This window comes from Dermochelys coriacea, chromosome 18 (assembly GCF_009764565.3).
Source record: "Dermochelys coriacea isolate rDerCor1 chromosome 18, rDerCor1.pri.v4, whole genome shotgun sequence".
NCBI lineage: Eukaryota > Metazoa > Chordata > Testudines > Dermochelyidae > Dermochelys > Dermochelys coriacea.
In genome coordinates this window covers 6,318,243-6,446,901 of record NC_050085.1, presented here as the reverse complement: position 1 = coordinate 6,446,901, position 128,659 = coordinate 6,318,243, and the positions used below count along the sequence as shown (strand labels likewise).

The window sequence follows — 128,659 nt, the reverse complement described above, 5'->3', positions numbered from 1 at the left end:
CCCTTGGATTTAGAAGCAAGGGAGTAATTGAGTAGGAGTTGGCAGGAGGTGGCATTACCTCTGTATGGAGCATCAGTGAACCTGTCACTGGACAACTGTGTCCAGTTCTAGTATCCACTCTTCAGAAAGCATGGTGACAAATTGGAAAAGGTTCAGAAAAATGCTACAAGCACAATTTTAGGTCTGGAAAGCTACTAAGAGACTAACCAAGATCAGTCTATTTAGTTTATCCAAGAGAAGATGACTTGATCATGGTCTACACATGTCTACTTGGGGAAGAGATTTCTGATAATAGACCGTTCTTGAAAGTGGCAGAGGTCCAAAGGCAGACAACTGAGGCTAGACAAATTCACACAAGAAATAAGGAATCCATTTTTTAACTGATGGTAATTCACCGTTAGAACAACTTACCAATGGGCATGGTGGATTCTCCATCACATGAAGCCTTCAAATCAAGACGTTCTAAAAGATGTGCTCTAGCTCCAACAGATGTTATGGGCTTGATGCAGAAGTCGCTGGCTGAGGTTCCCAGACTAGTCTATGAAGCTTGCTCCTGAGCTGAGCCAGTAGAGGTATTGGAGAGAGAGTCAGATTTCCTATGGCATTGTGCATAGCAAGGAAATCATTCAGTTGCATTCGGACTGTTGAGACTTTCATCAGCCCAAGCAAGAAGCCCAGAGAGCACAACCTGGATAGAAATCTATAGCTTCTCTTTTTCTTTCTCACTTTGGATTCTGCTCACCTGATTAATAACTTGTGACTTCAGAACTGAATATCTGACACAGACGTCACCAAGGAGGAGTATACAAAGACCCATCCAGCTGTAATATTTGGAGGCCTTCTCAGATTATAAGAGCTTCATCTAAAGCCTACTGTAGTCAGTGAGAATCTGTCAATTGACTTAACTGGTCTTTTGGATCGGCTTTGATCTGCATTTGCACACACTGATTCAGTATTTCCACCCATCTACAAATTAGAGACAGGGTGGGCGAAGTGATATCTTTTATTGGACCAGCTTCAGTTGGAGACAGAGACAAGCTTTTGAGTTTACATAGAGCTCATCTTCAGGCCTGGGAGCGGTACTGCCAATATCCCCTAGAGGGCGATGTGAGACTTGAGCTTGAGCTATGGAGGAGAAGCCCTAGCCTCTGAGTCAGTTTCCTTATGGATTTACTTTCAATGACACAAGATGCCTCTTATGCAAATCTGAGCAAGATTAGAAGAGAGAAGACAAAGCTTTGAGGCCTGTACTGTTTGTAAATTCTTTTGGGGCAGGAAACTGGTTTTTAGCTGTAAAGAAGCTTCAGTGATTTCTGGAGCCTGTCTCCAAACACAGCTGCTTTTCGGGTCCAGAGTTTATTTGCACTTTTTATTGGCCATATGACCTCGTCCACACTAGGGCTTGTAAAACTTGTTTGGAAACCATCTCCAAACACTGTGACAACCAAACTCTGCCTGCGTCCAAACGCAAACCATTACAGCGGCGCTAAGAGGCTGTGTTAAGAGCCTGATCCACTCAATGGCAATCAGTATTGTTAAACACATTCGATCTAAATACTTTTGTCATTCTAATACAAATATTAAATATAAGCATACACAATAGCCAGAGTGAATCGAAGCAATATTGTGCTTTGGTTATTGGAATGAATTCATTCATTCATTCAACATCACTGAAATGAGGGAATCATTCGGACTTTGTCTCCACCAAATTTTTTCAAAATCGACACTTTCCGTGGAAACGTTTTGATTTCGATAGTTGCATTTTCCAATGGACAACTGGTCCATCTAAAACTTTTCAACCTGGCTCCGCCCAGGAATTATGATCCCCATCCTTGAGTGCCATCTACTGGCCTGTTATCCATAAACTCTTTACAGCCTCTTACATATGTACAGACATAAGCACTCTTGTCACAAAGGCCTCCTGACCTATGATGTTTCCTCTTCTGATTTTTCTCTTCCTTCTTCATCCCCACAACCAAATTATCTTTGTAGCAGAGCAGCCAGGCTCCTGCGAGGTGGAAAACTTTTAAGCCAGTAATGTTCCCAGCTTCCACTGACCTGAGGAAGTGTTAGCAGCTGTACAGAGGTGCAGTGCCCCTGCGCCAATTTGCCCTTCAGCCAGCCCAGGTGAGTCAATTAGCTCCCATGGAGCAGAGTGTGCCTCTCTGAAGAGGGCAGCAGTAAGAGAGGGACAGGGCAGCTTGCAAGCAGGGAAGCTCCGGGGCTGGTCGGCTCAGAAGCATAGCCTTGTTTCTAGGGGGGTGGTTGGAAGCATGGCTCCTGCTTAAGTCCCTCAGGAAGGTAGATAAATGCAATGATCACGAAAGGGGGTGAGCTGGGTAAGAACCTGCTTTGCGTGGGTGTATTATGGGGAGTGACAGGTATCTCCATTCAAAACCCTGGCTCAGAAGAGGCTCCCCTTAGAATCATAGAATATGAGGGTTGGAAGAGACCTCCGGAGGTCATCTGGTCCAACCCCCTGCTCAAAGCAGGACCAATCCCCAACTAAATCATCCCAGCCAGGCCTTTGTCAAGCCTGACCTTAAAAACCTCAAAAGAAGGAGATTCCATCACTTCCCTAGGTAACCCATTTCAGTGCTTCACTACCCTCCTAGTGAAAAAGTTTTTTCCTAATATCCAATCTAAACCTCCCCCACTGCAACTTGAGACCATTACTCCTCATTCTGTCATCTACCCCCACTGAACAGTCTAGATCCATCCTCTTTGGAACCCCCTTTCAGGTAGTTGAAAGCAGCTATCAAATCCCCCCTCGTTCTTCTCTTCTCCAGACTAAACAATCCCAGTTCCCTCAGCCTCTCCTCATAAGTCATGTGTTCCAGTCCCCTAATCATTTTTGTTGCCCTCCACTGGACATTTTCCAATTTTTCCACGTCCTTCTTGTAGTGTGGGGCCCAAAACTGGACACAGTACTCCAGATGAGGCCTCACCAATGTTGAATAGAGGGGAACGATCATGTCCCTCGATCTGCTGGCAATGCTCCTAATTATACATCCCAAAATGCCATTGGCCTTCTTGGCAACAAGGGCACACTGTTGACTCATATCTAGCTTCTTGTCCACTGTAACCCCTAGGTCCTTTTCTGCAGAACTGCTGCCTAGCCATTCGGTCCCTAGTCTGTAGCGGTGCATGGGATTCTTCTGTCCTAAGTGAAGGATTCTGCATTTGTCCTTGTTGGACCTCATCAGATTTCTTTTGGCCCAATCCTCTAATTTGTCTAGGGCCCGCTGTATCCTACCCCTACCCTCCAGCGTATCTACCTCTCCTCCCAGTTTAGTGTCATCTGCAAACTTGCTGAGGGTGCAATCCGCACCATCCTCCAGATCATTAATGAAGATGTTGAACAAAACCGGCCCCAGAACCGACACTTGGGGCACTCTGCTTGATACCGGCTGCCAACTAGACATGGAGCCATTGATCACTACCCGTTGAGCCCGACAACGTAGCCAGTTTTCTATCAACCTTATCGTCCATTCATCCAGCCCATACTTCTTTAACTTCCTGGCAAGAATAATGGCAGCCATTCCACAACTGTTGATGGGCAGGAGTCAAGAGTGTGTCTCCGCTGTGGCTTGCCTTGCTGCCGTCCCTTGGGGTGGGGGAGGTGGCCCTTTCCAGCACAAGACCACCACCAGTTGGAGGCCAGCGGGGCAGAGCCAGGAACATGATGGGACTGGGGACTGGGGGCTAAGTGACCTGTGGGTGAAGCCAGTGCTGACAGGCAGGAGGGAATGGAGATGGGGATATGGGTTGCTGGGGTGGTACTTTGGGTGATGGTTTTAAGGCAGGTTGTGCTTGTGGCCGGGGGAAGCCCAGGAAGGGGAGTCTTCCCATTCACTCACTCATTGCCCATGGGTAGGATTTTCAAAGGGTCTAAGGGACTTAACCCCTCAACTCACCCTGAAACTCAGCAGCCGATCTATGCTCCTTTTGTGAGGAAATGTCTCGTTTTGCTCATTTGATCTGTCAGGTTTGGAGCAAGCTGCCGGTACCCTTTGGGCAGTGCAAGATCCTGGGCAGAGGGCAAACAAAAGTCTTCCGTGCTAGAGTTTCAGCCGGCATCTTGTCTCTTTGGAGCACTGGGTTCAAAGCCTCATTCGAGTTCCAATTGAAAAGACCCACATTTATAAAGTCTGGCTCTGGAGTTGGAACCACCCCAATGGTTCAGATCCATGTTAGATCGGGATGGGACGCTCATTTCTGCTTTCCTCATCTCCAGCCTCGACGCGGGGAGCTCGCATGAGGTTTAGGCCTGGCGGGTTAGTGGCTGCTTGCCGTATCCTGCTGTCGAGTTCAAAGTTGGGCTTGTGGGTCTGGCAGCAACCAGCCGACCAGGCTCCGACTCTGGATGTGCACCCAGCAACTTAATGTGCTTGCTCGCATCTTTTGTCAGACGATCACACAGGGAACGTCTAGACAAAGGCAGCAGCCACCATTGCTAACATCAACACCAAGGCCAGGCAAAATAAACAGCGAATGTTCCCAGTCCGGTGGGCTTGTCTGTCTGTCCCACAGGGATCTGTGGGGCTCTTTGTTTGTAATTCATGTCTGAGTGCTCAGCTGAGATTCAGTATCTGGATTTACTAGGTGCAGGGAAGGAGAAGGTCCTGTGGTTTAAAGCCCAAAAGACAGGACTTCTGGGTTCTACTCCCAGCTCTGCCATTGACTTGCTTGGTGACCTTGGGCAAATTGTTTAGTCTTTCTCAGTCCGTTACCTGTTTTTACAGATGAGGTTAGTCCTTAGCTTCCTACTAATGGTGGGGTTTTGAGGTTCATTAATAGTTGTAAAGGGCTTTGAGTGGTTTGGGCAGAAGATGCTGCATAAGGGCAAAGTGTAGTGGTGGTGGTCTTCAGGCAAGGGACTGCTTTGTTTAGAACCACAGCCCAGGCAGAATGGCTGAAGGCTTGCGTTATCCACCAGGTCCAAATCTCTCTCCAGTCCCTCCCACCCTGTCTCCCGATAGACCTGCCTTCTTCCCTGTCCAAGGAGGAGGAGGGGCCTGGCATGCTTCCTGCCAGCCAGCTGTGGGTGTCTGCTGTCCCCCACTACGTCTACACAAAGAGCTAGGGGTGACACTCCTCTGCCCCATCGAGGTAGCACAAGGATAAATAGCAGCACAGCTGCAGCAGCTTCAGTGGGGGCATAGCCTGAAGCCGGTGGGTCTGTATTTTCTGCTGCACTACTACAGCTGCCCTGCTGTTTATACTCACGCTAGGTCAATTTGCATGGAATACGTGTATGCAAACAGGTGACTCACACCTCTAACCTGGGCCTCATGAAAATGGTTTGTATGTTACCCCTGTACAGACCACCTGTCCCCTCCTGTTGAGATGGTGGTGGTTACTTTGTGTTAAGGAATCATCTGGAGGCCCTCGACCCACCTAGAGCTTTTCCCACACCATGCGTATTTTCAAGAGTTCAAAACTTTTGGGGGACGAAAAGCCAGCCTTGAAAATATTCACAACCCAAAAAAAACAAAAACAAAAAATGTACAGGTCAATTGAAACATTCTCATTTTGATTGTGACCCTTTTCTTCACCTTTTTTTTTAACATCCTAATTAGCTGAAATTTCCAAAGAAAAAGCAGTTTCAGACAGGAGAATTGGAATTTTTCATTTAGACAATGTCAAACCTTTGTTTTCTCAACATCGTTTCAAGTCAGGAAGTTCATCGGACCCCGTCCTGTTTCACAAATGGTTTTGCTTTTTGAAAACTTGGGGTTTTTTTCAATGAAAATTAAAAAACACCCCAATTTGTCAGAAAATTCCCACCCAGCTGTAATCTTGATTGGGACCCCATCACACTGTGAGCTGTGCAAACACAGAATGAAAGGTGGCCTCTTCCTGAAAAGCTTGCAATCTCAAGACAAAACGCAACGAGTGGGTTAATTATCCTAACGAGGTTGAGAGGGAAACAGGAATCAAAACCAGGTTGTGGAGGAAGCTGGGTGGTTTTGAGTCAGTTAATTTTAGATGACAAACTTAAGAAGTTCCTACTATCGCCTACCTGGCCATGATCAGCTGGCAATTTTCCATAGGCATTATGATAGAAATGGTTTTTGTGGTGGTGATCTTGCAGCACAGAGCACTTGTGTTTAACAATTCAACGATTGTATTATTCAAACATTGCAGGACATTGAAACGAGCCAGCTGTAAGTGGCAGCGGGCAGAAGCTCATCCCCTCACCCAGTAGTCCAGGAACCTGCCTTTGACCTGTGCAGCCACATCCTTAAATAGCTGTTCTATAAAGGTCTCGAGGAGGGAATCAGAGGACGGAGTAGTGGCTTGGAGGGCTGGTTTGGAGAAGATGGAGAGTAGGCATCGCTGGTGACATACAGAGGATGCTGATGCAACGAGGTACATATGCAGACGTTACAGAACGTATTTGCTTTTTGTAGTTCTGTAAGAGAAATATCAGTGTCATTGCAGTAGTGCCAAGGAGCCACGGTCATGGCCCAGGCTCTCATTGTGCTAGACACTATACAAACAGAGAAAAAAAAAAACCATCCCTGCCCCCAAAGAACTGACAATCCAAGCAGATAGCAACAGAACCACATGTGGGCTAGTTTAAAGTTTCTTTGGGTTCACCATTCCAGGCATCTGAATGTCTCTCAAAGGAATGCCCTTATGGAAGATTCCTATAGAATTTAATAGGGATGAAACCCACAGGCTTCTATAGAAGTAATTTTAGAAGCCTAGAGAATGGTACCTTCTCACTAGCATTTTTAAAGCGACTTACGGACTTGGATAGAGAGCCCCATCCATGTTACAGAGCTCTACAAGGTAGAAAAGTTACCATGCTCTGTTAATTTCTTTCCCCTGGATGCATTCTGGGGTTTCCTTTCACCTTCCTCTGAAGCATCGCCAGCTGTGGCTAAACTGGGATAGGAAACAGAACAGCGTGGACCAATGTTCTGAGACGATACAGAGAACCTTCTTTCTTAGATGTGTGGCTGATGTCTTGCTCATATGTTTTGGGTTGTTCCTCATGGCCAAATTTGGGGTTGGGAAAGAATTCTCCCCCAGGTCAGATTGGCAGGGACTTTGGGGGGATTTCACCTTCTTCTGCAGCATGGAGCATGGGTCACCTGCTAGGATCATCAATCCAGCTTCCAGCATTGGTGGGACTTTGATCTCTCTTGGTCTCAGCCTGTAGCACAAAACAGTCAGTCTCCTGAGGGCTGAAGTGGTTTAGTCTAACCCAAGTTAACGCAGGGGTAACTAAGCAAAATTTAGTTGGGTGTGATATACAGGAGATGACCTAATGGTCCCCTTCTGGCCCTAAACTCTATGAAATTCCATAGGGCTTCTTGAGCAAATGTGAGGTTAACTAGACTTTAAATTGTTGACATTTAAATTTTAATAAGCTTTAATTTAAACAAGTGCCTTTACCTGCTTATGTCTCTGATGTCCCCTGTTTTTTATGTACCTTTCAGCTGTATGAATAATTTTCTCTGGCAACTCACATCTTTCATTTTAGTATGCAGTGTGGTTGTAGCTGTGTTGGTCCCAGGATACTAGAGAGACAAGAAAAGGAGTACTTGTGGCACCTTAGAGACTAACAAATTTATTAGAGCATAAGCTTTCGTGAGCTACAGCTCACTTCATCGAATGCATCCAATGAAGTGAGCTGTAGCTCACGAAAGCTTATGCTCTAATAAATTTGTTAGTCTCTAAGGTGCCACAAGTACTCCTTTTCTTTTTGCAAATACAGACTAACACGGCTGCTACTCTGAAACCTGTCATTATGCAAGGCTAGAGAGACAAGGTGGGTTAAGTGAAGTCTTCTATGGGACCAACTTCTGTTGGTGAGATAGACAAGCTTGTGAGCATACACAGAGCTTGAAAACTTGTCTATCTCAGCAACAGAAGTTGGTCCAGTAAAAGATATTACCTCACCCAACTTACCTTTCATTGTGCACAGGTTTAAAACTTGTGTCAGTTGCTTTGAAGTTTTTATTTTTTCCAGTGAGAATAAAGCTCTCCGCCCTCATCTTGGAGTCTTCATCCTTATTATCATCTAATGGATGCTCTCTCGGCGTGCATGTGTGAATATATGTATGTCCAGAAAACATAGCCTTCCAAAATCAAAGTTTTCATACTTCCTATTAGGACTGTCAGGCAATTAAAAAAATTAATCGGACAATTAATCGCGCTGTTAAACAATCATGGAATACCATCTATTTAAATATTTTGGATATTTTTCTACATTTTCAAATATATTGATTTCAGTTACAACACAGAATACAAGGTGTAGAGTGCTCACTTTATATTTATTTTTTATTACAAATATTTGCCCTGTAAAAACAAATAGTATTTTTCAATTCACCTCAGACAGGTACTGTATGCAATCTCTTTATTGTGAAAGTTGAACTTACAAATGTAGAATTATGTATAAAAATAACTGCATTGAAAAATAAAACAATGTAAAACTTTAGAGCCTACAAGTCCACTCAGTCCTACTTCAGCCAATCGCTCAGACAACCATATTTGTTTTACATATTTGGTTACAATTTACAGGAGATAATGCTGCCCGCTTCTTGTTTACGTCACCTGAAAGTGAGAACAGGTGTTTGCATGGCACTGTTATAGCTGGCATCGCGAGATATTTATATGCCTGATGCACTAAAGATTCATATGTCCCTTCATCTTCAACCACCATTCCATAGGACATACGTCCATGCTGATGATGGGTTCTGCTTGATAACAATCCAAAGCAGAGTGGATCGACGCGTGTTCATTTTCATCATGTGAGTCAAATGCCACCAGCAGAAGGTTGATTTTCTTTTTTGGTGTTTTGGGTTCTGTAGTTTCTGCATCTGAGTGTTGCTCTTTTAAGACTTCTGAAAGCATGCGCCACACCTCATCCCTCTCAGATTTTGGAAGGCACTTTTGATTGTTAATCCTTGGGTAGTGCTGTAGCTATTTTTAGAAATCTCACTTTGGTATCTTCTTTGTGTTTTGTCAATCAGCAGTGAAAGTGTTTTTAAAACAAACATGTGCCGGATCATCATCTGAGACTGTTATAACATGAAATATATATGGCAGAATGCGGGTAAAATAGACCTGAAGACCTACAGTTCTTCCCCAAGGAGTTCAGTCACAAATTTAATTAACACATTATTTTTTAAGGAGCATCATCAGCATGGAAGCATGTCCTCTGGAGTGGTGGCCAAAGCTTGATGGGGCATATGAATGTTTAGCATATCTGGCATGTAAATACCTTGCAATGCCAGCTACAAAAGTGCCATGTGAATGCCTGTTCTTGCTTTCAGATGGCATTGTAAATAAGCAGGCAACAGCATCTCCTGTAAATGTAAACAAACTTGTTTGTCTTAGCGATTGGCTGAGTTACCCAGGAAAGAATTTTCTGTATTATCTGGCTGGTGAATCTTGTCCATATACTCAGGGTTTAGCTGATCGCCATATTTGGGGTCAGGAAGGAATTTTCCTCCAGGGCAGATGGGAAGAGGCCCTGGAGGTTTTTCGCCTTCCTCTGTAGCATGGGGCACGGGTCACTTGCTGGAGGATTCTCTACCCCTTGAAGTCTTTAAACCACAATTTGATGACTTCAATAGCTCAGGCGTAGGTGAGGTTTTTCGCAGGAGTGGGTAGGTGAGATTCTGTGGCCTGCGTTGTACAGGAGGTCAGACTAGATGATCAGAATGGTCCCTTCTGGCCTTAGTATCTATGATCAAGAAGTAGGACTGAGTGGACTTGTAGGCTCTAAAGTTTTACATTGTTTTGTTATTGAGAGTTATGTAACAACAAATCTGCATTTGTAAGTTACACTTTCAGGATAAAGAGATTGCACTACGGTACTTGTATGAGGTTAATTGAAAATTTTCTTTTATCATTTTTATAGTGCAAATATTTGTAATCAAAAATAATATAAAGTGAGCACTGTACACTTTGTATTCTGTATTGTAATAGAAATCAATATATTTGAAAATATAGAAAATCATACAACATATTTAATAAATTTCAATTGATATTCTGACAGGTTTCAGAGTAGCAGCCGTGTTTAGTCTGTATTCACAAAAAGAAAAGGAGTACTTGTGGCACCTTAGATACTAACAAATTTATTTGAGCATAAGCTTTCGTGTGAGCTGTAGCTCACGAAAGCTTATGATCAAATAAATTGATATTCTATGGTTTAACAGTACAATTAATTGTGATTAATTTTTTTGAGTTAATCGTGTGAGTTAATTGCGATTGACAGCCCTACTTCCTATCCAGGTAAAGCCTGGAAGAAGAGGTAACACAAACGGATCCTCTGCTTCTGTGTTCTTGGAATAGGTCCTGTTTGTACAACAAATGTAGTATCAGTTTAACACTAATGCAACCTCTATTGAGAGGCAATATGGACTATATTCTGCCTAGAGCTGGGCAGGAAATGGTTTTATTTGAATATAAAATAATATATATTATTTATATATTAATAATATATATTATTTATATAGTGAATATTTTCAGGCATTCATTTCCCCCCCCCCATCTCAAATCGGGATCAAAAGTCAAAATTTCAGATATTTTGCAAACTGAAAATCCAATTTTTTCCCCATTTCAGGTCCACTGAAATATTTGAATTTTGACTTTTTTTCTTTTCCACCATTTTTTTCGGTCTAATGGCTCACATTTCTAAATGAAAAGTCATTTCAAACTAGAAAACTGGCATTTTTTGGTGGAGAACGTCTTGACAATTTTTTTTTTTTTTAATTTTTTTTCCCCTGTTGGTTTTCAAGGCAGGAAATGTGTCAAACCCAGCATTGTTTCACAAACAAGTCGGGGTTTCAAAAAATGGGCATTTTTTTCAACAACAAAAAAGATTTGTCCAAAAAAAAAAAATCTCAGCCAGCAATATTCCTGCCTTTGCAGGGGGGTTAATTTAATGTTGTGTTTTCTATTTTTAGGGGAGCAGCGGGGCCAAGTGCTTTGAGAAATGGAGTCTGTGGGGTTCTGTTCCCAGTTTTTCTCTGACTTTTGGTGGGACCACAGACAAATCGCTCCCCTTTCTGTGCCTCACTTCTCCCGTCTGTAAAATGGGGATAGTATCCAGTTTTGTGAAGTACTTTGCACTGCTATAGTGCAGAGGATCTTGGAGATCTGGGAATGGTCTTCAGTTTCTTACTGCAATGTAGTGCTGCTACTTTGAGGACTGCCATCCTCTGTTTAACCACAAAATGGAGCAGCCAAGGCCACAATAATGCAAGCTCCCCCATGCTGCTGTGCCAGCAGGGCCTAGGAAAAGTGACAGGGAGGGATGCCTCTAGGCACTGAAGAGTGCTCTAGCATGGAAAGAGGAATTTCATTCTGTCCTTGGCCTCTTTGCTCTCACTGCCAAACACTCAGAGCCTGAGCCAAAGCCAATTAGACCAGCCATTCTTTGGGGCAGGGTTGGATGGTGGTTTGGTTCGGTTTGTCCAGCACTTAGCACAATGGGGGCCTGGTCCGTGGTGCAGGTTCCTAGGTACTACCACTATACAAGTCATCAGTAAGAGTACATTCGGGTGACAGTCCCTGGGGCAAGATGCACGCTGCACTGCCAGCCCAGCCGTGTGGGAGCCACGCTCGTGGACTCACTGTTACCAGGCCTGAGCGCAGGTTGGACCCAGGCCTCGCCGCCGTCTGAGCGCGTCCCTACTGCGCTACACACAACTAATTTGGATCTGCGGCTTGTCCTGCGTCCACGCTGCAAAGTGATGGCTTGGCCCAGAGTCTCAGTGGGACTTGGATGCTCACCATCCCATCCGCAGCAGGGGCTGGGGACCTGAGCCTAGAGGGGCTCCTGGACCGAGGTCTGTGTGGATGGAAGGGGAATTTGGGCCCAAAGCCAAGGTTTATGGTGCAGTGTAGACATATGTTAATTGGCCTGAGGAGGACTTTGGATGAATTATAATGGGGCCTTTGCTAGGTGCACCCTAGTCTACTGAGGCCTGAGCTGAAACCACCAGTGTGGTGTTCCCACTGAAAAGCCGGTGAAGGGGAATGATTCCTGACCACCATGGTGACCACCTGGGCTGTGCTGGCACCCGTGAGCCAGTATGGGAGTGCTCTGCCGCTCATTTCAAATCTGTTGAGCCTCTGTTCTTAGTACTTCAATTATCTGCCTTGCAAAAGTACCTGAGAGCCCCCAATCATGGATCAGGATCCCATTGTGCTTGGCCCTGGACAAACAAAACATCCAGCCCCTCTCTTCTTTCCTTGATCTCTCAGTCACTAGGGTCTGAGGAGTTTAAAAAATAATCCTGCAATTCAGTGACTGGCAGTAACTTCAATTTATATTTTCCCTTTAAAGGAAGCAGGTCTGAGACTGCACTGGGTGTAGCATTAGGACCCAGTGGTGCAATCATGTTGGAGGTAGGAGCTACTTGTCCCATTTTGGAGCTTTTAGACCAGACAGAAGGGATCAGGGCATCTGGAAAGGAACAAACCGGCACATAGATCCCAAACTGGTAAGAGAATGAGAAGGGCTGAGAGGACACGTTGGGATAATATCCCTTTGATTTGGGGAGCTGAATGCTTCCCAGCTGGAGATGTGACATCTTTGGGTTAGACTTGGAGGGACGATGGGAGGTATAATTTTAGTGTATAGTTAGTTCAAAGTGCGGAAATGCAGAATTTCTTGGTTGAATAGAGGAAGGGGAGAAAAATCTCCTCAATTGCATTTTTTTTCTTGCCAAATGTGTTTGTGTTTCTCCAGCCTAAGGTGGAGCTCAGCTTTGGAAAGCTGTACTCTGGGCTTTAAGCAAAAAGCAATTGTTCTGAGCAGCGAAAAAGTTTGACGGGGGAAAAAAGGTTGGGGGGGTACATTTTTTAAATCTAGAACTAGACAATTGTAGAATTACAGATGTTTAGCCATGAAATAAAACTAAAAATATCCTAACTTTTGAAGGAAGCTCTAACTTTCCCCCCCTGGAAACTAACAGTACAAAAGATTAATTTCTCCCCGCACCCCCCAAAAAGTGTGTGCGGGGTGGGGGGAATTAAGCCCACTTCAGTGAGTTTTACCTTTGGTCAGTGGCCAAAAAAACCTGAAACCTCTCTCATTCTCTTTGTTCTCTCACTCTCTGGCAGCTGGATTGCTGTGTAAAAAGTTGGGGGAGGGGGACAGCCTTTTGGAAGGTGGGGTTTAACTGAATGAAAGAGGGCGACTGTGTTGTTCTTTCTCTGAGATTGATTGTTCCCAGATGTGCATTACAAAAACATCTGGTTTCTTGGAGCGCTAGACCCCTGCACAGAGCAGAAAGGAAAGTTCCTCCATAAACTTGGGCAGATTTTCCCACTTCCAGCTCCCACTTCCAGTAACAGCCACATCTTTCATAGCAAAATCTATCATCTTTCCAAGTCTGCCTGGGTGTGGGGGTACATTTAATGGGGTTCTTCAGTTCGGTGAGTTGGAGCCTGGAGTGCATGAGTGTGTCTTGGTGCCTGTTGACTGATGACTGATGATGTTTCATTGATTTGCTCTAAATGAGACACTGGGATGCATATGTGCCCATCTATTGGGACCCTTCTACCACTCACTCTTGGTGGGGAGCAGGGGGCATGCCCAGAGTGAATGTAGCAGCATGTCACTGGGTGAGCTTCCCAAGGGGGGGGCAGGGGCTGACAGCTGAAAGGATGAATTGAGGACTCAGGGCGGGGGCAGAGGGAGCTGGTGGCTTGAATGCGGCTTTGTGGAGAGTCAGAGCTTGTCTACACTTGGACGTTTTCTGGACTAAGAGGGATTTCAGTAAATTGCCACGTGGAGACCGGCCCCAGCAGCTTGTGGAGATAAGAGGACCAGCTGTGACATTAACTAACCAGCAGTGGCCACCGTGACAAGTCTAATGGCGCAAAGGGCCATCCTTTGTCATGGCCCTTTGTATCAGTAAACAGACTGTGCAGCCCAGGGACCAACTCTATGGAGCAATATTGTTTGTTTTTGATATTACAGCAGTGCCCAGAGGTACCGATCAGATTAGGGCCCCGTTGTGCCAGGTGATGGACAGACCCCTGATAAGAAACAGTCCCAGCCCTGAAGAGCTTAGAGTAGAACCAGACAAGACAAAGGGTGGGAGAGGAAACAGGCACAAGGAGGTCAAGTGACTTGCCCAAGGTCACACAGCAGATCAGTGGCAGGGCTGGGAATGGAATCCCCTGGCTCATGCTGCCTCCCCTAGGCAGGTTAGCTCAGAATTTTGACTCCATTTCCGTTCGATGCCAATCTTGGATGGTAGTGATGCAAATAGAACTAATAGAGTTGATTCGTGCTCACTGCACGGGGAAGCGCATTGGAAAGCTTATGCTCAAATAAATGTTTAGTTTCTAAGGTGCCACAAGTCCTCCTTTTTTTTTTTTTTTAGAATACAGACTAACACAGCTGCTACTCTGAAACCTGAGATAAGTGCTGGCTTTTGAGGTGGAAGTGAATTTCAAAGAATTGATTAGAAAAAGCTGAACTGACCAGGCATTGCTACCCCCTGTTTAGGGATACGAATGTTCAGACGAAAGACGTGATCTCTGCCCACGTCCCCAGTCTACATCGCGCACACAGCCACCCCACCTGAGACTGACTGATTCCTTTGTCATGCAGTCCTGGCCGAGAGGCTAAGGTCTGAATGGGCTGACATGGAGCCTGTACTTCCCTCTCACTCCTGGTTGTGCTCTACCCGCTGTGTGGCTGGATGTGTGGGGTTGCCATTGTCCCCGTACCCTATGCCCACCACACTTGCAAATGCTAACAACCCAATGAATTAACATATTTCAACCCCGTAACTTAAAGAAAAATATAGAATAACGTGACATGCAAAGTTTGCAAATAGCAATAGCCGGAGCCTGGATTCGATCAGTTGGGGGGGCCCTTCCAGGCCGATGTTCCTGTGTGAATGGTCCCAGTTCTCCCATCTCCTTGTGCGAACTAGAGTCTGGCTAGGTGGAATGGAAGCACTGCACCGCTCAGGACAATGCAATCAGGCTCGAAATCCAGGGAGGCAGAAGTCAGAGGTGGGAGTTAGATGCACCCTCCTGGATCCAGCTGCACGAGGGGTAGAAGAGATACAAGTGCAGCACCGGTCGAGTGCCAGGCTTGAGCTGTAGTTAAAAACGAGGATGAGTCCACGTGCTTCTCTCATCATAGCAGGTCAGGCTCAAGGGTGGGGCTCCAGAAGACCCAGTGTCTCTTGGGATGCCAAAGGAAGGGGCCCTGGGTCCATCTGGCAGTGGTGGGGAGCTGGGCAGGGAGGTGGCCCCACTTTCCTTCTCAGCACCCCCAGTTCCGGTAGCTGAATTCAAACGTCCTGTGCAAGTGGGCTGACAACGGGGTGTTCCTCCTCCTCCTCACCTCGCTCACTAAAAAAGACGGGATTGGCCTTTTCCCTTCCCATGTGGGACTCTGAATCTGTTCCCCGCTCCTTTATAGCCCCGGCGGGGTGAGAACTGGCTTGGAATCAGACTCCTCAAGCTTCAGAGCTCCAGATGCAGCCCGTGGGGGAAGGGTTGTGTTTTTTTTTGTTTTTTGTTTGTTTGGTTTTTTTTTTTGGTTTTTTTTGGTTTTTTTTTTTTTGAAACAGTGACCAGCTCCAGCTGGTCCCCCCCCCTCCTGTGGATGTTTCCACCCCCTTGACTCAAGGCAGTTGCCCTTTCCTGTGATGCCACCCACATGCCTGTTCTCTGGGCTGCCAGCTGTGGGCTCCGAGCTGGCAGGTTTGCATGTGCAGACACATGTGTTGCACCCTGCGTGGGAAGGCTCAGCCCTGGCGCGTTGACTCTGGGCTCTTGGGAGGAGTGAGACGAGGAGTGAGAACAGAGCCTACAGCCCACGTGCAAATCACAGCACCCTCGTCTATTGTAGACATCAACGGGAGACCAAAGCAAAGCTTTGAGATGCTGCAGTACCCGTGCTCCAGCGCCAGTGCGGCAGCACTGCTGCATAGCCAGGGCACGGGCATTTTATCCACTGGCGCGTGCTTTTGTGACAGGGTGGTAACAACCTACGCAGGTGTCAGCACCAGTGCAGCTGTGCCATTGCTGGACCATGGGCAGTAATCTTTCCGAGTGGAGATAAGGCCTGAAGGAGCAAGGATTGGCCAACTGAGGGCTTCAAAGACTAGCACCAAAACCTTGGAGCTAGTCCACTGCTGGCTGGGGTGGTGTGTGCTCTCATCGGCGGGTGTTGCCTATTGGGCAGGCTGCTGTCAGCTGGGTAGCTGAACCTTCAGTGTGAACCCCACATTAAGAGACAAATGAGCCTTATTCACTCTGGTCTCTGTGTGATCTTGGGCAACTCTCTTCCCCGGACTGTGCCTCAGTTTCCCCATCTGTATCATGGGGACCGTTATCCTTGCCTATCTCACAGGGGCCTTTGTAAGAGTTTGTGTCTGTAAAGTGATTGGACTCCTTCAGACACAAGAGGCAGGAAAAGAGTTAAGTGTTTTATTATTTCCGGGCAAGCTCATTTGGCCTGATTTCAAAGGCACTGGAACATGGTGGGCCTGGAAGTTTTGACTTGGATTTATTGGCTTCATATGCCTCTCAGAGGCAAGACTGAGACAAGAAAGGGAGAGGGGAGAGTGTAATTGGGAGGAGTGAGAACAGAGCCTACAGACCTTTAGGATGATGGTCTTGTCCCTAGCCAACACCACAGGCTCCCTGTCCTGGAGCTAGGCCATCGGTTCTCAACCTATTTACCATTGTGGGTAGCATCCAATACTACCTGCGCCCCGAGGATGTCAGGTGGGCCGCAGCTGTGTGCTGTTTGGTCCGTGCATTGAGAATCACCGAGCTAGAGAAATCATGAATTTAAAATGTGAATGGGGCATGGAAAGTACCCTGGGCTTCCAGAAAAAGACACAAGAGTGTTTGCAAAAACCTACGTGGCTTTGTCAAGCCAAAAAAAAATGCCGGGGTTCTCTAACTCTGACCCCGATTCCGAGTGACAATATGTTGGAGGATTTTGTAGTCCTTGCTTCACCAGTGTTGTACAAGATGCAAAATACCCCTTGACACAAGGAGCATATGATCTAGGGGAGCAGTCGAACTTTGTCTGTTTCACCCCCGAGAGGGAAAAATCTTGCAATAAGCTTTCAATAATGTTGTGTATTTCACTGCCAGCTGCAGGGGCTGCAAGTTAGGATGGCAGGGTGTAGAGACAAAGTGGTGGAAGGCCTAGGGCTGGAATAGCAGGAGGTGCTGGAGACCTGGATTGAGGTGTATTGGCAACGCGGTGTGTGGTGGAGGGCAGGACTGGAGTGCCGGGGGAAGTGGGAAGTTGCAGGACAGGATTGAGGAGCGTGGGCAAACTGGAGGGGGAAGAGGAAAGGGTGAACCAGCAGGAGGCACTGTGTGTGGGGACGGAGGGGCATTGGCAGAACTGCAGATGAAAGCTTTGCAGCACCTTCCACCTTTCCACAGTTGCCTACAATTAACCATCAATTGTTTGTCTCTGAAATGCAATTCTCGAATCTCGCTTCCCAAAGCTATCGCGGCATTGCTTGTGCTTTGATGGGAGCCTGGCGTGACTCTCCAAAGCAAACTGCTCTTAGGAAGGGACACACAGAGCCTTCCAAGGAATCCTTCCCAACTGGGCTCAAATCTCTGCAAACCACTGAAAGCCAAGCACGTGCAAATAGCGAAGAACCCAGCATGGTCTTGTCTAGCCCGATGTCCAGACCTCAAATGCTAAGCTATCCCATCCTGCCTTGGGGCAAAGGCCCCACTCCCAGCACCCCTGTGCTCAGACTAGGACTCCCGGCAGCCAAAGAGGAACCTAGCTTGCTTGCTTGCTTGAAAAGTGTTTTTCTGGATCATTGACCTCATTCCTTTTCAAGCTGACTGCATCAAGGGGGCGTTTGGCCCTGGATTAATGGATTGGAAGCTGGGGAGGGGCAGGGGTGGTGGGAGAAGAGCATCAGCATGGGTAGAAATGGCCTCCTTCGATGCTCTGTGCACGCAAGCAGAGTTCCACAGCATTTCTTCAAAGGGGGGGAAATACCAGGAAACTTTCCTAAAGAACGAAGCGTATTACGTCTAGGCCTGTTTTAAGGACACTTTGCCCAGAGCATTGAGCAAGTATTTCCTTTTCGGTGAAGGACCTTGGGGGTGGGTAAGGGGCCGGGGGGGGGGGGGGTGAAGCATTCCAAGGAAAACAGGCATGGTCAGCGGGGGGAGAAAGAGGAAAGAAATTCTCCCCCTGTAGCTCAGGAGAGCAAGTCTCTATTCATGCATGGAGAAATCAAAGGACACTTGGAAAGAGCTGCTGGATGCATTAGAAGTGGGACTTTCAACCTGTAGACAGGCCCCTTAAATAGGAGGCTTTTGACCACAGTCTGTGCTAATTGCAGAGTTTGGCTATGTGATCCTACTCTACACCCACCCACCACCCCTGTACCTCTGCTATTTCTTAAAGGGACACACGCACCAAAGCGGCGATCTATGCCAGTGTATTTTTTCAGTTCACATCCAGTCTGGAAAAGAATCTTTTTAAAACATATCCTTCCCCCTCCCTCCCCATGTGATTTGCTATTCCTGCAGCTGCCAGACTGTTTTTGGCTCCTGTTCTGCAAACACCCACACCACCCTTGACTCGTACAGTGGCTACTCCTGGGGGTTAAATTAAGCATGTGAGTAAGTGCATGGGGGAGCCAGGTCTCTGTTTTGAGGGTGGGGAGTTGATAGAGGGGAATCCCCCCTCCCCTTTTTTTTTTTTTTAAATGTGCTTAACAAAGGTTATGCAGAGGTCCGTTAAGGACAAGTTAGCGGTGCTTTCACAAAGGAGTTTTGGGAAACAAGCTTCATACGCTGATAACAGGGATGACTTATCTAGAGGAGGAAAGACACGTTCCACCTTGCATGGGCACTAACGAGACACCGGCAGCACTCCAGGCAGTGGGTAAGCCGTCGCAATGGAATCTTTGCCAGAGAAGCTGGTAAACAGATGGGCAAAATATAGGGGAAAGACGAAGGGAGAAAAAGACACGGTTTTTGTTGGCACATTACCACCCCCTTGTCCCCCCTCCCTTCACAAGCTGCACCCGCAAGTCTTTTGGCTGGCAGCTGTACAACCTGCAGGGTGTATTCGAGTCTGAGGAAGCGCTCTGTCTTTCGCCAGCAGAAGTTGGTCCAATAAAAGATGTGGCCTCCCCCAGCTCGTCTCTCTAATATCCTGGGACCGACACGGCTACACAACACTGCGCCCAACACTTAAGCTTAAGCAGCATCTGCTCCTATCAGTACTGAGGTGCGAGTTCTCCAACGAAGCCTCAGCTGCGGCAAGAAAGAGGCAACGTCCTGCCGTCTGCGTGAACCCACTGCCCCAACAGGACGCCAGGGGGCGATACGCGGCTGGAGTTGCTTTGTCAGGTGACCCATTGACGCAAGGTCCCTGCCGCTTGTAGCAGTTGAAGATTCCACAGCACGATTTCTGTTTTTCTTTGTAACCTTTTCAAATGAGTATTTGCATATCAATCTAAAACCAAGAAATTGGCTAGTTATTATCTAGCACTCTTCATCCCGAGATCTCAAAGCACTTTACAAAAGTATGAAAGAATCATCCCTTTTTAACAAATGGGGAAACTGAGGCACAGGGCGGGGAAGTAACTTGCCCAAGGACCCAGGAATACAACCCTGGCCTCTTTTTCCTACTCTCACCACCCAATTCACGTCATTAAATTGAGCTGAACTCCAAAAGGAAACCCACTTACTCTACAGTGCATTTAATGAATTGGTAGGAATTATGCCAGAAATACTTTCTTTATAGAATCTCAGGTCCAAGACTGATTTTTCCAACCTGGGATCCACTTACTTAGTAACTAAGGGTACGTCTACACAGCAAAACAACACAGCGGCTTCCAGTTTCAGAGCCCAGGTCTACAGACTTTGGATCAGCAGACTCTCACTACAATTCTAAAAATAGCCATGTAGACGTTCTGGCTCCAGCTGGTGCTTGGGCTCTGAAGCCTGGAAAGGGAGATCGGTTTCAGAGCCCCATCCCAAGCCGGAATGTCTACATGGCTGCGAACCCAAGTCTGTAGACAGAGGCTCTAAGATTCACTGCTGCGTCGTCTTTTGCTGTGCAGACGTATCCTAACACACGTTGGCTTTCAGTTCTCCATGGGCAAAACCAGGCTACATCTTTGGTTTCGTGCCCAAATCTGAAGTTGTTTTGGTGTATTTGTTAGTTCTGCAGGGGATACAGAGCATCCATAGTTGGTCCTGGCTTCTCAGATTTTACTGGAGAGCTTGTTAGTTGAGGGAAATGTTTACTTCTTTGCTAGAGCGTTCTGCACGGATATTGTAAAACTGGTAGGTAGTTTAACATGCTGCAGAACTGGGGACCCTTCAGGAAATTTTTCCAAAAAACTTTCTGGCAAAAGTGAAATATCCAACTAAGTTATTGTTTTTATCTCAGGGCTTGCATACTTCCCTCACCCCCTTGGGCATTGGGAATGACCCCATAGCAAGCACTGCTTAACCACTCAAACTCCTCTGGGAGCAATTACCATACTTTCTGCCCCATGATGTTCCCCTTGGGTTTCAGTGGGGTTGGTTGGTTTTCTTCACTTCTTGTGCCAAGCTAGGGTGTTTATACTTAGACCTGATTTTTTTTAATGGAAAACATTGAATTTTTGCTGGAAAAAAAGAAAAAAACTTCCACCTCAAAACCTCAAAATTTTTATTTGAAAAGCTGCATGGGAATTTTAGTTCAGTGGTCTCATGCCTCCATTTTACTCTATGGGCCAGCTTCCTGATCAGACTACATCTCCCACGATACACCGTCACCCTTCTTGTTGAGCCACGATGGTGTATCACAGCAGATGTAGTCGGAACCTGCCTGTAGAGGAGAATGCGGCCACGAGCTGGACACCAGCTCCCAGAAGGCACTGCAGCAGCATTCCTGAATCACATTTTTTCGGGTTGTCAGTTTTTCGACTAAAAGCTGAGATTTGCAGTGGGAATCGGACGCTTTCCACGAAAAAAACTTCTTTAATCTGCGCCCCAATTTTCCATCAAATAAACAGTTTCCACCGGGCCCCGTGCTGCTGCACTCTATCGCACAGCCATGACATTCCACCCCAGAGGTGGCTGCATTTCAGTGGGAGGAGAAGAGAATGCTGAAGCATGTGATTAGTCAAGGACTACTAATGAACATGTGAGGACCATGCTGATATAGTTACCATCTTTGAGCAATTCCCTGTGTGTTGAGAGAGGAGAACAGAGGGTTAAGATGAAGGTTGGGAAGCCAGGACAGCGATTCAGAATAGACGTGTGTCAGTGCTGACCATCGCTTGAGGTTTTGGATTGAGTCAGAGGCCATCTTTGGAAGTGACTCAACACACACCCAGGGGTACTGCCTTGTTCTGCCTTCCTTTTGAGGCTGATGCTACCTGGAGTCACTTCCCTGCCCTCCGCTTAGGGCATCATCCGTGATGCCTCCGCTGATTCCCCTTTGGATGTCTCCTGGCTTCAGATGATCCTGGTGTTAAAAACAGCGAAAAAACAAACAGCTGAGTAAAGTCAGGCTAAGTATTGACAACCCTGGTCATGTTTTCCCCATGTGATGGAGCGGGATTGATGTAGATCAAGAGAAATGACGTTCTCGCCACTTGTGCAACGTTCTCCTGAACCAGAGTGGCTGAGATGAGTCTGTTCCACTCCAAGATCAGGTCGCCATCCCACTCCTTGCTTCCCCGAGGGATGTGGAGGAGGAAGATGGATCAAGTTCGCCTGTGTTGGCTTGGATTGAAAGCCATTTCACTACTGAGTCATTGGAAGACTTTCAGTTTCATGTGAACGTGGGGGCGGGAGGGTGAAAGGCTGGAAGGAAGGGTGGTTTTGTGGTTAGTGCATTGGACTGGGACTCAGGAGACCTGGGTCCAGTGCCTCCCTGTGTGACCTTGGGTAAGTCGCCTCATCTCTCTGTGCTTCAGCGCCCCGTCTCCACCGTGGAGATCATAGTTCTCCTACCCTTTCTGGCTTGGATGGAAAGTCCACTAGGGCAAGGACTCGCTCTTGCAGGGTGTATGTTCTGCCCCTACCTCAATGGGACTCTGATCTTAGCTGGGGCCCGTTAGGATTAGCAGGAAGTGAACGGTGCTGGATTGACAGCACTGAAGGCCTCTGTTTAGCCGCAGAATAGAGATCACACGTTGGCGGCAGTACAGGCTTTCTCCAGGTTCCTGCCCTTCCCTCCCTGCTCTCCCAGCATGCCTCCATCCATCCCCAGAGGGACCCTCCCTAAGGGCCGGAGGAGAATTCAGTCTCTAATGGTCCTTCACCTTGCTGGAGAAGTAAGTGCCTGTCTCCACAGTGGTGGCTTTGGGATATAGACACCAGTCCCGCTAGGAGCTGGACTGAGATCCCCCAACCCTGCGCTGGCGTGAGGATGAGCTGGTGACTCTGATGCTGCTCACAACAAACCGAATCAGAGATCACAGCTCCTCCTCCTCTCCAATCCAGCATCCGTGATGGGCTATTGCCAGGAGATGATTAGCCTGCTCCCCCCAGGGCGCTGTGACTCAGATAGGCATCTTGTTTTGGGAAGAAGGGTGCTCTCGCTCACCTCCCACCATCAGGACACGCTTGGGGAGATGTTAAGATCCGCCAGCCACTTGGCTCAGTGTCAGACAGCTGTTCACCCTGTGTGGATGCAGTAAGAACAAGGAAAGTACGTGCTTATGTCAAGTGACCTTTGGAAAATGAGCCCAGCATGTGTTCTCACTTAGCTGGGCTGGGCTTGCCCTCCAGAAACTTCCATCACCCCAGTGGAAAGAGCCTGACTGTGTGGATTTTAATTGGGAACAGCCTGCCTTCAGCACTGGAGTTACCTGTGCACACTGGTGCTCCAAGGAAAGTGGCCGATGGCATTGCCTGTTCCTTGTTGGGGAACTCGGGTTCAAATCCAGCCCTAGTCACTTGTGCAAGGAGTTTGGCAGCATCACTTCTTGGCACCCTTTGGATACAGCATAGCACAGTTCCCTCTGCCTGGCAGCCTCTGTTCTTGAGGCCCAGTGTAGGAGAAGCAAGGGTTTTGCAGGCCAGGGCTGAGTGCTTTGTTGGATGGGGAGCTTGGAACTGGATTACTATGGGGTGTTGCAAGACAAGAGTGTGGAGCAGTGGCAGAAATATGCATAGGACCCAGGACTGGGTAAGGTAGGGTTGCCAACTCTCCTGGTTTCACCGGGAGTCTCCCGGAATCAGGCCCTATCTCCCAGGGGATACTGAAGCCAAACCGGGAGATTTGAGGCCGCTAAAAGTCTGGCAGTGCAGCGGGGTTCTGCATGCTGCCCCCTCCTGCAGGCTCCCTCCCCCTGGCTCCGCGCAGCTCCCGGAAGCTCTCCATTGGCCAGAAGCTGCAGGTGGGGGCAGCGCGCCAAGCCCCCATGGCCGCCCCTCCCCCTAGGAGCCAGAGGGACAAGCTGGCCACTTCCTGGGAGCCATCTGAGGTAAGCATCACCCGGAGCCCACAGCCCTCAACTCCTCCTGCACCCAAACTCCCTCCCAGAGTTTGCACCCCTTCCTGCACCCCAACCCCCTGCCCCAGGCTCAGCCCGGAGCCCCCTCCCACGCTGAAAACCCCTCGGCTCCAGCCCAGAGTCCGCACCCCCCCACCCCCCTGCCCAAGCCCAGTGAGGGTGGGGGAGAGCAAGCGACGGAGGGAGGGGGATGGTGTGAGTGGGGCGGGGCCTTGGAGAAGGGGCGGGGCCTCAGGGACGGGGCGGGGCAGGGGCATGACAAGGGTGTTTGGATTTGTGTGATTAGACAGTTGGCAACCCTAGGCCTGGGTTTCATGGGCCTGTCCTGCTTTGACCCCCCCCCCAAAAAACCCCTGTCCTGGTTGAAGGGCCCCCAAACCGAGAGGTATATGGACCTAGTGCACAGGATCGCAGTGCCACTCAGGTTTGGCCCGTCCAACCCTCTGTCTCCATCTGCAGCGGGGCAGAAAGGTCGAACCTGAGGGGCGGGGCGGGGCGCTTTAGCCATTGGAAATGTTGGGAGGGATGAGGAAAGGTGCAGTGGTAGAAGCGTGTGTTTGTGCGGGGGCAAGGTCCCAGCCTGCTAGCCGATGGTGCGACGTAAACCAGAATTAAGGTGCATTGGCTGGTCAGGGATAGATGCTGTCTGCTGTGTTGTCTCAGAGCAATGAAATTCATCGTGTTCCCCTACAATCCTTCTGAAAAAGAAATGGTGAAATATCGTCAGTTCGCTCTTACGGGGCCCCTTTCACCTGATCTTTAATGCTTTACAAAGGAAGGTCGGTAACATTATCCTCACTTTGCTGATGGGGAAACTGAGGCATGGCGGTTGTCCAAGGTCATGCAGCACATCTGCATCAGAGCTGGAAGCCGAACCTGTCTCTTCTGGCTCCCAGCCCGGTGCCCTATACATCTAGCAACAGGCACTGGGCACGCTCCTGGTAGAACGGTAGTCAGTGCAATTCTATCGGTGCTAGACCTCTCTTGTTAGAGCTTGGAGAAGAGCTTTCCAACGAGGCTTTCTGCCATGTGCGCAGAGGTCATGCTCTGCTTCCATCAGGAAGGGAATGAATGCTGCATGTTCCAGCGATTCACCAGCATCAGTGGACTTGGGTGGGGGCTTGGGCCCATTATAGTCGACAGCATGGAACACACCTTTAAAAAAATAAGCTGGTCTTGGCAGGGAGCATGCACATGGAGGAGCTGCTGATGGTTTCCTGATGGGGGAGGAAGGGATGGTCTTGTGGTTAAGGGGCAGGGGAGTCAGGACACGGGTTCCAGTCTCTTCTCTGCCACTGACGTACTGTGGGGCCTTAGTTAAGTCACTTAAATTCTCCAAGCCTCAGTGTCTCTGTCTGTGATGGGAGGATGATCCTCAAAGGGGGGGCAGTTCAGGCTTCATTAATGTTTTGTCAAGTAGCTTTGAAACCCGTGGCTGGGAGATGGCACGGAAGTGGCAGGTGTTCGAAAGTGTTAATTCTCAGTGTTTCTATGGAGAAGAGCTTAGAGCTAGATGTGCAGGAGCCGTTAGTGGGTCCGACTTGTCCAGCCAGCGGCCACAGTAATTTCACACCCATTGGCCTGGGAGACGACGACGAAGCATCAACAAGAGGAGGGTGTAGAATGCCCCTTTGGTATCTCGGCAGTATCCCCAGGAGACACCTAGGGATTGTCTCTATAATGAGATGGTTGGGATGACGTCCAAAGCCTCCTGCTAATCCCTTCTCCCGTCTTCTTTTCCAGACTTCCCAAAGCTCCTCCAACTACCTCCTGCGCTGCTCCACTCCTCCCCGCTGCCCCCCGTGACCATGAGAGCAGTCTGTCTCATCTTGCTGTGTCTGCCAGGTGAGTGCAAGGCATCCCAGCCCCGAGCCCGCTGGCATGGGCAGGCCAGCATGGCATGCGTGTACCTTGGAGAAAAGTGACCTGGTGCACCTGGTAGGGTCACTGTGAGGGTCACCCACCTGGTCAGTGATGGACCAAACCCAGAGGGTGGGGGGGAGGCACAGTCCCTCTCCCACAGAGCCTCTGATCTAAGCAGAAGAATGACACTGTTCAGGTGTACGATGCACTGACCGACCAGCTCTCCAAGTGTTGCCAAGTTTTCATCTCCTGAAGCTCGGACTCAAATGCCTCTCCTGGGATTGGCAGTCACTGCTCGGCCTCCCGGAAGAGGGGCATGGAGGGGGAGGAGTGATCCGAAGCGATTTAAAGGGGAGAGGGAGTTTGAACCCTATGGGGCAATGTGGCAGAGGGTAGAAAGTCAAGAGCAGGGGGAGGGGCAAAGCAGTCTCCATCCACGGGGCTTCAGGAGCGAATAGAAAAAAAGGGAACTGAGGACAGGACTGCCTAGAGGCTACAGCAGTGGATTGGCCTTAATGGGCCTGGGTTCAATTCCCTTCTCTGTCGCAGATTCCCTGTTTGTCACTTAGACTCTCTGGGCCTCAGTTTCCTCATCTGTGAAATGTGACGACATCCCTTCCCTACTCTCTGGCAGTGCTGAGGGGTTGGCCGCTGCTTTGAGATCCAGGGACACAAGATCCTATGTAACAGCAGATTATTGCATCGTTAATAACATTTTATGTACTTGTCCCTGTTGGCGCGCGGAGGGATGGGGCGGGGAGGCGCCGGGGAGACGGCATCACTGTTGATTGTTGGTTTATGTGGATAATTAACGAGGCTGTAGGGCGTCTGTCCCCGGAGCAGGGCAGGAGGATGGCGGTGGCTCTGTGAGGTTAGAATGCATGTCTCCAGCCTGGGCAGCGAAGAGGCTGCTGGTCCTAGTTAGGGTTGCCAACTTTCTATTTGCAGGAAACCAAACACCTTTGCCCCATCCCTTCCCCAAGACCTCGCCCCTTCTCCAATGCCCTGCCCCCACTAATTCCTTCCCCCCTCCTTCCATCACTTGCTCTCCCCCAGTCTCACTCACTCATTCATTTTCACCAGGGGCCAAGGGATTTGGAGTGCAGGAGGGGGCTCTGAGCTGGAGCAAGGGGTTGGGGTGCGGGAGGGGGTATGGGGTGTGGGCTTCAGGAGGGGGTTTGGGGTGCAGGCTCTGGGCAGCGCTTACCTTAGATGGCTCCCGGAAGCGGTGACATGTCCCTCTGCCTCCTAAGTGGCCCCGGGGGCTCTGCGCACTGCCCTCACCCGCAGGTGCTGCCCCCGCAGCTCCCGTTGGCTGTGATTCCTGGCCAATGAGAGCTGCAGAGCCGGTGCTTGGGGCGGGGGCAGTGCGCAGAGCCCCCATGGCCATCCATGCGCCTAGGACCCAGAGGGACATGCCAGCAGCTTCTTGAGAGCCAGGCAGGGAGCTTACCTGCCCCGCTGTTGGCAGCCAACTGGACTTTTAATGGCCCAGTCAGTGGTGCTGACCAGAGCCACCAGGAGGTCCCTTTTCAATCACCGCCTGCCCAGAGGGTAACAAATGTGGAAAACATTCCCAGGTGGGGCCAAGAGAGACCAGAGCATATATGCATTGGCGCTGGACAGGGAGTGGGGAGCGAAAGACTAGAGGAGAGGTGAGGGGCGTGGGGGGTAGGGGAAGGGACCAGGCAGGGCACAGAACAGATGGTGACCCATGTGGTTCCATCTCTTAGAGCCTTCCTTACGTGACAATGGTTGCAACAAGAGATCTCAGTGGAAGGCTGATGAACCCATAGGATGCCCCAGGCCCAGCTACTTACAACACAGCAATTGTGTAATTAGGACCCAATCCAACAAGGCACTGAGCACCCACCATTCAGCAGCCACAGGGGAGGGGCTGCTCAGCACCTAGTAGGTGGATACTGTGCAGAGCTAGCGAGCAGGCCTGTAGCAGGTGGCATAAGAACCATGCAGCAGCCTGGCGCTTGGGCTGTGCCTTGGTCAAGCAGTCGGAGATGGGTCTTCCCCTCTAACTCCAGGCGCTCCCCTGAGATTTTCATCAGACTGCCCGCTGCCATGCCACTCCCAGCTGGTACCCCTGAGGGCAGGCCCAACCAGCCCACACAGAGGCAGCGCCAGTGAGGAGAAGGAGCCGACTCGTCTTTGCCCAGCTGCCTGATGGCCACTGTCAGGTGGGGAGGGAGGGAGAAGGTGCTGCTCAGAGGTGGCCCATCCTGCCACACATCCCACAATACAGAGCTGGTGGCAGGAACCTGGGCCAGGCAGGTAGAGGAGGGAGGGGTGTGAGCGGGTGGGCAGACAATCTAGGAGGAGATGCAGCAGGGAGAGAACTTTGTTGAGGAAACCGAGAGTGAGACATAACCAACGCCGAGGTGGGTCGGGGGCTAACTGAGCTGAGGCACTTCTGTGCCCTTGTTCAGCGTAATTGGACTGTTCTGGGGATTTCCGTCTGTCTCTCTTCAGCCTGCCCTGTTTGGGATCCTCCTTGCAAACAGCTTTGCACTGCTGGAGCTTCTGCAGTTGGCTCCAGCTGGCAGCCAGGGGGTGGCTCCATGGCTGGCGTTCCTCTGAGGCTGAGACGGTCTGTGCTCTTCATAGGGGGGAGGGTTAACAATGTCACCTTGAAAAGGGGGAAGGGGAGGAATTTGCAGACAGCAGGTGTCCCCAAGCCACTGAAGAGCGGGGAGGTGGGTGGTGGTTATATGACAAGAGCACCCTGAAATCATGGCCCCGTTGCACTAGGAACTGCACAGTCGGTCCAGTAAAGCAGTTCATGCCTCTGGAGCTTGCAATCCAACTAGCTCAGAAAAAAGGAAGTTTTGCTATCCCCATTCTACAGATCAGGGAAACTGAGGCATGGAAAGATCGTGGTTTGCTCAGTGTCACACAGAAGAGCAGAGCTTGGAAATGAACCCCGGTCTCCTGCATCCTCATCCAGTGCCATAAGCACAGGGCTGTCCTTCCTCTCAGGGTAAGTCTCCACTGCAGAGAAAAAGCCGTGGCAGCAAGTCTCACAGCCTAGCACTAGACTAGCCATGTAGACGTTCTCATTCGGGCTGGAGCCCTGGCTTTGAGACCCTCCCCCCTCACCAAGTTTCCGAGCTCAAGCTCCAGCTGGAGCCTGAATGTCTACACTGCTGTTTTTAGCCCTGCATCCTCTGAGCCCCATGTTCTTGAATCAATTGACCCAGGCTCTGAGACTCGGTGCCCAGGGTTTTTCTTTACAGTGTAGACGTACCCTCAGGCACGTGCCTTTCACTAGCTTGTTCACTGACTTCTGTGGGCTCCTGTCTCCACTATGAAAGGTCTCAGACCCTGTGATGAATCTCAAGATTGGGCCTTGAAAACACATTTCAGGTCCTGTGGTTTTGCTGGCCTATTTGGATGTGAGGAAAACTTTGAGACTAAAGTCCAAACTAGACCCAGTGCAAATCCATTGACATCACTGCAGCAACAGCTGCTTCCACCAGGGCTGAATTTGCCCCCACTTCTTAGTGATTTTCCACAATCTCTTCCCATTCATTTAATTTTTGTTGTTTATAAAACAATGTGTTCCTGGAAACATTTCCATGGACTGATCCTGGAACGCCGTCCTGGGGTGAGAGGAGTTGCGTGGGATGAATCAAGTAGTCAGACCCTGGCTACATTAGCCAAGGGTGACAGGTGATTTCATGCACAAGCCCCCTGCCCATCTCCCCAGATGGGGTTGAAACCAGTTTGCTCCTTTCTACACTAATGACCAACTCACTCTCGACCTCAGTTAAGGATCAGAGTCTGGGAGAAATGGGGGGGGAGGATCTTGTGTTGCACACCTGTTGTCAACCGGTTTCAGAGTAGCAGCCATGTTAGTCTGTATTCGCAAAGAAGAAAAGGAGTACTTGTGGCACCTTGGAGACTAACAAATTTATTTGAGCATAAGCTTTCGTGAGCTACATCCGATGAAGTGAGCTGTAGCTCACGAAAGCTTATGCTCAAATAAATTTGTTAGTCTCTAAGGTGCCACAAGTCCTCCTTTTCTTCTGTTGTCAACCGTGAGTCATTCCCAAATACAATCTATAGTTAACCTCCAATACTTCTCACCTTGTGCCAGGAGGAATCCCTGCCCAGCAAAACAGAGCTCACTTTGTGATAGTCTGCGGGCTACTGCAGCTGAAAGATGGAAAACTGGCCTCTCGGGTGCTGCTGGCACAGCCATGCAGCTAGGTGAGAATGAGTTTCCGGGTACAGCTGAGTCTAGCCCCTTCTCCGTGTAGGGTTTTAACCAGTAGAGAGCAGATTTCCTTTGTGAGCTTTAGATAAATCAGAGGTTGACTAGGGTAGGGGTGCCCTAGGCATTCATGGAGTCCGGCCCCTTACAAAGACCCATCTTTCAGAAGTGTCTGATTAATAGATTCATAGATACTAAGGTCAGAAGGGACCATTCTGATCATCTAGTCCGATCTCCTGCACAACACAGGCCACAGAATCTCACCTACCCACTCCTGTGAAAAACCTCACCTATGTCTGAGCTATTGGAGTCCTCAAATCATGGTTTAAAGACTTCAAGGTGCAGAGAATCCTCCAGCAAGTGACCCGTGCCCCATGCTACAGAGGAAGGCGAAAAACCTCCAGGGCCTCTTCCCATCTGCCCTGGAGGAAAATTCCTTCCCGACCCCAAATATGGCGATCAGCTAAACCCTGAGCATATGGGCAAGATTCACCGGCCGGATAATACAGAAAATTCTTTTCTGGGTAACTCAGATCCCATCCTATCACAGGCCATTAGGCCTATTTACCATGAATATGCCTCATCTCTTAGAGTATTTGTCAAGGACAGTGGTGATGAGCGTGTCTGTCGCACAAGGGAATACTGGAACCAACGCCAGCCCCCGCTCTATGCTAGAAGCAGCTTCTACAATGTAGGACATAGCTTCAGTATCCCCAATCCCAAGCGTTAAAAAAAATCATGAGTCCAGCCCCCAAAATCATGAGATTTGCTTTAAAATTGTGAGATTTAAGAAAATACATGTTGGGGGTGTTTTTTCCCTTTCCTTCCCTTCTGGTTTGTGAGCCTCTTGGATACACTTGGTTGGTATTTGCAAGCTTTTCTCCATACTCATGAATGCTAGAAACTTTTTTTTTTAAATGAAAGTTAAGATTCTCGTACATTCACATGACTTCAGGAGCTGGGGACTTTTAAATCCAGTATCACAAGAGTTGGCAACACTGCAGTTGTGTCCTCATGCTTCTCTAGACCTGAATTTGCTGTTGACAACAGATAACAGCTGTGAATCATTAAATGTGCAAAACCTGCCGAAACGTCTCAGCAGTTAAATCCGATGCATAAGTGCTGTCCAAGCAACAAAGGCACAATCTCTGCTCTCAGGAAGAATCTGTCATGTACAGACAGTATGTCTAGACTAGGATAGAGGTGTGTTGGAGAGGGGAAAGGTGGTTTAAACATATGAGCTAAAACCTTTTAGCGAACATAGCTTTAAACCCTAGTGTAGTCAGGGCTCCCCTGCTGTGGAAAAGCTTTCCAACTTATAAGGACAGATAGACACTGGAAGAGGTTACCTAGGGAGGCTGCAGAGTTGCTGGAGGTTTCTAAGAACAGGTTGGACAAACACGTGCCAGGGATGGTCTGGGTTTACTTGATCCTGCCTCAGCACAGGGGGCTGAACTTGGTGACCTCGTCCAGCCGTACATTTCTATGATTCGATGAACCAGCTCACACATCTTGTCTTGCCTACACCACGGTTTTAAAATGTGTTACTAATGACCCCTGGCGCATATCTGGCGCTTTCCATCAGTAGCTCTCAAAGTGTTTTACAAAGGAGGCCAGGAGTGTTACCATCACTTTACAGATGGGGAAATGGAGGCACAGAGTGGGGACATGACATGCTCACCCAGCAGTGGTAGAGTCAGGGATAGAACGCAGCTTCCCTGAGACACCTGTATGCTTGTGGATTGCTCTCAGTGCACAGAGTTGCTGTTCAAACCTTCTGCAAAATCAAAGGTCGCTAGAAACATTTCTCTGAATTTCTTCAAATATTCTGATTGCTTCATTATGTTTTGGGCTTGGAGGGACCCCAGTCCCTAGCAGCATGTGCAGCCCTAATGTTGCAGCCTCCTGCTATTACATGAGATCCAGCAAGTGAAACCAGCCAGCCTATCTGATTCTTGAGTGGAACTGAAAGAAGCAAAGTGGCACTAACAGTGAGAAATATGCACTAAACGTGAAGAGTCGAGTTTGTGAAAGAACATGCTTTTTAATGCGGTGTCACTTTAAGGCTGTGTGTACATGGGAGTGGAGAGGAACCAGTTTTACCATTTCATGACTATTTTTGAGGGAGTCATATCCCAGGTGAGTCCCCTTCCACGCCCTTGGCTCGGCTGCATCTTTCCCTCTCTGATTGAGACCAGAAATTCCATCCTGGACCTGCGAAATCTCCGTGAAAGTTTCATCAGAACCATACATGCCCTAGGAATCTTTCAACAAAATTGTTTTGACCAACTTTAGTGTGTGCTTTTTCAATGAAAGCTTCTTGGGGAATCTCCCCCCTGCCAGCAGGAGCACGAGTGTAGACGGTGCTCGGGCATTTTCACCATCGTGTCATCTGAACTTGGCAGGTCTATAAAATACCTGTGGTCCCTGAGGCCTGTCTATACTTGGGCTCTCGCTGCCACTGGCAGAGCTGTGCCTTCGATAGAGGGTTGTTGGGGGTGGCGAGACTTCCCCAAAATGGCTGGTTTTGAGAAGGCTGAAGTTTGACTCAGATGATCAGTGGCAGCTGTGGCGAGGGATTCAGAAGGGTGGCAGCCAGGTGAGTACGGCAGCAGATTTCATAAGCCGGCAGGGGCTCAGCTCGGGCTGGGGTTCGGCTAGCCGGTTGCTTCGGGGGTCGGGCTGGCGCTCAGGGGCTGGAAGGCGGCCAGGGGGTTGAGGAGGGGGTGGGCTCGGGGCTCTGGTGGGTGAGGGGGTAGGGCCTCAGGCAGAAGGGGTGGGCCTGGGGGACTAGCTGGGTGTATTTTTTAGAGGTGCAGATAGGGAAGGGGCAGTGGGTAGTGATCTCCACTGGACGTTCGGCCTGTGTTTGTTTTATACGTGAAGTGTGTGTGGCAGGGAGGAGAGACCCTGTGGGAATTTCCAGACTTCCATGTGCATCCCGAGGGGAAGTGCATTTTCCAACCCCACCATGGGGCCTGAAGATGGACGGGAAACAATGGGTGCTGAGCAGTGATTCGGCTCTTACAGCTTATTGCAAGGTTTGGGGTTTTTACCTGGCCTTGAGTCATGTTAGGCTGTTGCTCTTTCTGGGCCTAAGCCAGCTCTTCCCCTTCCTCCTCTGCCATCTTCTGCTTTGTGGAGGAGCTCTTGTTCTGTCAATGACTTCCAGATGGAGGGAGACTTGTCTCAGTTTCCTGCTTCATTTGCAAAGCCCTTGACTTCCCGTGCATCCGCTCTCCTAGCTGCATTTGAATGCAATGGCTGAAGAGGCTAGCGAGCATGCATCCCATAAGCACAGTAGGGTTGGGGGTACGTTTCCATCTGGACATGGGTACCCCATCGGCACTCAGGGGGCCGTGGGTGCGACACGTGCTCTGCACATCCAGAGGAGAGGGCCTTAAAACACCGTGGGGTCCAATCTGGGCTGAGCTACCGACAATGCCGGACACGGAGCAAAGTGAACATTTAACTTGGATCCAGCCACGCGTGAATCCGTTGGGCTGTCAGTCAGGTGATTGTCTGTCTGTGCACCTCGGCGGGGATGCCTGTTTCTAATACGCTCCCTGAACTTGTGCTTGACAAGACAGATTTACCAAGCTGCCAGCCAGCCAGTTCCAGGCACCAGACCTTGCTGTGGATGTAGGAAAGGATGAGGGACAAGGATCGGGAGCAGACGGGCTCCCTCAGTTTGCAGGCCTGCCTGATGCTTGAGATCATTCATTTGCTGATTTGGGGATCTAGCACTGTGTGTGCTCTCTGAGGTCCCTGCAGGGGATTGTGGCCCTTTTGTGCTGTATCTGTGTAGCGTAACACACCCTAGTTAGGATTGCCAACCCTCCAGGATTGGCCTGGAATTAAAGATTAATTTTTAATTAAAGATTATGTCATGTGATGAAATCTCCAGGAACACACCCAAAACTGGCAACCCTAATCCTAGTGCTTGAGTACACGGCTGGACGCATCATCCGAGAGGTGGTGGCTCACAGCTGGGTCTAAACGTTCACGCACTTGGCTAATTTGAGGCCTCATAAAGTTCCCACCTGCAGTGAGGAGGAGGATGTTTGAGGCAGGACAGTGCCAAGCACACTCTCCCAAGACCCCTGCGAGTCCCTGTCCTGGGCTGGGGGGAGGCAGTCTCCAGTCTGCACATCGGATCAGCGGAGACGGAGAGCACTGGCCCATGTAGCTCAGTTCAATGCACTGTGCGGCTTTCGGGGTCACCGCTATGTGAGTTCAGCTCCCGCTAGTTGAGGCTGCTTCAGTAGAGCCATTGTGGGACCAGTAACTGTCTGACTCCCGCCCGGCTTGCACTGCTCCTCCTGGTTGTACGGTGCTGGTGCTGTTCGGGTCGACCTGGAGTCCTCTCCTGAGACCTCCTGCTCTGCAGGCGGCCCTGTCCAAACCCTGACAAGGGGCAATCATAGCGACTGAGCCCCTGCGGGCCTGAGCCAACCTTCCCAGCTTCCAGGAACGATGGCTGGCCATGCTGCATGGAGACCCACGCTGGCGATCCTGGGGCTGAGCGTCAGGTCAGCTCTCTTCATGCAGACGAGCCCTGACGATGAAACTCTCAGGGAAACTGAGGCAGCGAATGGCCTGTTGTCAAAGCAGCACAGGGAGGCCACTGCCTGCAGACTTCCAGGCACTGAGCCCTTCACCCACTCAAAGGAGCCATTGCTACTGGTCTAGCATTCCCCCTGATGGGCTGTCTGGGCGGGGGGCTGGTGAACCAGTTCAGACCATGACCACCCTCATGTGAACATGGCGGTGGAGTCCAGTTGTTGATTTCCAAGAGCTTTGCTAGGCCAGCGGCTTGGGGCTCTTCCAGGGCTGCTGGGGGTGTGGTGTGGGAGGAGAGATTGAGCTCACAGACACGTGTATGCTGGCTCCCCTTCTCCGTGTCCATCCCACAGGCAGTGGGGGCAGCTTTCTTACGCTGTGTCTGCCCCGCACTCAAGGGACAAGCAGCGGGAGGGGCGTGGGGGGCCATTTTGAAAGGGTCAAATACTTTGATCATTCAGTAAACCACAATGATTTCTCTCTCCTGTGTGTGTGTGTGTGTGTGTGTGTGTGTGTGTGTGTGTGTGCGTGTTCCCAGCAGCGCTCCTGGCCCAGGGACAGTACGATCTCGAAGGACCCCCTTATCTTGACCAGCTGCAGTATTCCCAGTACGACCCTCAGTTAGGTGAGTGGTCCTGGTGGCTTCACATATATATCTCCCCCCTCCGCCCGCTCCATCCCTCAACACACACACCTGCTCTTTGTGTGTCTCGGTGAGACAGCTTCACTGCCTAACAGATCTCGCCATCTGGGAGGGTTTTTTCCTGATGTTCAGTCTGAATGTCCCCTTTTTGAATTTCATTCCAGTTTGTCCCACGCCAACCCTTTCCTCTCCCTCCCTGGTATTTACACCTTTCGGGTCCTTGGCGAGATCTCTTCCCAACCCCTACTCCAATCTCAGTCCACAGATGTCACTCTGTTAAACTTCCCCCTAAACCAGTCCCTGGTAATCATAGAATCACAGAATATCTGGGTTGGAAGGGACCTCAGGAGGTGTTCTAGTCCAACCCCCTGCTCAAAGCAGGACCAATTTTTGCCCCAGATCCCTAAATGGCCCCCTCAAGGATTGAACTCACAACCCTGGGTTTAGCAGGCCAATGCTCAAACCACTGAGCTCTCCCTCCCCCCCAAATGTCTGATGCGCTTCACTGAACTCTTCTGATTTATAGGATTGTAGGACTGGAAGGGGACCTCCCTGGGTCATCTCAGTGCAGGGGACTGGACTGGGCAGGATTTGTCGCTATCTCCCTGGTAACAAGGTGCCCAGAGACAAACAGAAGCACCCCTAATTCTACATTCCAGGATGCTGTTGCCTTTAAACTGTATTAAATGTTTCTCACTGTCACATCGCCCAACAAACTCACAACTGATATGCTGCCCAAGATCACCCCTAGCTGATAGAGAAGGTTGGGCAATTTAGGATCCTCCCAAGTAAAATAATCTGCCTTTTCCCATCTGGCAAAGCTAATTTATTCCATTAACAGAAGTTTGGCTAACTCAGGTTTCTACTTCCCCTGTTCAGAGTGGCTCATGAGATTTCAGGGAAATGATTATTGCAATATAGCAACTGAACTCTGATGGTTCCTGGTATTCTGTTCTGCCAGGCTGCTTCCAAAAAGTGTATTCACTGCTTATAAATCTTGATCAGTCTAAGATTTGTTAAATGTATAGATGGTTGCGTTTCAGTATTGTAACTGTCACTGAATTAAACCGAATTGGTTGGTGGTACATGGAAAGCCCAGGCAAAGGTAGCAGCTGTTATGCCTTCAGTAACTGCTTTCTCTCAGCCAGGGTCTTTCAGACGTTACTGTGAGGGAGTGTTGTCCAGGCCGCTGGGATTATTATTTAATCTGATCTGGAAAAAAACCAATTATTAGGATTTTACATTCCCCCTGGATAGTCGCTGAAAATGGGCCGAAGAGACCAATGGCCAAGATCTTCAAAAGCGATGAGTGATTTCGGGGGCCCAACTTGAAACATCTTTCAGAAAGTGCTGGACACCTGACCTTTGAAAACTAGGTCCCTGTATGGTGTCTTGATCTCTCCACTAGTCGCTTTAGAAAGTTTTGACCTACTGTGTCCTCTCTCAAACCATGTCTTCCCATACTGCAGTGGGTGAAAGTTTATGCCTTGATTTTTCCCCCAGAGATGCTGCTTACTTCTCTCTCCCGTTGACTTGGGCGATCAGCAACTCAGGGCAGACTTGTAAACCCTAGAGTGGATTCCCTGTACAATGCAACCACCTGGGATTCCATTGCCCTTGGGGTTAGGAAATCTGTCAGTATCCCAGGCGAGATGCAGCCACCACCGAGATGACTGGGCAAGACAGGTTTTGTGCAGGAAGAACAAGAGCAGTTTGTTTCCTTCTTTGACACACTGTGGTGGTCTTTGCTGTTCCTAAAATGAGACCTTTCTCTGTGCTTTGTTTTTGTTTTGTTTTTTAGACAATCAAGATTACTATGACTATCAAGGTAAGCGCTTTCTCTGTTGAGCACTCATCTGCTCTTCTCAGCTGCCGTTTGCTCCAGCTGGCCAGCACTGACTGGAGTGTAACTAACGTGCTGTAGAGGTGGCATAATTGTGCTTTGTTGGGAATATGAATTCTGCCGTTCCCAGCATGGCTTCCGTTTTGCCTTGATCTTGCAGGGAAGGTCCAGTCCTCTGGGGTTTTATGATGCAATCTGTTGCCCCAGTTACTATGTGGCATTGATACATCATTGCTGGACTAAAGAAGAAATGGAGGAGGATCCAAACTGCAAAATGAGGTTCCTGGGGAACATTGGAAAAATGACCAATAAAACAAGGCTCCTGGGGAGGGAGAGTGCTGGGGTCTCTGGCCCCGTTTGGCAGGGGGTGCGTGTGGTGCCTGATTAACCTGAACTGAACATGTCCGTTCTCCATGGCAGATGTCACCCAGCGCACTCCCGAAGAGCAGTTCCAGTATCAGTCCCAGCAACAGACCCAGCAGGAGATCATCCCAGCACCAACCCCCGGTGTGTTGTGGAGTCTTTGCCACTCCTGGCGGAGGGGGGCCGTGGGCAGCCGTGTCCGCTGCCGGTGTAGTCCTATTGTAGTCACTATGTCAGCTGCCGTGCACTAGCCGAGGAGCAGATCCGCCCTGTTTAAATGTGGAACAGAGTATAAACAGTGTCCAGTGTGTGTGTGTGTAGCTTTCCTGGGCAGTAGCACTTATCCAAGAGAGGGAGGATGGCGCGGTGGTTAGTGCACTGGCCCGTGTGCTCTGCCACAGCCTCCCTGTGTGACCCCTGGGCAAGTCACTTGGTTTCTCAGGGCCTCAGTTCCCTATCTGCACAATGGGGATAATGGCCTGCCCTGCCTGGCAGGGTGTGGTGAGGATCAATACATCCGAGATTGTGAAGCGCTTAGATGCTGGAAAAACATAGATAGACAGGAGCATGAGTTGTACCAGTTTGCAGCCCGCTCCCAGCCTGGTGCTGTGTTCTCAGCTCCGCCTATTGTCTTTCCTCTCCAGACCTTCCCGAGACCGAACCCACAGAACCTGGACCTCTTGGTAAGACCCGCAGCCTGTTGTTCTCCGAACCGTAGGGTGACTCCAGGAACTGCAGATGCCTGAAGTCAGCTCTGAGTGGGAGGAAGGGCCCGCAGGAGGCAAGGAGTGTAAAGGAGGTGGAAAAAGCTGCTCACTCGAGTTCTGAAAGAGGAGCCAGGGCACTGGTTTCCCTTGTCCGCCCCCAAGCATGCAGGCAGGACAACCTGGGGTGGAACGCGCAGGAGACACCACAGCTGGGAGGCGGGGCTGGGGGCTCTCTCCAGCTGGCAGGGGGTGCCTGGTGGATTTCTAGCTTTGATGACATTTCGCTTACAGGAAACACTTTAAATTGAGCAGGGGGTTAATGAGGCCACCTTTGTACTTTCTAATCCTTCAAACCACCATTGATCGATTGCGAGCATATCGTCTGAGGGCTGCCTGCAGTGCAAGAAACCTGTATCTCCTCCGACATGGCTGCCCACACATCAGCCAATCTGCCTTTGATCCGGGGCTGCCTTGAGTCTGGGGGAGAACCTGCGATTAACAAGCAGAGTAGTAGATAGGGACAGAGCGTTCTCTCCTTGGACCAGATCCTGCAGCCCTCCCTTCTGGGAGCAGCCGGCATTGCAGGATCGGGCCCTTCCAGCTGATGCTCTCCGTGACCCTTGGTTTTTTAACTGATGTCAGAGAGTAGCTTAAAGACCCTGGACATTTGGAAATGTCCAAACTCCAGAGAAAGCACCAAGTCCCCGTTGATTTCCCCCCTGCGTGGATAGATTTCCAAGCCATGGTGCCCAATGGAGCCCTGGAGGCTACGAATGAATCTTGTTACATTTAGCATCATTTCTCTGGCTCTTTCACGCCAATGCACTTGTTTGACTTTCCCTTTATTTATTCCTTAATCCCTCTTCCCCTCACTCGCAGCTTCAGGAGCAGTAGGGGGGAAGGGGTGATCTCCTCCGCCTTCTCCCTAAACTCTGCCTGCGACACAATCTGCCATCACTGCCCAAGAGTTAGACACCAACCAGCTGAAAGCCCCATGGAGTTTCCTTCTCTTGCCCACTGGTTACTGCTCTGCCTTTGGGTTAGGAATTGGATCTGTACGTGTAGGAGGAACATTCAGCGGGAGAGCTAATAAGGGTGGGGAGCAACAGCCCCCCCAGTGGCCTCTAGGTATATGAGCGATGCCTTTTGGTGGCCCTGCAGTCACCTAGCAATGGCCGCTCCTGTCCCGCAGGGCTGTACCCAGTTCCTCACTCTGAGCATTGCAACATGGTGCCCGGGGTCCCATGGCGCTGTGACCTCATGTGCCACATTGCAGCACCACTCACTCCATTTTGGCCCAGCCGCCTGTCCATCATGACACCCATATGGCACTGCAACCCCATGTGCCAGCTCGTAACGCCCAGAATGGGGAGCCAGGCACAGGACAGAAGCCCACACTGCGGGTGAGTGTGGGGGCAGGCTCACTCTGCGGCCCGCCACCAATGACCCATCACTCGGGTTGTGCCATCTGGCTCCGCCACTGGGAGCATTGCGATGCCGGGGGGGTGGACACGTTACTGAGAGCAGCTGAGAGGGTTAGAAGTCGGCTGTCTCCCGGTGACGTGTTGCAGGGCTGCGACATGTGTAGCTGGCTAACCGGCCATGGTTGCAGGGTGGGGGCGGAGGGACAGCGAGGCCAGCCGAAGCCGTGCTCAAGGCCAGCACTAGCGATCCTGCCAAGCGTGCGCAGAGGCCGGGGTGCTCTGCTCCACTCCAAGCTAAACACAGATCGGCTGCTCGCAGCACAATGGTCCCACTCTGGCACGGTGTCGCGAAATCACATTTTTCCTGCTTTCTCTCCCCCCACCCCCAAAAAAGGGAAAATCGAGATCACCTTCCAGATTGTACCAGCCCGAACTAAAGAACTCCTGAGCCCTGCCTAGGGAGGCCAGCTTTCCAGGAACTGCTGGATGGCCCCACCGTGGCTGCTGGCAGCACGAGGGGTTAGCTGCCTGTCTCCTGCCAAGTGCTGGTTACCCTCCAGCCCCAGGCAATTCAAGGCCCTTGCAAGATGTGGCTTTTAGCTTGTTCATTCTTTGCAGCAGAGTATTTATCTGTGAAGCCCCCCCCCCCCCATGGTAGCAGCACTAGATCAGCACCTGCCCTTTCACCCATTGAGATACTAACTGCAGGCATTCCTGCCCCCCCCCCCCCGAGCGGGCACTTTGCCTCCTGGTCCCTAAAGCCGTGCCAGTAGCAGGGTTTGCAAGCTAAGCCAGGCTCCGGCATTCATGCAGTTGAGGTGCGTTCCCCTCTGACAGCTGGGTCAATGCCCCAGCATTCTGCAGGGGGTGCTATTGTGCTTTGGGGGTGTCGTCTAAAGCTGAGGTTCTGGCCACTGTCCTCATTAAAGATCCGTGGCCCTCGCCACAAGAGAAAAGGCATTAACTCAGCTGTCTGGCTCCAGTAACTAAAATCTCCTTCCCTGAAGTCCCTCCCCCACCCCCCCAATCCAGTTTTCATTGGAGATAAAGTTCTTCACTTTCTGCCCTAAACTGTGGGGCTATTTAACCAGTTGTGCTGTTCCACCCTAGAAGTGGCTGCATTTCACTGCTCCTGAAAGCAATTCCCATGCACATGGGTACAGCCGTTTGGGATCCTACGGGATGAAAAATGCAATAGAGAGGGGACATTCCTACTCCATCTCCACTCCGCTTGTGTGGCACTTCATTAACTCAGGGAACCAGGACTAGGATGAGGCGAGGAACGTCCAAGTCGGTGCCTGGCATGGCACTCCCATTGAAATGGTGACTGGGCCCACTGAGGATCTCCCCCAGCCCTGCACTGCCCCAGACTGGTCCGAACTCCAGCTGGGCTCATGCTGTAGAACCAGCAGCCAGTGCAGAAGAAACAGGAGAGGTTGCTCTTCAGGGAAGGGTTAAGGGAGATGGGTGGCTCGCTGACTAAGGGATCTTAAATGAAATTGTGTTAAACACTCATCCCTACCTCCCAGCTTCCCCCATGAGCCAGGCACCGCCCATTCGCGCCAATGCCAGAGCAACAGCAGCTGCTCTTGAGTTTGCTGATGTCAGCGGACTGTTCAATGTTGTGCTAGTGCTCGGTCCCCAGTGCCTGTGTTCTCTCGTTGGGCAGATTGCCGGGAGGAGCAGTATCCCTGCACCAGGCTCTACTCCGTCCACAAGCCCTGCAAGCAGTGCCTGAACGAGATCTGCTTCTACAGGTAAGCGGTAGGCAGGGCTGCACCCGCATGGCCTGGCTGGAGGGCCAGGCCCCGTGTTTTCAGAGGCCGTCCCAGGAGCACCCCCCAAGATGGCCCAGTTCTGCATTTAATAAAGGAAAACAAACAGTTCCGTCTGGGCTGCTCAGAGTTCGCGGTGTGACGAACCATGTTTGGGGGCTGCCCCTTTGCACAGAGTGAATCTGAGCTACACACGGGCAGTGGCTTGTAACGCCTGTCCTCACTAGCCAATGAACCGGAGCCTATAGCGTGAGTGGCCCCATTCGCTCGCCCCGTGTCCACGCGCACAACCCACTCGTGGTAACACCTGGGGACGGGGGAGATAGGGCAGACCTTGAGTGAGCCTCCCTTGACAGCCACAAGCTAGTATGGACATAGGTAACAAAGCCACTAGTGCTCCAACACCTTCTCACGGGCCCCCAGAGCCTTTGGCTGTGGCTTGTGTCAGAGGGGAGGAGTTCTCCCCCATTTTGCTGCTGACTCAGCTGCTGGCAGTGAAAATACAGGTCACTTTGGCACAAGCATGGGCAGAGAGCCCTTCCCGCACTCTCCACATCCACGACTACCTCCACGCTGGTGTCTCAGGCCGTGTGTTCTGGTCTCCCTTTCAGCCTTCGACGGGTGTATGTTATTAACAAGGAAATCTGTGTTCGTACTGTCTGCGCCCACGAAGAGCTGCTCCGAGGTAAGGAAGTGACGCGCCAGGAGCCCCCGGGGCTGAGCTGCTGCCCCACAGTGTGAATTGGCCCATAAGATGGGACAGGTCCTGGTCTCTGGAGGACCCCAGGCGGGGACATTTCAGCTGGAGGCTGGCTGAATGGCAGCTCTCCAAAAAGCGGGGAGGGGAGACTTGGCTCACACCCTGCGGGGACCCTATACTTGTGCAGTGGGTGCGAATCACTCCTCGATCAGTACAGAGGGGCTGGTGAGGCAGGTGTGTAAGCTGGGAGAGGATCCCGCCACTAAGTCCTTGCTCTGCCCTCCTAGGACAGGCTGGCCCCTCTGCCCCTCAGATGCTAAACTCCTGGACACAGCTGCTCAGGAACTGCTTTTATCCCCCCGGGGGATGGGGGCGGGACAGGGATAAAAACAAATCTTCAGCTGTAGAAACTTTCTGAAGTTCTGCTCTTCAGTGTTGACAAAACCCTGAAACTTCGTGGTCCGTTCCCCCGAGCTCTGCTCTGTTCCTTCATGGTTCCTCGCCTCCCCTCCACAGCTGACCTGTGCCGTGACAAGTTCTCCAAATGCGGCGTGCTGGCAACCAGCGGCCTCTGCCAGACCATGGCTACCTCCTGCGCCAGAAGCTGCGGCGGCTGCTAAGGCTGGACGGCGGATGCCACAGCAGGTGCACAGGTCACGACTCTGCTCAAGGCCAGGCCAAGCCGACCCAGAGGAAAGCTCTCTTCCCGAGCTACCTTCCGTCTGCCCCGGTAGAATAACATTGTCATTGTGCTCCTGAAATCAATGGTGCTAAGGAAACATGGTGCATGAAACAGCATAGAAGTCCATTTTGTGCACATAATATAGGGATTTTTATGTTTTTTTTATTACTTTTTATGATATTGGAAGAGTCACCGGCAGGGGCTGGGCTGAGCCAGTGCAGTCTGATTGGACTCAGCTGGCGCACGCCAGCCCAGCTGGGCTGCTGGCTCAATTTATACGTAGAGTATCCAAGAGAACAAGTGTAAGGGGTTGTCTGAATTTCTGGTCTGTCCCCCCCCCCCCCCCACCCTTTTGCTGCTTTCTTAGACCGTTGCCCCCCGTCTCTCCTTCCTCCTCCGACTTTCCAGTGGATTTGATGGCTGCTGCTTTATTCCTTGGTTTGGACCAGGGTGCAGTTCGAAGCTCATCCTGGATGCTGGCCCAAGGGTCTATTGTTTGGCCCCATCTGGCCCCAAAGTTGTGCCGGGCTTCGTCAACTCTGTAGCTGCCACAACGCTGCAGTAGCTGGGTTCTGCCTGCTGCATCCCACCCCCACTCTGCCTCTCGCCCTGGTCTCGTGAATGCGCCGGCTGGCTGAGTGGCAGCTTGGCACATGCCCCCATTCACCTCTGCTCAAGTGTCAGAATAGCACCGATTGTTACCTGACCCACGGCGATTGCAGTGAGGGAAACAGCGGCTCGGCTGAAGATGTCTGAGCTGGGCCGCATCAGGTACGTTGTACTGCAGGAGAGGCAGCCCAGGACGTATTTTGACAGCTGGTAGTTTCATCTTTGGGTGCTGCTGCAGAGACAGGAGAAGCCCATTCTCTCAGTGCAGGGACTTTGGATCCCATGGGGGAGATGACGGGCTAAAGAGGTCAGCTGCCAGAGCAGATAACTTCCACCCATTGCAGCCAACCGCAACCGTAGAAACTCGGCCCTTCAGAAACTCAGAGCTGGGATGATGCTGGTGCCTGCTCCCACCTGGTCCTTACTTGAAGAGAAAATGACTCTTTTGAGGTAGACGCCACACAGGCAGGTGGATGGAGGCCACTCGTACCATCTCCCTCTGTGTTTTACCAAAGTCAGCCCTTTTCAGCTGCGGACTTTAACTCTTTCCCCGTGCTCTCGCTCCTTCATCACTCTGCTTCCTTGAGCAGGTGCCAGCTCCCCCGTACCACTCCCGACCGTGTCCACCTGCAGGGGAGCCTTGTGGTCCACCATTCACTTAAAAATCATTGGCCGTCTCTGCATCAATGAGCCAGGAATCTGTCTTTCTTGCAGCTCCATACCTGATCCAACCGGGGGCCCCTGCCCCTCCTTCCCTTTGAGCCAGGTATTTCGGGTTACCGCGCTCGGGATTTGGTGCGTAAATGATTTAGGAACCTAAATCCCATTGGCAGTCAATGAGATTTCGGCTCCTAAATGGCAATGCTGAGTGCAGCAACTTCAAAATAGCTTTTGTAAAAAAGGAGCTGGGCCATTGATGCAGACGTGACCCTGACCGTGGGTGGTGAACTGGCCCAGGCTCACTTGCTCCCAGGGCTTAGAGGGGCCCCGCAGCGCTGCATTCTCCTGTACTGTTCCGGTTTTCTTGCTTGCGCTGTAGCTTTGTACGGATCATTCCTTTTTTTTTTTTGTACAAAATGAATGTTTTAAAAAAATAAACAACCCAAAAAGGTCACGGCTGGCAGCCCTGAGCTTGCTCACAGCTTGAGCTGGGGGAGGAACGGCTAGGGCTGGTCAGTGACTTGCCACACACTCTACTATGAAAATACTGTGCATTATGCCACTGTGGCTTCAGCAAAATCCCGACAGCAAGGAGCATCCTGCAAACGTTGTAACCGAGCCAAATGCCAGAGTCCTGGTTAGGCTGAAGGGATTAGCCTAGTGCTTTCTGCTGCACTCCCCCTTTCCTCTTCCAGCCCTTCATTTTAACTTCAGTAGAACCTCCAAGATACGAACACCAGACTGGCCAGTCAACCGGACACCACGTGAAACTGGAAGTAACCAATCAGGCAGCAGCAGAGACCAAAAAAAGAAGAGCAAATACTGTACTATGGCTGTATTGCATCTCAGAGGTAGGCACGTCTGGGCTGCCTATCTCCACCCCTTCACCCCCACGCAGGAGGCAGCCCTGGGAGGGGGCTCAGCTGCTGCTGAAACCTGGCCTGGCGTGTCAGCTGCTGGATGTGGAGCCTGAACTCTGCTTTGTTCAGCGTTATGAATATTCCAGAGTTACGGACAATCCCCATTCCCAAGGTGACCATAGCTCTGAGGTTCTACTGTACACTTCAGTCCCTTGGCAGCCAAGCAGGAGCTGATTAAGCAGCAGTAGCTTGTCCCTGGCCTCAGACCACACTCCCTCCTTGCCAGCCTAAAGAACCTCACTCTGTACCAAGACAGCGCTGGATGAAGCCTTAGCTTCGATGAATTCGCCTCTAGCTTTCCCCAGCAGGAGCAGGATGATTTGGGCCAAAATGGGAGCATGCTAAAAATGGAAGTGGAACAGCGGGCTGGACTAGCTGCCCACATACGTATCTATGGTCTCGACTCGCTTGTGCTCAGGGCAGCTATCCCATCCCGCCACTGTGAGCACACTGCTAATTTTAGCGTGCTAGCTTGATCAGAGCTAGTGCAGGTATGGCTCCTGAAGTCAGATAGTCCAGCTCCACCTGGTGACAACCTGAAAGTGACCATCCTTGTCAGTTTCACCGCTAGCCTGAGGGGATCTGTATGACAGCAGTAAAACTATATACTCATGTTAACTCAAATACAAATTAAGTCAGGAGGTCCTTCCTGGCTTTATAATCTATGAACATGAATCAAATAGCAATCTGCTACTGGGTAAGGCCCAGGATTGGCTCTTGAGTTACCCTCCAGCCCTATAATTCTATTCCAGTGGCAGCAATCTACTGCAGGAGAGAATGAAATCACACACACACTCACTTAACACACATTTTTCTTCCTGTTTAATGCAACTTTGGACCAGGTGCCGGTCCCTGACAGCAAAAGCGAGGAGGCAGGCTGAGCACTGTCCGGTCTGTGGTGTGTTGTTTTTTTTAAATCCCCCTGTAAACCGTTTATACAAACTTTGGAAATGTTTAAAACTCTGACTCAGAGACGCAGAGTTCCCTGGTTGGTCTTTCCATTGCCTCAGCTTACAAGGAACTGACCACCAGGGATTTCAAATGTCAGGTGAGCTAGTTGACAGTCTGACATTCCCCGCAGCACCAACCCCGTGTGGGGCAAGCTCCTTTTTCCTCCCGCAATGTCCAAATTCATCAAGAAAGTACCAATGTAATCTATTTTTAAAAAACAAAAAAACCCAAACCTCTTCCTGGCATGATTAATTGTTACACAAGTGAAAAACAACAAAAAAAGTAGGAATTTCTAGTAGAAAACTTGGTCACTTTAAAAAGAAAACCATCCACCCATCTGTAGAAAAATTTTGTGCTAAGAACCAGGATTTCAGTAACACCCTCCTAGCACGCTGCTGCTGTGGGTGCTCAGCCTGAGCCTTTTCAATTTAGTGTCACAGACTGGCTGGGAGAGGAATTTTTCCAGGCATGAAAGGACTAAAAAAAACTATAGCCTGAAAGCGTGCTTTAAAAGGGGCCTGATCCCATGGAAACAGAATAGCACCTCCTGGGTGAAGAGCAACAGCTGCTGCTTTTTAATGTGGGTTTGTTTTGTTTTTTTTAATTATGTTTTGGCTCCTGCGGGGCTAATACAGTCTGAAAGGGACAGCTGCATTCTGGCTTCCTTGGGCAGCCTCAGAGCTGTTTGCTGAATTCCAATCAGTTACAGCTGCGTTACACTGAGCACGGACAGACTGATGGCGGTTCCTGCAGAATCGTTAGTGCTGATGCAGGTGAGGGAAAGGGCCCAGGTTGACTCAGAGCCTAGAGCAAAAGTTAGGTCTTGTGACTGGAGCACAGCTGAGCTGAGAAGGTGCTTTTCTGGGCCCCAGATAAGCTAGAGAGCTTGGCCAGGCCTTCTAAGTAAACAGCTTATGCTATGGCTGAGTGAGCCAGGCTCACTTCTGCCCTGGGCTGCCTCCATGGACTTAATTTGGCTTCCTCCTTTCCACCTGCACTGTCCAGGGGGGGGCAGAACTCTGTGCTAGTGAGGGTTACATTACACTAGTGTTGGGGGCTAAGCTTAGAGCACGCCACCTGATGCAGAGTTTCTTTCCAGCCCTCTGGGTGCTGTTCTAGTCACCTTACCAAGAAAGCCAGGACAATGGTTATTAGAGAAAAGTTCCCTGCAAATGCCACCTCCACGAGGTGCAGTGCCTTCTCCTGCTCTAATTTAACAGCTGCCCTTCTGCAGCTGATTCTTTCATTTGACACACAACCGGACCAGCCAATATGGCAGGAGAAAAGTCTGAAGGGATGCTACTGTAATTAGCCTAGACAGCTCTGCACATCAAACTGAGGGATGATGTTTCAGGTGTTACCGCTGGCTCAAAGGCGTGGCGTTTAACAAGCACACTTTCCAATCTTAAACCCCCCCCCCAAAACAAGGGACACAGTGAAACTGACTAAACACACAGTGCTGTCAAATTCACAAACTAAACTTAGAGAAAAATAAATGCTCATGATCTTGGTGTTACCTGGAATAAGTTAAAACTTTTTCAGACATCAGTACCCAAGTTGGCAGTGTCTCTTTAAATAGACACTAAGGCCAAGGCTTCTCACTCTAAGGGACACTAATAATCAACTTGTTGCTATTGTGGAAAAGGAACTTCTTTGGGTTCTATTTGTCTCCTAACCCAGTTATCTCAGCTCTTCTGGGTTTCAGGGACATTCAGCTTTCCACGCCCTGATAACTAGCATTGCAATAAACTAGGATTTGGCTGGCACAAATAATTACTATAGCTCTGATGGTGGAGCTTATTCACCTACTGGTTTCAGGAAGCAGCTACAAGCTCAGGTTGTACTTAGAGCACATATTGCTTACTACAATAAGTCGTCCCAGTGCAGGCACTGGATGTGAGAAGGATGCTGGGAGAAGCGGGGGCCCTGAGATGGTAATGGACACACAGTCACGCTATGGGTACAGTCTCAGACAACATGCTCAAACAGAGCATGAGGCTGCTGGCTCCTGGGAAGGAGAAAACATCTGGAAAGGAGGAGCAAACATTCAACAGCTGTTTAGACTTGGGTTCTGTGAAACTGACCCTTCTCTACTCTAAGGGCAACACACGGGGAAGGCCAGAGTAGAGCAGAGCACCCAACTCAAACGCTCAAATCCTTGATAAAACAAAATCTTCCGCCTTCCATTTTATAGAAAGGGTTATGGTTCTTCTGGGCAACACCACATTGGATGAACCAGAGCTGCAGAAGCAGCTTAGGACAAAGTATTGAAAAGTTTCCAAACCTCTGGTAAAAACTGTAGTAGAAAATGACACGTATCAAATATACATTCTCCTCCATTAGCGTATTACCCTTAGGAAAGTCCTGTTTTTTTAAAAAAGTGGAATAGCAGAAGTGTCCTTGCTGAGAAGGTAAATGCTGGTTTTGAAGGACCTAGTTCAGCTTGGTTGTAGATTTTTTTTTTTGTCCCCACCCACCCCCAAAATATATTTTTGCTTAAAGGGGCCTTTTAGGGTTAATGAAATAGCGGGACCACACAGATCAGCAAACCCATTTTACTGGTGACTGAGCCCATGTTTGGACTCCAGTCACCTAGGGGTATTCAATCGTCGGCCTGCGAATGCACTCCCCTCTTCAGAGATGCATTTTAAATGTTAGCCCCCAACATGACCCTCTGGACAAAGAAGCCACTGTTTCTATTAAATTTAATAATATTGCTTACGAATAAACCCATTGCAGAGCACCTTCCAACAGAAGATCTCAAAGCACATCACGGATAATTAGTTAAGCCTCAGAATTCCTCTACGAGGTCAGTATTATTAGCCTTGCATTAGATGGGGAAACTGAGGCACAGAGTGAGGCAATCATACGATGCGTCAGTGTCAGAAGTAGAACCCAGGAGTCCTCACTCCCCTGCTCTGAATACTAGCCAATGTTACCTTCTATCCCCGCTTCAAAAGGAAGGGGGCTGCTATTCAGTGTAACAATTCACCTGCCATTGGAAAGATGCTACAAAAGGATTGAAGGTGGCTTCTAAGCAAGGCCACTGGGGGCCTGATTTCCCGGCGCGGAGCATCCCCAGCTCCAATGGACTGCACTTTGGAGCTGGGGGTGCTCAGCGCTGCTGAAAATCAGACCCAGGCTGACGGTTGTCACTGATTACCAAGCTACTTTTCATTCATAGCGTATCAATAACGATACGTTCATGGAGAAGGCAACTTAGCAGCTCTGAGACGCTCCCCGATTCCATGTCAACCCAATTCCATGACTCGATGCACGCTCAGGGGAACGTGTGTGCGTGCTTGTCTTTTGTATAGGGCTGAGCACCCAAGGAAGCCAAGGGGCCGTATAGGGAGGGTGATCCCCATGGCAGGGGCATCCCCCCTCTATACAAACCCAATTTCCCCACCGCAGGGCTGGAACATAAAACCAGAGGGGGCTTAGCACTGAAGGCTCCTTCGTCACAGTGGCGCCAGTGAGTGGCAGGGAGCCTAGTTCCCTGAGAGGAGGGAGGAGGGAGAGTAATGGGACTGGCACCGCCGCAGCTCCTGCTGCAGCTGATCCTTCAGCGTCGAGATCTGCGAAGGAGAGGGTTAAAAAAAAAGGGGGAATCCAGTCAGCGCTTTGGCTGCATGGGGGTCCCCCGAAGCCGTGGCAGAGCCAGACAGTGCAGCAGCATTTCAGGGCTATTTCCCCGAATAGGCAAAGGAATCTGGGAGGATGGGAGCTGGAAGGGAGCTGGGGGGGCGGGGGCGGGGAGGCAGTGGCTGCGGGAGAACTTACTGCTCCAGTCTCAGCCTCTCCCAGCAGCGGGTGCTGTAGGGACCCTGGCTCCTGGGGGGCTCCCGGCTAGTCAATTTCCAGAAGCTCACCTGCTCCTCCAGCCCCTTGACACGTTGCCTGTGTGCTCGCTCCCTGGCCTCCAGCGTGCGCTCTGCCTGCAGCTGGGAGCCGCGCAGCCGCTCGATCTCCAGCTGCAGCTCCTGCCGGTGGCGGGTGGCTGTCTCCACCAGGCTCTGGGACTGGGTCTGCTCCATCTCCGCTACCTGAGCCTGAACAAGGGAGAGGAGGGTCCATACATCCAGGCTTCCACAGGCAAGGGGCTACTCTGATCTAGTGACCACACAGGCCCTCCTCTGAGGGTTGATTTATTCCATCTTGGGATTTCTCCATCCTCCCCCTGCTGCATGCAAAAAAAAGTCCCTTGCACCCCGTCTGTCTGTGAGTTACTGCTGAGGGCCACCGGCCCGCAATCCAGGCTCTGAGCCGGTCGGCTCTCTCGGGGCTGGGAGAGTCTTGGCTCCATGGCTTAAGCATCCCTTCCCATCGCATGCGTCTGTACGGGGGGAATGAGGGGGGAGACAGCTCTTCTCTCTCTTGCAGAGACACACCCGCTCCCTTCTGGCTTCTGCTCTAGTCCAGGCCCAGACAACCCCCTTGTGATCACATCACTCTGCCATCATTAGCCACCACCGGCCTCGTTCTCCTCCCCCGCCCCCCCCGCTCCATACTGACACAGCCTGCACCGTCTCACAGCCAGCACTGCAAGAGCCCCCACCTGCGTCCTCCCTTGCTTGGAGACACCAGGGACCTTAAAAGGAAACAGAGGCGCCATCCTACCATGCCGCTGTGTCTGACACAGGAAGGAGCCACCATCGGCCCTTGGCAGGGCCACCATCCACCTTGGCGAGGAGTCACAGCCTCCCACGCTCCCTCATATGCTAGCACCCTGTTTTCAGCTCCACGTGCCCTGCCACTGCAGCAGCATCTGGCCAGTTACCCTCGCTGGGTTTGTCTCTCTCTTTCTCTCTGCAGCCTGGGTTCTTCCAAGTATTGGCTAAAGTCCGCTGCACAGTCCCTAGGCTTCTCTGCTGCCTTGGACGTGATGATGCATCACCACGCTAGGTCTGGTGGACCTCAGCACTGCACTGGCTTCAAATTTAACCCCACCTTCAAAGCTGGTTCTGCGGCTGCTGTGTAATAAGGCTGCTATTTTAAGGGCCCTAGGCCCCGCCCAGGGTCCAACCATGATTATGCACGCCCACACACAAGCATTGTTCCCCTTTTTGCCTGCTGAATGTTTTAATGCAAGCTGGGGGACATTTTTTGACCAAAAAAATTTTCCTGGCAGAGAACGAAAATTCTCCAAGGGACAATGGCAGCCTTGATTCAATGCTCCAAGCAGGACAATAAAACTAATGGCTTCAAAACTGACCCAGCGTCACTTCGTTTCCGGGTTTTGGAAACCAAGACACTGCCATTTTCTGTTGGGATTTTGGGAACTTCCTGCCTCCCTCCCTCCTTTTTTTGAAATGATCTCCCCCACCCCCCAAGTGGAAAAAAGTTAGAAAACCGAGTTTGTGGAAAGGAAAACCCTTTACTGGCTCCCAACTGGAAGACATTTGCTGACCAGTTTTGGTTGTAACACAGCTGAGTGGCGATGGAGTAAGTGCTGTAGTGTAGACGAGGCCCCAGGACTTTATGCGCTCACACAGGCCATTGACCGCAGGGGGCTCCCGCAGGCTCCATTTCATAACCACCTGCTCCTGCACACCCGAGAACGTGGGACAAAACTCCCTTAGGGCTCAGCCAGACCAGAACGGGAGCCCCAGAGCAGGCTCAAGAGTCGAAGTCCCCAGCATGTCACACTGCACCCTGGCTGCTGGTTTCTCAGAAACACCCGCAGCAGCTTCTCGCCTCAGTCACTGCCTGTGTAACCCACTCAGAGTGTGTGTTACAGGTCCCTGGATGTCCTCACGCCACGGAGGCCATGAAACTGCTGTAGCCCCCAGCTCAGGAGTCTTGGGGCTTTCGTACAAGCCGTAGCAGCTCATGAAGGGCCTCAGTTCAATCCCTGGTGAGTTGTTTGCACTCAACTGCAGGGTATTCAAACCGTGGCAGCTTCTACCCTATTCTCGGCTCTGCCACTGAAATGCTGTGTAACCTTGGGCAAGAATACTTCTCTGCTCTGTGCCTCAGTTTCCCCTCCCACCCCCCTGTCCATACAGATGGTAACCTGACAAGGTGGTCTCCTGCTCCAGGCCTGTATGAGGCCTACCATGATAGGATCCTGATGGCAGTTATGCCAGCTGTAATATGAGTAACAATAATGCGCAGCAAGCCCTGGCCTGCTATAGACTGCCTCTCTGTTAAGAAGGGGAGCATTGTACAGGAGGGGCTGGGTGAGAGGCTCCCGCACACAGGACTAGCTATAAGCACTGAGCCAGTGGTGTAACTCACCCAGGAACATGTTATCGTCCTTCTAACCATGCTTAGGTTCTCCTGCAGGGACCAGCAGCCCAACCAAAAGAGAGAAGTCAGTAAGCACACCCGTGAGAGCCAGGGTTCAAAGGTTATCTGAGCTAGGGGAGGGAGACAGGTGAGCGAGGCTCCCCGCTCCCAGGAGAGCCAAGGATTCCAGGTGACAAGGGGATGGAGGAGTTGCACATGAGTCTGATCAATGAGCGTCTTTCAATTGACCACAATGAGCTTTGGATCAGGCCCTGGACATGGATACAGCTGCAGGGCCCCTGCCTGCCTCAGTCCTGGGGGCTTTGCCACTTCTTGTATCTGCTCAGTGCAGCCGTGACCAGCGTCTCTGGTGGCAGCAGGACATTCAGCACCCCGGGCTGGTGCTGGGAGGAGGGTGCAGGTGTGTAACGAAGTGAAGGGTCTCCGCCCGTGTAGGGAGAGGCTGTGCCCCCGGCTCGGGCAGCTGGAAGGGAGGGCGGCCTTGGGACGCGCCTCGCTAGAGCTTAAGGAATTGGGGGGGAGGGGAGCTGGGAGGCACTAGGGAGGAGTTTGGCAGCAGGGGCAGGTCACTGGCTCTTAATCAGCACAGCTATGGGTGCTGCTCACCCACTGCTCTTCCCCTCCCCTGCTCCTCCCTATCCGTCTCACTAGAGGAAGTATTAACCCTTCAATGCCAGGGCAAAGTCGAGGCTGGGTCCCCCCTAAACTTCTGACGAGTTGCACTTCCACAGCACCTTCCCTCCGCAACTCAGCATCACACAACCCAGGGCGCTATCCCCATCCCTGCGTTCCTCCAGAGGCACAAAGCAGGGAAGCGCCAGGCCCCAGCTCACACGGCGTCCCAGGGTCCAAGTGGAGAGAGCGAGCCCGGATCTCCTGACCTACACTCCAGCCTGGGCTTTAACTCCCAAACCACCTTCCCCCTCGTTTCATACCCACTGGCAGAGATGACATCATGTCCACCCCACTCAGCTCTGGGGCTAGTCCACCGGGCCAGAGCAGCTGGGAAACAGCCTGCAATGGGTGCTCGGGGTTTCCGCCGTTAGTCTGTTTGCAGGGAGATGGCCAAGAAAACAGGCAGCACTAGCCCTTCCTAGCACACCTGCCTTGTAGATTAAACTGTATTTGACCCTTCTTAGGCCCACGTCTTCACCATCTGTCCTCCTTCCCCCCACTCCCACCCTGTCCTTTCGTCCCTCACCTGTCCCCACCCACCATTCTGGCCCCTCCTGCCCCTCACGCCCAGTGTTTTTTTGTGCAGAACCATGAAAATATGTCCTGCCTGAGGCCACAAAGACTCTGGTTAAGGTCAGGCAAGGGAGCCTATGAAAAGGCCCCGTCGACAGCGCCCTGACCCTGCAGCATAGTCTGGGCAGGGTGCGGCACACCCTGGATCTTGGCTATGTACTAACAGCCATGGCAGCGCGTTATTGAAGCTGCGAGCAGAACCGTGGGGTGTTTCCACCTCCAGGGGTCAGCAGGAACCAGGACTGTGCCTAGGGCTTTGGAAAGACGCCCCCCTCCCTGTCTGCTCAGGAAAAAGCACTCAATGGGGAAGGTCTGATGGCTGACCTCGAGCAGCTGGATTTGCCGCTGAGCCTCCGCCAACTCCTGCTCCACCGTGTTGAGGGAGCGGTCCAGCCGGCCCTTCTCCGCCGACAGCCGCACCGAATCCTCGTGCGTCTTCAGCTTCTCGCGCTCCACCTGCCGACCAAGCAAGCCCAGGGAGAGAGGGTGAGTCAGGCCACACTGGTTATGGCTAAACTCCACACTACGCCCTGGCCCGTGGGAGCCGGGCTGGTGGACTCGGAGGTTCCAAGCCTGCACTTGAATGTCCACACTGCATTGTAAACCTGGGCTTACAACAGCTGCACCCGGGTCTCACAGCCATGCTACCACGTCCACACTGCACCGCGCAGCCCTTGTGACTTGGGGGCCGCACTGCAAAACCACAGGGCATGGATCCAAGACCCAGCAAGGCCTCAGGCTCTAACCCACCCTCCTAGCAGGGTCCTAGGACCCGGGTCCTGCGTGCTGGCTGGCCCAAGCCAGACTGAGTTGTGTGTGGACGGAAGGGGGACTTGGGCTCAAACCTGAGTCTGATCCCGGCTCAGTGTGCAGTGTAGACATACCCCCCGCGATCACCTGGAGTTGACATGGTCCTGAGCCCGCCCCCTGGCCACGCACTGGGTGCCTGGCTCCTGCTGATCAGGCCCAGCACTGGCTAATTGTTCACTTGTATTCGGGTCGAGAGGTTCCAGCCAGGCCCAGGCCCTGCACGGCGTGGCGGGTACGGTGCTGCCGGGTACTGACTGATGAAGGCTGGAGGTTGGCCTGCTCCTGGGACGGCTGCTGCGGGAGTGAATCGGTTTAGGCCAATAGGGAGCCGTGAGAAAAACGAACGCAGGAAGGGAACAGGAAAGCTCAGGCCAAGCCGCCCGTGAGCAAACACTTGCGTGTTGTTCCGGGACGATGGCAGGGCCGTGGGCTCTGAGGGGTCCGGCTCAACCTCTCCCTGAGCCCACAGCTGGGTTACACACATGGGGCTACAGCCAGGCACTGACCAGAGCGGGGACTGGCTGGATTAGCCGGGACACCCCCCCCCTCAAGTGGGGCGGTGGTTGCTGGGGAGCCGTTCAGATGCACCAGGCCCCCCACAGGGATGTCTGAAGAAGCTAGGCCGGGTTAGGCCCCGTTCACACTATGGGAGGGCTGGGGGTCGGAGAGCCGCGTGCACAGACTGTGGTTTTTAACTCCCCTCTCACAATGCTTTGTTCCCACCACTGACACCACCACCAGGTTGGTTGGAAGCAGGATGCTGCTCACTATCGCCACCTCAGTGACACATGCACAAACGAAGAGCCCACCAGACCGGCTGGGCGAGCCCGGTCCATACACGTGGCGCCAGAGCCACGTGAGCGCGGGAGAATTGCCGGATTCCCCCCCGGGGAAGGGTAAAGGCCCGAGATCTGAGGCGGGCGCTGAAAGAGGCCACGAAGGGAACAGAGGTGCAGCGCGCCCTGCACCCATGGCACAGCACCTTCCAGCGGGAAGGAGCCCAGGGCACTTAGAGCCACGTTCCTCAAATGCGGCCACCAGGGGGCTTTTTTCCGGCCACGACAGCCTCCGAAGCATGGGCAGAGATTGGGGGGGAGCATTGGGGGGGTAGGGGGGGAAGGGGCATTGCCTCCCTGAAACTGTATATGTTGATGGTGAGCGGGGCAAAATGTAAAGGTTCGGCCGCCCTTAAACAGCTGGGGCGGGTCCCCCCCCTTACCCTCAGTCTCCCCTCCCAGAAAGCAGCAGCCCCTCCCAGCTGTTGCTCCTGAGCAGCTGTTACCAAGGGCAGTCAGACGCCCTGCCTTGGTGTTTGCGCTGCCAGCAGGGATCGGTGCCCTGCAGCGTGCAGCCTCCTCGGGGGCTCTGGGCAACGCCTCTGGAGACACGTGGGGCCGGTGTGCACGGCGCCGGAGGTGGCTCTTGTCAGTAGAGGCGACTGCAGCATTTGGTCGCCGGGGAGCTCCCCGGGCAGCTCCCCCGGTCCCGCCCACCCGGGGCTCGGGGACACCGCAGGTGGCCAGTGAGTTCCCAAACCGCCTTCCCCAGGACGGGCTCTCGCTGAAGGCAGGGACAGAGAGATGGGTCGGCTCTGGAACACGTGTACGTGCATATTTATTTGTTTTTCCTAAAGCGAATTAAGTATTTTAGGAAAAGTTGCCAAAGCGGCACCGGCCACCAGCAAGAGTTGGTGGCTGCACTCTAAGGCCACCAGAAAATCTGTTGTGAGAAGCCCTGCGCTAGAGGATGTGTCCAGAGAGAGCATCCCCCCCCCCACACACACACTGCAATGCAGCCACTTCTGGGGAGGAATAAGGCCTCCACTCTTCACCAGGGACCTTACACCATAGCTCTCGGGAGGGGGAAACGACTCCTCCAACAGGACTGGGTCCCCAAGCTGTGCTCTCTGGAGGATTGCAGGCAGCAGCTGAGGATCATCGGAGTCTATGTTTCTCTCTGCCCTGAGTTTGCTGGCTCAGAGCACATTGCCAGGCACCGCTTTATGGGGAAGTAACTGAAGGTGGATCACTGTTGGGTGGGTTTTCCCCATGGCAGACGGGTGGGGGGTCGCTCAGGAAGGGGCTGTCTGCTACAGCAAGTCTAATTCCAGGGGTTGCCAGTTGAAATCACAGGCAAAGCAGCACAAATGCAATGACCGAAGCGCCACTGAACGGACAGAGGAGATTTCAGGCCGTTCCCGACTATAACGCCCTGAGATGCCAGAGATAATATCCCTCGCGCCAGCAGCCACAGCTGATTGGAAGCCAAGCTGAGCATTCACCCCCATTCGCTCTCAACACAAATGCCAGCTCGGGATTCGAACCCAGTGCCAGACCCAGGATCCTGTGGAATTTTGCAACCCCTGCTAGTCACCCCCATACTCTGTCCAAGTTCAGGCAGCCCCCTGCCAGCAGGGAAGATGGTATGGAGCTAGCAAATTCCCATAATAATCTCCCCATGGCTAATCCTGGTGCCATTTCGTGGAGGGACATTGGATAAGAAGCCTACAAACAGGCGTGTGCCGGGGGGAGAGCGCCAGGAGCCATGCATATGAGCAAAAGGAAAGAGTCACAAGCCCCATCCCCTGCTCCTGCCGCTCACCTTGTCCAGGGTCTTCTTCAGGGCCATCTTGTCCTTCTCCAGCCGCAGGGAGGAGCGCTCCGCCTCCCGCTTCTCACTCTCCAGCTGGGCCAGCGCCCGCTGCAAGCTGCCCAGCCGCTCCTGCAGCAGGTGCTTGTCCTCCTGCAGCTTCTGCAGACTCCGCAGGGTCGCACTCTCGCTCTCCTGGCACTGGCGCAGCAACTGGGCAGCAGGGGAAGAGAACCGTGGCTGAGCGCAACCTCACAGGGCAGGGAGCCATTCCAGTGATAGGCGCGTGGGATTGGCCCAGTAGCCTAGTGGTTAGAGATCAGCTCTTCCATGGGGGAAACCCGAGTTCAGTGCCTGGGCCCAGCATGCGGCTGTCGGTACAGAGCAGCGCGAGAGGCAGTGGGGGTTTAACAACGGAGGGGCTCAGCCCCCTGGGAATGCTGGGTTGTGGGGCAGGAAGGGCCCAAACACTGAGGAAAGGCAGCTTCAACTCCCAATGCCCTGGTTTGGACAGGCCATAGGGAGCCCTGTGTACAAATGCTCTCTGGGGGGAGCTACAAGTGCCCCCCCCAGGGGATGCTCCCAGGAAAACCTCCCTCCAGCCCCCCATGACTATGTAGCACTGGGGTCACCATCCCAGCACAGGGCATGAGTGGCACAGGGTGCTCTGGGGAAACCCCTCTCCCTGCCCCACATATGCGTCTCATTCTCTGTGCCGGTGGCACTCAAGTGATGCTCTCACTGGGGTCACCATGTAAAGCCAGACATGACCCAGTGACCCACTGCTCCCCTACTGCCTCCCTGCCTCGATACCAGCCCAACTGATCAGCAGCTGGACGTTTCTCTGGTCAGCTTGGACTACATTCATGGGACTGTCGCCCCCAATCCCGACCTGGTGCCACGTCCTCACCTCCTGCTGCTGCCGGACCTGCCCTTCGAGTTCCTCCTTCTGCAGCTCCAGCTCCAGCTGCTCGGTTTTCAGCACCTGGACCCGGTCGGCCAGCCCGCTGTTCTGCTTCTTGGCTTCTGAGACTGCCTGGCGGGCAGCGTCCAGCCGCTCCTGTGACAGGAGAGGAGATGGTGACACCCCAACAGCACAGAGGGGCCAGGCTGTGCAAAACAGATCCCGACAAAGCTTCCCGCTTCACAAGCTTGGACCAATTAACCCAGCACTAGCAGGACGGAGCCACCCGCTCGCAGCAAAGACAGCGGGGAGGGGAACCGGTCCCCATGTTGTATGGAGGGGTGGCTGGCACGGGGAGGATGGTGTGGGACTGAAGGAGGTGTCTACCATCAGGCTCATTGCCAGCAGTTTTCCCTACAGCTCCTGATGCCTCTGCAGCCCCTCCTGGCTAGGCCAGTCCTGGCCCATCCAAGATAGATCTACCAATGCGCCCAATCCTGACCTGCTGGAAGCCTTGGGGAACTCCAGTCCTGGCCCGATTCCCTGCCCACCTTTGCCAGTGTCCCTCAATCCAGTTGGAAATCTCTGCCCAGATCCCCCACACACACACACACACACACTGCCTCTCTGCACTTTGCAGCCCCGGGCGAGTCCCACCTGCAGCACTCGGCGGTCATGCTCGCTGGCGGTCAGTGCCTTCTGCAGCTGGAGCACTTTCTCCTGGGTGGCACCGGCGTTGGCGCTGCTCTCTGACAGAGACAGGGCCAGGCCCTGCACCTTGTCCTTCAGGGCGCTCTCGCCTTCCTCGGCCTTGGCCAGGGTAAGGTGCAGTCGCTCCACAGACAGCTGCAGGCCGTTGGCCTTCATCTCGCTGTCGGTGACCTGCATTGGGATTGGCACAGTCCGGCAATGAGCCAGGGCCCACGGCTGCATCTTCTGAGTTACTATCTGATGTTCACAAAGGCTCTGCAGTCAAATCCCTGCCCTTAGTGGCAGGGGCCGCACCGGGATGGCTGGAGCGGTGCCAGCCCTGCTGGCGCTACCCAAACCGCCTGCCGTTAGGGATCCTTCGAAGAGGAGCAGCCTGCCGAGCCCGCAAGTCCAGTGTGCTAGGCCACGCCCCTAGGCAGTAGGCCACACCCACTCGGGACAGCAAAGGAATGGACTCCCGGAGAGATCGAATCCACACCCCAGCTCATGGGAAGGGAGCTGCTGCCTAGGGGCTGGACCATGGTGCTCACGCACCCACTGCACCAGGATGGTGACCCCAAGGCTACATAATCACAGACCCACTAGCCACGTCACTCCCTGTCCCCCACGCTGGGGCAGGCAGAGTTGGCCCAGAGCGCCGCTCTATGACACACAGGGGCAGCCCGTCAGCAGCGTGGGGCTTTGTGCCTCATCTCGGCTCCTTCCCCTCAAACGCAGAGAGAGCCTACAGGAGGAGAGGGCGCAGCTGGTGCCAAGAGGGTGCCACGGCCATGGTCTGCCACGGGGCAGAGGCCCCGCCCAGAAGCCATGGCGGTGCTACCTGTCTCTGCAGCGTGTCACCACGGTCCTGCAGCACTTGGATCTCCACCTCGCGGTCACTCAGCACCAGCTTCACCCTCTGTAGCTCCCCCTCCAGTGAGCGCCGCAGCAGCTCCAGCTTGGTGCAGCGGCTCTCCGAGGCATCCAGGATCTCCTTCAGACGCCGCTTGTCGTTCTCCAGCTTGGCCTCGTTGGCTTTTATCTTGCTGATCTTCTCCTGGGGGACAGCGGGGAGAAGAGTCACCAGCCACCTTCCCTCTCCCCAGGCTAAGGGCTCATCTGGCTCTGGGGCCTTACAGGGTAAGCTCAGGGCTCACGGAAGATGAATGGCATGGCCAGTCCTGAGCAGCCTCTGTCTCAACTTCCACACCCAGCCCTGCTGACATCCAGCCGTAAAGATCTGCAGCCCCCTTGCTAGTCCAGCCCGAGGGTCCCTATACAGCAATACTGACGTGCCTGCATTCTCGCCTGCACCACCCCAGTGAGTCCAGTCCCAGCTCACCTGATGCCCCTCAGTGCCACCCTGCAGCATCCCCTGCTATACCAGCCTGGGCTCCCCCCAGCTCACCTGATGCCCCTCAGTGCCACCCTGCAGCATCCCCTGCTATACCAGCCTGGGCTCCCTCACCCCACCCCAGCTCACCTGATGCCCCTCAGTGCCACCCTGCAGCATCCCCTGCTATACCAGTCTGGGCTCCTGCCCCAGCCCAGCTGATGCCCCTCAATCCCACCCTGCAGCCCCCCACTGCTATTCCAATCTTACATCCCCCTGCAACTCTGCTGAGGAGCTTCAATGCTCAACCCATGGTGTCCCGCCTCCCACTTCCAGCACTTGGACCCACCCCCGAGCTTTGCTGGTGCCCCTCAAGCCTGACCCGCAGCCCCCTCCATTATCCCAGCCCTACACCCCTTCTCCCCCTGCGACTCTGCCCATGCACATCAGCCCTGAGCACAACATAGCAAGAGCACATCCGCTGCAGCGTAACATTGTGAAACTGAACCAAGCGGCCGCTCAAAAGGGTGCGCGAAGCAGCCCGAGGGGCGAGTGGGAGAGCAGCACCTGGCCCTGAGTCTCCATCTGCAAAGACTGCACGGCCCCGTTGCGAGCCCAGCTGGGCCCCATTCCACCTCCAGGCCCTGCATCCCGTCCTTCCCCCCTTCGCTCCCATTCCAGGCAGGCAGGAGGCTGGTTACAATAAGGCAGGAATTCAATACAGCTCCAGCGCCACACAGGAAGCCATGGCTTGGCTCAGCTGCTGCTCAACGCTCGGCCAGAGAGACTGTGGGCTCCCACGTCCAGCCGTCACCCCGCATCCCGGCGGACGGCGGAGAGCAGAGGCTGACACACAGCAGCGGGGCTGGCTTCCCTGGCTATCGTGGAGGGGATAGGAGACAGCATGTGCTGCAAGCCAGGGCTATGGGGGGCTGGCAGCCACAGCCCTGGCAGGTCAGCTCTCGGCATTGCAGGTGCCAGCAGGAATCTGCAAAGAGTGGCCAGGGCTCAGCCCTGGCCTTTGTGAGCCAAAAGCCTGAAAGACGCAGCACCCCTAGAGCCAAAGCACTATCAAGAGATGGGGAGGGGCCCCTATGAACTAAGCTCTTTGGGGCAGGGATGCTATCATGTTGTTCTGTGTTTGTACAGCACCTTGCACAAGGGGGTCCTGGTCCAGGACTGGGGCTCCTAGGTTCCACCACAGTACAAATATTAAACAGTAATAGACAGCCCCAACCCTGGGAGAACCCTCTGCTCTGCTGCCTGGGCTACTCGCCAAGTGACAGTCCCAGTTGCACCCAGAGGCCATGATAGGGGACAGACACCTCTCTGTCCCCAGGAGCACAGTGCATCAGTGACCAGCGTGCGTGTTGGCCACCAATCCGCCGGCCTCCGCCCCAGAGTCAGCTCAGAGATCCCCGGAGCTGGAAGATCTTTGCGAGAACGGGGGAGGTGAAGTATCCCTGGGATCCGGGACAAAGGCTGGTCGGGCAGGGGTTAATTCCATGCTCTAGAGCAGGGTGCAGGAGGGGGTAGCAGACAACACAGGATCCAGCATGCACTGCCACAAGGCCGGCCAGAGCAAGCCGCATTGCATGCTGGGCGCTGTAGTCTCCCCAGGCCACACGTCCAGCCAAGAGCCAGTGTGGTGGCAATTGGCTCTGTTATAGGTGTAGCCCTGAGCGTCCGTCTGTGCTGAGCAGGGCCCTGCCAGCCCTACTCTGGAGAGCCAGGCTCTCGGGGGTACCCATCTGCCTGGCCTTCGCCTCAAGGGGTGCCCACAGCCCTCTCCCCTTTGAGTCCACAGCCCCGGGAAGTTCTCCTAAGAGACAAAGATGCAGCAAGTTTCCTCCGGCTTTGCAAGGGCAGAACGCCAGGAGAGCTGATGCGGCTACACCCTCCCCCGTCCCGGGACCTGGCCCTTCCCGGGGCTTCGAGCGCGGCTAGTGGCAGAGACCCCTGCAAGAACGACTGTCCCTCCCCTTCCCAGACCGCTCCCAAGCTGCACGCTCAGCAGAACGCCTTCTTTGGCCTCCATCTGAGCCGACAGACCCAGGCCCTGCCAGACTGGCAGCCTCCCAGCGTTGTTCCTTAACCCAAAGGCATGGCTGGCCTCCAAGCCCGGCAGACATAACACACACAGCCCAGACACGGGGCGCCCCTGGGACCTTGAGCAAAGAGTTCCGCCAGGCAGAGTGGCCCCCACGCCGCCAAGAGCCAGCCCCACAAGGCACAGCGAGGGTGCACGCCCGCTACAGGCGGAGGATGGAGCAGACCCCCCTCCGGCCCCCTGGATTTAGCCTCAGTGCCAGCCTGGGGGGCAGGGAGTTACTGGAGGAGTCTCACCCCTCATGCCCTGTCTGTTGCGCAGTGCAGCTCAGCAGATCCAATACCCCGCTGGATCTCTTTCCCAGCGCCTTTGAGAGGCCTGCAATGGCACAGAGCCCCACAGCCTGACAGATCAGGGGTAGGCAGCTTTGTCTAGGGGACAGGGTACCGGACTGAGACTCAGAAAACATGGGTCTCAGCTCTGCCACAAGCCTGCTGGGGGATCTTGGTCAAGTCACTTCCCTTCTCCCACTATGTCCGTCTGTAAGTGATTTGGTGACAAGAAGTGTGTGTATGTGCGTGCGAGTGTCCACATGTGTGACTGTGTCCGTGTTGGTGTGTGAATGTGTTCATGTCTGAGTGTACACAGGTGGGTGTCCGTGTCCATGTATGTGTGTCCGTGTCCATGTCCACGTGTGTCTGTGTCCACGTGTGTGAGTGCCTATGTACATACACACAACGCACAGTGCAATGGGGCCCTGATCTCCATGGGTGTAGGTAAATCAGAGGTCAGGCATGCAGATCCCGGTCACATTAGCATGCAAAATGAAGCCACTTCCGAGTGGATCTGGACCTCAATCCGAATTCTATCCCACAGAAACCTGGCAGAGATGGAGGCGCCCCAGCCCCATCAAGTCTAAGGCCTGGTCTATACTCCACAGTTAGGTCGACATGAAGCAGCCTTCGTTGACCTAATTATGCCAGTGCCCACACTACAGCTGTGCTCCCGCCCATGTAAGTGCCCTACTGCACCGACATCGTAACTCCACCTCCACGAGAGGCGCAAGGCTCATGTCGGCGTAGTTAGGGCGACGCAGTGTCTGTGTAGACTTACATCGGCTATTGGCCCAGCTCCCGGCTCCCCAGCCAGGCTGCTGCCCAGTCTCTGCTCCAAGCCAGGATGCCAGACTCCCATCTTGGGCTGCTGCCCGGCCTCCCCAATCCCCACACCCTGCTGCCCCCCTGGCTCTTGGCTCCCCGCCGGGAGCACGGCAATGACTTGACTCCATGCCTGGATCTCCCACCAGAGGCAAGGAGGTCTGCAGTAATGATCTCAGTCCCTGCCAGGAGCTGCAGGCACCGGGCATCCCCACTGCAGTCAGCCCAGGCCGTTCACCACCAGCCAGGGACCAAGCTGGGAAAACCAGCTCCTTGCCCACCCAGGGTGAACAATGGTGAATCTCTAAGCATCCAATCCAGACGCAGGTGCATCAAGCTGGTATTCAGTGCCCACTGCAGCCAGAAGAGAGGCCCTAAATACTCATTTTCACCCCCTGGTGCCCCAAATAGCCTTGATCCCCTCACCCCAATTCCGACCAACGAGCACACACAGGGATCACTTCAACCCGTCTGAAATGCCTTGTTCCCCTGGTGTCCTCATTCACCCTCTCTCTACATATTTGCCTTCAGGTTCTGCTCCTATCCCTGATCCATTAGAATCTCCCCCGCCAGCGACCTCCCCAGCCCTGTGCACCTGGGTGGTTCGCCGGTCGCTGTCTGCCGACTGCAGGCTCCGCTCCAGCGCCGTCACCTTGTCCATCAATGCCTTGCGCTCCCGGTCATTGCGGCGGAGGGTCTCCTCCTGTAGCAGGAGGGCGGTCTGGACGCTGCTCAGCTTGCCGTCCGCGCTGCGCCTCCCTGAAGCAGAGAATGCGGGCGCAGAGCCAGTGAGGGGGCATGCAGGCACTTTGCACCAGAAGCCAGTGGCAAATAGGAGGCACAGAGCACTTGGGTTCTAATCCTGGCTTTGACACTGATGCACTGCGAGACCTTGAGGCGAGTTCTTTAAACCCTCTGTGACTTAGTTTCCCCACCTGTAAAATGAGGCTAATGCTTGCCTACCCCAGAGGGCGAGAGAGAGAAAATCCATTACCAATGAAGATGTGAAGCGCTCACTCTCAGAGTTAAGTTTTACTATGCAGCTTGAATAAACACTTGTCCCTGAAGGGGACATCTTCAGCACCTGGGTGGGGGCTGCCTTTTGGAGTCTCAACATATAAACCCACTGATAGCCAACTTCTTCACACAGCATGGGCCACATCTCACAGCACTGGGCTGGGATCCAGGAGAAGTGAGTTCAGTTCCCAGCTGCATGAAGTGGGACAAAGTGGGAATTTTTGGTAATGTTTTTATGAATCCGACGTGTGCCTCAGTTTCTCCCTATACTTTGCATTGTTACCAAGTGCGGGGGAAGGATTATGTCTGCTCTGAGGGCAGACTAAGGGTATGTCTACACTTAAACCACTGCCGCTGCACCACTGTATTGCTTCCGTTTTGGGCAGGTCTGCACTGCAGAATTACTTTGGTATGTTGCTCAGGGCAGTGAAAAATCCACGCCCTTGAGTGACGTAGTTATTCCGACCTGTGCACTGGGACAGACAGTGCTATGTCTGCGGGAGAGCTTCACCGCCTCTCGCAGAGGTGGATTAATGATGCCGACAGAAGAGCTCTCTCCCATCGGCGTAGAGCGTCTTCATTAAAGTGCGACTGGCGCAACTGCACCGATGCAGTCTTTTAAGTGTAGACATGCCCTTAGACACTATGTACATTCATGGGAGGGGTTCTCCCTTTGGCACAGGTAATCCACAGCCCCGAGAGGCAGTAGCTAGGTCGACGGAAAAATTCTTCTGTCCACCTACCACTGTCTACACCAAGGGTTAGGCTGACAACACACAGTCAACCAATCGAACTCTTTGCCATAGGACGTTGTGAAGGCCAAGACTCTAACAGGGTTCAAAAAAGAATTAGATAAGTTCATGGAGGATAGATCCATCGATGACTATTAGCCAGGATGGGCAGGGATAGAGTCCCTATCCTCTGTTTGCCAAAGGCTGGGAGTGGGTGACAGGGGACGGATCACTTGAGGATTCCCTGTTCTGTTCATTCCTTCTGGGGCACCTGGCATCGGCCACTGTCGGAAGACAGGATACTGGGCTAGACCATTGGTCTGACCCAGTATGACCTTTCTCATGTTCTTAGCTATGTCTCTTAGGGGGGATGGATTTTTCACACCCCGAGAGATGTAGCTATGCCAGTCTAAGTTCCCACTTGTAAACCAGCCCGAAGAGACAGACATAGCAGTGTGTTTCACTTCCCTGTCTGGGTGGGATGAATAGAGTCATTAAGGAACTGCCTGAAACTGACCCAGATCAACAATGGGTCCAGAGAGACAACGCAAGCGCCAATGACTCATGAATCGACACTCAGTAGGCTGGACACTCCGGCCAGCATGGGCCTGCCTGGAGAATAAAGGACCAAGCCGTGCCTGGGAAAGAATAAAGAGTTGACTTCTGGAAGAGGCTGGGAGCTCTCGGACCGGGGAAGCGACTAAGTCAGAGAGAGACAGAGCCTGAACATGGGAGTTCACTACAGCTTGGCTGGTGAACTGCGGCTTGACCAGAATGGACGATGCTTTAACCTTTATCCTCTGTGCTAACCTAAGGACTTCCTCTGCTGTGTTCCAGCCGACTAATCCACCCAGGGGGTCACTGCAAATACTGGCTGGGGCGCATTCGTCCCCAAAGAGTGCATGCATCTCTCCCAGGAGTCTCTCTCAGTCGGACTCACTGAGCACAGCTCACGGCGTGAAGCAGGAGGGCTGGAGCCCCGTAGCTCAGTCTAGGAAGCGGTGCGGGGCTTTGGCACACTGAAGGGGTTCCTCCAAGAGACAAAAGCTGGGGTGTAGCACAGATCCTGCAGATTTGTGACAATAAGACACAATGTGTCTTGCTCCTTTCATCCCTGGGGGGATAATAATACTGACCGTCTGCCCCCCGGCTCTTTGCCTTGGTTATTTGGACTGGAAGCCCTTTGGGGAAGGGGCTGACGCTCACTACCTGTGCACAGCTCCTAGAGTGATGGGGCCCTGATCTCAGTCGAGGGTTCTGGTCGCTACATGTAACAATAAGAAGGATCAAGTGGTTTCAAAGCCCCACGTAAAAAAGTTTTAGCCTCTCCTTGTGGTTCCCCCTCAACCAGGGAATTAATTTTGATGCTAAAATAATGCTTGAGAATGAATTGATCTGTACAGCTGGATTTCAAAATGGTCCCCTTCCCAGTGAACCTCAGAGGAAAGGTTTAAGGGGCACAGACCCCGGGCAAGGGGAAAGCATGACACCCACAAAAGTGGAGAGGGCAGGGAATAACCAAGCATCCCCGAAATGCTGCGTTCCCAACACTGCATGTAGGAATAGGGATCTGGAGCCTGGGAAGATATCGCTGTCTTCTGAGCTTTCCTAGCTGTGGCAACTTAGAGAAAGGAGGAAAATGGATTGTCCCTTGAGGGGGGAAAGGAGCAGCCCAGCAAGAGAGCAGCCAAATACAGAACGCCAGAGCCGAGACACAAAACCCCAAGTGTCTGGAAATCCACAGTTAAGGATTAAACCTCCAGCTGCAAGCGTCGGCAGGGGGCAGCCATACCAAGCGATGCCCAGGCTCTGCTGGGGGCTAGTGGGTCAAAACAAGGGCTGGTATTTCCTAGTGTTCCTCTCATTCAAAGTGATCCCAAAAACTGTATGGAGGTATCCTTTCACCCACCACTGAAATGCAGCCACCTCGGGGGGGTGGGGGGGTGGTAACAAGCTGTTTAAAACAGCACAGGGCAGTGATACACAACAATCTAGTGTTTGATACAGATGCACAGGGACAAGATGCAGGTGCATGGGAGAAACGGCACACACAGGCTTGAATGGGAGGGGACTCTGGAAAATCTCACAAGCCCTGGCCTGGAGACTCACTAACTGCCTTCTACGGTGCGGCTCTCGTTCTCTGGGTCTGTCCTTGCATTTCCAACAAGAGAGATGAGCTAGGGCCTGCTGCATGTTGCAATGTTGCAATGGACCAAGCCTGCGTGCCTGCCAGCTGTGTATAACCTCTGCATGGTAGCCCAGCCCACTGGTATAAGGGCATTAAAGCACCAAGTTTACAAACAAAAGGTACCACTGCAAAAAGTAAAAATCCTGGGGCACCATGGGTAACAGCATGCAAATTACTATAAAGAGACAGTGCAAGTAGGGGCTTAGAAGCGTGGGGACCCTGATCCTGCCACTGGCCTGGAGCAAATCATTTCCCCTCTCTGTGCCTCAGTTTACCCCTCTTGAATACGGGGCTATTAAGACTAACCTAGGGTAAGGAGTCATGAGGCAAAATGCATCTATCTGCACACCAAGTGCTTTGAAAGGCCCTAGAGATGGGTCAAGCATTGCCAAGAGCGCTCATTATTACGATGGGCACGGGCCCCTCTGCACGCCCCCGCCACAGCCCTTACTTACCTTCCTGGCTTTCCGTCACTAGCTTCTGCAGCTGCTGCACTCGGGTGCTGGCACTATCCCGCTCCGACTCCATCTCGGCCAGCTGGCGGGTCAGGCTGCCCAGCTGGGCCCGCAGGTCATCCTAGATTCGGAGGGGAGGGCGAGACAGGAGGGGGCGATCAGCAGCCGGGAGACCCGCCAGGCTGCTCACACTTAGGGCAGAGCAGCATGGGCAGAAGTTAACCCCTTCCTCCCCAAACCGGTACCCGCTCGCGCTGCGTCTCCCGCAGCTCCTGCAGGAAGTCCCGGAGGGCGGCCCGCACCACTTCAGGGTCGATATCTGCCACTAGCTGCTCGCTGCGACCGGGCGAGAGGGCGCGCTCCGGAGACAGAGGGCGCGAGCTGGGGCTGCGCTCGGGGCTGCCCGCCTGTGGGGTGGGGCTGCCGCGCCCGTCCATGGTGCTGTACGTGTTGTCACCTAGGGGGAGACGGGCACAGGGGAGAGATGGTGGGCCCCGGCTGGGCTCCCCGCAGAGCGGGAGTTAGCCCGATGGGGAATCATCGGGCAGGGAACAATGGGGGATCCAGCACTCAACCTGTCCGGGTTTTCCTAGTCCCCGGCTCTGATCCCACAAGGAGAAGGGGGACACCTACTGGCAGGAAGAGGTGCTGCAGCCCGGCCAGAGAAGACCCTCTCCAGTACAGCAGGGCCACAAAGGGCCCTTCACCCCACCCTGAAGGGCTCAAGGCCACGAACAGGGAGGACCTGAGGGAGAAGCCACTGGACAGGCATGAAGAGCAGTGCAGGGTCTGGAGCGAATCCCAGCCAGCCATTCAGGCCAATAGTTCTACCCCACCCTCCTCCAGGCCCTTTGCAAGCGTCAGTGATTGAGCCTCCCAACCCTGCCAGGACGCCAGGGGCCTACTATCCCCATTGCAAAGATGGGGAAACAGGCAAGGGAAGTGACTTGACCAAGGCCCCATGGCAAGCCAGTGGCACGGCCAGGAATAGGACTCAGGAGTCCTGGCTCCATTCCACCAGATGCCACTCCCACACAGCAGGGCACTGAAGACAACCAAGCCCTCAAGGTTTGGGGAGGGGAGAAAGGGGCCTCCTCAGGGCTCTCCTGACCCGTTTACCTTTGGTAGGAGAGAAGAGTCTTTTGGGGGAGCTGCTACGCCCCCTGATGGCTGGGCTGGGGGCCCGGCCTCCCCGGCTGATGCCCAGGGTGCGCCTCAGGGCAGAGTGCAGGCTCCCCAGCTTGAACTCCACAGCCCGCTTCAACCCCTCCACTCGAGCCAGCTCAGCCTCCAGGCCGTGGGCGCGGCCCTCGGCGGCGCTCAGCCGGAGGCTCAGCTCCGCCACCTCGGCCAGCGCGTTCTCCAGCTTGATCTCCAGGTTGCGGGCGTTGTCCAGCAGCTTCTTCTCATTGCCGCGGGCCTCCTCCAGGCTGCCCAGGAGGTCCTTCTCCCGCACCCGGAACTCGCCCTCCTGCTCCGACAACTTCCGCTGCAGGTTGTGGAGCTGGGGAGGCAAGAGCGAGGGCTGAAAGGCATTCTGGGTAGGCAGAGCCAGCCCAGCGAGAGCACACGGGACCGAGCATGGCACAGCCACCTCCGCGCGAAAGCCACATGTCCTCCTGGCCACATGGCTACTCCAGAAGGACGTGGTCTCCACCACTTCGGGCCACTCTCCTCCGTTTTATCATGCCAAGTGAGACAGGCAAAGACGACCACGGAGGAAGCATGTGATCTCTTGGTCGGCAAGTTCTGGAGGCAGGAATTACTTGGGAGGTTCTCTGGCCTGGGTTACACCAGGCGTCAGACTATAGCGCTGTAATGGTCCTTTCTGGCCTTCACCTCCACGAGCCTCCTTCAAGTTGCCCTGGAGGGACGCATCTGCTCCCCCCACCCTGGCCACGTGGGCAGTACACAGAACGACTGGTCCCTGGCGGCGGCATCGCGATGAGCGAGAGCTGGGTGGCCGACAGGAACGACCAGGAGAGAGTTCCTGGGCGGAGACGGGAGGAGCATGCGAGACCAAAGGAGCCGCACGCTCACCTCCTTCCTGGCGAACTCCCTGCTGGCTTCGCTCTCCACGATCTTCTGCTTGAGGCCGAAGGATTCCCGCCGGCTCTCCTCCTCCCGCTGCTCATCCAGTGCCACTCGGGCCTGCAGCTCTGCCACCTCCTTGTTCTTCTTGGCGTTCTCGCTGTCCAGCATCTTGATCTGGGGGCACCGGAAGGGGGGAAGAGGAAGTCCATGACTGCGCCCCGCGGACGGGAGAGGCGCAGCGCAATGGAGAGGCACCAAAGCTGTCCCAGGCCAGCAAGGGGACCTGCAGCTCGCCCCAGGGCTGGAAGGGCGGGATCCTACACACTCACGGCCCCTCATGAACTACAGATGCTTGGCCTGGTGGCCCAGACTCTGCTATGCCAACTGTGCCCACACCCTCCTATCCTCCCAACAGAGTCGTCAGCGTGGGCTTGGGGTCAGCTGGGCAGAGTCTCCTCTTCCCCAACGCCTCGCGAGCCCCTCACTCAAAGCCCTGCTTCGCCTCCCCGCTGCGGCCCCTCGGAGCCGTTCCACCTCGGACAACCCTGGGGATCCGGCACCATGGGCCTGCCCAGTGCCAGCCCTCACCAGGAGGACAGAGGCAGTCTCACCGCACACAGGCCAGGTCCTGAGTGCTTGGGGAAGGTGCAGGCCCAGTTTCCAAGAGCCAGCGGAGCCTGCTCCTCCCAGCCATGTCCCCGTGCCCCCCCCACCCCCTGCGCGCACACACCCACCTGTCGCCTCAGCTCCTGCAGCTCCCTGCGGGCCTCCAGCCGTGATCGCTCCACCTCCTGCAGGCTGCTCCTCAGGTCGGCGGCTTCCTTGCCCACGGCTGCCCGCGCCTCCTCCAGGGTGGCCAGCTTCTGCTCCTTCTCCTCGTTGGCCCGCTTCAGGCTGGGGACCAAGGCGGCGTCAGATCCCAGCGGGACACAGTGGCGTAACCCACTCCCACCCCCCACGGCGGCTCCCCCCCTCACCTGATGCGGTCGCTCTCCGCTCGCTTGACGGCAGCCCGCAGCTCCTGGTTGGAGCAATGCAACGCCTCCTTTTCCTTGGCCTCGTCACTCAGGCTGCGCCGCAGGTCCAGGATGTCCTTCCTCTGGACCTCGTGGCCCTCCTGGCTCTCCCGTACTTTCCGGTGGGCCTCGATCACGTCCCGCCGGATGCTGTCCCGGGCATCCTCCACCATGCGCAGCTGGGTCTTCAGCTCCTCCACCTGCGTGGCAGAAGACGGGAGCAGCTGCCCTCAGATCCCTGCTGCCCCAGCACACATGGGGACTGTGTACTCGGCAGGAGGTGGCCCTGGCACCATCTCCAAGCACCCGCGCGCCCCCGGGCACCCTCCTCTGCAGGAGCCCCACCTGCCATCTGCAGCGCAACACTGTCAAGCCCTGCTGAAGGAGATCCACTGTGGCTCATGGCTCCACTTCTGCCCCCCCCGGTGACTCTCTCCTGCTCCCACTTCCATCCCCTTCTGGAAGGAGGAGGTTGGCGGTGGGGCCCACCCCACCATCCTCCTCCCCATGCCCGCACTCACCTCGCGAAGAGTGCTTTCCCGCTGCCTGGCCAGCTCCTTGACCTGCTCCTGCAGCCCCCGGGCCTCCCGCTCGTGGGCCGCGATGGTTTCTTCCAACTGCACCTGCAAGCTCTTCAGCTCCGAGGTCAGGGCGTTGATGGTGCTCTGCGAACAAAGACGGCCCAGCGCTTACTGGCCTGCACCGGCTCCCCCCTCGCTGGGGTCACATTTACCAAGGTCACCCGGCCAGCTGCCAAGGATCCGCTAATCAGCCGTTGCCCGCGACATGCACTGCACAGCCACCAGGTACAGGCAGGGGGCATTCGCTGTGAACAGGAATCAGCTTCTCCTTGGTGCTCCAGAAGGGGAGACGGGCATCTGGCTTCCTCCCCGTCCTGCGTCACGGAGCTCAACCTGACCCTCCGCGGTGACTGCACTTATTGCCCAGGCGAGGCGTAACCCAGCGCAGCAGCCAGTCTCCGCCCAGAGCTAGGCTGGGATGTGACCTGCGGATCAGGAGCGAGGTGGGAGGGGACACTTGGGAGACAGGAGGGGAGCAAAAGAGGGGGCTGCAGGCCAGAAGTAAGGTGCACAGGCATTGCTGCATGGGGGGTGGCTGCAGGCCAGGAGCAAGGTGCAGTGGCATTGCTGCAATTCAGGTTTGAAATGTCTCAGCAGAGGACCTGAAACAGGTTCTGCAGATACAGATTAAGCATCTATGGAGGATTGTAGGGCAACAAGAGGCAGTGTGGCCTAATGGATAGAGCACTGTCCCGGGACTCAGGAGATCTGGGTTCTATTCTCAGCTCTACCACTGGCCTGCCCGGTGACCTTGGGCAAGTCACACCTCTCTGTGCCTCAGTTTCCCCAGGTGTAAAATGGAGCTAATGCTGGTTTGTAAAGTGCTTTGAGATCAACTGATGGAAAGCGCTACCTAGGAGCGAGCTGGTGGTGGTATTTGCCTCCCGAGTTCTGCTTCAGTTCGGCCGCAGCAATCAGCACCCCCTTCCACAAACACTGCGGTGAACGTTCTCACCACCACCAGTGACTGTCTCATGTGCATGTGTCGATCTCCCACCCTCCCAATGCCTGCACAGCACCCACACCAACCCGGTCCTGCTCCTGCCGGCTGATGGCCTCTCGCTTCTGCCGCTCCATCTCTACGGTTACGCCGGCGAGGCTGTGCTGGGCGCAGGCCAGCTTCTCCGACAGGAGGGTCTTCTCCGACTCCTTGAGAGACAGGGCCTGCGTGGCCGGGAGAGATCCCAGCGAGGGAGAGAAATTCAGAGGGCGTGTGACCAGGGCGAGATCCAGGGGGTGAACTCGGGGGGCAGGGATGGCGATAAAGGCGCAGAGGAGCTGGAGCCCAGGATTCTGGGGAGCAGGTGGGAGCCGCAGCGGCTGTTCTGCCTGCTGGGAGCAGGCACATGTTGGGGCTGGTGTGGGGCCGGTGTGGGGCTGGGCAGGCCCTGCTCTCTGCCCCGTTCCACCACACGCCGGCTGCTGCTCAGAGTGCTGAGCGCCTGCCAGGATCCGGCCCCCAGCTCTCAGCTGGAGTTAATGGGAGCCTCCCCCAGGCCAGGGCCGGCAGCAGTGCCAATCCCCCGCGCACCCTCCCCTACCTGCTGCTTCTCGTTCTCCGCCTGCAGGAGGCTCTCGTCCCGCTCCTGCTGCAGCGCGGTGATCTCCTCGCTCAGCTCCTCCTTCTCCGCCTCGTAGCGGGCCAGCAGCTCCTCCCGCTCGTGGCTCAGCCGGTGCAGCAGCTCCTCCCGCTCCGACTCCAACTCCAGGCGCACCGTCTCCTGCACGGACCAAGCAGCAGACGCCAGAGCTCTAGGTGAAGGCTCCAAAGCCACGGCTTGGGCGCGAGCCCCTCCCCGTTACCGGAGGGGAGCTGCACGTGGGCTAAAGTTTCACCCGGCCCGCTGGTGGCGGGAGTCAGGGAGGCACATGTGAGCCCTAATATTGATGGAGAGTTCCAGGGCTGGAGGCCTTTGCTTTCAGAGCTGCGGGTCCCAAGGAAAGTAACCAGCAAACCAAATTGCCCAAACCCATGCTAACTCCTCCATAGACCACAGAGGGCCTGGCAGCTCCGTGGCCCTTTCCCCACCAGGGTTGCCAACTTTCTAATTCCAGAAAACCGAACACCCTTACGCCGCCCACTGCCCTGCCCCTTCCCCAAGGCCCCGCCCCCCGCTTACTCCATCCCCCCTCCCTCCATCGCTCTCCCCCACTCTCTGACACGTGCTCATTTTCACTGCCAGACCCAAACAGGCATATTTCTTGTTTTGACCGATGTATTATGCTAAGTTCAGTTGTTACTTGTTACAGGACGCTACAGCTGGCAACAAAATAGTCAAAAAGGGTCATTTTTTTAAAAAATGAAATTGCACAAAAGTTTTTCTGATTCTTTCCCTCCCCTCTTCCCATTTGTCGTAACCAGCTTCATGGTTTTTGTTCTCTAAAGTTATTGTAATTTTGTATGTGGAATTAAGACACACATTATCATAGCTGCACTGGGTCCATTAAAGGGCCACTCCTGAAGCCCAAATACAAATGCAGAGAGCACAACCGCAGAAAAACCCCTGTCCAGAAACCTATATAAATAAACCTGTAGAAACTGACTCCCACACCTACATGCAAAACCACATATGTATTCATATGTACAAGTCTAGCATGCACTAACACATGTACTTCCACATTATTTATTATTACAATTGTTGTTTAGTACCTAGAGATCCCAACTAAGATCAGGGCTCCAGGGTGGTAGGTGCTGGACATACACATAAAAAGAGAGAGTCTGCAACAAAGCATTTATAATGTCGCTAAACTAAAGTGGGGAGAAGCGTGTGATACATTGGCTCTTCTGCAATGCCTAGTCTACAACATTCACTCTTTAAGAAAGAATACGTTTCTTTTAGAGTTCCCTTCCCTTTTAAAAACTTGTTATGAAATGAATACACAAACATTTTAGGTCATACATTTTTTTGTGCACAAGCCAGTAAAAGGAATAAAAGTCAAAGAATTAGGCTGCAAATTGTATTCACACAGGTATACACACAGGCGGCAATACACGCACCTCCCTACACAAAGACACACAGTCTCTTACACACCTACAATGCACGCACACACTTGCCTACACAGAGACACTTTTTCATACACTTTTCCAGGGACTGCCTAAATCACCCAGCTGGGAAGGGAGGAGGGTGGGCTGGAGGGGAAAAAATGGGGTGGGGACGGGGGTGGAGGAGAGAGGATGGCGAGGGAAAGAGGCCAAGGACAAGAGCAGGGTGGGGCTGAGAGGGGGCAGTGAAGGAGAGAGGTGGGGATGGGGATGCAGGGGGAGGCAGAAGGCTACAGGTGCATGAGGATGTGGGGGGGCACAGGGGTGTATGGGGACATAATGAGAGTGCAGCAGTATATGGAGGTGAATGGGGTGCAGGGCTGTGGGGGTGTGGCAGCTCTGGGAAGTGGAGAGAATGGGTGGGAGAGCACTGTAAGGGGTACAGGGCTGGGATGGGTAGATGTCGGGGGCAGGATGGAATGGGACAGGGGAGGGATGCAATGACTGGGGGATGAGGGTGCGGGGGGGTTGGGGAGGGATGCAACGATGGGGGATGGGGTGCGAGGGGTGGGAGGGGGTTGGGACAGGGAGGGATGCAGTGAGGGGGGTGGGGGTGCAGCTCACCGCCTCTCCCCTTGAAACCCACAGGAAAGATTCGTGCACTCCCACTGCAGGGTCTATGCTGGCACCAAGGAGATGTTGCCACTGACTCACTGGGATCCCTTCCCCCAACTGCCTGAGCCAGCCCGGCTGAGCCGCTGGGGTATGTAACATGGCACTGGCCTGAGTCAGACACGGGGCCTGCCCTGTGCCGTACCTTCTCCCTCTGGAGCCGATCCACGTCCTCCTCGTGAGCCACCTGCTTGTTTCTCAGCGTGACCTGGGCCTCCTGCTCCATCTGAGCCAACTTCTGAGCCAGCAGCTCCTTATCCCTCTCCAGCCGGGTCACGTCCAGCTCCCGCTGCTTGCGGGCGCTGGCCAGCTCCACTGGGGATAGAACAATGAGGATCCGATCAACATCTACAGCGTGAAGGGAGATCTGCCAACTACAGCCCTTCCCGAGGTCTGCAGTCTTGGCAGCATGGAGGGGATGGGGACCCTGACTTTCTCACAGCCCTTAACTAGGGACTTTCAGCCACACAGCTCATTACAAAGGGGAGGGGGTCATTCTCCCCAGCAGAAGCAGGACTAGCACTCAGGGCTCCCAGTCCTGTCTCCTACCCACTGGACCAGCCTCCTCCTCCCTCTCAATCCAGCCACCAGAGTCTGGTGGGCCTCAGGACACTAGCAGCAGCTCGGCGAATGGGTGACGGACACTGGAAAGGGGTGAAGGTGGGAACCGAGGGAAACGGTAGGGCAGCCAGGCCCAGGTTACCCTGCAGCATCTCCTTGGCCAGGAGCAGGTTCTGGCTGTCGGCCTCCAGCTGCTCCTTCCGGGCATCCAGCTGAGTGCGCTGCTGCTGGATGTCAAAGAGGGTGGTCTCCAAGGCATCCTTCTCCGACCTGGGAAAGCGTGAGCAGAGTGAGTCCTCCCAACCACCAGCCCCTGCCCGCCCGCCCCAGGTCTCAAGTGCAGAGAGAGAGAGAAAACCACCGAGGAAGTAATGAGGTGGACCCCCACTCATGGAGCAGGCCCCCAGTGTGCTAGGCGCAGGACAAAGCCGGAACAAATGGCCCCTGAGCGGAAGATCCACGACGTGAAGCACGTTGCTTTGGCGATTGAACAGGCACGCCGTGGGTCCTGGCACATGACGGCACCCTGGCCTCTGAGTGGGAGGGCAACCAGCCCTTAAAATCCCCATTGGGCCCCTCCAAGGAGGTATGGAAAGCCACCCCAATGCACCCTCCTGCCATGCACAGTGGTGCATTTCAGAGTGCCAGGAAGTCGCTCCCTCTGCAAATCTCTGCCCCGAGGTCAAGAAGATCCCAGCAGCGGGGCCTCAGGCACCCCCGGAGAGGCCCACACCACTAGGCACTCCCTGCAGATGCACAACTGTGAGGTCATCTGAAGGGCAGAGGTGAAGGTGCCCACTCAATCTCACACCTCCTGACAGAGCAGGGGCAGATGAAGGGCCAGCTCCGTCCCAGCCAGGGTGGTTGCCCCGGCACAGATCTGACCCCAGGGCTGGGACGTGCATGGGGCATAGAGAGGGCAACGAGGAGACGGGACAGAAAAGGCCGGAGCTGGGGGGAGACACTGACCTGCCTGGGGATTGCGACATGAGAGATTCCACCCGCTCCTACAGACCCAGGGCGGCCATTCGGCAGGAAGGCTCCATGCTCCCCCACTCCCTGACCTGACACAACAGTTTGCAAACACTGCTCCCTGGTAACCATCCCACACACACACAGGCAGCTGCTTCAGGGAGAGCTCGCTGGGCACCTGGCCCCTGCAGCATGCGCCCGTAGCTCGCCACGCCCGGATCCGGTGGCCGCAGGAGCCTCTCTCGAACCTCACAGCTGGAGCAGCAAGGAGGCACGTGCAGCCTCCCTGCACCTCAGCTCACGCCCCTCGTCCTTGCTCCGGGCCCACCTATCCCAGGGGGGTTGCCAGGGTTTCTGGACTGGTGCCAAGCACTCGGGCCTCGTCTCCACATGCCGCTAAGCCCCACCCGGCCGTACCCGTGGGCGACACCTGCCCTCGGCTGAACAGCACCTTCCGAGCGCGGGCCACGCAACAGAGGCCCGGGCAAGCCAGCAGTGAGGGGGGAAGGCAGGGGCGGCCCGGGCCATGGGGACAGCCTGGCCATGGCAAGGGGAGGGGAAACACAGGCTGGCCCCACCATGGAGGGGAGGTGCTGGGGAACCCTTCTTTCCCCCCCCCCGAGTGCCACGTTGCTCCAGGATGGCAGTACCCTGTAGGTGGTCTCAAAGGCAGGGTGCCCATCGAGGGATCCCCATTCACAGCACCCGTGGGGAGGGACAGGTCAGGGGCTGTATGTGTCCAGCCGCAGGAGGGACCCCGTTGTTCCTGGCCTGCCCAAACCTTACCGGAGCCCAGCGATCTCCTCCGCCAGCCCCCTGTTCTCCCGCTCTGACGCCGCCAGCTGCACCAGCAGGCTGGCCTTCTCCTTCATCAGCCCCTCCTTCTCCCTGGCGGCTCGCAGCAGGGCCTCGCTGAGCCGCTCCTGCTCCCGGCGGGCCTGCCCCAGCTCCTCGCTGGCCGCGTTCCTCTGGCGGGACAGCTGGCGGGGAGCGGAGGGGACAACAGGCAGAGCTGAGGCTGGAGGGGAGGCCATGCCCTGGGCACCCAGCCCCCTCGCAGAGAGGGAGCCAGGCTCCTGCCACTCTTGGAGGGACCCATCTCATCTGTGGTGCCCACCTGCCTCCCCAGCTCCCAGCACCCCCAGCCTGCTCCTCTGCCCCGTGCCGGCCGTCTCCCAGGAGCCAAAGCCTGCTCCCCACCCAGGCCCTCCCCCGCCTGCTCCCAGCACCCCCCAGCCTGCTCCCCACTCAGGCCCCCACCACCACCCTGCCTGCTCCCCCAGCTCCCACCATTCTCTAGGCTGCTCCCCACCCAGGCCCTCCCCCAGCTCCCAGCACCACCCTGCCTGCTCCCCACCCAGGCCCCCACCACCACCCTGCCTGCTCCCCCAGCTCCCACCATTCTCTAGCCTGCTCCCCACCCAGGCCCTCCCCCAGCTCCCAGCACCACCCTGCCTGTTCCCGCCCAGGCCCCCACCACCACCCCGCCTGCTCCCCCAGCTCCCACCACCCTCTAGCCTGCTCCCCACCCAGGCCCCCACCACGCCCCCGCCTGTTCCCCCAGCTCCCAGCACCCTCGCCTGCTTCCCACCCAGGCCCCCACCACCACCCCACCTGCCCCCAGCACCCCCCAAGCCTGCTCACCACCCAGGCCCTCATCACCTCCCAGCCTGCTCCCTCAGCACCCCCAACTTGACCCCCAAATCCCAGCACCCCTGCAGCTCCCAGCATCTAGCAATCAGACTCCCACATGCACCCCCCAAACGCATGCCCTCCATGTGGCTCCTGCGCTGCGCTCCACCCCACTACCTGCCCCAGCTGCTCCTGCAGCTGCACCCTCTCCTTCTGCAGGGCCAGCAGCTCCCGCTCCAGCCTGTCCCGGCTCCGCTCCACGTCCTGCAGGGAGTGCTCCAGCCCCTGCCTCTCCGTGTCCAGCTCCAGCTTCTCCTGCTCCAGCCGGACCAGCTCGTCGCGGATCGAGGCCTTCTCCTGCTCCACCTCCTGCTTCTGCCCCAACACGGCCCCCTTCTCCTCCTCCAGCTGCCAGGGGCAGGACAGGAGAGATTGTCATCTGCCTGGGAAACACAGCCCCCACCCCAGGTACCTGGGGCAGTTCCTTGTTCACCCCCTGTCCATCTCCTCCAGGGGCCTCACCCATAACCCCTCTATCCCTCCCTGTGGGAAGGAGCCATGGGCCAGGCCAACCCTCCATCGGTCTAGGACAGACGGGACTAGGGTGCTTGTCCCCCACTGAGGCTCCCTCATTTGACTAGGGACCGAATGGCTCGGCAGCAGTTCTGCAGAAAAGGACCTGGGGGTTACAGTGGACAAGAAGCTGGATATGAGTCAACAGTGTGCCCTTGTTGCCAAGAAGGCTAACAGCATTTTGGGCTGTATAAGTAGGAGCATTGCCAGCAGATTGCGGGACCTGATCGTTCCCCTCTATTCGACATTGGTGAGGCCTCATCTGGAGTAGTGTGTCCAGTTTTGGGCCCCACACTACAAGAAGGATATGGCAAAATTGGAAAGCGTCCAGCGGAGGGCCACAAAAATGATTAGGGGACTGGAACACATGACTTATGAGGAGAGGCTGAGGGAACTGGGATTGTTTAGTCTGCGCAAGAGAAGAATGAGGGGGGATTTGATAGCTGCTTTCAACTACCTGAAAGGGGGGTTTCAAAGAGGCTGGATTTAGACTGTTCTCAGTGGTGGCAGATGACAAAATGAGGAGTAATGGTCTCAAGTTTCAGTGGGGGAGGTTTAGGTTGGATATTAGGAAAAACTTTTTCACTAGGAGGGTGGTGAAGCACTGGAATGCATTATCTAGGGAGGTGGTGGAATCTCCTTCCTTTGAGGTTTTTAAGGTCAGGCTTGACAAAGCCCTGGCTGGGATGATTTAGTTGGGGTTGGTCCTGCTTTGAGCAGGGGTTCGACTAAATACCTCCTGAGGTCCCTTCCAACCCTGAGATTCTATGATTCTATGATTTCCCCTGGAAAAGCAGAGATTCAAGTCGATGCCCCTTCTCCCCGCACGCTGCCTGCCAAGGTCAATGTCCCAAGACCAGGACCCCCAGGAGGCACTGGGGCGCTGAGCCCCACTGCCAAGCCCATGGCGGCACCCACCTGGCTGATGATCCTGTTGAGTTCGGTTTTATCCTGGGCCAGCCCCTCGTTCAGGGAGCTCATCTTGGACAGCGAGTCGCGCAGCGAGGCCTCCTCCACCTTCAGCTTGCTGGCGGTCAGCTCCAGCTCGGCCCGGCTCGCCTCCGCCTGCAAACACGGGGCAGGGGGAGAGAGATCGAACAGCCGGGGTCACCGCAGCAACTTGGCCACAGGAGTCCCCACGGAGCACGGCAGGGAGCGGAGAGCAGCCCAGCAGGGGAGGACACGGATAGAAGCCTGGATAAGCCAAGGGTGTGAATCCCACTAGCCACGCTGAGGGCTAGGACCCCTCCCCCAGCCCTGGGGCAGCCCCCTTACTGTCCCAACGTGGCATGCATAAAATAAAGCAAACTGCTGCAAGAAACACAGCGGCCTCCAATGGTTACAGCAGGGGACAGCATTCTGGGGTCTATTCCCGGCTCTCACACTGACTCGCTCGGTGACCACAGGCAACTTCATTTGCCCCTTGTCATGGAGTGTGGGGGAGTCGGGAGCCTGCACCCTTCTTCCCAGGATTCACTGTGACTATCAGCCAGCCAGTAAAACGGAAGGTTTAATGGACAATAGGACCACAGTCTAAAACAGAGCTTGGGGGTACAACCAGGACCCCTCAGTCAAGTCCTTCTGGGGGAGAAGGGAGCTTAGACCCTGGCCCTGGGGTTCACTGCGTTCCACCACCCAGCACCAAACTGAAACTAAACCCCCCCACCCCCAGCAGGCTCTCTCCTGCAGCCTTTTGTCCACATTCCCAGGGCACAGGTGTTATCTCCCCCTCCTGGGTCAGGTTACATCCTCTCAGGTATCCCATCCACAGGGAGTGAAACTCCCCTGCCACATTCCCAGGTCACCACTCCCCCCTCCCTGCTGCGTCACATCTCTCCCCACTTCGAGACTGAACTGAGTGGGGTCACTCTGACCAGTGACCTAGGGAAGTTCAGGGCCCCCTCTCCGGGACAACACATCCGCTATCATGTTGGCACTTCACATGGACCATGTCATAATCCTGCAGGAGCAGGCTCCACCTCAGTTGGCTCCTTTCATCTGGTGCAGCCAGGTCAGGGGAGAGTGGTCAGTACACGGTGAAGTGTCGCCAGAAGAGCTATGGCTCTAGTTTCTTGAGGGCCCACACCATGGCCAGGCACTCCTTCTCGATGGCCGCATAGTATTGCTCCCAGGGTAGCAACTTCTTGCTCAGGTACACGATCGGGTATCTCTCCCCCTTTTCATCCTCCTGCATTAACACCACCTCCAGTCCCGTGTCTGAGGCGTCGGTGAACACCATAAAGGGCTTGTCAAAGTCTGGGTTTGCCAGAACTGGGCCACTGGCCAGAACCTCCTTCAGCGCCCAGAAAGCCTCCTGGCACTGCTCGGTCCAGACCACCTTGTCTGGCTTCCCCTTCTTGCATAGCTCAGTGATGGGGGTGGCTACGGCGCTAAAGCGGGGCACAAACCTTCGGTAGTATCCTGCCAACCCAATAAAGGCTTGGACCTGCTTTTTGGTGTGGGGAGTGGCCAGTCTCTGATCACCTCCACTTTAGCTGGTTCCGGCTTTAGGTGGCCGCTCCCCACCCGATGGCCCAGGTAAGACACTTCAGCCATCCCCACCTTGCACTTCTCCGCTTTTACAGTCAGCCCAGCCTCCTGGAGTCGATCCAGCACTTGTCTAATCTGGGACACATGGTCCTTCCAGATCTGGCTAAAGACACAGATGTCATCAATATACGCCATGGCAAAATTCTCCATCCCCCTCAGTAGCTGATCCACCAGGCGCTGGAAGGTGGCCGGCACGACCCAGAAAGGCAGGGTCAGGAACTCACAGAGCCCCAGAGGGTAATAAAGGCCGATTTCAGCTGGGCATCTGCATCCAGCAGCACTTGCCAGTAGCCCTTTGTAAGGTCCATGGTGTTGAGGTATCGAGCTCCTCCCAATTTGTCTAGGAGCTTATCAGGCCTGGGCATGGGGTAGGCATCAGATACAGTGATGGCACTGAGCTTCCGATAGTCCACACAGAACCGGATCGACCCGTCCTTTTTGGGGACCAGCACCACCGGTGAGGCCCAAGGGCTGGCAGACGGCTGGATCACCCCCAAAGCCAGCATGTCCCTGACCTCTCTTTCCAGGTCCTGAGCCGTTTTCCCTGTGACTCGGAAGGGGGAGCATCTTATCGGCGGGTGCGACCCTGTCTGTACCCGGTGGACAGTCAGATTAGTGCGTCCAGGCTGGTTGGAAAACAGCTGTTGGTACGGATGCAGCACCCCTCTGATCTCAGCTTGCTGGGCAGGGATTAGCTGATCCAAGAGGGGACTTGTTTCCAGGGGTGAACCAGCTCTGGCCCCAGGGAATAGATCTACTAAAGGGTCATCTCCCTGCTCCTCCCAATGTCCACACACGGCCAACACCACATTCCCCCTGGCATAATATGGCTTCATCATATTCACATGGTACACCCGGCGGTGGTGCGCCCGGTTCAACAGCTCCACCACATCATTTAGCTGCTTGAGAACCTTGAACGGGCCCTCCCAGGCAGCCTGTAGTTTGTTCTTTCTCATGGGGATGAGAACCACCACCTGATCCCCGGTGGCGTAGGCGTGGGCCCGTGACGTAGGTGCGGGCCCGCACCCTGCGGGGTCATACCAGACCTTCTGCTTCTTCTGGGCTCTGGCCAGATTCTCCCTGGCCAGGCCCATGAGTTCAGCAAGTCTCTCTCAGAAGATCAGGACATACTCCACCACTGACTCTCCATCGGGAGTGGCCTTCCCCTCCCATTCGTCTCTCATCAGGTCCAGGGGGCCCCTTACCCTCCTTCCATATAACAGTTCGAAAGGCGAAAATCCGGCAGCTCCTGGGGTACCTCCCTGAACGCGAACAACAGGTGAGGTAAGTACTTGTCCCAATCCTGCGGGTGCTGGTTCATAAAGGTTTTCAGCATCCTCTTTAGCATCCCATTGAACCTCTCCACCAGCCCATTGGACTGGGGTGATACGCTGAGGACCCGTTGTGCCTGACCCCACATTTCTCCCACAAGCACCGGAGCAGGGCCGACATGAAGTTGGATCCTTGGTCTGTCAAGACGTCCTTGGGGAACCCCACTCGGCTGAAAATGGTCAGGAGCGCATCTGCCAGGGTGTCTGTTTCCATGGAAACTAAGGGCATTGCCTCGGGGTAGCGGGTGACAAAATCTACCACCACCAGAATGTATTTCTTCCCCGTCCGGGTCGTCTTGCTGAGAGGTCCCACTATGTCCATGGCCACCTTCTAGAAAGGTTCCTCTATGATGGGCAAAGGTCTCAAAGCCGCTTTCCCCTTGTCTCGGGCCTTCCCCACCCTCTAACAGGGGTCGCAGGATCGGCAATACTGCCGGAGAGCGGTAAAGACCCCAAGCCAGTAAAAGTTCTGTAGCAGCCTCTGCCCGGTGTGCCGGATTCCCTGGTGCCCTGAGAGGGGATGTCATGGGCCAGGTACAGTAGCTTGCGGCAATACTTCTGGGGTACCATCAGCTGCCTCCTGACCCCACAGGACTCCACTTCCCTTGGGGGAGCCCATTCTCGGTACAGGAACCCCTCCTCCCACAGGAACCTCTCCTGGCAACCTCTCCTCATGGTCCGTACCACACTGAGGTCAGCCAGGTCCCTGAGCTTCCGCCAGGAGGGATCTTTCTGCAACTCAGCCTGGAACTCAGTGGCTGGGGAAGGGATGGGGCCCAGTTCCCTCTCATTGGCTGGGTCTGAGGCCACAGCCTCTCTGAGCCTTTCCCCTTGATGCTCCCTCCCCACCAGGGTAGGGTCCTGGCGCCTCCGGTGTGGTACCCTCCCCAAGGTCAGGGCGCAGTGCCCCTCGCCGCCTCTGGCTACGGGTCACCACCAGGGCATTCTGGGGGTTGCTTGGCCAGTCCTCTAGGACCCCCCCATCAAAACCTCAATGGGCAAATGGTGGTGCACCCCCACATCCTTGGGCCCCTCCTTGGGTCCCCATTTCAGGTGTACTCTTGCCACGGGCACCTTGAATGGGGTCCCGCCCACCCCCGTCAGGGTCAGGTAGGTGTTGGGCACCACCCTATCTGGGGCCACCACCTCGGGCTGGGCCAGCGTCACCTCTGCGCCCGTATCCCAGTATCCATTGACCTTCCTCCCATCCACCTCCAGGGGAACAAGGCACTCTCTCCGGAGGGACAGTCCCGCGTCCACCCTGTAAACCGAGAACCCTGAGTCCAGAGCCTCCAGCCCTCTGGCGGAGCTGGCCTGGGGTACTCTTCCCTCCTAAGCAGCTGGTAAGCTGGCAGCCCCCCTTGCATGGGTCGTCTGCCCCTTGTCCAGCTGGGTCCCTACCCAGTTAATCCTGGGTAGGTTGGGTCTGCTCACTCTGTCCTTAAGCCTGGGGCACTGGGTCCATATGTGGCCTCTCTGGCCACAGTGATAGCAGTTCAGGTCACGTTGGTCCCCTCTAGCGGGTCGGAGGGTCCCGATGCCAGGCGTTTCCCTTGGGAGGGGGTTCTCCATATTTCCCCGCCGGTAGGTCCCATGGTGACTCTCTCTCTGCATCGTGGGGGGCTTGTTTTTTTGGGACTCCTCCCTGCTACCCTTGGACCGACTGTTCACAAACTCGTCAGCCAGCTGCCCTGCATGCTATGGGTTCTCCAGCTTTTTGTCCACCAACCATAGCCTCAGGTCGGAAGGGCACTGTTCATACAGTTGCTCCAGTATGATTAGGTTAAGCAGGTCCTCTTTAGCTTGTGCCCCAGCTGTCCACTTGCGGGCATATCCCTGCATTCGGTTGACCAGTTGTAGGTATGTGACCTCAGGTGTTTTACGCTGACTCCGGAACCTTTTCCGGTACATCTCGGGGGTCAGCTCTGAGCAGGGCCTCACGGAGCAGGGCCTTTTTGAACAGTTCGTAGTCCCCTGCCTCCTCCCCTTTCATTCGGCTGTACACCTCCACGGCTTTGGGGTCCAGTAAAGGGGCGAGAAACTGGAGCCTGTCTGTAGGGTCAACCCTGTGCATCTCGAAGGCACTCTCAAAGGCTGTCAGGAAGTTATCTATGTCCTCCCCCTCCTTACGCTGGGCCAGGAAGCACTTATCAAAGCTCCTTGCAGTCTTGCGGTCCCCCCTCACTCACCGCAGCCAGGGCCCCACTGCTCCTCAGCCTGGCCAGTTCCAGTTCATGCTGCCTCTGTTTCTCTTACTCTTCCCGCTCATGCTGACGCTGTTTTTGATCCTTCAGCTCCCTCATTTTCATCTCCCTCTCCCATTCCAGCCGCCTCCACTCCAGGGATGGGGAGTTCCGCCGGGAGGATCCCCTGCTGGTTGCAGGGGTCAGGATGCCCTCTGTATTCGCTGGGCTTCCCCCAACCCCTAGGCATAGGTAGGAAGGGTCTCGGGATGTCCTCGGCAGCAGTCTGACCCCTCCCAGCCCGGTCAGGCCCCAGGGCCCATGCTGCATCCACCGGGCAGCTTCCCTCAGGGACAGGGATCGGGTCATCCAAGCGATCCCTCCCCTCCAACTGGGCAATCAGCTGTTTCTTAGTGGACCTCCCAATGCGCAGTCCCCTCTGCCTGCACAGCTCCCCCAGGTCGCTCTTAAGGCGTTTAGCATACATCTCCCTGCTGGCCACTCGCAGGCCTGGGCCTTTCCACGGTTTCCAGGAAGAACCCAGAGGGTGCCAGTCCTTCTTGAGGTCACCACCTCTTTGCCAGGGTCGAGCTGCAGACTCCTCCGCCCCTAGGACCGCTCGCTGCAATCCCCCGGGGGACCCTGTTACTGCAAAAGTCTTTCTCTCTGGTCACAGACTCCCAGGGATTAACCACCCCCTGAAACCGTCTCTCTCTGAATCTTCAGCACGCCTGGTCCCCGCCAATCCCCCTTCCTTTTACTGTTCCCCAGTCACTTACTGCAGGAAGCGCTGTTCATGGGGTGCAGTAGATCCCACCTCTACCACCAACTGTCACGGAGTGTGGGGGAGTCCGGGGCCTACACTCCTCTTCCTGGGATTCACTGTGACTCTCAACCAGCCAGTAAAATGGAAGGTTTATTGGACAATAGGAACACAGACTAAACAGAGCTTGGGGGTACAACCAGGACCCCTCAGTCAAGTCTTTCTTGGGGAGCAGGGAGTTTAGACCCCGGCCCTGGGGTTCCCTGCATTCCACTACCCAGCACCAAACTGAAACTAAAACCCCCCCAGCAGGCTCTCTCCGGCAGCCTTTTCTCCACATTCCCAGGGCAGAGGTGTTACCTCCCCCTCCCCCTCCTGGGTCAGATTACAGGCTCTCAGGTATCCCATCCGCAGGGAATGAAACTCCCCTGCCACATTCCCAGGTCAACACTCCCCCCTCCCTGCTGCGTCATACCCTCTGCATCTCAAAGGACCTCCGAACACTGTCTAAATATTAATCAAGGCTACGACACCTGCGGGAGGCCAGGACGATCCGTCTCCCGCTTTGATGGAGGAAGCGGAGAAGGTCAGTGGCCTGCCCAAGAGCCCACAGCAGATCCATTGTTAGCTAATTATTTGTATTACCATTGGCTCTAGGAACCACATGGCCCAGGACCCCACCATGCTTGGCGCTTTGCAAACCCAGACCAAGATGGTCCCTCCCCCAGATTGCTGACAATCTAAGTGGAAGACAAGAGAGAACAGGTGGATACAGGCTGACAGGGGAGTATCAAGAAACAATGAGCCAACAGCTGTCAGCGTGACAGGCAACAGAACGCAGGAACCCTGTCTCCTGGTCTTGTGCTCTAACCGCTAGGAAGTGCTCCCCCTCTAGAACGGGGGCAGCATCTGCCCATCAGATCAGGGAGTTGTGAAGCGCAGTTTTGTTTGCAGGCCTAAGAGGAGAGTCGCTAGAGAGGGGAGCATCCTTAGTCAAAATCTCCTGGGGGAGCTGCCTTTAAAACAGACCTGTAGATTGGAAGTGGCAGAACGAGCATGATCCATCAGACGCACCCATTCCAGCCAGCCCAACAGCTACTCCCGAGCCCCACTGTAATATCTGCCCCCTCCTTCCCAATCCCCGACTACCTCTTGTGGCACAAAGCCCTACCTTGGAAAGCGCCTCCGCCATCTCCACCTTCTCATTCTCAGACACCTCCTTCTCCAGGGTGGCTTTGTTCAGAGCCTCCTTAACAAGCATCAGCTCCTTTTTCAGACTGGATTTCTTCACTTCCAGCTGCTCCAGCTGTTTGTGGCTGCAGGGCACAGAGAGGGACTCACACACAACCCCCTGTGCTCTGGCAGCAGGGGACCTTTAACACCCTTTGTCACTGGCTATCCTTGCAAGGGAGCACAGCAAAGGGACTTCAAAGAGCTAATTAGTCCAAAGGGTGGAAATCTCCAGCCTGTGTTATACACGTGTTATACACATACAGCCTTGAAATCTATGCAGGGCTTAATTTGTGCTGGGGCTTGCCAGGGCTGAGCCCGGCACCTCTGGGCCTGGCAGTTCAGAACCCCGGCACCTCGGGGCCTGGCATGTCAGTTATGAAACAAAAAAAATTGCTTGAGCCCTGGCATTTCTTCCATTACAAATTAAGCACTGAATCTATGGCTCTATTTTGTCCCCACTGCAAATTTTCCCCCCCAAAGCCTCTTCTGGAGTCCTGCCTTCGCTTTCTCCAAAAGCTTCCTTTTTGCCTGAAAACATTCAGGACAGAAGTGAGGTTTTTGGAAATTCTGAAGGAAATCAACAGGGTCATTTCTGAATCTTTATGGCTCTGAAAAAAACAATAATTTTTCTAGGTATAGCCAGAACACACACACAAACTATATATATATGAGATTATTTGCGGCGCTGTAGCCGTGTTGAGCCCAGGATATGAAAAAGACAAGGTGGGTGATATCTTTTATTGGACCGACTTCTGTTGGTGAGAGAGACAAGCTTTCGAACTCCACAGAGCTCTTCTTCACTACTTATGTTAAACAATCTGTCCCACCTTGTATTTAGCTGGGACACACCAAGTCCTTTTTCCAGAACTGAGGAAAAGCTCTGTGTGGCTCGAAAGCTTGTCTCTTTCACCACCAGAAGTTGGTCCAGTAAGAGATATGACCTCACCCACCTTGTCTCTCTCTGGATATGATTGATGAGTGGTTTGCCCTCTTGTGCTGCCTTATACAAGAATGTCTGCTTTTACCTGCCCTGCCCATCACTCAGCGCCCTCCCTTTGAACCACCACGCCAACAGGAGATTAAGTTTAAACAAGCCAGGTGGAGTGTTTGGTCCAGGTGTCCGCAGTAAGAGAAGGGAAAACACCACTAACGGGGGTTGTTTTTATAGCAGCTCAGCTCAAATGACCCATGGAGAAATCTCACCTCCCCTAGAAGCCAGGCAGCCTGGGTCTGCAAGACCTCAGCTGGCAGGGAGAGTTGGGCCCCAGGATGAGGGCTGGGATACTGGGCACGGGCACTAGCAGGGCTTGCCTTGGGGTGCTCAGGGGAGAAAGGCCTGGCACATCGGAGCACCGGGCTAGGGTGCAGGTCATTGGAGCGGGGTGGCTACTGAGGAGCTTCTGTCTCTAGCTTGATATTTCCTCCACACCTACCCCCCGTTCCATGCTGGCCACTCTCCCCACACCTACCCCACCCACACGCTGGCCACTCTCCCCACACCAACCCGCGCTCAATCTCCTTCTGCGCCCGCTCCTTGTCCTTCGCGATGTCCTCCTTCTCGTCCTCCAGGTGTTCTCGCTGCCGCTGCAGGTCGCTGTTGGCCAGCTGCAGCCTCTCGCTCTCCTGCCGCAGGGCCTCCACGTGCTGCTGCAGGGCCTGCAGGCTTCGCTCCAGGTTGCTCTTCTCACTGACAGACGGGCACAGACAGACAGATTTCTGGGGGCTGAACACCCTTTAAGGAACAAAAATCAACCCTCCCCACGTTCCAGGGCCCTTGACCAGTGGTGCAGAAAGTCACCCCTAGAGCAGGCTCCACTCCCAGGATGCCAGCAGGGCAGAAATGCCCATGTGACGCCCGTCCCATCAGCCGGGATATGCTGGAGCACAGGGGGATGGGCAGGGGGGAACGCCCATGGAAGTACCTGCCCAGCAGGTCAGCCGAGGAGCGGAAGCGGCTGGCATCCCGCACGGCGGCGTCCTTGGCCCGCAAGGAGCAGTCAACATCGTCCTTCAGCTGCAGGATCTTCTGCTCCAGGGAGTGTCGCTCGTGATCTCTTTCCGCCAGCTGCTTCTTCAGGGAGCCCACCAGCTCCTGGATGGCTTCGTACTTGCCGCGGATGTCCTAGCAGAAACCCCAATAAGTCTGCTCCTCTCCCTCTGCGGCACTGCCCACCCCCCATGCACCCCGCCATCCACACCCCCTGCCATTGGGGCTCCCTGCATGGCTGACCACACTCCACGCCCTTTGAACAACCATCTCCCATGGGAATCCCACCCATTCCAAACCCCCCTCCCCAGAATCCTGTTCCCTGCAAGGCATGAAAATCCCCCAGGTGTTTTCAGCCCAGCAACTACCGTGTCAGGTGGCTTTATCAACAGAGCAACCCTAGCAACCCTGTTCGCTTCCCACTCCCCTGGTGGGCACCAAACAGCCCCACAGAAATGCAGCCCGAATAGTTATAACCCCACAAATGGCCCTCATGGCTCAGCGGCCCCACTCCACGCAGCCTCGCAGAGCTGGGGAGCAGGAGTACGTCTGGGTGCCCAGTCGAGGGCTGGCCCAACGCCTCGAAGGAATCCCATGGCCACGTGCTCTGGGAGGTCCCATCCCCTCACCTGCACCTGCAGCTGCCTCTTCCACAGGGCGGAGTGCACCACGGCCAGCGTGGAGTCGGAGAAGGCCGGCGAGAGGCTGCGCCGTGGGGAGGAGCTGCGCCGGGGGGAGGAGCGCCGGAGCGGGGACGGGGTGCGGAGGCTGGAGGAGAGGCCCCGCAGGCTGAATCCCGTGGCATCGCTGTCCAAAACGTCCGTCGTTCGCTCCGTGCCTGTGAGGTGCATGGCACTGTCGGCGTCGGACAGGACGGCCTGAGCAGGAGAGACAATGGCGAGCCACTGGGTACAGGCACCAGGATGCCAAACCGGTCTCTAGCCTCCCGTCGCCACAGATGCCGCTAGCCAGGAGCCTAGGCCGCCAACCTCCAGAGAGCGACACCACCATCACTCAAAGCCCGACTGGAGCAGGGCAACGTTTTCCCGGCAAATTAGTTTTTTCATCCACAGCTTTTGGGGCCCGGAGCTCCCCACGGGCGTCAGGGTGAATTCGATCACTGGCTTCAGGGGAAAAAGAAAATGTAAAAAGAGTCAAAACGTTTCATTCCGACCATTTCGAAACGTTTGGGTGTGGCTTTTTTTGTTTCAACTTCAAAGTTTTGCCAGGTTAAAAAAGGGGAACCCTCCGCCCCAAAACTGAATTTAAAAAAAAAAATCATTTTGAGTCGACTCAAAACGTTCTGGGTCCAGTCAAAACTTTTTTTTTTTTTTTTAGTTTTTTGAGTGGACAAAACAAAACATGAAGACCTTTTTGGTTTGGTTTGACTTGAACCAGATTTCTTCTCTGGATTTTTCAGTTCAGCCCCTGATGACTCCAAGAAAACAGCTTGCTCTTGAGAGGGGCAGCTCCTCCCTCCAGGTGATCCATTTGCTGCCCTGCCCATCAGCTGGGTGACAGGCCCGTGTCTCTCCCTGATCTTTTCCCACAGGTCAGACTGGCAGAGAGTTGGGGGGGTTCACCTTGCTCTGCAGCATGTGGGTGCAGGTCATTTGCCGGGATTACCTGGGTACATCTCACTTGATCAATTTCCTGCCATTGCAGGAGCCTCGGGCACTGGTGCCCCGCGGTCCCTCCAGTTCTCTGCCTGTGGCACAGAACAGTCTAGTCTCCTGTGGGCTGTAAAACATTGGTCTCATTTCGGCTGTTGAGTTTATTGTACGGGTGCTGGCGGCTGAGCTATACAGGAGATCAGACTAGATGATTGGGTGGTTCCTTCTGACTGTAAATTCTACAACTCTGTGACTCAGTAACTGCTCACAAATCGGAGAACCCTGCTCTCTGGGGTACCCCACCTTGCTCACGGGACCCGCAGGCCCTGTACCTGAGCAAGGTCTCGCAGCGTCTGCTGGAGCATCTCCGACTCCGTCCGCAAGGCCTCAATCTCCTCGGCCTCCAGCGCTGCCTGCTCCTGCACCCGTGCAGCCTCCTGAAAGCAGAGACACGGCATCAGACACGCGGCGCTCGAGACCCCCACCTCTGCTCAACGGCTCGTTTCTGGCTCCAGCTCTCAGCTCTCCCCAGAAGGCCAACACCGTGCTGCCATCAGCCAGGGAGTGGCAGGCTGACTGCTGGTGGGCCCTTCCCTGGAGCACAGAACCAAGATGAATCGCTGTTTCAGGTGCTCCCATCTCCTCCGGGAACCAGCCAAGTCATGCTGAGTCTCTCACCAGATTTTCCAGCTTCTGGGTCAGCGTCTCGACCGTCTTCTCCTTCTCCGAGTTCTGGGCTTTCAAGCGTTCCACGGTGGCCGTCATCTCAGCGACACTGGAGCAAGGGAGGGGTGCCGGTCAGGGCGAGCAGAGGAATGGCCAGGGGCCTGTACTATACGGCACAGGGCCAGAACTCAACGGCCATGGGCCAGGTCAAGCATTTGGAGATCCCTGGACCCCCAGCCGTGCTAGAGAGAGGTTTGCCACTGCACGTTTGGTCCAGAGACCGAGATGCTTCATGCCGACAGTGCCCTGGGAAAACCCCCACCCCATTACCTCAGCCCTGGCTGGAGCACATGGCAGCTTCCTCTCCTCTTCATGTCCCACTAACATCCTCCACATACACCACGTCCCCTCTCCCAGCCCTTTCCCCACAGCGCTGAGCTTGCCCAGCTGATGTCTAGTAAGAGGCGCGGGGAGACCAGACCACACCCCATGTCCTGGGCCTGGCACCTGGGAACCCAAAGGAATGGCTCTGCGGGAGCCCCTGATCGGCTGGAACCAGGAACCATGTTACTCTCCAGCAGTGATGCTCAGACTGCGGCTCCGGAGCCACAAGCGGCTCGTTAATGTGTCTCCTGCGGCTCTTTGCCGCACATGATATTAAACACCACGGGATGTAATTATTGACCTAAGTTATTAACCAATCAGGAGGCTTTTCCGGTGTTATTAACCAATTATAGTTGATAAAATAACAACACTGGGTCAGAATAACCAAGAATATATAAATAGTAAATGAAACACTGAACCCCCACGGCTGGGTCTCTTTTGGGTAATGCCAATGGCTAATTTGGTTCCTGGAGAATCCGAGGCCAACTCCGCTACCCAGGCCCGCATGAGATTTGCACCGGCAACCTCCACGTTCTGAGACCACCGCGCTAACCCCCTGAGCTAGAGAGCCAGGTCCCAGGTCTCTTGAACCACTGAGGTCTGAGTATCGCCACTCTGCAGGGCAGGTGGGAAGTTAAGGTTCCAGGATGGTCATAACATGGGACAGATGAGCCCACCTCTGCCCTTCCTTCTCCCATGAGCAGGATATGCTCAGCCCACTAGCCCCATCTGCCAAGCCAAGGATCTCAAGGAGGGGTAGCGCTCCCTGATTCCCCATGGATGCATGGTGCATCTCCCAGCCCGGCGAGCTCCAAGCTTCAGGGCCTGAAACACTGGCCCTGATCGGGGGCATCCATACCTGGTGCCGAGCTCCGCTTTCTCCATGTCACACCTGACCTGCAGCTGGATCATGTCGCGCACCTTGTCCTTCAGCTGCTCCTCCAGCTGGGCCAGCAACAGAGCCTGCTTCTCCAGGGCCGCGCTGGTGCTGCTCTCCGACAGGCGCAGGTTGCTGCTCAGGTTCAGGCAGGCGGCGTGGATGGTGCGGCCGGACCTGGACAGCTCGTTGTTCAGCTCCGACAGGTCCCTGCACCGGAGTCCCAAAGAGAGGGGCGTTTCTGGGGGCCCGGGCACCCCAAGGAGCCCACACTGCTGGATCTACAGAAACCCATGCCCCATAACCTGCAGGGCATCTTCCTCCAAGGGGGCCTGGCTGGTATCTAAACCCACAGGAGCCTGAGTGTTCAGAACCTACACCACCTCCCCTGCCTACAGAACTTACAGAACCTCCCCTGCCAGGGAGAAGGTCCTTAAAAGCCCCCAGACAGGACACTCAGAGAAGCAGAAATCAGGCCAGGCAGCCAAACATGGCTCCCAGAACTGGCTAACGGGTTTGTCTGGGGGGTGTGGGAGAGATCGGGAGGGCTGTTTTGCACTCAGGCTGTTCTCACAGGGATCCTGGAGGAGGCACTGTAAGCCACGGGGTTCTGGGCCGCTCAGGTAGCTTTCCCAGGCCCACCTCCTTGGCTTTTCAAAGAAAAAGAGCCCAGCAACCACCCGCCCCACACACACACCCTGCCCCCACACTCCTCCTGACCTCTCAGTCATGGTCTTCATCTCACTGAAGTGGCGCCGGAAGCCCACCACCTGTCTCCAGAGGGTCAGCAGCCGGCTGTGCTCATTGCTGAAGTAGGTGTTGAATGACTGGGAAGGGAGAGAAGAGGAGAAGCAATGACAGCCAGATCCCCCTCCCCAGACACACCTCCAACGCTGCCACGCCCCGTTCAGAGCGACGCGCTAACGGGCATGGCCAGCGCGCCCCGGGGGAAGCACAGGGCACAGCAAGGCACTCACTGCCTTGCTGGATACAGAGCACCTGGCCCTGATCCTCCATAACGCCCCACAAGTGAGCGAGCCCTGCTCCACGGGGCACCCTCCATTGCTCTCGGTATCCCGAAGGCGCAGTCACCGCTGACCTCACTGGCAGCTCCAGGCAGGACTCTTAGCAAGAGCTAAGTTTATACAGTTTTTGATGCTGCAGGACCCCTTCCCCCACACAAAGGGCTTGACCCAGCTATGCCCAGACAGCACCACTGAAATGCAGCCACCTCTGGGGCGACGCAGTGACCGCTGGCACAGAAAGGCCAGGAGCAGAGAGACTTGGCTCCCACTGATGGTAAAAGGAAGTTGGAGGGCTGGGGACGAATCACCTCTCCAGGGACTGGAGCAAGGAGGGTGTCCTATGGCCGGCTCCCAGCTCCGTGGCCTACGGCCGAGGCGCTGCCTCTCTGGGACAGCGTGAGCCACCCCGACAGCATGCGTGCAGATCCGTCTCCACCCAGCAGGTCTGTGCCCACACGTTGGGCCATGCACAAGGGAGAATGACACATGCCAACCAGGGCCGCACTGAATCTCTCTGGCCCTAACCTCCTCCTCTCGCCTCCACTCCGCCTCCCGCTGCTCCAGCTCGTTGCGCGCTTTGGTCCAGTCAGTCGTCAGCTTCCGGATGTCCTCGCTCAGGGCCTGGTTGGCGGCATTGGCCTGGTCCAGCTGCTCCCGCAGCATGGCGTTGACCTGGGCCAGGCTGGCGCTCCTGGAGACGGGGACACAGCGAGAGCATCGGCACTGACCGAGAAAGCAAGGGCTGAGAAGGAAATGAAAGGCCCAGAGGTGGGAAGGGACTGACTCTGGCATGGGGCAAAGGGCCCAACATGGAGGATGGGCCCTGACATCGCAGCTTGGAGACACCAAACAACACAGATCCAAACACGTCATTCAGAATAAGACAATCACTGCCCAACTCAAGCGCCTTCCAGCCGAGCGCCTCATGACCCTTTCCAGGCATTAACTGAGCCCATTATCAATAAGGGAGCTACAGGGATTGGTTCACCCACCACTGCCAGGCAGCCACCTCTGAGGCACAGCGTGGCAGCTGCACACAACAGGGAGCAAGAAAAGAGCCCGTCCAATCGAATTTGCAGAGGAGATTTGGGGAAGCCCAATGTAATAACCTGCGGGGGAATTTGGCCGTGAGGCTGGAGTTAACGCCTTGACTCATCCAAAGCACCAGGGGACCAATAGTGAGCAAAAGTGCTCAGGACAGTTTCACGCCGCAAAGTACACGTCACTTCCAGTCGCGCAGCACCCATAGGTCGGTGCTAGGGGTTAGTACTGCAGTATTCCTGGGGGGGGGGTAAAAGCCGGCGACACCACTGCCTACAGTAACCAGGCGCCCTTGGAGGTCACCTGTCCAAATATGAACCCAGCCAGACCCTGCTTAGCTGGAGAATCACAACCCCCGGTGGCTCAGCTGCAGGGAAATGCTGGGCCTACGTGCAGGCAATGCCAGGAGCACGGACTCCAATGGTAGATTCCTGGCATAGCCCAGGCTCCAAGGAAGCTGCTCTCCCAGCCCAGCAGGAAGTCCAGCCAGGAAGCAGGTGCAATAGAGGCCCAGAAGAATGGGGCTCCAAGGATGCAACAGCCCAGACCCACCTGAGCCCCAGGTGGAGCCCCGTGGACAGGATCCCTCCAATCACCTCCCCTGACACACCTTTGCTGCTCCTCCTCCAGCCGGATGAGCGCATTCTCCAGGTCATTGCTGTGCTCTTCATCCTGGCGCAGGCGTGAGTCCGTCATGTCCAGCCGGCTCTGGGGGAGGGCATGGGCAGCAGCTGGTTAGCAGGGGGCTAGGGGCCCTGGAGAACCAGGCCGTCCCTTTCAGCCATGGGATGGAGAAAAGAGCAGCGTGGGGCAAGCGCCCCCCAAACACCACTCCAGCCCTGCCTGGACCCACCGCCACGAGTCAGTCAGGCCTTGGCCTGGCAGCCAAGGCTAGGGCAAGGGGGCCAGTTAGAGCCAGCTGCAGAGCTGGCTGATGCAGCCTGGGCTCCCATCTGCCCGAGCAGGAACCGGCCAGGGGGGACAGGCTCATTCCAGCAGGTCCAATCAAGCAGGAACACGAGAGGCCCACCTGCCGTGACCTAGTCCCTGAGCCAGCCGGCCCCCGGCAGGTGGGCAGAAAACAACGGCGGGTGTAACCCACCCCCACGCCGCCTGATGCCGTCCCCGCTAGTTACAGGCTTGGCTCGGAGCTGGGCCTTTCGGCTCAGACAGCCGCTGCTCTTACTGTTGGATCAAGAAGTCGCCGGTTCAATCCCACTGACAAGGACCCAGCCAAGGACATCGTTTCACTAGTGGGCGTGGGGTCCATCGGGCTTTTCGCTGGCACTGGGAGGAGGGAGACACTCACCGTGAGTCTCTGCTGCTCCAGCTCAGTTGATTTCTCCAGCAGCTGCTGTTCCACCTCCCCACACTTCTTCTTGTACTGGAGAACCTGCAGGAACGTGGCAGCTCAGAGCCCGCTGCCAGCCTGGCTCCGCGAATGCACGGCAGGACAAGGAAAACACAGCCACAGAGCTGGCCAGCCCCCCCATCCTCCCTGTCACACCCACAGTGCCCTGCAAGGCCACTCACTCCTGAAATCCTAACCATCATCAGCCGACCCCCAAGGAAGGCCCCTTCCACCCCACCTAAGTCACTAGTTAGGTAAGTTCAGCTCCCTAGAATTAAGCCCCAAGGCATTATGCACAGTCCCTGCAAGTGGGGGGAGGGGGACAGACTGGTCTCCACACCCCATAAGCTGAGAATCTTCAGCTATCTCCAGCAGGGCCCTAGCTCTCCTACAGCTAACCCCTTCCCCCTCCCGCAATGCCCCACCACCCTCCATCTGTCGGAGAGCCCTCGGCGATGGAGCAGCTCTTTGAGGAAAGACTAGTCCATGACTCCAGGGAGGATTGAGTCACCTCGAGGCCGCTGCACTGAGCCCCCCAGCCATTTTGGGGGCCGGGGGGACCTTTCATAGAATCATAGAATCATAGAATATCAGGGTTGGAAGGGACCCCAGAAGGTCATCTAGTCCAACCCCCTGCTCAAAGCAGGACCAAGTCCCAGTTAAATCATCCCAGCCAGGGCTTTGTCAAGCCTGACCTTAAAAACCTCTAAGGAAGGAGATTCTACCACCTCCCTAGGTAACGCATTCCAGTGTTTCACCACCCTCTTAGTGAAAAAGTTTTTCCTAATATCCAATCTAAACCTCCCCCATTGCAACTTGAGACCATTACTCCTCGTTCTGTCATCTGCTACCATTGAGAACAGTCTAGAGCCATCCTCTTTGAAACCCCCTTTCCTTCCAGCCTAGGCCCTGCCCGCTCTGCATGGATATTACAGATCCCAGAGCACTTTGCCAGTTTTGCTCAGACATCCTTAGCCAAAATATTCTGTACAGTGCAGGGGGCTGGGTTGGCTGCCACTCCACGCTCCCCCCCCCCAGAGGTGGCTGCACATGGGTGCCGTATATACACGGCTAAATCCGCAGCCTCCAAACCCCAGCTATGCAGATTCCAGAGTGTCCAAACTGCGATGATCAGAACGACCCCGCCCCCGTCAAAGCTAGTCGAGCCATCAGGAGAAAACAACCCTCAAGGGGTTTATTCACAGAGTCGGAAACTGGGTTTTAAAAGGTCCTCAGATTCTGACACCCAACAGTGCTTGGGCGGGGGACACGACTGAAACAAGCCAGGACTGAGTGGGCAGACGAGCTTGGAGAAAGCAGATGGGGCCTTCTCTGCACCAGCCTCAGGCTTCCTTGCCTGGGTCAAGCAGCCTCTTCCTTCCCTTCAAGCCACTCTAAGAAGTCACTGCAAGGCTACATCCCCTCGCTGCTAGTCTCAGAGCCCGTGCCGCCCTGGGTACACCTACACTGCCATCAGGAGGGGTGAGGGCAGCCTGTGTAGACGTGCCCGAGCTGGCTTGGATCCCACTAGATCAGTGGCTCTCAACCTATTTACCATTGTAGGCTGCATATGCAGCTCTCTCTGTGTTAGGTGGGCCTCATCCACACAATCGACATACTCCCTGTATGGCCCCGAGGATGTCACACAGGCCGCAGCTGGGTGCTGACTGGCGGGTTGAGAACCAAGGCGCGAAATCGCTGCTAGCTCAGGTAGCAATGGCAGCGAAGCCGTGGCAGCACGGGCTAGTCCCAGGTAGAGCAAAGCTAGCTCAGGTGTGCCTGCTCCAGCTGCAGTGCCATCAGGAGGTGTGGCTGCAGACAGACCCCCAGAGCCTTCCCCCGGGCAGACCCCGGCCCCTCCAGGGCCGGACACCCACCTTCGCCTGCAGCTTCTGGACGAGCTGCGCCTGTCGCTGCTGCCCCTCCTGGTAGGCCTGGAGCTTGCGTTTGTAGGCGGCCTGCTCCTCCTCCAGGTGGCGCCGCAGCTCGACATTCTGCTGGGCCAGGCCCTTGTTCTCCAGCGACTCCCGCTCCCCGGTCTCCAGCCGCAAGGCCTGCTCCAGCTGAGCCCGGAGAGATGGGGGAAAGGGTCACTGCAGACGCGCCTTCCAACCGGCCTCCTGCGCACACGATCTGGCCCCCTGAGCCACCCCTTTCCCCTGTCCCATTTGGGAGGATTAGCCCCCAGCAGAATCCAGGGCTTCCTCCGGGGAGCCACAGTGCCCAGCTTCTTTGAATTCATGCTCTGGAGAAACCTGCTGCCAGGACAGGGTTAAAGGGACATTATTAGTACTTTTTGCATTGCAATAGCACCTATGGGCCCATCACGGATCAGCACCCCCTTGTGCCAAGCGCTGCACAAACCCAGACCACACACGCAGCCCCTGCCCTGAAGAGCTTGCAGTCGAAGTAAATATCCAGCAGCGAAGGCAGAAAGAGACAGAGCTACAAAAAACTAATATGAACAGAAAGGGTCATCACCATGTTCCAGGGAGAACATGCTACGTTTGCACAGAAAGGCCTCTGGACCCTTCCTTTTCAGTTGCGTCTGCAGATCCTCCTGCTGCCGAAGGAGCAGAGCGTTACTGAGCTGTTCGCACCCGGGAAGGAATCTCGCCCTCAAAAGCCTTCAAGCTAGAGCAGAAGGCCTGGAAAGTGAAACTGACCAGTCTAGCCTCACTTTCCCCAGCCAAAAGATCTAAGCAGCCACTCAGGAACTGACAGTGCTATTAGGACCAGAGTATTTATCTTGGCAGCTCCCCTCCGCCATGGGCCAGAGCTTTGGGGTTCCCACTGGGGTCAGGTATAAATATTATTTCTCTGCAGGAGAGGCCTTTCTGAGTCACATCACATTCTGATGGCACCGTTGGTGTCAGCCTCCCTGGTCGGGATTGGTTTATTTGCAGCGAACCAAGCTGAACCTCACGCTACCCTGCCCCCTCCTCAGAGAGGGGCAAAGACACTTTGAACAGCTTATTGCTGCTGCTTTGATTAGCCACCCTGACTGTCGGGTCTCCACCACTTCCAGCCTCCCACATGCCTTGAAAGCAGTCCCCTGCATGCTGCTGGGTATGCACCTTTTGCCGGAGTCTGAGATACCAGTGGCTTTTCATCTGTAGATGCTACTGTAATAGAGAACCCAGCCGAGATCAGAGTCCCATCATGCTAAGCGCTGATCACACGTTTAGTACAGTCTCTGCCCTCTTGAGCCTCAATACATCAGACAGAAATGGTGGGAGGGGAAATCGAGGCACAGAGAGGCAAAATTATTTGCCTAAAGGTGTCACAGACAGATCAGCATCAGGGGCAGAACCCAGGTCTCCTGACACCCAGACAAATGCCCTATCCACTAGGCCACACAGCCCCTCTAGATCTTTGATTTCCATTCATCTTATCTAAGAGAAGAGACTCAATGTATTACAGACTGGGTCCACTTCTGCTTCACTGCGGCCAACAGAACAGAGGCCATCCCGAGCTCCTTACCATTTGGTTCCTCCTCCTTAGATCCATCTCTTCTAAGCGGCTGGTGCCCAACCCCCGACAACTCCAGCTGATGGCTTGCTCCAGCTTCCGCAGCAAAAAACATTGCGAGATCAGTGCTTGGGACCACTCCACATACACAGCACAGAGCCCGGGTGACACAGGGGCTGCATGCTGCTAACCGTGCATGCTCTTCCCTGACTGTCAACAGAAAGAGAGCCCCACGGCATGCAAAGCAAACCCTCCCGTGCGTCAGAACACAGCAACGCAAACCATGCACCGAACCCCTGCCTGGGTGAGAAAAACATCACTGCACTGTGCTCCCCAGAGTTCTGAGAGCAAAGACAGCAACTCTGCGTAGACAGACATCTGCATGCAAAGTTAAGATCCCAATGGACTTGGCGATGAAATGTTTTGCTTGCAAAGAAGACTGCAAAAAAGATCACATATACATAGCTCGCCTCCTGGGCTACCAAAGCCTGAAAGGATATACAGCAACAACATGGCTTAGCTGGTGGGGTGGCCCTTCAGGGGCAGCCGTTGTAAAGGCTAAGAAAGGGGTCTGGAATCTGTAGCAAGTGGCTGCAGACTGCTGGGTTGCTAGCCTCAGAATACATAATAGTGAGATCCCTTCCAAGAGCCATGGGGGACACAGGGCAATTCACATCAGGGCAACATCACATCTTGCATGATATGGGCAGGCAGACTCCAGATCTAATATCATCTGCGTTATCACATGACCCCAGAGTCAGAAACCAGGCTGTAGTGAACAGGACTTCACCTGTCTGCACTGGGCTGGGGGCGGGGAAGGTTACCCAGCTAGTGGAGAGAGGACACACCTATAACATCAGTTCCCACTGCTGGGCACAGACCCTTGTGGAGCTGCATAAGCACAAGATGACGTGGGCCTGGCCGACCGAGGGGAAACGTAACTTCTGGGGACTTTATGCCACATTAACAAGCATTAAAAACACCTGCACATATTCTAACAAGGGCAGAAAAAACTAGATCGTCTACGGAGGGGGGAGGGGTGTTCGTTAATTTATTTGCAGTGCAAGGTAAAAGTCTCTCCTGTACATGCACACAGATCTCAGTAAGGGAGCTCCCACCCAGGAGCCATCCAACCTCCAATGGGGATTCCTAGTATAAAGCAACGGTGACAGGACACACAAGCCACAGAGCTTTCCCTGGGAATGTTACACACAAGCACATGCTAGGTCGGGGTTTGATTCCATGAACGTAAAAACGGGGCCAGGCTGATCTGACAAGGCGGAGGGAACTGTGAGCACAGGGGTTCAGGAGATGGGGGCGGGGGGTCTAGCTCCTGTCCAGTCAGTCAGAGGACGGACCATCTATGAGCAGCATCTGTAGGAACTCAGGGCCTGATCCACACTGAAATCAATGGAAGCCTTTCCACCGAGTTCAGCGGGGTTTGGATCAGGCCCATCCCAGGGCCTGAGTGGGTGTTAACTTGGCACAAGTCATCCTGTTCTGTAGAACTTTGTGGGTTACGAGTTTGGCTCCTGCTCCGTCATGGGGAGGAGAATCCTGCCTTTGCAGGGATGTTGAGTGGGACATTCAGCCAGGAGGGGGCTGGTCCAAGCCCCTCGTCAGCTACTCTAATCAGAGACAGGTTCGGCAGTGTGGTGAGCCATGTACCCAACTGGCCGGGGCAGTGGGGAGGTCTTGAGTATTTTGAGGCACCCAGGGTCACAGGGCTTGCTACCCATCTGCTGTACGGGGTTCATGCCTTTCCAGCCAGCAACAGCCTTCCGCTGCAGGATACCCACGTCAGCATTGGTCACTGGGTCCGTCCCCTTCAGGCGCAAGCTCTCCTCTAGCTGTGGCGGGGAGGCAGGTGGAGAGACAGAAAACAGACAGCATGAGCACAGATACCCGGGAGGAACCAGCCCCGCCCCGAGCACAGACCCCAGCCCGGTGCCCACAACTAGACACAAAGCAGGGAGGGGAAGCACCAGATCTCCCCAGGAACGGTACAGCTGAGCTGCAGGGAGAAGGAGCGATGGAAAACCCAAAGACAGAGGGGGGGAGAAGGAAGAGATGGGGATGGGGGGGAACGGCCTTAAGAAAAGCTGGGGGAGGAGTTTGACTTATCTGCTTGCACAGCAGAATTTAATCATCCCCAACCCACCCCCTGCAGCCCTGGGTGAGCCAAGCACAGACAGCTGCCATCTCCACTAGCTCAACAGGCCAGATGCAAAGAGTTCATCCATTGGCTTTTAGTCACCCAGGGGAATCCAGCTGTATTTGTTTTTAAATGGGCTGCAGACTCATTTGGTGCATTTTTAGGGTTCATTTAAGTCAGGTAGCAACAGCTGATTCAACAGGGGCCTGCGCAAGCTTCGCACATGCAGCTCTGCCTGTCCGTTTCCGTCCTGATCTGCAAGACACCACTCCTGGGATTCCCCCCATACAGCTTTGGCAAGATGCTTCAGTCGTCACCTGCACCACCCTCTGATATTTCCAGTCCTACACTTCCCACACACAGCTCAGCCGGTGCCCCGCAACCCTGCTCTGATGCCCCCCCAGCTATCCCAGCCCTGGGATCCCCCCAACATAGCTCAGCCAGTGCACCGCAACCCTGCTCTGATGCTCCCCCCCAGTATCCCAGCCCTGTGATTCCCCCCCCCTCCAGTTCTGCAGCCCCAACTGAATTCTTGGGGCTTCTAGAGCAAAAACTGTCAATTGTGACCAGTTGGATGGTAGTGGCCAAACCACACACTAGGGTTAAGGTGTCAACTCAGCCAGCACAAAGAGGGCTCCCAAAATCATCCTTCTGTGGCTGGAAGCAGGTTTCAAGCTGGATACCCAGCGGCAAAAAAACAAAGCTTATTGCAACCCCTGCGGTGGTGGTCAGTGTCCAGAACAGCAAGCCCGCGGTTGCCTCCAGGGGGCTGTGCACAGAGCAAAATCCTCCCCAGAGAGCCCACCCCGCTGCCCAGCAACCAGCTCCCACCACCTGCTCAGCCGGGTCCCACCACCCACTCTGCCTTCCCCAGCAAATGCCAGCCAGACAGGCCTATAGCCAGTGGGGGCCAGCATATCCCACAGAGAGAGGAATGGATTGGCTCTCCTGGCCAGCACACGCCAATCCTGTCCCCCCAGCTGACCCATTGGGTCACCATCAGGTAGGGGGCCCAGGGATCTGGACTCTTGGTGTATCCAGCTACCGTAGGGAGCTCTTCCAGGCCAGAAGGAAGAGCAGGGAGATCACAGACCCTCTCTAACCTGGAGGGCATCGAGGCAGAGCAGGGCCCCCTCTGCCGGGCTCTAGGAAGGGAGGGAAATGTGCAGGTTAAAGAACCTTCCAAATTCTCTCTTTTCTACTCCCATTTTTGAAGTGAAGAGCCCCCCCCGGCTCCTGCCCCCATAGGGCACAGCCTGGCACAGCTCTGCTCCCTAGGGCAAGGCATGTAAGAAGCCAGCCTGTGTGCCACAATCCCTGGGAGGGGCTCTGCGAGTCAGTTCTTGCACCCAGTGATGATCAGCCATGGCTGGCAATGGCATGCAGCTCCCCAGGGAATACCCTCCCTGCCCCCCCTCACACCCAGGTTCCATCCTAGCATCCCTCTGCAAGGGCACACGGCAGCCTCCACTCCCTTCCCAGCACCCCCGCCCCAGGCATCCACCGGCGAACCCAGCTCAGCCCAGGCTGTAGCCACTTGCCCGCTCCACTCGCTTCTTCACGTAAAGCCCAGGGGGGTCCTCGGGGGATGCGGAGGGGGCCGGATCCTCAGGCTCCATCCTGCAGGCAGCGTCGCCAGACATATGCGTGCCCAGGTCTTGGCACAGCCCTCCCCTCCCTGCTCCAGCGAGGCACAAAGCCCCGATGCCTTCGAGACACAGGCTAAGAAATCCAGCTGCCGGCAGGGCCCAGTTTGTGCATTGTCTTCCCTAAGCCGCCTGGAGATGCATTCACATTCTAATGGGCAGCTCGGAAACGAGACACAGAGCGACCGTAATCCGTGGCCTGCCACCGCTCCAGCCTGCCTGCACAGGCCCGGAGGGGGTCGCGTGACCAACCCGGTGCAGGTTGCGGAGCAGCCAGTTCATGCTCAGCTGGAGACTGCTGGCCAGGGATCTCTCTTCCCTGGGTGTCTGCACCAGACATGGACAGACAGACACTAGCCCCCGTCCTCGGCACGTCGGCAGACCCCCGAGGCAGCCAGAGAGCGCTGTGCAGAACTCCCCCCAAGCAGCGTCACTATGGAGATTCAGAGGAGTTCAGTTTCGTTTGGTATTGGAGGGCTCCCGTGATATTCCCCCCGGTTCTCCATCCTTGAGGGTCTTGATCCAGGACACTGCCCCTCCCCACCCTGCCCCCGAACTACTCAGTGCCAGCCTGAGGGGGTGGTTCATGAGCAGGGTGCTCCCCCTGCACACACACCGCGCCACAGGGCATGTTGCCTCTGCAGGAGGGCTCAGGACACAAGGAACATGTCAAGGCTCATCACTCCCTGACATGCTCATCAGCTGTGCCTCGGGTCCCCATCTGTAAAATGGGCACAACAACATGCACCCACCCCATATGGCGCTTGCGTGAGCGACGTGCTTCGAGGTGCTTGATGCGCAGAGAAGAGGGAAGGGCTCTGATGTCTACTCCAGGCAGAGGTGTTTCAAAGCAAGAGGCACTGCCTCATTTCCACAGCGACGGTGCTCTGGGGGGGGCAGCTTGCTAACACAGCAGAGAAGGGGCAACATCTCAACAGCCAGTGGCACCGCTCTTCCCATGTCCACTTCTGGGCACTTACAGCACATGGCCCCAAGAGACTATGGTAACTGGCACTTCAGAAACTCTACAGGTTTGAGAGACAGGCCACTCAATACCCGGTGAAGGGGCCGCAGGGCCAATCCGAGCCTCCCGACAGAGAAGAGGGCCAATTAGCGGCGTGCCTGTCTGGAAGTTTAACGCCCTGACTTCACCTTCTTTAAAAGATAGACGTGTTTCTATGCTTAGAAAATGCAACGGATTTTAGCCAGGCAGCAGCACTTCCGGTCCCAGGGGATCAGGTCCGCTTCTTCTCCAGTCAGATCGGGTGAATCAAGCAGAGCTGGGTTCTATTCCCAGATCACCCAGTGACCTGCTGGGTGACCTAGGGGTTGTCCCTTCCCCTCTCTGGGCCTCAGTTTCCCCATCAGTGCAATGGGGTTAATATTATCGGTCCATATTTGCAAGGCACGTTAGGAGTGTAGTACAAGAGCTAATATTAGAACTGATTCATATTTTTGTTTCTGATCTGTCCCTCTTCTCCTAGTCACACACAGTCTCTTTTACATCTAGCCACATACGAGCCTGAAACATACAGATTTGCTGGGTGTCCCGTTGGCTTGGCTCCCGGACTCTGCACCTGTTTGCTTACAGACGTCGTACCTGCTGCTGAAAATCCAGTTAAACCATTATTTTGAACAGGGGCAGGAATCATGGGGAAAAGAAGAAAAAAATAAAATATCAGGCAAGCAAACAGATGAGCCAGATCACCTTGGGTCCTCTGGTTACAAAACTGGAGCTAAAAGGAAAAATCAGTTTTTCTCTTAAAAAAAAAAATTAAATTGTGTAATAAAATAAAAACCCAACAACAATACGTAATGCTTATTGGGCAGTCTGCCACCCCTACATCTCAAAGCACTTTACAAAGAAGAGTCAATATCTTTTTGCCTGTTTTACAGCTGGGGAAACTGAGGCTGCAGGTCAGTGGCACAGCTGGGAATTACCACCAGGACTTCCGACACCCAGTGTGGTGCCCCGTCCCCTGGATTTTGTTGCTGCATTTGCTACGGCAGTTACGTGCATCAAAACCACCTCTGTAGCCCCAGAGAAGCCAAGCAAGGTCCCTGAGACCAAGAAGCCAGAGTTACCAAGCCTCAAACCTTTAGCCTTCATTTTCGGGTGCCTCCCGCTCACATGGGGGGAAAAGGATTCCCAACTGCAGGGCCAACCTGCTCCCAAAGAGATTTCCGTCAGTGGCACCAAGATCTGGCCCGCTGGTATTTCAAAGCTATTCTCAATTGTTTTCAAGTCTCCCCAGTATTTGTATCGTCCCAGCTTGGTGGAGCCTGGAATAAACTCAAGGGGTGACCCCGCCCTACCTCTCTTCTCATCTCATTATTAGTATTATTAAGTATTCTGTAAAAGGGGCCTTTTCCAAAGGCTCAGGCCCTGGAATGAACAAAGTTTACCATCTCCCCTAGCAACTGCTGCCTTAGCAACCAGGGATTCCTTCCATTCTTCTGCCCCGTTGCCATGGAGACCAGGAATGTCGCTAGCCCAAAATGCTGCCTCAAAAGAAGATGAGAAACCGTGAGGGGGCTCGCGCCTCCCTGCCACAGTTTCTGGGGTACAAGTGCGGAGATGCCGCCAGCCCCCATCATTTGTGGGTCTGGAATATAACGGTGCTGGGTTATGCTGCACAAGTCGCCACTGGCGTGCTGCCCCGGCCCTGCAGCACTCACCTCTACCCATCACTGCCCATGCGCCACTCTGCCCTTGGCCCTGTGCTGACAGCAGGGGCAAGTTAGCGCCAGCTGTGTTGGTGATTTCACAACGGGGACACTAATCCACTAGGAAATGGACAGAGACCCATCACCGTCTGCAACTGCTGTAACATGGGCCAAGGCAGCAGCACCAGATGGGAGCACCTGCCAGTCACCACCTACCAGGGTTACACTTGAAATAGTGACTGAGAAAGGCAACATGTTCCTCCAGGGATGGGCTGGGCTAGCAAAGAGGAAGGTTGCCTAGTGGATCAGGCACAGGACTGGGATTCAGGAGACCTGCGTTCTGTTCCCGGCTCAGCCACCGGCCTGCTGGGTAATCTTGGGCAAGTCACTTCCCCCCTCCGTGCCTCAGTTTCCCCACCTGCACAAAGGGGATAATGATCCTGACTTCATGGTTTGAGATCTACTGATGACAAGCACTATCCCAGAGCTGTGGTTTACTATTATTATTTCCATAAGGACAGACACACAGCCACCAGCACTGAAGCGAGCTACGTCAGGCGCTCCCAGGCCAGCAAAGCCAGAGAGAACCGCGGCTACACACGCTTAGCCTCGAAGGAAAGAATCTGCCATCGTTCGGACACCGCTAGGGGTCAACGATCACTGCCCCATTCCCAGCTCACAGAGCGCGACGCTCGGAGTTCACAAAGAGCTCCTCGCTCCTGCTGCATTGATCTACAGCACCTGGGATCAAACATCTCTTTGGACATCTAGCCAGGGGAGCCATTCGCTTTCTCTCTCCCCACAGCCTTGTAGGAATGCCTTTCTGCAACGGTACCATACTAACCCAGTGCGGTTGCTGCAGCTGCGTGGTCACAACACACAGACATTTGACCCGGTCACCCCTCCGTACAGATGGAGGGGCAGCTGGGCTAAAGGGAGCTGCAACCTGGCGCACGGGGAGCCGGTTCCTGTATGGCGAAGCATAGGGGAGTCTGCTGAGAACTCTACTCCTGGCAGCACTGGCGCTGAGGGAGATCCCAGGGTCTCGAGGGAGATGGGGGGACAAGGGACCATCACAGGGTCCTTGCCAGGTGGGACTGGAATTCCCTTCCCGCCATCCCTGCCCTCAAAAAATATCTAAATTGGTGCCACTGCCTTGTAGTGGTTGGTATTCCACTTTCGCACCATGCAGCTCTCTCCTCTCCATCACCCTCTGTCATGAACCCCCCCTCCAACCCGCCCCATGCTGCCAAGATCACTGGCCCCTGCTGCGCTGATCGTTGCCTCTCGTGGGATCCCTGGCAACCTCCTCACGGAGTCCACGCTTCTCCTCTGCACGTTCGAAGCTCTCCAGCCTGCCCACACCTCAGCCTTGACCTCTTCCTGCGCCTGCTAACCTAGGGTATGTCTACCCTAGCACTGGAAGGTGTCAGTTCTAGCTCGAGGAGACATACCGGCACTAGCTCTGATCCAGCTAGCATGCTAAATATAGACACGTAGCCTTAGCAGCATGAGGGGCTAGCTGCCCCAAGTACATACCGATGGCCGCAGACAGGATCATTCTTGGGGTGGTGAGCCTAAGTTCCCTTCCCCACTCCAAACTTTCTCCCTTCTCCCATTGCCCCTCACTTGGGAACAACTTAATACCACCCAGGTCCACTCCTTCAAACAATTCCCAACCTCCAGCTACCGCGATCGCCCCTCGGTTGGGGTTTATACTGTGACATACTCATGCAAACTCCTCTGCACCGCGTGTTATTAGCTGGGTGCAGTTCAGCTGTCATACAGCACTACAGGTGCTATCTACACACCCAAGAACACACGCAACCACCGCCCACCACCCTCCCTCCCCTGGGGTCCAGAGCTCTGACCTAAGTGCTTTTCACAGAGATTTGTTACTGCACTTGGAGAAACCCAGCAACAAAACCTCCATTCAAGCAGCCCGACGGGCGGAAGTTGGGAGTGGGAGGGTCCCTCTGGCCCAACTTCCCCCGTGGGGCCTTCACTGCGGCCGGAGTCGCACGAAGGGCGCGTATTCCAAGCCTCCGTTGTAGCTGCTGGTTTCAAATCAGATGCTCGGTGTCACTGGAAGGGCCTTTTCTGTGCTTTAACCCCCGCAGCCTGGCCGGCTGTGTCGGGTGCAGGTCAGTAACCCACCCCCAAGGTGAGTGCCAAGGACACCGACCGGCTGCTATCCCAATCACTAGCCACCAGGCTGTTTATTTCCTCTGGGGCAAGTCCCAGCAAGCCCCGGTCACATTCCCTGCAAGAACATGCCCAGACAGGCCCATGGTCCCGGCGTGGACAAGAACACACACAACTTCCCTCGGGATCAGCCAACCTGTGTATCCCACCAGGTCACTGCCCCAGACGGGCCGCTGTGCACAGGGCCCCCCGGCAGGGAAACACGCTGCATTGTGGGCTGCCAGTTTTGGTTGGACGCGTTCCTGGAGGTTTCATCACATGACATAATTCTTTCATTAAAGATTAATCTCTAATGCCTGGAGACTCCAGGGCAATCCTGGAGGGGTGGCAACTCTACGTACATTCCGGGCTAAAGCCCAGGAGAGATGTGTCACCATTCGGCCCCCACAAGCATGTTCCCATCTTGGCACATCAATGCAAGAGAGCTGGGACTTTCCGCCCAGCAGGAGGTTGATATCAGCCAGGCATGCAACTGCACGGGCACCCCTAGAGAGGCAGCAGCAGCCAAGATCGCTGCAACAATGTACACTGGTAGAGAAGCAACAATCAGGAGCCCTCTCTCCCCCCAGCACTTACTGGCGAGGGCTGAGTTGAAATGCTGCACAGACGCTCTACAAGCTGGAAACTCAGCTGCTGTATGCCCTGCGATCCAACTATCAGAACATGCTTCCCAGCCCTGCTGCAGTGCTTAATGTGGTGGCAAAGGAGCATCATTGCCTGAGGACAGCAGTTCCCTGGTTCCTAACCAGCTCTCAGCTGGTTTCAATGTGTTTATGAAGGGGAAGAGTTGGGTTTAACACCAGGCGAGATGTTCTGAGCACGCCGGCCGGGGAAAAGTCCCAAAGCGATGGGAGTCCCCACACGAGGTCACCAACCCCAAGAGACCAAAGCCAAACCAAATTGAACCTGGAAGATTTGCTTCCAAGCCAGAACACACAGGGTCCCATCCCCAGTGCATGGGCCTGATGCACACGAACCCTCCCAGCACCCTCACCGCCGGTGCTGGAAGCCAAAGAGAGGAGGAGGCTCCAAGCAGACCCCGGGGGGTGGGAAGGGTGGATGTTTCTTCAGACTCAGCTGCCCTGCTGCATCTCACTACGGCCTGATGACTAGAGCTGGGCAATTAACAGATCGTTCAGTTTACTGCAGGTAATGCCAAAAAATGGGGGGGTTGGAGTTATTTCGGGTCACCTGAAAAAACAAGATTTTTCTAAATTTTCAGCCAATCAAAAAGTTGGGAAAAAACGATTGTGGGTCGATCAAAGAAATGTGGCAGCTCGACATTGAGCATTAAGGGGAGATATGATAGAGGTCTATAAAATCACGACTGGTGTGGAGAAAGTAGATAAGGAAGTGTTATTTACTCCTTCTCATAACACAAGAACTAGGGGTCACCAAATGAAATTATAGGCAGCAGGTTTAAAGCAAACAAAAGGAAGTATTTCTTCACACGACTCACAGTCAACCTGTGGAACTCCTTGCCAGAGGATGTTGTGAAGGCCAAGACTATAACAGGGTTCAAAAAAAGAACTAGATAAGTTCCTGGAGGATAGGTCCGTTGATGGCTATTAGCCAGAATGAGCAGGGATGGTGTCCCTAGCCTCTGTTTGCCCGGAGCTGGGAATGAGAGACAAGGGATGGATCCCTTGATGATTCCTGTTCTGTTCATTCCCTCTGGGGCACCTGGCATCGGCCACTGTCGGAAGACAGGATACTGGGCTAGATGACCGTTGGTCTGACCCAGTAAGGCTGTTCTTATGTTCTTATTTTCCCTTTAATGTTTTTGTCATAAAATTCAAGGGCATTTCAAAGTGAAAAGTTGAAATGTTTTGTTTGGAAAACAAAAGGAAACGTTCTGACATTTTCAGAATTTTTTCAGTGTGTTCTCCTCCCGCCCCCCACTTCAACCAAAACACTTTGGTGAAATCGACTGGAATCAGCGGAATATTTCAATCGACCTCACTCTTAACTCTTTTGGGGGGCACAAAACTGTTTTGAATGAAAAGTTTTGCCCAGCCCCAGTGACGACCTCCCCTCCCCCCACATTGCAAAGCCCCATTTCTGGCACAAAGGACGTTTCCCTGAGCACACAGCTCAGTGGGAGCTGCCACAGCACATCCTATGGCACCTGCCTGAACACAGACCTGGAGGGTGGGGGGAGGATCCACCCCCATCCGGACAGGCACAGCTTCCCACACCTACCCTCTCGCTGATGGCGTTGTATTTGATGGCCAACTCATCGCGCTCGGCCCGGCTCTGCGCCAGCAGGTCCTCAACACGGGACAGCTCCTGCTGCAGGATGCGGTTCTCCTCCTGGAGGGAGAGCAGCGACGACATCTCCCCAGGGCAGGCTGCTGCGGGGAGAAGAACAAGAACTGTAGCAGAGCAGGGCAGGACGGGCATCAGCACCCAGCTGGGGGCGCCCACCCCAGAGCCACAGGGAGACACCTGCCTGGAGAAGAAGCTGGCCCTATGGTTCTCCTACCAGGGGTTCAGATCGCCCCGGTTTAAGGCCTTGGTAACAGGCATGACATCAACAATACGAGTGACGCGGCCGCATGGGTGATCACCCACGTTCCACGTGATGCACCCATCGGTGCCACAGAGTGAGGTGGGGCTAGCCCAGCCCTGCCGCCTTCCTGCCGAGCCCAGGGCAACGTCGCAGCAGGGATTTCCTGGGAGCCCTCAAACGCAAGACTCCCAAGGCAGCGGCCAGTGGCAGCACAGAGATGTAGAGGCCTTTGTGGTAAGACAGAGGCAGGACTGAAATACAGAGGAGATTCTTTACAGAGGCTGATGGATACAGGCAGGGTCCAAGAGGTGGAGAAGAAAGTGGGGTCGGGGGGCACTGAGGGGCGGATATCTAGTGAGGTACAAGGCAGCTGTAGCTCGTAGCCCCTCCCTGGGCCACATCGCTTTGCTGCCTAAATCAGCAACCACCTTTGGCAGTGGGCAATCAGGCTGGGCACTCCACCAACACACAATCCCGGGCACTGAAAGGGTTAATCTGGATGTCGTGGGTGGCCCAGCTCTCCCCTGGCTTGGTGGGCCCCACAGCAAGGGAGGTTTTATGGGAGGGGCCACGAGCCTTTAAAGCACCAGTTTTGCCGGGGCGACACTCACCTCTGCATGGGGGACGGGGGATTTAGCAATGCAGCTGCCCTGCTTGGATCCAGAGGGATCACTGTACGCTCGGGTCTAGTCTCTGCAAAGGCAGCTGCACTCTACACCATCCAGGCTTGGTCCTGAGGCTCCTGGCAAGCTACCAGTGCAGCCATCAGGTGGGCACAGCCTGGCAAGGGCAAGGAGCCGAGAAACCAACGAGAAGCTGCTCCTTGGTGGCTGTGGTTTAGTGTGGCCGGGCAGAACCCACGCGCTGCCCAGCACGAGGCTCAGCCCAGTAGGCTACGGCGGTGAGCGGGTTAGCCTGATGGACCCGGAGAGCGGCAGGGGGGCAGGACTGCCACAACCCTACCTGGGCTCTCCTGCTCCGACAGGTTCTCAGCGACGATCTCTCGGATCCGGGCAAGCAGGCGGGTGGGTGGCACGTCCTCAGAGCTGCTCCGAATGGTAAAACTCTTCCCCTCCCCTGAGGTCAGCACGCTGCTCTCCAGCTTCTGTTGGGCGTGAACACACAGGCTGAGCGCAGGAGCCAGGCTAGTTCCCCCTACGGACAGGAGCTACCCCAGGAGATCTCCATAGCCCATACGGCCTCCTCCTGGCCCTTCGTGGCCCTGTGCACGTTGGCAAATCCCTTGAACTCGCCCTGACCCTTCCTGGGACTCGCAAAAAAGAACAGGAGGACTTGTGGCACCTTAGAGACTAACAAATTTATTTGAGCATAAGCTTTCATGAGCTACAGCTCACTTCATCGGGACTGCAACTCTTGCTCCCAGACGGTCATACTGGAAGGCAGCCTTGCGCTGCTCAGACACCTGTGAGTCAATCAAGACACAATGCCCGGCCCGTCCAACCCTCCTGTGACTGCGATACAGGGGACTCACTGTGGAGAGGCCAATGACAGGAGGTTGGGATGCTCAAGACTCCGTCTAGCTGGATTGGACCTAGGTCCACAGAAACATCACAGGCAAAGCCAACATGGAACCAGGGGATTAGCATCCACCCTGCTGACCTGGGTTCAAATCCTGCAAGACTGGCTGGTTTCACCCTATCACATATCCACCCCTGCTGTAAACTCACTGCACGCACCTGCTCAGGAGAGGGCCAAGCCTGCAAGTGGCCCAGGATGGAGGAGTGGGGCAGAGATGAGGGAGGAGCAGCAAGTACAGCGGTGGGCATGGGGGAGTTTACACAGCCCCTGGCTACTCTACACGTCCTTTGCATTGCTAAGAACGAAATTCACCCCGAACAGGAGAGGAAAGAAATGTCAGCAGGAGCTGGGAAAAAGAAATATTGGGGGGAGGGGGAGATTTAGCGGCCCCTAACCCCAAGATGCTAATGTAAGAGATCAGTGCCCCAGCACCCCCCACAATGGGACTCAGCCAGGGACAAATAAATAAACCGAATCCACTGGATTTTATGACATCCCACAAAAATCCCTGGCAACACCCAGGCTGCCCAGCTACTGCGGGTTCCATTTTTCATCCTCATTTGCTTAAACATGACAGCATTTTTCCCAGGGAGGATGACAGCACCTCTGGGGTCCTGGTCACAGCCTGCCTGTCCTGGGTTCAGATCACGCGGGAGAAAGTCCACGTCAGGCTGCTGGGTCATTTCCCCTTCACTTGTCACCAGCAAGGCCAATGGATGGTTGTTTCAGATGCAACAGGACCAACCCCACCCTTCCCCGAGGGAGATTCACGGGGCCAGGCCAGACCTGATAGTCACTGGGGTCAGGCTGAGAATGAGAGGACAAGAGGATTTTTACTGTCAGCCCCAATCAATGGGGCGCCAGATCCTAGCCTCCAGCTCCTGGCCCTGAGGAGAACAATCCTCCACATCCCATCGCTCGCTCTCTAGTGCTGGGTTGACAACCCTGGAGGCTGAAGTCCTCAAATAGGGCCTGATCTAAAGCCTGCAGAGGTTGATGGTGGGTCTATCACAGGCAGGGCAAGCTCCCACCGGGACACCATCCATTCAATCCTTGGCCTCATCACAGAGGCAAAGGGGGCCGGGGGTGAGAAAGGTTTTTGTGGGGTGTGGAAATCTGAGCACTAGGGACCTGGTCAGAGACCAACCCACTCGCTTTACACAGGCCACTGAACAGCCACCGGGATGGAAGCAACTTCCATCGCTCCTGGCAGTTCGGAACCCAAACCGAGAGCTTGGAGGCAAAAGGCTCCCGGTTCCATTACCAAGCCCCAGCCCCTCCACTTACGCCATGAGGAGCCTGGATTTGGACACAAGCTACTCAGGGTTGCAGCTCAGACCTGTGACACCCCCAGAACCCAGGAATGGGCAAAGCACTTTGCAAACACTTTCGAGGTGCAAACTCCCCAAGAATCCCTTACAAACACGATCCTAATCTCTCCCTGCCCCACCACGCCCGTCCCCACCAGGGCAATACGGACAGGCATCCTTTACCCGTTGGCTCATCTCACACCCAAGAGCTCTACGGTATCTTCCAGAGAGACTCTCCCCCTGGCCTGGAATGGCTTGGATTTGGAGTCGGACCCAGCCCTGCCTCCAAATCTGGTTCCTTGGCAGCTTTCATTTCAGGGGATAAAAATAGTGCCCTAATACATTGTGGTGCCCTGCACAGGGGGTAGAAAAGTTGGGCTCATGCCCTTTTCTGCTTCTTTCCCATTCTACGATAGACAGGCGAGGCTTGTAAGGGGACCCTCCCCGGCTGTTTTTGTAACAGACGTCGGAGTTCTTGTCCAACCAGTTCCTACTGGAGGACTCTGCAGCCAGCAGGAGAACTTCGAGGGTGATGCGATTACAAGCTTGAAACCTGAGCAAGGATGTTTTTTTAAAAAAACCACTCATATAACTCCAATGCCTGGCACATGCTTGGGAGACAAACGCTCCAGGATGGATTGAAATATACCACCGCTCCTTTAATAACTGGAAAAATAAAAGGAGGACTTGTGGCACCTTAGAGACTAACAAATTTATTTGAGCATAAGCTTTCGTGAGCTACAGCTATCCGACGAAGTGAGCTGTAGCTCACGAAAGCTTATGCTCAAATAAATTTGTTAGTCTCTAAGATGCCACAAGTACTCCTTTTCTTTTTGTGAATACAGACTAACACGGCTGCTACTCTGAAACCTTTAATAACTGGCTCATACATCTCCCACCCTGAGTCTCTAGCTGTCCAAACAACAACTGGGAAGGCAAGATATAATATTCCAGATATTGTACGGTTAAAAAAAATGGGGGGGGGGGAGAAAACAACCTTTCAAACTTCACCAATATATCCTAAAAGCTGCATCAGCTTGGCAGATCACCCTTAAAGCAACCAGCATTTTCAAGGAGGCCCTTCAGGACTGGCACATACACTGTTGCTACCCAAAGAGTCAAGTATTTGGAATATACCAGGGACCTGATTCACCTCTCGTTGGCCCCAGTGTAAATCAGGAGCAGCCCCACTGAAAGCAATGTGAAACCGGTGTGAAATCCGAATCAGGCACTGGGTCCCCCAGCAATTCTCACTGCACTGGGAGGTGTAAAATAGCTAAATAGCGGGGGGGGGAGAGCCGGAGCCCTGGGCAGAGAGGGGGAGTCAGCGCCTCACTTACAGGCTCCGCTTGCAAGGCGAGGAAGCGTGTTAAATCCGGGACGGCCCTGCGGTCCCGCAGGCCGAGTTTCTGATCCGGAGTGAGACCAGAACCGGGCGCTCCCCCCTCTCCCCTAGTCACTGGCCCGGATCCTTTCAGCTCCGGTCTGGACCGGTCCCTCGTAAAAGCGAAACCATCCCACCAACCTGGATCACCGCCTCCAGCTGCAGCTCGGCGTCCGCTGCGCGCTCGGGGGCGCTCATGGGGGGGGGGGGTGTCCCCGGGAGATCCGCGAGCCCCCCCACCAGCCGGCCCAGCCCCTCTCCCCGGCTGCTAGCGGCTCAGGAGCGTCCCACGGCCGGCGGCCCCCCGCGGGCTCTGCCCCGGGGACAGCGGCTGCTCCGCGCCCAAGGCGCAACCCCCGGGAACTGGGGATGGGGGTTAAGTCCCGCTCCCGCATGTGACCCACGGGCAGGGAGCCCCCGGGAGGAGGGCAGGCGGCCTAGGAAGCCCGCCCCTTCCTGGCCATCCTCTCCCGGCTCGGGGTCCTAACGCTCCCCAGCCGCCTGCCGGCAAGGAGAGGCGAGGCCCGGGCCCTGCACATCGGGGCCGGGGCGTCCCCTGGCCAAGAGCTTTGGGGAGAGGAGGAGAGAAGGATGTTAAAACGTGTTAATCAAACACGTTTTAAAGCTGAGTGTGGACAGGGGTGAAGGGTTATACTGAGGCCAGGAATTTAAGATTCAAACAGGGAGTGGACATTTCTATCCAGATGGAGAATATGCAGTTGCTATTACTGACAAGAAGGGATATTCAGCCTCGTGCTTCAGGGCTTAAGGCAATCTCTAACTATTAAAGATCAGAATAAGACCCCGTGTGGAGGGCAGTTTACCCCACATCGGCCCCCTCAAGTGGGAGGGGTCTTGAACGGTGGCGGATTAGCCACTGGGCCAATGGGGCCCATGCCCAGGGGCCCCAGACAACTGGGGGAGGGCCGGAAAAATGGGATCCCAACCCACTCTGCCCACCCACCTGGCACTCCTGCCAGGGAACAGGGTCAGGGCACAGGGGCTTGCCCCACTCCGCCCGCTGCTACTGGCAGGGAACGGGGTCAGGGCACAGGGGCTTGCCCCACTCCGCCCGCTGCTACTGGCAGGGAACGGGGTCAGGGCACAGGGGCTTGCCCCACTCCGCCCGCTGCTACTGGCAGGGAACGGGGTCAGGGCACAGGGGCTTGCCCCACTCCGCCCGCTGCTACTGGCAGGGAACGGGGTCAGGGCACAGGGGCTTGCCCCACTCCACCCACTGCTACTGGCAGGGAACAGGGTCAGGGCACAGGGGCTTGCCCCACTCCACCCACTGCTACTGGCAGGGAACAGGGTCAGGGCACAGGGGCTTGCCCCACTCTGCCCACCCAGTGCTCTTGTCAGGGAGCAGGGTCAGGGAACAGGGGCTTGCCCCACTCCACCTGCCCAACACTCCTGCCGGGGAGTGGGGGAAGCCCAACCCCATTTCCCCAGCAGGAGCATGGGGGAGGGGGCAGGGGGACTGCAAGTGGAAGGGGTGGGAAGGGGCCCCCACTTTCTATGGCCCAGGGCCCCACAAAACTGTAATCTGCCTCTGGTGTTGAACCTTCTTCTGAGGCATCTGATGCTGTCCACTATCAGAGACAGGATACTGGGACAGACAGACAGACTGATCCAGTCCAACACCTGCTACCCCTCAGCATCCAGGAATCTCACAGACAGCGTGGGACTAAAAGCGCCCTCCTTTCAGTAGCTAGTAGGGAACACAGATTCAAGTTATCAGACTCTTACTAGTCATAGATTCATAGATTCATAGATACTAAGGTCAGAAGGGACCATTCTGATCATCTAGTCCGACCTCCTGCACAGCGCAGGCCACAGAATCTCACCCACCCACTCCTATGAAAAACCTCACCTATGTCTGAGCTATTGAAGTCCTTAAATCATGGTTCAAAGACTTCAAGGAGCAGAGAAGCCTCCCTCAAGTCAACCATGCCCCATGCTACAGAGGAAGGCGAAAAACCTCCAGGGCCTCTCCAATCTGCCCTGGAGGAAAATTCCTTCCCAACCCCAAATATGGCGATCAGCTAAACCCTGAGCATATGGGCAAGATTCACCAGCCAGATACCCAGGAAAGAATTTTCTATAGTAACTCAGATCCCATCCATCTAATATCCCATCTCAGGGGATTTGGCCTATTTACCCTGAATATTTAAAGATCAATTACTTACCAAAATCCCATTATCCTATCATACCATCTCCTCCATAAACTTATCGAGTAGAATCTTAAAACCAGATAGATCTTTTGCCCCCACCGCTTCCCTTGGAAGGCTATTCCAAAACTTCACTCCTCTGATGGTTAAAAACCTTTGTCTGATTTCAAGTCTAAACTTCCTGGTGGCCAGTTTATACCCATTTGTTCTTGTGTCCACATTGGTGCTGAGCTTAAATAATTCCTCTCCCTCTCCTATATTTATCCCTCTGATATATTTATAGAGAGCAATCATATCTCCCCTCAACCTTCTTTTAGTTAGGCTAAACAAGCCAAGCTCCTTAAGTCTCCTTTCATAAGACCAGTTTTCCATTCCTCGAATCATCCTAGTAGCCCTTCTCTGTACCTGCTCCAGTTTGAATTCATCCTTTTTAAACATGGGAGACCAGAACTGCACACAGTATTCTAGGTGAGGTCTCACCAGTGCCTTGTATAACGGTACTAAAACCTCCTTATCCCTACTGGAAATGCCTCTCCTGATGCATCCCAAAACCGCATTAGCTTTTTTCACAGCCATATCACATTGGCAGCTCATAGTCATCCTATGATCAACCAATACTCCAAGAAGAAAAGGAGTACCCGTGGCACCTTAGAGACTAACAAATTTATTAGAGCATAAGCTTTCGTGAGCTACAGCTCAGTCTCTAAGGTGCCACGGGTACTCCTTTTCTTTTTGCGAATACAGACTAACACGGCTGCTACTCTGAAACCTGTCAATACTCCAAGGTCCTTCTCCTCTTCCGTTACTTCTAATTGATGCGTCCCCAACTTATAGCTAAAATACTTGTTATTAATCCCTAAATGCATAACCTTACACTTCTCACTATTAAATTTCATCCTATTACTATTACTCCAGTTTACAAGGTAATCCAGATCCTCCTGTATAATATCCCGATCCTTCTCCGAATTGGCAATACCTCCCAGCTTTGTATCATCTGCAAACTTTATTAGCACACTCCCACTTTTTGTGCCAAGGTCAGTAATAAAAAGATTGGTCCCAAAACCGATCCCTGAGGAACTCCACTGGTAACCTCCCTCCAACCTGACAGTTCGCCTTTCAGTATGATCCGTTGCAGTCTCCCCTTTAACCAATTCCTTATCCACCTTTTGATGTTCATATTGATCCCCATCTTCTCCAATTTAACTAATAATTCCCCATGGGGCACGGTATCAAATGCCTTACTGAAATCTAGGTAAATTAGATCCACTGCATTTCCTTTATCTAAAAAATCTGTTACCTTTTTAAAAATCTGTTACCTTGTTACCTCAGTCAAAGGCTGATGTGACACATTAAGCCCCCAAGAAGGGTCCAGAAGCAAAATCACCCTGTAGAAAACCCAGCACCTCTCCCAGGCCTGAGAATTTTGCTGTAAACCACACTATGCTTAAAAAAGTACAGTACTCTCAGATGTGTTCATTAACTCCTCCCCTCTCTGTGCCCCCTGCCACTAAGGGGTGGGGAGAATCAGACGAATACTTTGCCCTTCTCTGGAGCCTTTTGCCCAGGAAAAGCCCAAGGTGCTTTACAGATGGTAATGAAGTCGCACAGCACCCCTGGCAGGTGGATTGTATTAGACCCATTTTACAAATGGGGAAACTGAGGCACAGAAAGACAAACGTGACTCGCCCTAGGTCATCCCGCAAAGTTGATGGGAGAAGCTGGAAATGGAACTCAGTGAGTCCATCTCCCTGTCTCCTGTTCTACCCACTAAGCGACACTGTCTTGAATAAAGGCAGCTTCAACCTAGCAACCTAGTCTCCTGAGAAGCCAGAGGGATAGGCTGCAGAATTTACAACAACTGAAGCAAATGGCACAAAAAGGCCATTATCCTGACTCAATCAGGTTACACTGCGTCCTCTTGCCTACCGAGGAATAGTGCATCTAAGGGTATGTCGACACTGCACTGGACAGTGTAACTGCAGCTCAGATAGGCATACAAGCGCTAGCGCTACTCCTGCTAGCACAACTGAAAATATCAGTGAAGACGCAGTGGCACGGACCCTGGCACAGGCTGTACCTGGGGTTCCCGATGGGCTTGCCCAAGCTATGTTGAAGCCCAGGCCACTGCATCTTCACTGATTTCTTTAGCCGTATTCCTAATGGGCATGCCTCCCCGAGCTGCACTCACACCTCCGATTGCAGGGTAGACATACCCAAAGACACAGGATTCACACAGTCTTTCTGGGCTCACAGCTGGAACCCTAACTTTACATTTCACAGCTGTCTCTTGCACCAGCGTTTTTAGAATAATTTCCCACTGCTGCACTAGCACTGGTGCAGCTCTGCTGGTGCTAGCGAGAGTGCAGACCCTAACAGGGGCCTGCCACTGGTGTTATCACCATTGCCTCAGCTAACCTGCCGTCTGGTGGACAAGGCTCAAAGGGGACATCTCTGGTGTCACCCACATCATAATTCGAAAGCAAAGCAGGGTGCACTAGGACCCAAGAGTAGCCTGGCTTTGGAGAGGGAAGAAGGCGGGGGATCAAGCCAATGGGGGAGAGGGATATGTGAGATGGTGCTTCACCCAACCCCTAAGCAACCATCACTATGACAACTTCAAACCTCCTTACTATGGTAATACAAATGTGGGCAAACTCCAATGCTGAAGAATCCCACCTTTTCAGACCTTGATTGGGCTTAAGCAGAAGGGAGGCCCTTTGATTTCAGTTTTTACTTTGCTAAACTTTCCTGGTAACTTATCAGTATTTATTACAAAAATTAAACAGCGGGTGAAAATCAGTGCAAAAAATTAACAATTTTCAGGATAAAGATCAGATTTACTATCGGGAGAGGGGAGGACAGTAAAAAAACAACTAATAGAAAAAAGTAAAAGTATTGAAAGTCAAAGCAGTTTAATATTGTGGTTTACTTCACAAATTGGACACTAACTGTATTTACACACATGCACACCCATGCGTGCATCTTCCACTATATTGCCTTATTTTAACAGACAGCCTCGCTTTTAACACTTCGACTGACTTCTTATTAACATAAACATTCTCACCTAATGTAGTGATTAGGTTTCCTTAGCATAATCAGTATTTTCATGTACCCAAGTGGTCCCAAATTTGGCTGTAAATCAGTAAAAATGGAACAATTGCTTTTGTGAAACCTGGAAATGTTTCCGTAAAAAAAGAGTAGCAACTGAAAATGAAAGGCCTTAAGTAGAAGCAAAGGTTGGAAGAGCCCAGTGTTCCCCGCGAGGCCATCTGTAGAGAGGTTAGGTTGGTAAGAATCCTTCCCAAACATAAAAGTATTTTCATCTTAAAATCAGCCTGTAAACTAAGAGAATCTCATACAAATAAACTGAGAATGAACAAGGTAGAAATTAACAGCTGCAGCTAAGCCCAGAGATCCTGCTGTCTCTGCTTGTAAGCATATCTACACTAGAAACACGCTTTTGCTGTTAGCACTACCTATGTTGCCATGCTCTATACGTCGGTGTCCCTTTAGAAACTCCTACGACAGACAGATTGGTTCTAGAGCTGACTGCTCAGATCTCAAACACCCCAGATTTCATGGGAGAAATGGCAGACACTGGATTCAAACCCCCCAAATCCAAAGGCTGTCCCGCCAGATGCTTTGATCCTAAATCAGATCTCAAGGCAGAAGAACCGTGATTTCTAAGTCCAATTGGCTCCCAGTCCAAGAGGGTGGAAAGCTCATGAGCCAGCAAGACTTCTGCCATTTGAGGGATGTGAACGATGGGCTCTTCAAAGCCACAGGATTTTCTCCCCCCAGAGTCCCATCCTTACACAATGAAAGGCTCAGGTGAGCCTCCGGCTGAATCTCACCGAAAGTCAATAAGGGCAGCGGGGCTAGAACTCTGCATGAGCAGAAACACACAGCCAGACAAACTGGGCAGAGCCAGGCCACTGTAGCCTCGATGCTTCCCACATCCGTGGAAGGGGGGTTTCTCTGGATGCAGTTAATCCACCTCTCCAAGAGGTGGTAATTCAGTTTACTGAGGAATCCTTCCATCGACCCATCTTTAGTGGGAGTTAGGTCGACCTAACTATGGCGCAAAATTTTTCCCAGCCCTGAGCGACGTCGCTTGGTCAATCTATTTTAAGATGTAGATCAGGCCTCGGTAACATGACCCATGTGACATGACAATGAAAAGGCTCATTTTCACTGGCCTCAACTTGATCACCCTTATTATTATATTACAGTGGTGCCCAGATCAGGATCAGGGCCGTATAGTAAGGTGTACTGTACAAACAACATTAAGTCCCTACACCAATGAGCTTGCAGTGCAATGCCTTGATCCTGCACTAAAAATCAGGCAAGTGAGCCCTGGTGGCCACGCAGAGCTCTGAAGCACCCGGATGAGCAAATTGCAAGATCAGGGCTCAATTTCAGACAAGATGCAGTAAGTGCATATGGCAGAGAGAGGGGTGCTCAGTTTACAAAGGGGAAACAACATTTTCCCAACTGCCACCTCTGCAGAATCACCCCGGACTCACAGTCAAGCTGGCCTCTCCTTCTCAGACATCATTAGGCATAGAGCTCCATCGGGTCACGTTCTGCCTTCCCCGACAGCTGTGCCATGCCCACTGCTTTCAGTGGGGTTGTGCAAGTGTAACTGACCGGAACTTAGCAAACAACACACAAGGAATAATAGAGTCCAACTCTCCGCTCTGCCAGCCGCGTTGGCTCCTACAGGGAAACAGGAGTAAAAACGTATGTGAGGGTCTAACAAGTGGCACAGTGATGCTGAGATGCACCTGGGGCCAATCAAATGGGGGCCACTTGCCCAGATTCACTTTTTAGAGGAGACCCACATTGTAAACAAAGGTTGTGCTCTCAAGGTAGCCAAACAAGAAGCCAGGGACTTAAAGCCCCACATAGAACAAGTACACATATCACAGACCTATTCCTACCCCAACCTTCTGCTGGCTTGACCTCACCGCCTCTTCCCGCAGGGGGCTTTGCGGACATCCCTTGGGTTTACAGACAGCGCTGCTGACTCTCGACCACTTAAGCGCAGCCCTGCTGACCTGAGGCGGGGATGCTTATGATATTGTGAGCTGACCCTGCAGGGCAGCAGTGCAGGCCCAAACCAGGGCGATTCTGGATCTGGATCCTTCCCGTGCTGTTCAATGTAGGTTAGGGAACCCCCAAGATCCCCCCATCCCTGTCTGCTCTGAGTTACTCTTTGCAGGTCCCCTCTGCCGGTAAAAAGCGGCAGAACAATTGAGCGTCACCCAAATAAAGAAATGCACCAGCAGCAGATGGCTCAGCCGTGAGACGTGTTTACGCAGAACAGACATCATGAAAGGAGGGAGCAGGGGGATTAAGGCAGGAGGCTTGGGATCGAGGCAGCCGGAAGTGTCTGAGGGGAACTGGGGAAGGTCATGGGAGCTGAAAGATTGAGGGGGAAGGAGACTGGGTTTTGGTAAATCTGGACTCTTTGTAGTTTTGATCCAGACCCCAGCAGGGCTTTGGCTGGGTGGTTACTGTTCAGTCTATTCAAATATAATCCCTCTGTGCAACATCCCTGCCTTCCGGTGACCGGAATAGTTCACGACAGCAGTAATGCGCCCCAAGAAGCAGCATTAATCTGGATGCTCACAGGCCTCAGGTGTAAAGGGCCCTAATTTGGTATAGCAGCAAGCTTTTGGGGGACTGTTTTTTTGTCTTGCATGTGTGCTCTTCAGCAGTGTAGCCTGGGGGCTAGAGCAGTGGCACGGGGCTTAGGAGACTTTGGTTCTAGCCCCAGTTCTGCCACTGGTCCGCTGAGTGATCTTGAGCAAGTCATGTCTCTGCTCTGTGCCTCAGTTTCCCCATCTGTAACATGAGGCTAATCATACTGAATCTTTGCAAAGCGTTTAGAGATCTGCTGAGGAACAGCACCTAGCCCAGTGGCGTGCTGATCCTTGCTTGGGATCCCGCCAGGCTCCCAGAAGATGTCACAGATAACAACAATGCCAGGTGGGTGTTGCTAATTCTATGATTTAGCCTTTCGGCTGCAAGAGTACATCAATAAATCTATTCTCCCACCCCTGTAATGGGAGTCTGAGCTGTGATGGGAGGGGGAAGCGGGGGAGTCAATATCTTTTATTGGACCAGCTTCTGTTGGTGAAAGAGATGAGCATTTGAGCCACACAGAGCTCTTGAGGAGCACTTCTGCCCGGACGTGCGAGATGCCAGGTGTGCCACTGAGATGGGTGGCAAGGTCATTAGTGCCCTGCCTGTCACAATGATCCTTGTGTTCAGCACCAGAGCCCCCAGCAGTTGCAGAGTTGTATTTACGTGGCATGGGGGGAACAAGCTAGGGAGGAGCCAGCAGAGCAGAGAAGGAGAAGGAGAGTTACAGGGTTACCAGTGGCAGGGCCAAATGCAGCTGCCTCCAGCAGGGGTCTGGTCCTGCCCTTCCCCCTTCACAGATAGAGCCAGGGGGCCTCCTACCACCACAACCCCCAGAGAGGGGGGAGACCTGCTCCTGGACACCCCACACAAATAGGGGTGCTCTGCCCTGCTGCCCCCACAATACCCCTGGGGCAGGGTTTCCACCACGTGCTCCATTAGTGAGAGCTCCCTCCTTCCATATCCCACCCCAGAGGGATGCCTTGGCCCCATCCCACTCCTGCATCTGTCCCCGAATGCACTCCACATTCTCCTTTCCCAAAACTAAGGGGGCAAACCCCCTGCCCCCAGGGTCTCTCCACCACCCCAGAATGCTCCCAGTCCAAGCCACTCTTGTTTTCATGGGGTCCTGCCCCATATACCCATCCTCCTGGCTCTGTGCACCAGTGGCCCCTATACATGCGTGGAGGACTTGGCCCCTCTAAGCCAGTTTGGCCCTTTGGTACCACAGTGATGCATGTCCCATAAAAAAAACCTACAGTAGAATGAGGCCAGGCTGTGTATTGGAATCCTCAACCGGGTCCAATTTACATGCACAGGGATAGGGGCCACCCTGCATCCACCAGCACCCTGGTCCAGCACCAGCTCCAGGCTCACCAAGAGTGCACCGAAAGCCCAATCCGTGCCTGGGTTGAACAGCAGACGTGCACATGCTATTATGAAACTGTTGCCATCTAGCCTAGATTTCACCAGGGCTACTGTTGACTTCCTTTAGTCACCTGCTTAGCCCCCCATCTGCACTAGTCAGTTTCACTTATTTGGATACCAGTCCCTCAATATCTTCTGTTGTGTTGGGCCCACACACGCTTCAGATTATTATACATGATTTGTATTATCCTAATGCCTAGGAACCCCAGTCACAGACCAGAACCTCATGGTGGAGGGTCTGTACAAAGTTTCTGCCTCAGAGAGTTGACAATCTAAGCATAAGTCAAGAGACAAACAGCTGGATACAGACAGACTGGGGGAGTACAAGGAAACAGTATGATAGCTGTTATTTAGAGCAGGGGTTCTCAACTTTTTCTTTTTGAGGCCCCCCCCCAGGATGCTATAAAAACTCCACAGCCCAGCTGTGCCATAACTACAGTTTTTCTGCATATAAAAGTAAGGGCCAGCATTAGAGAGCAGGAAGCAGGGCAGTTGCTTGGGGGGGTTGGGGTGGGAACCACACCACAGGGGGCCCTGCAAAGCTAAATTGCTCAGGCTTTGGCTTCAGCTCAGGATGGCGGAGCTTGAAGCCCTGGGCTTCAGCCCCAGGCGGTGGGGCGGTGGCTTTCTGCCCTGGGCCCCAGGAAGTCTAATGCCAGCCCTGCTTAGCAGACTCCCTGAAACCTGCTCACAGCCCCCCAGGGGGTCCCAGACCTCTGGTGGAGAACCACTGAACTAAATCATTGATGAAGATACAGAACCAGTCCCAGAACTGATCCTTATGGGACGCCACTCAATATGCCCTTCCAGCAGGACTGTGAACCACAGATAACTACTCTCTGGGAACAGTTTCCCAACCAGTTATGCACCCACCTTATAGTAGCTCCATCTAGTACTCCAGGGTACTTTCTATGTACTTACTTTCCTCAGCATTAAACAAAGGCTAACCTTACACGTATCCATGAAATTCAGAACCTTCTCACCAGATAACTTGATCACCATAGCTTGAAAGGCCTCAGTAACTGGACTACCCGAAGGCTGGAGGTTGGTCGTGCCCGTTACATAGCTGTTTTAAAGCTGTTAAATCCTCCTGAGCTTATGTCGACATTTAAGTCTTGTCTCCCATGCTTGGCAAACTGCTCAGAGCATCATGCACAAGGCAGATATTAGCAGCTGGGTTTGACTAAGCACTGGGCCATTCCTACTTAACTGTATCCTTCCCCTCGAAGGAGCCCAGGAGACCTGCCAGACTTCCGGGCATTTCCCCGTTTGGTGAGATCACTACAGCTGGTGGAGCTGTTAGTTACAAACAATGTTTGAGAAATGTAGCCATTTTTTCTGCTTGTTACTTTTCTGTTCACATCACTTTACAAATGTGTTTGCCATGCAAAGCTATTTAACCAATAGCTTTTACAAACACCTGGAAGCTTCAGAAGCTTTGGAGGAACTGTTTGGCTGCTCATTTGATATTCAGCTATTTGAGCTGTATGATTGGTCAGCTAAGGCACATGGTAATTTCTGTCCCTCTGATTGGATAACAGCTTTCATTTATCATCTACATTTCCCTTCCACTCCAAATAAGTTTAGTTTCTTGATTAAAGGCATCTCAGTGACATGCCCTGAATTCAGAGCTCTCAAACATTTTACAGCAATAAAACTCTCCAGCAAGGTATTAAGATTTTGGATACAAACAATGCTCTTCATTTGTAGATCTCAAAGCACTTTACAAAGCAGGGTCAATGTAAGTGACATCTATATTATACATAGGGGGTAAGTAGAGCACAGAGAGGTGTAGAAATATGACCATGGTTATATAGCCAGTCAGTTGCAGGTTGTTATAGAAATGTAAATGGTCAGTATTCGCCCTAAAGGATTCAAGAGAACTTAAATGATATACAGGAATCATTTTACATAGTGCAAAAATACAGCCACCTTTGGGGTGGAATGTGGCAGCTGTTGGACAATTCATATTGACAGTATAAAACAGTATAGGAAAGGAAATTTATAATGGTTTCCTCCCTGGAAGATTTAAAGAGATGGAATGTACTTAAAGGGACCCCAGCTTGAATTTATTTGAAATTCACTAGCTTTTTTTTTTTTTTTAAAAAAAGCAGGATCCTTAGAGAGAAAAACTGGAAGGTTTTAATCTGTTTTCAAAAAGTGCATCAGTGCCTTTTTCTACTCCTCAGCTGATTCTCTGTCCAGAAAGGGAGAGCGCCCAGGCCTGAGAATAACACTATTAAAGATGCTCAGGCCCCACTCCTATCCTCTCCCCACTTCCCCAAAACCATCTGGTGGCCTCTTCAGCATCAGCATGGAAGAGATGCAGAGCCCAGCATTAACATGGGATCTGCAAAAGAGTCCCCTAGCTCCACCACAAGCTCTTGCTGCCACTGTTTTCAAGCTCCACGCAGGGGGCTAGGAAGTAAAGAAGGAGCTTCTCTTAGCCATTGCCTTGACTCAATGGAGAAGGAACTGTCCTGCCCCCAAACTCAAACTGCAGCAGCTCTGGTGCTATATTTCTTGGCCAACACCCAGCTGGGGAACAGCATGCCGGTGAACCCCTTTCCCTGCCCCAAACAGTTTACAGTCTACATAAATTTGTTCTAATTTAAGCCCTGATCCTACAATCCCAGACCTGTGCTAGTGGATGCAATTCCAGGATGTGGCAGCAGAAACCAAAAGTGACATAAAAATGCTCCATGCATGAGACAGGAAGCGAAATTGACAATTAATCAAACAGTGAAACTGGCTAGGCATGAAGCACTGCCCCCAAAGAGAGAGAAATCTTGAAGTGTTGGCTCTAAGCTTGTTCACTTCTAGCCACCAGGTGATACCTGAGAACAATACACGACCCATTCTCAAACAAAACGTTAACCCAGGTTAACCATGTTAGAATTTGGCCAGGACATAAGCGCTAATGAGCATAACTCCTGCCAAAAAAAAGAAAGAATGAAAATAGTGTCTCTGGCTTTTTAATGACAGGTTTCAGAGGGGTAGCTGTGTTAGTATCAGCAAAAACAACAAGTTTCAGAGTAGCAGCCGTGTTAGTCTGTATTCGCAAAAAGAAAAGGAGTACTTGTGGCACCTTAGAGACTAACAAATTTATTAGAGCATAAGCTTTCGTGAGCTACAGCTCACTTCATCGGATGCATTTGGTGGAAAAAGCAGAGGAGAGATTTATATACACACACACAGAGAACATGAAACAATGGGTTTATCATACACACTGTAAGGAGAGTGATCACTTAAGATAAGCCATCACCAGCAGCAGGGGGGGGAAAGGAGGAAAACCTTTCATGGTGACAAGCAAGGTAGGTTAATTCCAGCAGTTAACAAGAATATCAGAGGAACAGTGGGGGGTGGGGGTGGGAGGGAGAAATACCATGGGGAAATAGTTTTACTTTGTGTAATGACTCATCCATTCCCAGTCTCTATTCAAGCCTAAGTTAATTGTATCCAGTTTGCAAATTAATTCCAATTCAGCAGTCTCTCGTTGGAGTCTGTTTTTGAAGCTTTTTTGTTGAAGGACAGCCACTCTTAGGTCTGTGATCGAGTGACCAGAGAGATTGAAGTGTTCTCCAACTGGTTTTTGAATGTTATAATTCTTGACGTCTGATTTGTGTCCATTCATTCTTTTACGTAGAGACTGTCCAGTTTGGCCAATGTACATGGCAGAGGGGCATTGCTGGCACATGATGGCATATATCACATTGGTAGATGCGCAGGTGAACGAGCCTCTGATAGTGTGGCTGATGTGATTAGGCCCTATGATGGTATCCCCTGAATAGATATGTGGACAGAGTTGGCAACGGGCTTTGTTGCAAGGATAGGTTCCTGGGTTAGTGGTTCTGTTGTGTGGTGTGTGGTTGCTGGTGAGTATTTGCTTCAGATTGGGGGGCTGTCTGTAAGCAAGGACTGGTCTGTCTCCCAAGATCTGTGAGAGTGATGGGTCGTCCTTCAGGATAGGTTGTAGATCCTTGATGATGCGTTGGAGAGGTTTTAGTTGGGGGATGAAGGTGATGGCTAGTGGTGTTCTGTTGTTTTCTTTGTTGGGCCTGTCCTGTAGTAGGTGACTTCTGGGTACTCTTCTGGCTCTGTCAATCTGCTTCTTCACTTCAGCAGGTGGGTATTGTAGTTGTAGGAATGCATCATCTCAGGCATTGGCACCCTGACAGCAGGATTGTCTGGCTATGTAGACTCCCTCCTCAGGCCCTTCGTTACCAGCACTCCCAGCTATCTTCGAGACACCACTGACTTCCTGAGGAAACTACAGTCCATTGGTGATCTTCCTAAAAACACCATCCTAGCCACTATGGATGTAGAAGCCCTCTACACCAACATTACACACAAAGATGGACTACAAGCCGTCAGGAACAGTATCCCCGATACTGTCACGGCTAACCTGGTGGCTGAACTTTGTGACTTTGTCCTGACACATAACTATTTCACATTTGGTGACAACGTATACCTTCAAATCAGCGGCACTGCGATGGGTACCCGCATGGCCCCACAGTATGCCAACATTTTTATGGCTGACTTAGAACAACGCTTCCTCAGCTCTCGTCCCCTAATGCCCCTACTCTATTTGCGCTACATTGATGACATCATCATCTGGACCCATGGAAAAGAAGCTCTTGAGGAATTCCACCATGATTTCAACAATTTCCATCCCACCATCAACCTCAGCCTGGACCAGTCCACACAAGAGATCCACTTCCTGGACACTACGGTGCTAATAAGCGATGGTCACATAAACACCACCCTATATCGGAAACCTACTGACCGCTATTCCTACCTACATGCCTCTAGCTTTCATCCAGATCATACCACTCGATCCATTGTCTACAGCCAAGCGCTACGATATAACCGCATTTGCTCCAACCCCTCAGACAGAGACAAACACCTACAAGATCTCTATCATGCATTCCTACAACTACAGTACCCACCTGCTGAAGTGAAGAAGCAGATTGACAGAGCCAGAAGAGTACCCAGAAGTCACCTACTACAGGACAGGCCCAACAAAGAAAACAACAGAACGCCACTAGCCATCACCTTCAGCCCCCAACTAAAACCTCTCCAACGCATCATCAAGGATCTACAACCTATCCTGAAGGACGACCCATCACTCTCACAGATCTTGGGAGACAGACCAGTCCTTGCTTACAGACAGCCCCCCAATCTGAAGCAAATACTCACCAGCAACCACACACCACACAACAGAACCACTAACCCAGGAACCTATCCTTGCAACAAAGCCTGTTGCCAACTCTGTCCACATATCTATTCAGGGGATACCATCATAGGGCCTAATCACATCAGCCACACTATCAGAGGCTCGTTCACCTGCGCATCTACCAATGTGATATATGCCATCATGTGCCAGCAATGCCCCTCTGCCATGTACATTGGCCAAACTGGACAGTCTCTACGTAAAAGAATGAATGGACACAAATCAGACGTCAAGAATTATAACATTCAAAAACCAGTTGGAGAACACTTCAATCTCTCTGGTCACTCGATCACAGACCTAAGAGTGGCTATACTTCAACAAAAAGCTTCAAAAACAGACTCCAACGAGAGACTGCTGAATTGGAATTAATTTGCAAACTGGATACAATTAACTTAGGCTTGAATAGAGACTGGGAATGGATGAGTCATTACACAA

The 128,659-nt window shown here is 53.9% G+C and overlaps 2 protein-coding genes and 1 long non-coding RNA gene across 11 annotated transcripts; 1 reads left to right on the top strand and 2 right to left on the bottom strand.

The window, feature by feature from the left end:
• The first annotated feature begins 12,338 nt into the window (after positions 1–12,338).
• Positions 12,339–43,985, top strand: MFAP2 (microfibril associated protein 2). Of its 2 annotated transcripts, none has more exons than XM_038376673.2 (9): positions 12,339–12,473; positions 25,215–25,316; positions 34,667–34,750; positions 36,570–36,596; positions 37,032–37,118; positions 37,619–37,657; positions 40,775–40,862; positions 41,492–41,565; positions 42,097–43,985. In XM_038376673.2, exons 2-9 carry the CDS (start codon positions 25,280–25,282, stop codon positions 42,198–42,200), a joined length of 540 nt encoding a protein of 179 aa, XP_038232601.1. In that variant the 5' UTR covers positions 12,339–12,473; positions 25,215–25,279; the 3' UTR covers positions 42,201–43,985. The 2 variants fall into 2 exon arrangements, with proteins under 2 accessions (XP_038232601.1, XP_038232600.1); XM_038376672.2 differs by having other exon boundaries at positions 34,664–34,750.
• Positions 19,147–22,969, bottom strand: LOC122457027. The gene is made up of 3 exons (XR_006276288.1): positions 22,559–22,969; positions 21,174–21,472; positions 19,147–19,465 (listed from the first exon to the last, which is right to left on the bottom strand). It is a non-coding gene; the product is annotated as an uncharacterized LOC122457027 (long non-coding RNA).
• Positions 43,986–47,777: 3,792 nt separating the features above from the next.
• On the bottom strand, positions 47,778–120,562 carry CROCC (ciliary rootlet coiled-coil, rootletin). Of its 8 annotated transcripts, none has more exons than XM_043499785.1 (40): positions 120,441–120,562; positions 110,474–110,615; positions 109,201–109,352; positions 100,125–100,175; positions 98,338–98,421; positions 96,732–96,917; positions 94,813–94,896; positions 94,114–94,211; positions 92,988–93,153; positions 92,158–92,264; positions 91,420–91,647; positions 90,189–90,285; positions 89,843–89,947; positions 88,527–88,775; positions 87,833–88,032; positions 87,415–87,597; positions 85,849–85,993; positions 78,769–78,915; positions 77,455–77,685; positions 76,432–76,625; positions 74,816–74,943; positions 74,258–74,427; positions 71,999–72,178; positions 71,487–71,621; positions 70,398–70,541; positions 69,838–70,076; positions 69,595–69,754; positions 68,867–69,034; positions 67,946–68,330; positions 67,072–67,283; positions 66,827–66,947; positions 63,031–63,194; positions 58,737–58,952; positions 57,863–58,087; positions 57,212–57,361; positions 56,314–56,514; positions 53,227–53,358; positions 51,643–51,684; positions 49,275–49,454; positions 47,778–48,980 (listed from the first exon to the last, which is right to left on the bottom strand). In XM_043499785.1, exons 3-40 carry the CDS (start codon positions 109,333–109,335, stop codon positions 48,894–48,896), a joined length of 6,129 nt encoding a protein of 2,042 aa, XP_043355720.1. In that variant the 5' UTR covers positions 109,336–109,352; positions 110,474–110,615; positions 120,441–120,562; the 3' UTR covers positions 47,778–48,893. The 8 variants fall into 8 exon arrangements, with proteins under 8 accessions (XP_043355720.1, XP_043355714.1, XP_043355715.1 ...); XM_043499779.1 differs by lacking the exon at positions 120,441–120,562 and adding an exon at positions 113,885–114,181; XM_043499780.1 differs by lacking the exon at positions 120,441–120,562 and adding an exon at positions 113,885–114,181 and having other exon boundaries at positions 109,201–109,349.
• Positions 120,563–128,659: the final 8,097 nt, after the last annotated feature.

Excerpts from the sequence above, each read along its gene's own strand:
- MFAP2 (XM_038376672.2), top strand. The coding sequence starts at position 25,280 with ATGAGAGCAGTCTGTCTCATCTTGCTGTGTCTGCCAG. Across the intron at positions 25,317-34,663 it reads CATCTTGCTGTGTCTGCCAG|CAGCGCTCCTGGCCCAGGGA; the intron begins GTGAGTGCAAGG and ends GCGTGTTCCCAG. Across the intron at positions 34,751-36,569 it reads CCAGTACGACCCTCAGTTAG|ACAATCAAGATTACTATGAC; the intron begins GTGAGTGGTCCT and ends TTTGTTTTTTAG.
- CROCC (XM_043499779.1), bottom strand. The coding sequence starts at position 113,941 with ATGAGCGCCCCCGAGCGCGCAGCGGACGCCGAGCTGCAGCTGGAGGCG. Across the intron at positions 74,428-74,815 it reads GGCCAAGGAGATGCTGCAGG|TGGAGCTGGCCAGCGCCCGC; the intron begins GTAACCTGGGCC and ends TTCTATCCCCAG. Across the intron at positions 70,542-71,486 it reads GCCGGCAGGAGCAGGACCGG|AGCACCATCAACGCCCTGAC; the intron begins GTTGGTGTGGGT and ends CTTTGTTCGCAG.